Here is a 144,179-nt window from a genome sequence, read left to right as displayed (position 1 = left end):
GCTGTCCTCACCACCAAGCTGGATGTGCATCCGCAATGGCAAAGCAGCCTCCAGATGCCACCAGCGTCCTGCATGTTGTCAGCAGCTCCAGGAATTCAAAGCAAATGTTGTCCGTGGCCTCACTTTCCTGAAGGCACAGAGGGAGTCCTAGATAAGACCTTGGCAGGGCTCCAGGACCATCTCGCTAGCCTCTGATGGAGGTGGAGGAGAGTGGGCCTGAGAGTCCAGCTGGCTGGGAAGTGAGTCAATCGAGTGAGGTGTACTGGAGAGAAGAGGGGCAAAGAGAAGAGAGAGACACTAAAAGCTGTATTTTCAGATTCTTTTTTTCTAAGTTAATTGGATTTCTGGGTCTAAGAATATGAACATTAAAAAATTCTATGTATTATCAGATTGCTCTCTAAAAAGGTGGTTGAGATTCAGGTGTTCAACAATAATGTTTGAAAAAATACATTTTTTTTTATGTGCTTGTCAACACTGGATATTATATAATATAAAAAAAATCTTTTACATTTTTGCCAATGTGAGGGATGAAAAATTAGATAGATTTTAGTTTGCATTTCCCAGACGAGTCATGTAGCTCAGTCATTAATATTTCCTTTTGTATGAATTGCTTGTTCATAGTATAAGCACTGTTTTTAACTCAAGTTTTTGAAATTCACTCTGTATTAGGGATATTAACCTGTCAGCCTTTTTTTTTTTAAATCGTCACCCGAGGGTATTTTTCCATTTATCTCCAGATAGAGTGGAAGGGAGGGAGGGCAGGCGGGCGGGCAGGGGAGAGAGAGAAAGAGAGAGAGAGAGACATTGATGTGCGAGAGACACATCAGTTGGTTGCCACCCACACGACCCCAACTGGGGCTGGAGACGAACTGCAACCAAGGCACATGCCCTTGGCCAGAATCGAACCTGGGACTCTTTGGTCTTTGGGCCGACGATGCTCCAACCACTGTGCCAAACCAGCCAGGGCCGTTTTTTTAAATAAATAATTTCCTCTGAATGTGTTTTTGTCTTGACTTTTTTTTTCCCATAGAAAAAATTTACATTTGTATCTTTAAAATCATCTGTGTTTTTGGTATTAACGTGTCCCTCAGGCTCAGATTATAATTTTCTTCCAGTATTTTTATTGTTTTGCCTTTTATGTTCGTATCTTCTAATCCTAGCTAAGAAAAATTTTATTGTCATATCAAGAAAAACCTAAACAACAAAATCAAGACCAAGAAAACACCTGAATTTTCACCAATAGGGAAATGATTGAATAAATTTTGACACATCCATACAATAGAATATTATTTTATTTAAAAAATGAGTTCTATTTTTGTAGGCCTGAAGGGATGACATAATATACCATTATGTCAAAAAAGACAAATTTCAGAGCTATGTATATAAAATTTTAAAAATTTTATTTTTCAAATTCTCTGTAGATGTTTTAAATATATATTTAAATGCTTTCATAGTTTATAACTTTTGAATAGGTAATTACATCCACAGGGTTCAAAATTCAAATAGAGGGGTGTACAGTTAAAAGTTTCCTTCCAACGCCCACCCCGCAGAGACCCTAAGACCCTTCCGCAGAGTCATCCAATGTTGCCTGATATTGTAGATCCTTCTAGAGATATTCTGTGCGCATATAAACAGTTCTATATTTCCTTTTTTAAAAAAAACAAACAATAATAAGGAAGAATGAGAGCATACAGCACAATCTGTTCTACATTTTGCTTTTTTCACTTACCAGTATTTCCTGGAGACCATTTCATATCAGTATATAGAAACCACTGCATAGTATTTATAAGTATGTGAATTTACTGATATAGATTCCTATTAGTGTTCTGATTAGTTCCAGTCTTTCCCAAACCCTACTGCAATGAATAACCATGTACATGAATCATTTTGCAAATGATGAATCTCTAGAAGTGGCATTGCTGGTCAAAGGGAGTGTGCGTTTGCTGTTTTGGGTGATGTTGCTGAATTGTCCAGAGGTTACATTAGTGTACTTTTCCACCAGCAACATATGAGAATGTTTCCTGTTGGTGTTTTTAGATTGATTTGTAGGAACTCAGAAATTAGTCCTTTGCGATAAGAGGTAGAAATGCTTTTCTAGTTTGGCTTTTTTTTTTTTTCTCTATGGTGGTTTTATTTTGTGGAAATATTTTTCATATAATTAAACTTATCAATCTGTTCTTTTACTTTGATGGCTTTCAGGTTTTGTGACCTGATGTACAGGCCTTCTCCACTCCAAAACTGAAAAATATTCTACATGGTTTCTTCCAGTGCTTTTATTTCTTCATGTTACACATTAAAAATGTTGGTCTTTATGGAATTTACTTTGGTGGAAAGTATGAGGTACGAAGTTAATGTATATTTTGTCAAGCCAGTTACCACCAATGATACCTTTATTTGAGTAGAACTTTTTCATCATTGACTTGAAATGCTCTGTCATATACACCTGTGTATGCATGCCTATTTCTGTACACTTACTCTGTTTGTACACATGACTCACAAATGTTAGATTTATATTTTAATTCTTAGAAAATAATATATAGATTTGTTAATACTTTATTTTAAATGTCTAGTCATTTTTTGTAGATTTAGAATGTTGCCATCCCAAAAAAGCAGCAGGCCTGGGAGAAGCTCTGAAAACCAAGTGGAAGTTCCCCCTTGTAAAAGGACGTTTACATCTGTAAGGGAAATCTCCATTTGTAAAGTGTTTCCCTTACTTTACCAAGCCGGCCTTCACTATCTGTGGAGAAGGCTGGGACTTAAATTTGCAAAACAATCTAAACCTTGTTTGCTGTGCTTTTCCGTAACTAACTTTCTAACCCCAACATCATCATCTGTCTTTAGCTGAAGGTGGTATTAAAGGTGATGGCTTCTGCCATGGTGGGGGTTACTCAGTGTACCTGGATCTATCCCGTGCATACCTGAGTTGTGCATATTATTAAATTTTAATTTGTTTTCCTCCTGCTCAGCTGTCTTGTTATTTTTTTAAATACATTTTTATTTATTTTTTTAGAGAGAGGAAAGGAGAGAGAGAAATAGAAACATTGATGTGAGAGAGACACATCGATCGGCTGTCTCCTGCATGCCCCCTACTGGGGATCGAGCCTGCAACCCTGGCATGTGCCCTGATCGGTAATCGAACTGGACCTCTCCTTCCATGGGGTGACGTTCAATCCACTGAGCCACACTGGTGGGGGCTGTCTTGTTAATTAGATTATTAGACCACCAGCCAGAAGAACCTTAAAGGGTAGAAGATGATTTTCCTCCTTGATAGTTGTATACTGTATATTTATAGATCACAGAGGATGCAGTACAACATAGCACATTTTTTCTACTGTTTTCCTCAGAGGTGTGTGTTGTGAGGGAAGTGCGAGAACCTATTAGTTATCTTTATATCATTTTAAGTTGTTTGACTTGCTAAGATCAACTTGTAATACTTTTATAATTTAAAAAATTGAGCCAAGCCGGTGTGGCTCAGTGGTTGAGCATCGACCCATGCACCAAGAGATTGCCAGTTTGATTCCCGGTCAGGGCACATGCCCAGATTGTGGGCCCGATCCCCAGTGGGGGGCATGCAGGAGGCGGCTGATCGATGTTCTCTCTCAACAATGTTTCTGTCTCTCCCTCTCCCTTCCTCTCTCTCTAACATCAATAAAGAAAAAATATATTTTTTAAATTGAATACAGAATATATGTGTGTGTATATATATATCAGTACCTACTTATTTTTCTGTCTATTCACACACACAGGACACATTTGGAAATGTCAAAATGTAGGATGTTCACCTTGAGAATGGAATGGGGAGTTTAGGGACCAACGGGACCTTCATTATGTGTTTTATATTAAACGATATATTTTTACAATGAAATTTTTAAGGAAAAAAAACTAGTCAAACTAATCTGAGGTTTAAAAGGTCTGAGCTGGCAGATCACATTCACAAGGCCAGTGTAGAGCAAAATGGCTTTATTGCGTGCGCCTGGGCGCAGGCAGGCTGAGCGGAAAAGGTTTCAGCCTCGAATAACAGTTGGGGTGTGGGTTATATACTCTACTTTTAGCTTCTGGCAGTTCCTGCTGATATACCCTGCCTGGCCCATTGTCCACTTTGCAGTTGGACTGGTCTTTCTTCGGCATCTGCTGGTGCTGGGTGATTCATTGTCTTGTGGATAATCCAGATAATCCTCTCCATGCTCAGCAGGAGGCCTAGCAAAGGTCATGCAAGCAACACAAAAGCCTGCCTTTTGCAAGCTTTTACCTTTACCCTTTAAAACATTACTGACCCTTTCAAGGTTAAAATTTAAAACGGGTCTGTCTGTGGGATTAATAAGGACAGAACTGAAGTGCTACATGATGGCATGGAAGAAGAATCAAGTCAGAATTAAAGTGTTCTAAGGTAATTTCCTTAAAACTGAACTGTGCCTAATCTTGGAGGCATTGAAGACTTTCAAAGAGGTATGTGGGCACACTTAATTAAATGAATTATTTTCTGATCCTTAACTTACAGTTGTGCCCTTCCTGAAATTGACTTGCATGCGAAGGCATGTGTGGGCGCCTCCTGCTGGCTCTCCTTGCCCACCAAGGACAGGAAGGGCAGGCCTCTCACTCATCCTGGCTCGCTCTTTGGGACATTGTTCTGGGTTATAAAAAACCTGGGGAATCACAGGGATGATGTGAGTGATCAGGCCTAATTGAAGATTTTTTAAAAAAATCCATTTGTTAGGTGGTTTCGAATTCTTTGCTTTTAACAAATTGAAGAAAAGGCTAATGGAATTGTTGGCCATAGGATAGGCTGGATTTTTTCCCAGTGTCCATTTCCCTCTGCCTCCCTGTTTAAGAAACCCTCCTGTCCACCCCCACTGTGATTAGCAGAGACATGCCTGCCTACCTGGAGATAAACTCTCCTGGCCGCCTCTTGTGGATGAGGTATACTTATGTGGCTGAGTTTTTGTCAATGCAAGTAAAAGGAAGTGGTACTGGTACTGCTGTAATTCACCTACTTATTAATAACAGAAAAGAAACAAAGGGAAGGCCAAATATTCTAGGCATGTCACTTGGGCAGCTTCACAGCTTTACACTGCCCAGGTCTGTTCCCGGAAGGTCGAAGATTATTGCGGGAGGGGACTGGACAGGGAGGAGAGGAGCTGTGTGGGATGACGGCGGAAAGGTACTTGCCTGTTGGTCACGCCTGGGAACAGGTGGTTGGCCAGAAAGGGCGAGGCCACTGCAAGGGTGCAGAATTTGGAATATTCTATCCCCTACACAAAGAAACGGGCTCTCTCAGTTTCTCTTATGCTCTTGGGACTCGTTTCAGAGGGTACACTCTCTTAGCTCCCCTGCATTTGCCCATGTGGTCCGCAGCCATGTGGACCCCACACGCCATGGACTAGTGGACCGCTGCTACCCTGATCCTGAACTGGACCCGGCTGCAACATGAACAGAAGCTGGATTCTGGCTTTGCTTCTAGCCCGACTGAAACCCCAACTACACTTCTATAACTGGACTCAGGGAAATGGGACTTTGGTAATCCAGGGATATAATTCTATGCAAATAAAAATCACTCATCCTGTGCAAATCTCAGAACATTTTTTTTTCTCGAGATATCGTAAGAACTCCGCCCCCAGCATCCTGTGGGAAAGAAAAGGACCTATCCTTGATACTAATGAAAGGGTGAAAAACAGTTTCTTTTTGTGAGGACCCTGTTGCGCTCCTGTCAGACACTCTGTGCTGTGTTGCAGAGCCTGGTACACTGGCCCTCAAGTGGAGATTCCTACAGGCTCATACACCCTAAACTTAGGAAATCAGACACCACATTGTCAACTCCAGGACCCCTTTAACCACTCAGTGCTTCACATTTGTTAGTCTACAAAATGGGAACAAGAATACCTGTCTCTAGGGCTGTATCAAGGGTTAGATATATAAAGAAGCACTTTAAGTTAAAGACCCTCTGGGCTCCAGATGGAGAGTAAAAATAAAACACAAACTGTCCCTCATGAAACTGTCCCTCAAGATTCTCCCTGGTGGCTGTCTCTGCTCTGGGGATTTGGGGATGGGCTGTCCTCACCACCAAGCTGGATGTCCATTCACAGTGGCCAGCTGAACGGCCAGGGCAAAGCAGCCTCCACCAGATGCCATCAGCGTCCTGCACATTGTCAGCAGCTCCAGGAACGTGAAGCAAGTGTTGCTCTGCCGATGTCCTTGGCCTCTTCCCTGCCTCTAGGGAAACAGGTCTCCTGAGTCCTACCTGGGTCAAAGGTCTTCCCGCTGAAGTGCGTAACTCTGAACCTTGCAAAAACTATCTCTACACCATTCTTTTTACCCTGGAATTCCCAGATTTACTCTGCCAAAAACATGCCGGTAGCCTGGAGCCTCCCTGGCTGGCCTCACCCCCAGAGTGTGCCCCTGGCGCGTGAACTTCCCGCAGGCGCCTTGCGGGGCAGCTCCAAGCTCCGAGGGGCCATGCATGGCTTGCCCCAGGAGGCTTGGAAGGGTCAAGTGGAGAGTTGATTCAAGGCTGGTAACTTTCTTTTAGTAACTCTCCTTTTTACTGATAGAAATGACCCTTTGTCATTCGTCCCCCATGAGTACTGAACAGAACAAAGGAGCCCGGAGGGTTCACGCAGCATGAGGATTTAGGCTCTGTCGGTACTCCAGGGAGCTCACCTGGATTTCCCTCCAGTGAACAGTGTCATTCTTGCCCATTTTAGGAAAGTGTCTGAATGCCTGAATCCCGGAGAAGAGTGAGCTTGTCACCTAAGGACATTTTTCCATTTTTTTTGTTCAGAGAGTGTGAGGGAGAGAGAGAGAGAGATATCAACGTGAAAGGGACACATTGAGTGGCTGCCACCCGCACAACCAACCAGGGCTGGGGACAAACTACAACCAAGGTACACGCCCTTAGCGGGAACCGAACCCGGGTCTCTCTGGACCACAGACCAACGTTCTAACCGCTAAGCCAAACCGGCCAGGGCCTCTTTCTCTTTCTTGTATTAGAAAAAGAATATGGTGCTGAGAAAATACACCCTTGGAAATTGTTTTCTTCGCCTTGGGAGACACAGATTTTTTCATCTGATAATTCATAATGAGGACAAGACTGATGATGGGATAATTAGAAGACATAAGGACATTGCGTACTCTTACATACAAAGAAAGGTGCAAGTCTTCCCGAGAGAAGGTTCTGCTCAGGAATGGGACACAGAGGACGGGGAGCCAAGAGGGGGCTGGGGAAGCAGAGGAGGAGAGGGGCAGCCAACATGGCCCTGTACAGAGGGGCAAGAGGATGCCTGGCCTCACCTCCCACCGTGACCCCCTTACCCATTTCTCTTCTGTCCGGCTCCTCCTCGGTCGTTGATGGCTGGGGAGACTGCAGTGACTATTCCGAAATCCTGGCTTTGTACACTTGGGTGGAAGCGTATTGGTCTGAGAACACGAAGCTTCGGGTTCTAACTGCTGCAAGACGTGGCCAGGCTCTGTGCCAGAGGGGACCCAGCACAACAGGAAGCCTCTGGTTCTGGGGCAAACACCTGTCATGACTGCCAGCCAGCGCTGGGCTACCCAGGAGCCCACGGGGTATCATGCAAAGTGGGGTTGAGGGAAATTTTTCATGACTAACCTAGAGGCACTCTCACCCTGGTGTGACAGGGCGTTCCTGTTTTGTAGTACACTGTAGTCCTCAAGACGGTAGTGCTCAGGGTTCAAAGCCGTCTTCATAAGTGTTGTCCAGTGAGACAGACACCAGGGATGTCTCCCTATTCCATCAAACTGTCAGTTTTTCACACCAGAATAAGTCAATTCCAGGAGCCTGGGAGATGGAGATCCATGCTGGGAAGGGGCAGGGGAGGGCTTTTTTTTTTTTTTTTTTTTCCATTTCCATGTGTCTCCACCACCATCCTGGTCGCAGGACCAGTCCACACCCCACAGGCTATCTGGCTGCAGAGACACGAACTGCTAAGCTGGGCCTGGTGTCTGCTTACCCAGTATCCTTATTTGCTGTCCTTAAATAGTGGTCAAATGTATGACTTCCCTATTCCTTTCCATTGAGATTTGTCTATGCTTGTCTCTGCAGGATACTTGGAAGGGTATTTGGCGTTTCTCGTCTTCCAGAGGCTATGCAGCAGGGATCATTATGAACATGAAGAGGAGCTGAAGACAGCAAGGGCTGTGGGTGCAGGAGGGTGGGGCCACTTGAGCATCAAGAGACATACATGTATCCACACGTGTTATTGAAAAACTCTCAGAGTTCTGCAAAGACCTCAGGGCTTGAGATGAACCACAGAGGGCGTCTCAGCAGTCACGCGGCATCTGTCCATCCTGCAAACAGTTGCATACATATTTTTTTTAAATGCTGCTTTCGATCACTCCTCATTGGCCATTATTGTGTGTTAGGCACTGTGGGGTTGATGAGTGAGCTCTTGAGAACATGCTTTGTTGAGAGGGCCCATCCCCAGAGACGAGGCAGAATGCTCCAAGCGCTAAAGCACCCCAGAAGAGAGAGAATACCCAGAAAGGAGAGAAGGAAGGGGACAAGAAAGGGGCACTGTAGACACTGGTAGGTACTTTAGTGGACAAAGTGATATTTGAATTGAGCTTTTAAAGAAGGAAGGGTTCCAAAAGGCAAAGATAAGTGCTTTTCAGATAGAGGAACGATTTGAACCAACAAGGTATAGGGACGTACTGGGCTTGTCTAGAAAGCAGCGAAGCTCTTGGAGTGGCAGAAAGGTAGGCTGCCTCCTGGCGGCGGGAGTGCTGGAGGCAGCCCCCTGCCCCAAGCATCCTGACTATCCTGTCAGCCTGGGGATATCTAAGGTACCCGAGTCCATGCTGTTTTCAAGATCTTACTGGTAAATGTTCAACATTGAAAGATACTCTGGCCCGGCCCGTGTGGCTCATTGGTTGAGTGTCAACCCATGCACCAGGAGGTTGCCGGTTCAATTCCTGGTCAGGGCACTATAAGGTAGCCAGGCGCCGCCGGTGGGAGGTGGGAAGAAACCGAAGAGCCAAACAGCCGAATAAGCAGAAATCAGGCTTTATTGGGTACACTCCGGGCGGGTTCACAGACTCCGGGGGTTGAGTCCGAGAAGCTGTGCCCGATGCTGGGGTTTGTGATTTTTATATCCGCGCCTGTGGCAGTGGGAACTTGTTGTTAGGGTTAGGTCCTGAGGGGCTACGCATGGGGGCCCCTGGAGTCTATCGTCCCGGAGCAAACAGTTCCTGGACTAGGACAGGAGAATGGGACAGGAGTTGATCTATGAGTTCGGGTCAAACAGTTCCTGAAACAGGGTGGGAGTTTAGGTTGGGTAAGCGAGGTAATGGCTGAACAGTTTGCCTGGCGCCAGCTCCCAGGCTATCGGACAGGCACATGCCCAGGGTGTGGGCCCGATCCCCAGTGGGGGGCATGCAGGAGGTGGCCAATTGATGTTCTCTCTTATCAATGTTTCTATCTCTCCCTCTCCCTTCTTCTCTAAAAATCAATAAAGGAAAAAGAAAAAAAAAGATACTCCTGTTGGATGTTAAATCCTGTGGAGTTGTGAGGTCTCAGAAAGGATGAACACAGCCATCTAGTCCAGTCCCTGGCAGGGTGCAGAAGCTTTTATGCCAGTAATTCTCACACTTGAGCGTATATCAGAATCACTAGATGGTTGATAAAATAAAGATGACTGGCCCAGCCGGTGTGGCTCAGTGGTTGAGTGTCGACCCAGGCAACAAGAGGTCACTGGTTCAATTCCTGGTCAGGGCACATGCCCAGGTTGTGGGCCCGATCCCCAGTGGTGGGCGTGCAGGAGGCGGCCAATCGATGTTCTCTATCACTGATGTTTCCATCTCTCTCTCCCTCTCCCTTACTCTCTCTCTAAAATTAATAAAGAAAAAATTTTAAAATAAAATAAAATACAGACTTCTGGTCAAGATGGTGGCATAGGTAAACGCAGTATCGTGTCCTCCCACAACCACATCAAAGTTACAACTAAACTACAGAACAACCATCATTCAAAACCGCCTGAAATCAAGCTGAATGGAAGTCCTACAACTACGGAATTAAAGCAGCAGCCACATCCAGACTGGTAGGAGGGGCGGAGGCAGACGGGCTGGTCCCACACCCACGTGTGGCGGATAAAAATCAGGAGGACACCTCGGCTGGGAAGGTCCTTCCTGAAGACTGAGGGGTCCCCGTCCCACACCAGGTGCCCCGTTCAGGGTTCCAGTGCCAGGAAGAGAATCCCCATAACTTCTGGCTGGAAAAATCAGCGGAAACTGAGGCTCAGGGAGGCTGAGGTGGCTGGAGCCCCAGGCAGCTCCTTAAAGGGCCCGTGCACGAACTTATCGGACTCTCTCCCTCTAAGCTTGGAGGGTGGCTGCTTGAGGGGCGCCTGAGACATACAGGGAAGAACTGAGCTGTTTGGCACTGGAGCGAGGGCTGGAGAGGGGGCTTTCTCCGGGACAAACGTGCTGTAAGAGGCCTTTGTTCCTTTGGTGAGCCCTTCCCTGGGGCAGCAGACAGTCTCCATATCTGGGACTCCAGCAACCTGGCTCACACTGGTAGCCCCGCCCTGGTGACTCCCTGAAGCCCCACCCCACCCCACCCAACTTTCAAGCCCACCCAAGCTGTTGCCACTTGCTTAACCTTAGGATTGGCCTGTCTTGGATCCTGCTTCAGGTTTTTCCTAAATTCTTTCAAACGAGCAGCATCTGGTCTCAGCTAGCCCCATACCTCTCATTAAGTAATACACTGAAACAAACACAGGGAGGCAGCCAAAATGAGGAGACAAAGAAACAGGTCCCAAATGAAAGAACAGAACAAAACCCCAATAAAAGAACTAAGCGAAAGGGAGATAAGCAACCTAACAGATACTGAGTTCAAAATACTGCTTATAAGGATGCTCAGTGAACTTAGTGAGAACCTCAGTGAACTTAGGGAGGGCCTCAAGAGCATAAAAAAGGACCAGTCAGAAATCATGGGTACACAGTTAGAATTGAAGGAGGCATTAACTGAAATAAAGAATAATTTACACAGCTTCAATAATAGAGTATGTAAATCCAAGGAGCAAACCATCGATTTGGAATATAAGGAAGCAAAAAATCCCCAATCAGAACAGCAAAAAGAAAAAAGAATCCAAAAAAATGAGGATAGTGTAAAGGAGCCTCTGGGACAACTTCAAGGGTGCCAACATCCGCATTTGCCCGAAGGAGAAGAGCGAGAACAAGAAATCGAAAACCTGTTTGAAACAATAATGGCAGAAAACTTTCCTAACTTGGTGAAGGAAACAGACATTCAAGTCCAGGAAGCACAGAGAGTCCCAAACAAGATGAACCCCAAGAGGCCCATACCAAGACACATCATCATCAAAATGCAAAAGGTTCAAGACAAAGAGAGAATCTTAAAAGCAACAAGAGAAAGGCAGCTAGTTACCTACAAGGGAGTACCCATTAGGCTGTCAGCTGATTTCTCAAAAGAAACTTTGCACGCCAGAAGGGAGTGGCAAGAAATATTCAGAGTGATGAAAAGCAAGAACCTACAGCCAAGATTACTCTATCCTGCAAAGCTGTCATTTAGAATCGATGGACATATAAAAACTTTCCCAGACAAGAAAAAGTTAAAGGAGTTCATCACCACCAAACCGTTATTATATCAAATGATGAAGGGTCTTTTTGAAGAAAAAGACAAAATATATTAACAAACAAAATGGCAATGAATACATATCTATCAACAATTGAATCTACAAACAAAATGAACAGATAGAACAGAAACATTCTCATAGATACAGAGAACATTTTGTTGGTTGCCAGTTGGGAGGGGGGTTGGGGGAATGGGTGAAAAAGGTGAAGGGATTAAGAAGTACAAATTCATTGCTAGACTGCCAAATCTCAAAAGGAAAGGGGTTGGGGGGCGGAGGGTGGGAAGAAATAAACCAAAGAACTTATATGCATAACCAATGGACACAGACGATAGTGTGGGAAAAGGTGGGAGGGGGGCGGGAGTGAGGAGGAGGGGGTCAATGGGGGAAAAATGTGGAACATCTGTAATACATTTTACATCCAACAATAAAGATTTTAAAAATTAATTAATTAATTAATTAATAAAATAAAATAAAATACAGATGACTGGGCCCAGCCACAGAGTTTCTGATTCTGTAGGTGCGTAGTGGGGTCCAAGAGTGTGTATTCCTAACAAATCCCTGGTGCTGCTGCTACTGAGATGTTCCTTGCAGAGTCCTTTGCTCTACCTCCTGTGTCCTCTGCTCCCCTCTCTGCTGGTGTGCAGCTCATCACCCCAAAGCACCCTCCCGATGTTCTGTGTTGGACACCTCCAGTTGTTTAAGAATTCTTCCTCGGGTTGCCTTCGCACCTTTAATTCCCAAGCATTGCTCCTAGGTCTGTCGAGGGCGCCCCACGGACCACGTCTCTGGATGCACAGGAATCAGACCACCTGCTTCATCTCTGGACTCCACCACTTGTGTGACCTTGGGCAAGTCACTCAACTTCTCTGAATTGTCCTTATCTGTATAATGGGAAGAATAAACACACATCATGGGATTGATGTTTAGATTAAATGAGAAAATATGTGGAAAGCAATCAGCACGGTGCTGCGCGCACAGTAAGTGCTGAGTCAGTGCTGGCTATCATCATGGACTGGTTCCCTCTCTGCGTGCGAGTCCATCACATCTCCCAGAAAGTGAATCCTAGCTAACATGTTTCCTTTCCAGGCTAAATATCCCCAGTTCCTTGGACTCTTCTATGGCACAGTTTCAATATTTCCTTCATCCTTGTCACTCTTCCCCAACAGAATCTGGTTTGTCCAGTTCCTCCATCGGCTGTGGGGCTGGCCTCAGCGGTCAGAGCCTTGTGTGTTCACTGCAGCCAAAGATCACTCGAGCTCACCCGCGTCCGACTTTCAGGCCACGTCTGCGCAGAGAAGGTTGTGTTGTTACCACGTTTCCCCTCGAAGCTCCCTGGCTGCCTCCCTCCGCACTGGCTCGTACCGTGTGTGAGCTGGGAGTGTGCCCTGGGGAGAGCACCTCCGATCCTTGGTTCCACTGGGGCTTCCAGCGCTTTGTGACTGATGTGACGGTCGGCAGCTGGGGGCCGAGAGGAGCACCTCAGAGGCTGGCAGAGAAGAGGGTGTACTGCCCTCCCCTGCCTTGGCTCAGCCCCTCCTGGCTCTGGGTGTTTCCCCTGGAGAAGGGGGTGCTGACCCCTTCAGCTCAGCCAACAGTAGTCGGGAGGGACCCGAGCCTCGGGGTGGGCCAGACGGCGCTTAGAGCCACGCTGTGGGGGCACTTCCATCCCCACCCCCGCTGCTGTTCCCACTGGCCTGGTGCCCAGGGTCGTGGGCACATCATGTGCGGAGGGAGGCAGGCTGTTCTATTGTGGAGACAGGTGGCTACTTTGGGCTTTGAGCCTCAAGATGACAGGGCAGGACCTGGAAGACTGCCTTTCCTAGGCTCAGTGCATGGCTCACCAGGAATAGTGACCTTAAGCTCCATCTTTTTATTTCTTTATCTTTAGATTTTTTTTTTACCCTTACCCGAGAACATTTTTGCATTTATCTTCAGATAGAGTGGGAGGGAGAGAGGGGGGAAGAGAGAGAGAGAAACATCGATGTGAGAGAGACACATCGACTGGTTGCCACCCACACGACTCCAACCAGGGCCGGGGACAAACTGCAACCGAGGTTCGTGCCCTGAGCGGGAACCGAAGCTGGGACTCTGGTCCGTGGGCCAGTGCTCTAACCGCTGAGCCAAACTGGCCAGGGCAGCTCCATCTTTTTAAATAGAAGGCAGAGAAAACTCTGTCCAAGTCACTGTGGTGTCCCTCCCTGTCACAGAAGACACCAGGTCCCTCTGCAGCCAGGCCTCCTGCTGGCGGTGACCAGGCCTGCAGGGATGCTGCCACCTGCTTCACACACTGGTCTGGGTGGGGTCACCTGAGTTTCTCCAGGACACCCAACCTGATGGCAGAAATGACTTCAGTCACAGCTCTGTCTGTCCCCTGGGCTGGGGTGTGCCTTCACTGCCACCACCAGGCCACAGGTGCTGTGTGAACATGGGGACAAGGCCCCTCTCCCCACCTGGGGCCACACTGCCTCCTGGACGCAGAGTCACACAGCACGTGGCCCTGTAGCTGAGCTCCCACGCCCTCTCCTGCCTGTCGCCTCTGCACAGCCCAGGCACTGAGCTCGTCACTGGCCCCTGCTGGGCTCTGCCTCTGGCCAGAGGGGTCGGGGAAAGGAGCCTCCCACGCTGTGTGGCATAGGCCCTTCCTCAGGGACCCCAGGCCTTCCTGATGCCTGACTCTATTTTTTTTCATCCTCACCCGAGGACATTTTTCCATTTTTTGTTCAGATAGAGTGGGAGGGAGAGAGAGGAAGAGAGAGAAACATCGACGTGAAAGGGACACATCGAGTGGCCGCCACCTGCACGACCCAACCAGGGCCGGGGACTAACTGCAGCCAAGGCACATGCCCTTAGCGGGAATTGAACCCCGGTCTCTGTGGACCGCAGGCCGATGCTCTAACCGCTGAGCCAAACCGGCCAGGGCTGACTCTATTTTTTGAGGCATTCATGGTTAATTCCAGCAAAATCACACCATGAAGCTAGAACCTTCTGGGAACAGCTGATGAGGAGAACGGGTCTGAGAGCCCCCACATGTGCCGACTCACACGGGTCACGTTCAGCCTTCACCAGCACAGGAAGGACCTTCTGGACTGTTTCCACAACGTTATTTCTGATGCGTGGATCGTAACCAAAAGTCAGACACTCTAGCTCCAAGCTGGTGGGTACTTTCCTCCCCCAAACCAGGTCTCTAGTGCTGGCACAGAGTGGTCACTCTCAAGGGCACTTTCTTTGGTTTTTAAAGTTTTTAAATTGATTTTTAGACAGAGAGGAAGGGAGAAGGAGAGATTGATAGAAACATCGATGAGAGAGAACTTGGATTGGCCGCCTCCTGCATGCCCCCTACTGGGGATCAGGCCCACAACCTGGGCATGCGCCCTGAGCGGGAATTCAACCGGAGACCTCTTGGTGCCTGGGTCAACGCTCAACCACTGAGCCACTTTCTTAACCACTTGCAGGGATTAAAACCAAGAGACGGATGCTAACTCTTTGAGTCAGAGATTTAACATTTTGCCCTCTAGGATATTTTCAATCTGTCTAGGGGTAAGGAAAATAGAACCTTCAGCAAAGGACCCACAGATGAGGGTGGAAGCGGAGGAGGGTGGATGCGGAGGAGGGTGGACGCGGACGAGGGTGGACGCGGACGAGGGTGGAAAGGACGAGGGTGGACGCGGACGAGGGTGGAAAGGACGAGGGTGGACACGGACGAGGGTGGACGCGGACGAGGGTGGAAAGGACGAGGGTGGAAAGGACGAGGGTGGAAAGGACGAGGGTGGAAAGGACGAGGGTGGACGCGGACGAGGGTGGAAAGGACAAGGGTGGAAAGGACGAGGGTGGAAAGGACGAGGGTGGACGCGGACGAGGGTGGACAGGACGAGGGTGGAAAGGACGAGGGTGGAAAGGACGAGGGTGGAAAGGACGAGGGTGGACGCGGACGAGGGTGGAAAGGACGAGGGTGGACACGGACGAGGGTGGACGCGGACGAGGGTGGAAAGGACGAGGGTGGAAAGGACGAGGGTGGACGCGGACGAGGGTGGACGAGGACGAGGGTGGAAAGGACGAGGGTGGACACGGACGAGGGTGGACGAGGACGAGGGTGGAAAGGACGAGGGTGGACGCGGACGAGGGAGGATGCGGACGAGGGTGGAAAGGACGAGGGTAGACGCGGACGAGGGAGGATGCGGACGAGGGTGGAAAGGACGAGGGAGGATGCGGACGAGGGTGGAAAGGACGAGGGTGGAAAGGACGAGGGTGGAAAGGACGAGGGTGGACGCGGACGAGGGTGGAAAGGACGAGGGTGGAAAGGACGAGGGTGGACGAGGACGAGGGTGGACGAGGACGAGGGTGGAAAGGACGAGGGTGGACGCGGACGAGGGTGGAAAGGACGAGGGTGGAAAGGACGAGGGTGGACGAGGACGAGGGTGGACGAGGACGAGGGTGGACGAGGACGAGGGTGGAAAGGACGAGGGAGGATGCGGACGAGGGTGGAAAGGACGAGGGTGGAAAGGACGAGGGTGGAAAGGACGAGGGTGGACGCGGACGAGGGTGGAAAGGACGAGGGTGGAAAGGACGAGGGTGGACGAGGACGAGGGTGGACGAGGACGAGGGTGGACGAGGACGAGGGTGGAAAGGACGAGGGTGGACGCGGACGAGGGTGGAAAGGACGAGGGTGGACGCGGACGAGGGTGGAAAGGACGAGGGTGGAAAGGACGAGGGTGGACGAGGACGAGGGTGGAAAGGACGAGGGTGGATGAGGACGAGGGTGGACGAGGACGAGGGTGGAAAGGACGAGGGTGGACGCGGACGAGGGTGGAAAGGACGAGGGTGGAAAGGACGAGGGTGGACGAGGACGAGGGTGGACGAGGACGAGGGTGGAAAGGACGAGGGTGGACGCGGACGAGGGAGGATGCGGACGAGGGTGGAAAGGACGAGGGTGGAAAGGACGAGGGTGGAAAGGACGAGGGTGGACGAGGACGAGGGTGGACGCGGACGAGGGTGGACGAGGACGAGGGTGGAAAGGACGAGGGTGGACGTGGACGAGGGTGGAAAGGACGAGGGTGGAAAGGACGAGGGTGGACGAGGACGAGGGTGGACGAGGACGAGGGTGGAAAGGACGAGGGTGGACGTGGACGAGGGTGGAAAGGACGAGGGTGGAAAGGACGAGGGTGGACGAGGACGAGGGTGGACGCGGACGAGGGTGGACGCGGACGAGGGAGGATGCGGACGAGGGTGGAAAGGACGAGGGTGGAAAGGACGAGGGTGGAAAGGACGAGCGTGGAAAGGACGAGCGTGGACGTGGACGAGGGTGCAATTGCAGCGCTCCAGCGGGGGTGGGGGCAGGGCTGCATTCCCCCTGAAGGCAGCACGGATGGGACCATCCTCATGCTGACTTGGGCTTCCAGGAAGGAAATGGACCTTCCAGTGGATGGTGAAAGCAAGCATTTCTTCTCCCCCTTGGCATGTTAGAGTTCTAAGCAATGGGGGAGCAGGGTTCGTTTGCTCTCCACACAAGAATGTCGGGCTCTGGAACCATTCTGGTGGAGGAAATACTTTGAGGCAGGAGCGTCTTTTAAATCATGCCACAGACTTGGAACCAGTAGGCTTGATTCTCTCTCACTGGCCCTTCACCCCTGGATGGATGGTCCCCAATCCCTCTGTAAGGAATGGAGTCAGGCTGAGGTTGGGGTCTGAGATCGCTGGCACTTTGCTGTTCTCCTGTTCCCACGCTGGCCCCTCTGAGGGCCCTGAGAAGCTGACCCTTTAAGACAGGGTCCAAACTTATAGATACAGAGAACAAACTGATGGTTGCCAAGTGGGAGGGGGGTTGGGCAGCTGGGTGAAAAAGATGAAGGAATTAAAAAGTACAAATTGGTAGTTACAAAACAGTCATGGGGCCTGGCTGGGTGCTCAGTGGATTGAACATTGTCCCATGGACTGAGAGGTCCCAGTTCAATTTCCCGTCAGGGCACATGCCTGGGTTGCAGGCTTGATTCCCCAGTAGGGGGCGTGCAGGAGGCAGCTGATCAATGTTTCTCTCTCATGTCAAGGTTTCTATCTCTCTCCCCCTGCCTCTCTAAAAAATCAATAAAAACATATCTAAACAAAGCAAAACAAAAAGCAACAAAAAACAATCATGGGATATAAAGTACAGAATAGGGAATATAGTCAATAATATTAAAATAACTACATAAGTGCCACGTGGGTACTGGCATTATTGGGAAAATCACTTCATAAATGGTCACTACCCTGTACACCTGAATCCAATATACAATAACACTGAATATCAGCTGTAAGGGCAAATAGAGACTCTAATCCATATTCCAAGAGTGCCTTGACTTTGGTACATGGGGGAACCCAGGACAGGGCCTGTTCTTGCTCTGCACCTCAGTTTTTCTTTTGGTGTAAAAGGGTTGTGGGCCGGCTGGTGAGGCTCAGTGGTTGAGTGTGAACCCTGCACCAAGAGTCGCCGGTTCTATTCTCGGTCGGGGCCCAGGCCCAGGTTGTGGGCCCGATCCCCAGTGGGGGTGGGGCGCATGCAGGAGGCAGCCAATCAATGTTCTCTCTCACTGATGTTTCTCTCTCTCTCTCCCTTCCTCTCTCTCTAAAATCAGTCAAGAAAAAAATAAAAAAAAAGAAGGGTTGTGTCTTCTGACACCTCAGCTGGGAAATGGAAGAGGGAAGGGGATGCAGCTGAAGTGTCCTTTGCAACCAGCTCGCAAGTGTTAATAATTCACCACTCTCCAGGGGTTCGCAGGCCTCCCCTGACCTGCTACCTGGCTGTCATGTGGGGCCACACTGTGTGGAGCAAGAGGAGAGTTGCTGTGCCCTTCCCCCCGCCCATCACCTTGCCCAGCTGTAAAACCTTATTCCAGCTCAGCATCTGGACCCTGGCCTAATGCATTTCTCCAAAGCCACGCGGACTGCGCGGCTGCTGCTCCAGGGACGGGTGAGGCCAGAGCACGTGGAGAGTAAAAGGGGACTGTCATAAACATGGGCTCAGGACAGGACCAGAAAACCACCGGCACTGAAATGCCAGGCTCTGAGTCAGTTAATGAGCTACTAAGAAAACAAGGTGATGCCGGGGTAATCAGATCTGAAGCCGGGGTAGAAATTTGGGGGTATCGGAGCTGGATCTCAGATGTGAAGGGTGGAGGCTGGAATCTTGTACTGAGCCAGGCAAACAGATGTAGTAGAAAGGGCACTGGCCTCTGGTAGTAAAAGCAGAGTTTAAGCCACGGCTCTGCTATGAACTTGAGTGACTTTGGCTGAGTAGCCTGATCTCCCTGGATCTTTATTTCATATTCAAACAACGGAGGAGATACAACTCAACAACCAAAAATTAAACTACCTGATTAAAAAATGGGTGAAGGACTTGAAGAGACATTTCTCTAAAGAAGATATAAAAAAGATAAGTAAGCACAAAAAGATAAACAAGCACATGAAAAGATGCTCAACATGATTCATGTTTAGGAAAATGCAAATCAGAGCCATAAGATGTCATCTTACGCCCAGTAGGAGGACTATTATAAAAATAAAAACAACACGCACAGAAAATAGTAAGTGTTGGTGAGGACATGGAGAAATTGGGACCCTCGTGCACCGTTAGTGGGGATATAAACCGGTGCAGCTGCATTCTCAGAGGGAGGATGGGCTGAAACCCATCCTGTTGGCAACATGAGACTCATTCATTCGCCATTAATTCAATAACATTTTTTGAAAGCTTGCTATGAGCCAGACTTATATTCCAGGCACTTTGGGGTACAGTGACAAACCCAGGTCTCTGCTCCTGGGGGTTTTATATTTTGGTGGGGGAGAGACAGAAAATACTTAATAAACAATGTGTCAGTAGGATAAAAGGGGATATGCTCATGGGAAAAACAGAACAGGGGAAACGGACCGTGGGTCGTGAGGAAACCATCTATGTTGGCCTGGACTCTGGAAAGAAAAACAAATTCTGTCCTGCAGATTCCCAGCCAGGGGCCGCCGGAGGAGGGCTGGGGTTGTCACCCACATGAACCGGCTCCAGGTTGTCGGGGCCTTTCCTCGTCCCTCTGGGGGTGTGGGAGGGCCGGCCTGAGGAAACTAAGAAAACGCTCCACCCAGGCTGCCAAGGGTTTCCAGAGAGGAAGCCCAGACAGACTTGAGCTCACAATAAAAACACACAAAACTATTCATGGCAGCCCAGCCGGTGTGGCTCAGAGGACTGAGCGTCATCCCAAGGACTGAGAGGTTAGATTCCCAGTCAGGGTACAGGGCACAGGCCCAGACTGCAGGCTCCATCCCCAGTGGGGGGCATGCAGGAGGTAGCCAACCGATGTTCTCTCTCACACAATGTTTTTATCTCTCTCTCCCTTCCTCTCTCTAAAAATATCAATTAAAACATTAAAAAACAAAAAAATAGCCCAACCAGTGTGGCTCAGTGATTGGCTGTCAATCCATGCACCAGGAGGTCACCAGTTTGATTCCTAGTCAGGGCACATGCCCAGGTTGTGGGCCCGATCCTCAGTGGGGGGCATGCAGGAGGCGGCCAATCGATGCTCTCTCTCATTGATGTTTCTCTCTCTCTCTCCCTCTCCCTTCCTCTGTCTCTAAAAAAAAAAGCAATTAAGAAAAAAAATAAAAACAAAACAATATTAATGGTAGGATTCAATGTAGGATTCAATACAGTGTTGTTCGATGGCAACATGCTCCTAACTTACCTGTGTGTCTTCTACACGTGCACCAAGACATACACCCCCTCACGGGCAGGGCTGCCTAAGGATCCAAGGAGTTTAGGATCACAGAATCTTGAAGTTGGAAGGAACCCAGAACAACCACCTACTCCAACCTCCCTGAAAAGGCAGGACATCTTTCTGTGACATGACACAGATCATCAGCCTTGTTTGAACAGTTCTAAGGAAGGAGCACACGTCCCGTCCCTGGATGGTGGGCAAAACGACACTCCTTCATCCTTCTGAGCCAGGTAATATTGGGCAGGATAATTAACCAGATAAATTGAAGTGTTCTTATCTGTAAAATGGGGATATTGTCTCCTAGGGTCATGTTGAGGCTTAATAATGGATATAATCTTTATTTTTTCTTTTAATGTCTAGATCTAAGTAACAATAAAAAGACTTTCTCTGGCTGGTGTGGCCCATTGGTTGGAGCATCATTCCATACACCAGAAGGTGGTGGGTTTGATTTCCGGTTGGGACACATACCCAGGTTGCGGGTTCGATGGGAAGGAAGCTAATCAATGTTTCTCTTTCTCTCCCTTCCTTTCTCTCTAAAATCAATTTTTTAAAAACCTTCACAAATTTATTTAAAAAAATAAAAAAAAAAGACCCTGTTTTGCATTTATCAGATCAGATCCATTTACAGGCATGACATTTTTTTTAAAAAAATCCAAATTTTAGAGACGACAAATCTCATTTAGTTCAGCATTTTATGGGGAAGGGGTTTTGTCATTTAAAAATGTGCTCATTTCTACTTAATTCTGACCAACACTGTCCCCACATTTCAAGGCCTCTTCTAGTCCCAGCCTGAGGCTTGTGGCCACTTTCTCCGCCTGCGCTGGAATGGAGGCTGTTACGCAAAGAGCCGAGGTCCGCGCAAACCCAGCATTGTTTGCTGATCCCAAACCCGGAGGACCGGCTGTGAAAGGCGTGGGTTTGTTAGGACCGAGGTGGGCGCCCGTGGTGGCAGCCAGAGAGGCTTTCTGCCAAGTTCGTCCAGTCTGCAGACGGGCCACACCCGGCTGGTGAAATTTTACCCCTGCCCCGACCTTCCCAGGGCGGGTGGCGGAGCACGGAAAGCGAGCCCGGCACGCGGGGGAGGGCCAGCCGCCACGCCGCGGGAGTCAGCAGCAAGCTGGGTCTCTGCCCTGCTTTCGGCCCAGCCTCCCATTCTCGAACCCTTTGTGTTTGGCCGTTTCTTGACCAGGGAGCTGGCCAGGCACCCGAGGTCGGTCCCACAGTCTGCTTTCTGATGGCCTTCATCGCATTTCCACAGGGTGGGAGGGGAGCTGGAGTTTGGGAAACATTCCACCTACTCAGGTTGCGGGTTCAGTCCCCAGTCAGGGCACGTGTGGGAGGCAACGGACCAATGTTTCACTCTCACCCTCTCTCTCTCAGATCCATCAAAACAAAGAAAAGAAATGTCTAAAACAATATAATAACTATTTACAGGTGATGAAGGTAAGGGAGACTCGGAGAGTTAAACATGAATTATTCTAGATCAAAAACCTGGGACGTGGTAGATTCAGAATTTGAACCCAGGTGTTCTGATTTTAAATCCAGATTTTCCTGGCTCAGGGGACATTGCGTTAAGGTGGAGGTGATCTGTGCTGGCTGCTCAGATGGTTGTCATTTTTGACCCTTTGCCCTCTGGCTCGGCGCGTTCGCTGGGGACAGCCAAGGCCCATTGAAGACCAGTTGCTCCTCAGTGTGGGTGGAGGGAGGAGGCCGCCCCGCCTCAGCCTGTGGTTTGCTTTGCCTCACTGCCTGCAGCCATCTCTTGTCCTGATTCCCAGTGTGGGCTAAGGAGCCAGGTCAGTGAGAAGCTGGGTGCCCGGTTTGCCTGTGTGGCTGCCGCTGACAGAGATCAGAGGCTGGCCTGGCTGGGGCTTGGGGCTGAGAGGAGCTTCTAGAAATGTCTTCCACCTACCTGGCTGGTTTTGCCTGAGAGGCTCTGAGTGCAAAATGGGGAGGTGATGGAGAATAGAAACAGCACTCTCGGGTGAGAGAGGGGGAAGAGAGGCAGACAGAGAGACAGAGACAGAGACAGAGAAAAGAGCGGAGAGCAAGAGGAAGGGAGCCTGGGCTTTACTGCTCGGCTCCCAGGGAGCAAGCAAGAGAGAGCTCCCACTGCCAGAGGGAAGGACGCAGTGGGGCCTGGCTCCGTCTCCTGGGCTCGCTCGCTGGCCTCCTGGCCTTCTACTGGTGGTGGTTGCACAGGTTACTGCTCCCCAGGAAGACTCAGTGCAGCGGATGCTCAAGTGACCCTCAGCCCCGACCTTGGGATGGGAGTCAGTGGAGGCTCCTGAGGCATTGGGTGTTAGCTGGGTGTGACCAGACATCTTCCAAAGGGAGAGCACTGAGGGAGGCAGAGGCCCCTCCCCCTGGGCTCTTCCCTCCCCCTGCCTCCTCTCCTCTGGGAGGGGCTGGCAAGCAGTGGCATCCGGCAGGCAGGCAGGTGGGCCGGTGCACTGGGTTTGCCCGGCTGAGGACCCAGCCAGTTGGCTGGAAGCAGGACAGAGGTCACCTGAACTCAGACCTTCTGTCCCGGTTAAATACATCAGCTTTTAAACCAATCTTTGTTCAAAGTCCAGTGAGTTCCAAGGCAACAACTCACCCGCAGAGAGTGAGCTCCCAAGTGGACCCAGCAGCTCTTCCTCCCAGGTCCAGGTAGGAGCTGACTCTGTGTCCCCCTGGCTGAGGGGCTGGCCACCGGGGCCTCACACACCTTCTTTTCCTTTTTCCTTTTCCAACCAGTGGCTGGCTGTTCAGAGCAGAGGAGAGGCTTGTGGGGAAGGAGCAAGGCCCCTGTGGTGGTGGGGTGTGTGTGACGGCTGCTCTCCTAGGTTCTCTCTGCTTGAAATGCCCGGCGCTGCCTTTCAAGCAGAGAGAGTCTAGGAGACCGGTTGGTAAACTGATCTTCAGAAGATGCTTTCCCAGGATTGCATGGAGGTTTGATGTGCAGCCAAGGGTGAGACCACAGACCTCCCCAGGCACAGGGATACTCATAGCACCTTTCTGCTATGCAAGGGCTGTGGGTATTAGAGATTTCCTTAAGAGATACCGCCTAGCCCTGGCCAGTTTGGCTCAGCAGTTAGAGTGTTGGCCCACGTTCCATAGAGTCCCGGGTTTGGTTCCCGCTAAGGGTATATACCTCAGTTGCGGTTTGTCCCCGGCCCTGGATGGGGTTGTGTAGGAGGCAGCCACTCAATGTGTCTCTCTCACATCAATGTTCTCTCTTCCTCTCTCTCCCACTCTATCTGAACAAAAATGGTAAGGATAAAAAAAAAAAAAATCCCATCGAGTGTAACTGGATAACGAGGACGGGCATCACTCTTCTTTACGTTAGAGCACGAGGACAAACCAGGGCTTCTAGGCTGGCTGAATTTTAACATGTAGATCTCCAGGCTCTGCCCTGTGGAGTTTCTAGTTCTTTGGGTCTTGCGTGGGTCTGGAAAATCTTTGTTTTATTACTACTCACCCAGATGATTCTCATGGGCACGAGGTTTGGGAACCACTGGCAACTCCTTTTCTAAGCTGGGGTCAAGGGACTCAACTGCGACTGTTATCTAAGGGCTCACCTGCTAAGGAGCAGCCTGTTCTGGCTGGCTCCACGGGACACATTCCCCGTAGTTACAGCCCCCGCAGAGCTGCAGCGACACACTCTCATTCCTCTGTCCAGAAGTCACAGGGGCCGATTGTCTCAGGTCACGGTTGTCTAGTCACCTGGAGTCACATGTTCTATCCTGAAGCAAATAGCTCAAGGACTTTGAGTTTGTGTGTTATGACTAAGTAAATTGGTCTTATCTTTGACTCTTTCGCATGTTCTTTGCAGCATAAACTATGAAATTGCTAGTAATGATGTCTTATGTTCATAGACCATTGGCTAGATAGTTGCTTCTCATTCAGAGGAAAGAACATGGGGCTGGAATACAAATAACCTGGGTTTTGGTTCAGTTGTTGGTGACAGGCTATTAGACAAGTCACTGAGCCAGCCGGAGTCTCAGTTTCATCATCTGTCAAAGCCTCTCATCTCTTGCTGAAGGCTGTACCGAAAACAAAATGATACATATGTGTCTGAGCAGAAACACACATGTGCTTACATTTCAAATGTATGTATCCAAAGGCTCTGTGTAACAATGGCAGGAGTTGCCTCATGGCTTGTCGGAGACCTTGTCTCAATTTTTAATCTCCCCGAGCTCCTATTGACTCACCTATAAATAAGGAACTGAGACTTAAAAGTTGTTCTTTTCAGCCCACCAAGTATAATAGATCCTGGAGCTTTGAAGGCTGGCTGCTTCTCGTCACTCGGGTATGAATGAAAATGGTAGCTCCCCAGTCTCCTGCCACCTTTGCCAGACGTTCGGCTCAGGAGAGCAGGGATCTTGTCCTTTGTGTCACCCAGCTCCTAGAACAACACCTGGTGAGAGTAGATGCTTAGATATTTGGATGAACGAAAGTTAGTGTGGCAAAGAATGAGCTGCCAGGATAGAACCAGGATGTTTTGATGAGTTGCTCCCAAGGAGAGGAGACTGAGAAACTGCTCCTCTCTCAGGCCCTCTGCCATCCCAAGTCTGATCGCGTGGGAATGGGAGTCACCGCCGCTTTACATCTTGATTAAATGATTTTCACCTTTGTTGCTCAGGAATTTGACGAGAGTAGCCAGTTAGAGCTAGACATATTTCCCTAAAGATCTCAGCAACTCTTCACCTGGGTCCTTCACAAGGAACTGCCCAGACTTCTCTCATCTCTGCCTGGTCGCTGTCATGGCTCATGATCAAGAGTATGGGTGCTGGAACTGGACACCCGCCTTCTCCCTAAGTCTCTCCTTCATCCGCCCACAGGCACACACAGCCCAGTTCCCGGTGTTGCGAGGGTTAGCCGGGAGGACGCACTGTGTGCCGCGCACATCTGAAGTGCATTCTCGTGCCCCTCAGACAGCTCTGTGGCGGCTGACCCGGGGCAGGAAGGAACCTGGCAGTGGAGGAGTTTGGCTCAGCAGGACAGACAGCACCTGCTGGCTTCCTCAGTGGTAGCTGGGATGGTTTGCTCTCCATCTGAGAAGTCCACCAGCTTCGACGGCTCTAAGCCTCACACATGTAAACACTGAAACTCCTCTCTAACCTACAGGACTGAGTCTAAGGCACTTTACAGTCTAACCTTTGTCCAGAGAACACATACCTGTTCTCTGGGTGTTCTGAGCCATTCCCCATTCCTGAACTCACCTGTACTGTTTCTTTAGCCTGGGATGTGTTCCTCCTCCCAGCCTAACATATTCCTATGGTTGTGCGGCTGGGGAGACAGTGGAAGGAGCTCAGATTCAACTGGGTTTGAATCCAGGTTCTGTTGCTTATCCAAATAGCCACTGGAAACCATCTTAGCTCTTCCGAGTCTTAGTTTTTTTTCTTGGTAAAATGTTTAATTTCATTAGGATTAAATGAGAACTCATAAAAGGTACCTCAGGTGGTGCTTGGAGGCTAGTGGGAGCTCAATAAGTATGTATATTTTATTTTATTTATATTTTTATTTATCCTCACCTGAGGACATTTTTCTATATTTTGTTCAGATAGAGTGGGAGGGAAAGAGAGAGAGAGAAACATCGACGAGAAAGGGACACATCGAGTGGTTGCCACCCGCACAACCCAACCAGGGCCGGGGACAAACTGCAACCTAGGTACATGCCCTTAGCGGGAACCGAACCCGGGTCTCTCCAGACCGCAGGCCGACGCTCTAACCGCTGAGCCAAACTGGCCAGGGCTCAATAAGTACGTATAAATAAAACCAACAGATTTACTTTATTTTCTTTTTCAATTGCAGTTGACATGCAATATTATATGAGTTTCAGGTATATAACATGGTGATTAGACATTTATATAACTTACGAACAAAGTGATTACCCCCCAAAAATCTAGTATCCATCTGACATCATACATAGTTTATACACACACACACACACACACACACACACACATTTATGGAAAATATTATATGTATATATATGTTTTTAATTCTTACCTGAAGATATTTTTCCATTGATTTTTCACATAGAGTGGAAGGGAGAGAGAGAGAGAGAGAGAGAGAGAGAGAGCGCGCGCGCAACATTGATGTGAGAGACACATTGATTGGTTGCCTCCCGCACAGAACCCAACCGGGGCCAGGGATCGAACCTGCAACCGAGGTACATGCCCTTGACCGGAATCAAACCCACAGCCCTTTGGTCTGCAGGCCAACGCTCTAACTACTGAGTCAAACCGGCCAGTGCAGTTATTCTAATATTATTGACTACATTCCCTATGCTGCACTTTATATCCCTGTGACTATTTTTATCAAGGTATGTGCCCTTGGCAATCTGAATTTCATTCCTTTTACCTTTTTGACTCATCCCCCCAACACCCCTGCCCCCGCATCTGGTGACCATCATTTCGTTCTCTGTATCAATGAGTCTGTCTGGTAGAAAACATTCACCTTTCAGTGTTCAGCACCCATGCCCTCGTTTGGTAGTTCACAGCTCTCTGCTCTGCACTCTGGGCTCTGTGAGGCCAGGACAGGACCTGCGCTGGACTGAGCCTCAGTATCTGCCCACAGTAGGTACTAAATATAGCTTAACTGATTATAGAAATTATATTTGAACTTCAGAGGATGGAGTGACACCTTCAAACTGTACTGGTCAGGAAAGGATTTCTGTATAATCTAAAATGTGAACTTAGCCTTGAAAATGGGTAGGTGTTGAATTCATTCACTTGTAAAAAGTGTTTGCTTAGGACCTAACTAAGCGGGGACGGTATCCGGGCAGAGCGTGGCGCCTGCTGCGGGGCGGAGCAGAACGAGGTGGGGCTGGAGGTGCTGCGCCTCAACACCCCAGCCAGGCGTCTGGACTTGAGTTTCTTGAGTAAGTTTTGAGAGACACGTTGAGAACAAGGGAAGGAAGTTTGTCTTGAGGCAGTGGCTGGGAGAGACAGGTAGTGGGTGAACTCTGGTACATACAAAAGAAAATGAGGGTGCCTGGCAGACACTACCGCCGGGAGCCGCCGTGCCCAGATGGCAAACCCCACCGGCTTCTTCGATGCCACGTCTCCTTCGAGCTGTTTGCAGACAAAGTTCCAAAGACGACAGGAAACATTCGTGCTCTGAGCACTAGGGAGAAAGGATTTGGTTATAACGGTTCCTGCTTTCACAGAATTATTCTGGGATGTAAGCGCCAGGGTGGTGACTTCACACGTCATGATAGCCCAGGCAGCAAGTCCATGTATGGGGAGAAATTTGATGATGAAAATTTCATCCTGAAGCACACGGGTCCTGGCATCTGGTTCATGGCTGGACCCAACACAAACGTTTCCCAGGTTTTCACCTGCATCGCCAAGACTGAGTGGTTGGATGGCAAGCACGTGGCCTTAGACGGCATGGACGTGGTGGTAGCCATGGAGTGCTTTGGGTCCAGGAGCGGCAGGACCAGCGAGAAGATCACCATTGCTGACTGTGGACAGCTCTCAGAAAGTTGACTTGCATTTTGTCTTAACTACCAGATCATTCCTTCTGTAGCTCAGGAGCACCCCTTCACACCCATCTGCTTGGACTGCTCTGTAACCTTCATGGTCTTGCCACAGTTCACTGGGGTTCATATTTCCTCATCCCTTCCAAGTCTAGCTGGATTGCAGAGTGAAGTTTATGATTATGAAATAAAAACTAAACAACAGCCCGGCCGGTGTGGCTCAGTGGATTGAGCATCGTCCTATGGACTGAGAGGTCCTGGTTTGATTTCTGGTCAGGGCACATGCCTGGGTTGTGGGCTCGATCCCCATTAGGGGGCATGCAGGAGGCAGCTGATCGATGTTTCTCACATTGATGTTTCTATCTCTCTCTCTCCCTTCCTCTTGCTCTAAAATATCAATAAAAACATATTAAAAACAAAAAAAACTAAACAACAACAAAATATGAGGGCATAGAAATGCAAGTTCAAAGGATCTTGTAAAACGAGATGCCAATTTGGGGTGATACCTTTTTCTCCAGCCAACTCTCAGGATGGTCTGCATGTTTTCAGGCATCAGTTCTATCAGGAGGAGTAGATAGTATATTCTTTCTACGAGGGCATCTCTGTTTCCATACCACATTGACTCCAACTCTCTCCCAACTTAGAGAACTCTTAGATGGCAAGTCAAGTGTGAAAGACTTTGAACTCCAGCCCGGAGTCCTATATAAAACACATGTTGTTCAGGGCGGTTAGGGCAATGTTTAGTACCAGCGGGCCAAATTAACTTAGAGATAAACAGATTCCATTCCTTATCATAAGTCAGAAATAAGAATTAATTACTCACTGGATAATACTGGAAAGTATTATCCTAAGTGAAACAAGCCAAGCAGAAAAAGACAAATACCACATGATCTCACTTATATACGGAATATAATGAACATACAGTCTGAGGAATACGGTAGACCCAGAAACATGGAAGTAGGGCACAGACTGACAACCCTCAGAAGAGGGGGTGGGGGGTGGGAAGAGATAAACCACAGAACTTATATGCATGTATGCATGACCAATAGACATGGACAACAAAGCCGGGGATGGGGCGGGGGTGGGGTAGGAGGGGGGTGCCAATGGGGTAAAAAAGGAGAAACATCTGTAACAAAAAAATAAATAAATAATTAAAAAAAAGAAACAAGAAACATTTCTGATTGATTATCTATCCTCACAACTTAAGAACTAGAAAGCAAACAAAAAGAAAAACCCAGAGCAAGTAGAAGAAAATAAATAGTAATGATCAGAGCAGAAATAAATGACATAGAGACTAACAAAAACAATTCAGAGACTTCCGGTCAAGATGGCAGAGTATGGCCCTGGCCGGTTTGGCTCAGCGGTTGGAGCGTCGGCCTGCAGTCCTGAGAGACCCAGGTTCGGTTCCCGCTAAGGGCACGTACCTCGGTTGCAGTTTGTCCCCGGCCCTGGTCGGTTGTGCAGGTGGCAGCCACTCGATGTGTTCCTTTCACATCGATGTTTCTCTCTCTCTCTCTGTTCCTCTCTCTCCCTCCCACTCTACCTGAACAAAAAATGGAAAAATGTCCTCGGGTGAGGATAAAAAAAAAAAAAAAAGATGGCAGAGTATGTAAACGTGGTATCGCATCCTCCCACAACCACATCAAAGTTATAACTAAACTACAGAACAACCATCATTCAAAACTGCCTGAAATCAAGTGGAATGGAAGTCCTACAACTACGAAATTTAAAAAAAAAAAAGAGCCCTGGCCGGTTTGGCTCAGCTGTTAGAGCGTCGGCCTGTGGTCTGGAGAGACCCGGGTTCGGTTCCTGCTAAGGGCATGTACCTTGGTTGCAGTTTGTCCCCGGCCCTGGTTGGGTCGTGTGAGTGGCAACCACTCGATGCATCCCTTTCATGTCGATGTTCTCTCTCTCTCTCTCCCATTCTATCTGAACAAAATATCAAAAAATGTCCTCTGGCGAGGATAAAAAAAAAAAAGAAAAAAAAGAATTAATTACTCACTGGGCCTAGGATAGCTCTTCCCCACAGAATGCTCAATGCAGTGCGTTTCATTCATTTCCCACATTTGAAATCTATTGCTTGGGAAGACCTAACAGTAACTATCACAGTGGAAGTACAGTTAGCAAATATGTATTTCAGGGTCCCACTTAGCCTATTTTTTAATTATTTAAAATTAATACACTTGAGTGTTTGACTTTGTACAGGTCTTGCTTTTCAAAGGAGGAATCCAGGTAGCCGTAAATACATTTTCTGCAGTGAAGACATAGGATCTACTCTAGGTAAAATATTTCTGAAGAAGAATAAATTGAATTGCCGTTATCTCTTCCTTGCTCGAGACCTCTGTAAGTACCAGCTGAGATACAGTAGGATTCCTTTCATGCTCCGAAAGAGGCAGAAATGCCTGGCACAGGGTAGGAGCCCTGGGTTAGGGCTGATGGCTGTGCGGAATTCTTGGTCTGTCTAGAGTTCCTCTCTTAACATCACCAGTCTCCACCAATATATATATACATATATTTTTTTAATCCTCACCCAAGGATATTTTTTGATAGAGTGGAAAGGAGGGGAGGAGAGAGAGAAACATCAATGTGAGAAAGACACAGTGATTGGTTGCCTCCCGCATGACCCTGACCAGGGCTGGGGACCAAACCACAACTGAGGTATGTGCCCTTGACTGGAATCGAACCCATGACTTTTTGGTCTGAGGGCCGAAGCTCTAACCTCGGAGCCAAACTGGCCAGGGCTCCACCAGTTACATTTTCCAACACAAGTCTAGTGATTGGTCTGTCTCAGTCTTTACACACGCGTGCGAAGGCTGAAGGGGAAGCATTCCCCACAAGGGCATGATGTGTGGAGGGGCCTGGCCCAGCTTCCCAGGAACGTCGCTTTCTCTCTGCTGAAGTTCAAAGTGTTTAACACATCAGCGTAGAGTTCAGTGCAAACTGAAGAACATTCAGGCTGAACGTGACCCGGGAGCTCTTCCCCTGGTGCCTTGATGAAACAGAAATCATTTACTTGATGGTTACGTCCTAGGTTGTACAATCAAGTATCCTTCCGTCGTCTCAGTAACTAGGATTAAATATTATTCATCTACTGTTTTTTGCTGTTTAGTGTTTTCACGGCTCAAGGGTTGGTTACATAAGTGTCTTGTGAAGAGAGGCTATATTTTTTTGTGTGGTCTGATACTGACTGTATCATTGATTCCTAATTACTATTAGATAAGATGGTAGTGAGGCCAGAGTACTCATGACTAACAGTTGTGAATCACCGTATTTATAGAATAATCTGATTACATCCTGGACTTTGGGAGATCAGCAAAGAAGATCCTCCCTGAGCTCTTTCTTTTCTGATGATAGTCACTAAGCCTGGCTATCCCTGGCTGCAATAGCCCCCTTCTGTTTTCCAACTCCGAGCAGAGTGCTGCTTATCTCGTATCCTTTTTCTAATCTTTTGAAAATTTAGCGATGCTGTTTGGTGAGTAAGCCTGTTCACTAGTTACTGCCTGGTTACCATGATTCACTCCTGCGCCAGATATCTCTCTATACGGTAATTCTCCCCTCATTCCATCTTCTCCACCCTTGTCTGTTCCTTGGGTTCCTTTGCTGGGGTACCTTGGGCTCACACCCGTGGAGCTCCTCTGTTGCAGGTGTTGGGACTCAGGCCAGCTTAGTCTTGAAGTTCTGTGAACGCTCCCTGGAAGCTTATACCCCTTTGACACACAGCGTTTGGTGCTGTCTTTGTAAGTCCCTGGCTTCAGACTTTCATGATACTTCTGGGCTCAGGGAAATCTGAGTTTGTTATTTGAGCTTTAAAATGTCATGGGGAACACAATCTTCAGTCCTGGCCTTTGCAGAGGTGGTCTAGGGTGAGAAGACAGAGAACCCCTGACCTGATAATCAAGGTGCCTGCCCACCCCTAGTCCTTCATTCACTCTCTACTAGTCTGCTTCAAAAAGAAAATCAGGAGCATTGCTTCAGTGTTCTTCTGGGAAACCAGAGGACAGGGAAGATGGTGTGCACGTGCTGGGCTCTCTGCTCCAGGCACTGCTTAGATGCTTCCATGTTCTATCTTAAGTAACTCTCACCTGGTCTATATGCATTTTCTATTCTGGGTGTACTTCTGTCTTTGGTTCAAAATTAAGGAAGTCACCCATGTTCTCACAGCTAGCACATAGTGACCCCAGGATTAAAAACTGGGTTTAGATGTAAGATGCTTGTTCTTTCTAATGCACTCTCCCTAGACTAGAATGCTGGGGGAAGATGGAAAGAAAAATGCAAATTCTCTTCTCATGTACCTATATGGCCACTTAAGGCTTTTCCTTACTGGAAACTGCTCTGTTCAAAGATCTTTTAAGATGGCTTTTTCCATGTGAACCCCCTACTTTTCTAAACTGCTTCCTCAGTCCCTTCTTATTCCCTCTCCCTATTCATCCCTCTGAACCAGTCAGTCCGGAAACGTTCCTGGCTTCTCTCACCTGTCCATTCTCATCGACCCCCAAGGCTAACATTCCAGCTCTGTGCTCGTGATAAATGTGGAGTCCTCACCTCCTGGCCTGCCGTTCTTCAAACAGGCCAAAAGCCAACGTGGGGCAGAAGCGACACTTTCTCCTTCTATTCTTGTCGCTCATTATGGTGAGAAAAGCCATGAGAAACAATGCTGTTTGGTCACCTATCAATTTATGAGATAGATCTATCTACATATCTATCTATCTATCTATCTATCTATCTATCTATCTATCTATCTATCAATCAATCATCTATCTATCTATCTATCTAAAATATATATTTAATCTAGGTTGTTTCTTAGAAATTTGCCTTCATTTTGTTGACTCACTGTGGTGAAACCATGCTGTGGCCATTGAAAATCCTTGTTGCCAGTGGTTATCAACTGCCATCCCAGTTTGTAAATGTTTAGTTTCAATGGAGTTTCTTAAAAGTCTGAAATAGCTGTCAGCTTTTAAAAATGGGAACATTTGCCGGATTGAAGACTTAAATGTAAGACTCAAAAACCATAAAACTTCTAGAAGAAAATATAGGCAGTAAAATTTCAGACATTTCTCTTAGCCACATTATTTTCTGAAATATCTCCTTGGGCAAGGGAAACAAAAGAAAAAATAAACAAGTGAGACTACATCAAACTAAAAAGTTTTGCACAGCAAAGGGAACAAAACAAAAGACAACCCACTGAATGGGAGAACGTATTCATCAATGATACATCTGATAGGGGTCAAAATCCGAAATAAAGAACTCATACAACTCAACACCAAAAAAATCAAACAATGAAATTAAAAAATGGGCAAAGGACCTTATTAGAAATTTCTCCAAAGAAGACATACAGATGACAATAGACATATGAAAAGATGCTTAACATCACTAATCATCAGATAATTGCAAATTTAAAACCGCAATGAGGTATCGCCTCACACCTGTCAGAATGGCTAGCATCAATAAATCCGCAAACAAGTGCTGGTGAGGATGTGGAGGAAAGGGAACCCTGGGGCACTGTTGGTGGGAATGCAGATTGTGCGGCCACTGTGGAAAACAGTGTGGAGTTTCCTCAAAAAATTAAAAATGAAACTGCCTTAAGATTCAGTGACTCTACCTCTGAATATATACCTGAAGAAACCCAAGACACCCCTATGTTCATTGCAGCATTATTTACATTAGCCAAGATATGGAAGCAACACAAGTGTCCATCAACAGACGAGTGGATAAAAAAGTGGTGGTACATATACAAAGTGGAATATTAGCCATAAAAAAGAATGAAATCTTATCAGCCGCAACAGCATGGATGCAGAGGGTACTATGCTGAGTGCATAAGGCAGCCAGAGAAAGACAAATACCACATGACTTCACATCTATGTGGAATCTAAAGAACAAAATAAATGAACAAACAAAATTGAAACAGACTCCAAGATACAGAAACCAGACTGATGGTTGCCAGAGGGGAGGGGGTTGGGGGACTGGGTGAAAAAAGGTGCAAGTATTGAGAAGTACAAATTGGGAGCCTCAAAGCAGTCACAGGGATGCAAAGTACAGCATAGGGAATACAGTCAATAATATTGTAGTAACCGTATGGTGCCAGGTGGGTACTAGAAATATCAGGGGAGGAGGGGAACACTGTGTAAAGTACATGTGTGTCTGACTGCTATGCTGTACACCTGAAACTAATACAAAATAATATTGACTGCAAATTGCAATTGAAAAAAAAATGGAAATGGGGACATTTTGCATAAATCTATTGAGAACCCTCCCCAGCAGGCTCCCACTTCCTCACAGGACTGGAAGGAGCTGTGGTCCGCAGTCCTCTCTGGCCCAGCTTCCCCAGTTATTAGTCGGGGCCCAGTGGATATGATCCATATTGTCAAAGTTCCTGATTTGTCTCACCTGCTTTGTAGGAAAGATCGAAACTGAGGTGAGTGAGCTTATTTTCCTCTTTATCTCAATTTTTCCCACTTCTCAGGACCGCAGGCCGATGCTCTAACCACTGAACCAAACCGGCCAGGGCAATTTTTCCCACTTCTCAAGGCTAAGTGCATTTCCCATGCTTTCTATCATCATCTCTTGATGCATAAACATCCTGAGTTTTCCCAGCATTAAAAATCAAACCATCCAGCCCTGGCCGGTTTGGCTCAGCGGTTAGAGCATCGGCCCGCGGACCAGAGAGTCCCGGGTTTGGTTCCCACTAAGGGCACGTACCTGGGTTGCAGTTTGTCTCTGGCCCCAGCTGGGGTCATGTGGGTGGCAACCACTCGATGTGTCTCTTTCACGTGGGTGTTTTTCTCTCTCTCTCTCCTTTCCTCTCTCCCTCCCGCTCTATCTGAAGATAAATGCAAAAAAAAGTCCTTGGGTGAGGATAAAAAAAAAAAATCAAACCATCCAACAACCCCGATTTCCCCTCAAGCCACTAGCCTAGTTCTCTCATTTATCTGTTTCAAGACGAATTTATATATTCATCGCCTCTGCTGTTCACTATCCACTTGCTTACTAGTCCCTGATTCTCTAAACCTAGTGGCACTTCCTGTTTTCGGTGTCATGTGGCATTGTCAGCTGTCCTGCCATGAAATGTGTCTTCTAGTTTTGACTATGATGTTAAATCTTGCCTTCTGATTGTTCCTTCTGTTTCGTTTTCGGGTCCCGAGACGTAGGATCTGCAGGGCTCTCTCCTTGGCCCTCTTTCTCCCGTAGCCTCCCTCGTGCCCTCACCTGGGCCTGCAGACCCGAGTCCATCGCCCGCTGGGCCCAGGCCCGCTCTCCCGGCTCCCTGCAGGATGTCTGCCGAGTCCTCTGATTCAAACCCATCTCAAACTGACTTTGCCATCTCCTTCCTCGTGACTCTTCCATTGTTTAATGACACCACTTTTCTGCCAGTCACCAAGGCGTGGAGTTGGTTTCCTTCACATCTTCCCTTCCCAACATCCAGCCGGTGGGCAGCATCACTCTGGCGTGTGCGTCTCCCGGCTCTCATAACAGAGTATCACGCACCGGGTGGCTCAACCGACAGAAATGCATTTCCTCACGAGTCTAGAGGCCGAAAGTCTAAGCTTTGGGTGTTAGTGGGTCTGGTTTCTCTGAGGCCTCTCTTCTTGGCTTGCAGGTGGCCGCCTCCTCGTGGTGTGGGGGGGACATGGCCTCAGTTCTCCAGGCGCTTAGGTTTGAGGGGCCCCTCAGACTTAAATCAGGGAATAAAGGGCCCCTGGCGGCTGTTAAAGGTTGTTGTCATCTGCTTGATTCTGTTTGCCTGGCTCAGAGCTGGGACTTGGGGAGGGAGACACAAGGCACAGACCTGAGGTCGCCACATGTTGCTACACTGTTGGCTGGGGCACTGACTGTGGGTGGAGCTGGGTCCTGAAGACTACGCAGGGTGACCAAGGGCTTCTCCCGACCAGGCTGCCACCTTGGTTCCTCAAGTTGAATAGAGGTGAGCTCAGGGTAGCTGTTAATAGTTTATCCAACCTTGACATTCTTCTCTGACCCATGAGGGTGTTATTCCAAGACTGAGGGGAGAGGAGTTAGAAGCAGCAAAGGGTGGTTTTAAGCTCTAGTTTCTTTCCTTTTTTTTCTTTATTGATTTTAGAGTGAGGGGAAGGGAGAGGGAGAGAGAGAGAGATAGACACATTGATGAGAGAGAACACCGATTGGCCATCTCCTGCATGACTCCCACTGGGGATCGGGCCCACAACCTGGGCATGTGCTCTGACCAGGAATTGAACCAGAGTCCTCTTGGTACATGGGTCGATGCTTGACCACTGAGCCGCACTGGTTGGGCTAAGCTCTAGTTTCTTAAATTAGTGATGATTAAAAAAAAAAATGCTCATATTCAGGTTTCAACTGGGCATTCTGAGCCAGTAAGTCGATCTGAGGTGGGGTCGAAGCATCTACTTTATAAATCTCTGTAGGTGACTGGGGCCCCAGCTAGGATTCAGAAGCAAACTTGTAAGGTGATGGTGAGGATTAATGAGATCACGTGCCATGCTTGACACAGTGAGTTCTCAAACGGTAATTTATTACCAGTGGGGCATAGATTCACAGCATTTCAGCTAAGTGTATCTGTTGCCTCAGATGAGGCCAGCAGGTGCCTGTGGGCATGGGTGGGCAGCTCCCAGGACTGAAGACCTGAATAAAGATGATATTATTCTTGAAGACTTCACTTCCTCAGCAGTTGTCATTTCTTTTCCTTTCTCAGAATGATCTGCTTCCCTTGGTCTGTGTTTTATCTGGTCTGTAGCAACGTCAGGATTCCTTTACGAACGATACTTGGAAGCTCAAGAAGTTAGACACATAATTCTGCTTTTACTGCATGTTCGGCTTTTTAAAAGATTTTTTATTTTTTATTAATTTATTCTTGTTACAGATGTTTCTCCTTTTCCCCCCATTGGCACCCTCCTCCCGATCCCAACCTCTGCCCCCGATTTTTTTTTGTACGTGTCCCCAGCAGGAGCTGAACCCGGGACTCTCTGGTCCACAGGCCCATGCTCCAACCACTGAGCCAAACTGGCCAGGGCCCGATTTTTTTTTTAATCCTCACCTGAGGAAGTTTTTCTATTTATCTTTAGATAGAGAGAGAGGGAGAGAGAGAGAGAGAGAGAGAGAAACATCGACGTGAGAGGGACACATCGACTGGCTGCCTCCTGCACAAGCCCGACCAGGGCTGGGGACGAACTGCAACCGAGGTATGTGCCCTTGGCCAGAATCAAACCTGCGACTCATTGGTCCGCAGACCAATGCTCTACCACTGAGCCAAACTGGCCAGGGCTGTGTTCACTTTTGTATTGGAAAATGTTTTGTATTCTTGTCAGGTTCCCACTGATCTTGAGACTCTCAAACATTTCTCAGGAGATCATGGATCAAGATCCCTTCATTCCTAACCCTGTCCCCACGTGATTTTTTAAATTGGACATTTCTACATATAGCAATTATCTTAGAAGAGAAAGCCCCCCTCCTTTTTTTTTGTTAATCCTCATGAGGTTATTTTTTCTTTTTTTATAGAGTGGAAGGGAAAGAGGGAGGGGCACGGGGGAGGGGAGAGAGAGAGACATTGATGTGACAGAAACACATCGATTAGTTGCCTCTGGCACAACCCCAACTGGGGCCAGAGATCGAACCTGCAACCCAGGTACCTGCCCTTGACCGGGAATTGAACCTGTGACCCTTCAGTTCTTGGGCTGATACTCTAACACTGAACCATACTAGCCAAGGCAGAACAGAGAGCTTTTTATTTTTATTTATTTATTTTTCCTCATTGATTTTTTTAGGGGGAGAGAGAGAAATATCAGTGAGAGAGAACATCCATTGGCCACCTCCTGCATGCCCCCCACTGGGGATTTGGCCCACAACCTGGGCATGTGCCCTGACCGGGAATCGAACCAGTGAGCTCTTGGTGCGTGGGTCACTGCTCAACCACTGAGCCACACCGGCCGGGCAGAACAGGGAGCTTTTCAATGTGCAGGGTGACAAGCATGCTGCACTGTAAGCCTTGCTGACACAGGGATTCACTCTAATGGAGTCGCACTCTTTGCCCAACTAGCTCAGCTTCAGAAAGTCCCCAAGCTTCCAGCCCCAAACACACAGACTGAGGGGAAATGAGACTTCCTCTCAGCCCCGGCCAACTAAGCTGAGCCCCTCTGGTGTTTGGGGCTCACTCGTGCGGTCATGAGCCACTCCGGCTCCGACCTCTGGCCCTGTGCAGACCTGCTGCTGAGGCCGAGGGCTGACTCAGGACCACAGAGGGGCCCTGGCTGAGGGCCGCCTGGGAGCTGAGAAACCTGGGCTCACCTTGGACTTGGGAAGAGTCTCCTGGGTCCCGACGGCTGTTTCTTTCATGTAGGAAAAAGCCCAGTAGTTCTTTCTTCTCTGGCCGCACCCAGAGGTTTACCGAACCCTCCCTTGTAGTCACGACCTCGCCTTCCTAACGTCTAAAATGTACCTAGTTTTTCTTTTTGACCACAAGGATATCATTCTCTATCCTTATAGCAATCACGTAACTCCTTTGGGAGAAATGGGTCTACAGGTATGGTTAGTAATTCAGATTGGTTTCGAAAGATCTCGTTGGCACTCACCCGAGTCTTCCTGTCTGCCAGTCGGCGCTCGATTCTCCTTTCCACACACAAGCGACTTTGCTGCCCAGAATTAACTTTTATCCCAGAGCTCAGTAATGATATAGCTTTCTTGCATTTCCAGTATTTTATTTTGGCTATTTGAACTTGGGAATAAATCCTGCTGAAGATTTAACGGACTCTGGCTTTAGATTTCTGTTGTGAGATCACAGGAATCCATAGATCTTCCCTAGTTACATATCTATCCACCACGGGAGACTGATCTCTGGATTTTCTCAGGAGGCAGAAGCTGGAGGTGGGGGCTGAGGAACTAGGAAACAGCGTCCTTAAATACAAAGATCCTCCTGGCTAGGCCCTGTGTCCAGTTCCCAGACGGCCTCATCACATAGCGGTGACTGTCTCAGCTCTGCTCTGGAGCCCAGTGTAACCAGGACGTGGACAAGACAGACCCAGGACTGGAGCTGGACCAGACTCAGCCTCTTGACTCCTAGTTTAATCGTCTCTCTACAAAATGGCAAAGAAGCATGATTTTCGGGCCCAAGGGCCCCAGGGACGGCTAGGCTTTTGGTGTTTTGATCAGCTTTCTCCATCGGTACAGTTGAAGTTGTTAAATATATCATCAGTTCAGCATGGGCACCGGCATTAAGCCGTTAGAGGCTGCGTGGTGGGGAGGCCGATGTGGTGACAGGAGGCAGGCTGGGCTGGAGCAGTCACTGTTGTCCAGTGGGAGCACCTCGGTCAGTGTTTCTGTTGGTGTGAATTGCCTAATTCCCTGGGCTTCAACCACAGATGTGAAAAGAAACCTGGACCTCAAGTGCCCAAGGCTTCAAAGACATAGGGCAGAACTGAGTGACCACTGTTTGTCTAAAACCTTTAAACAAACAAAAAACAACGAGATTTTTGTCTAGAAATAGGGATTTGTGTTTCCTTGTATACCAGGCTTTCTAGTCTCTATTGAGACACAAGAACACTTTGCTTCTTTCCCCCTCCTCCCCCAACACAGGACTAGTCCCACTCGCACAGATTTCACTTTCCATCCTTGACCTGCAGTGAGATTAAGATCCTGTGGGAGATCAATGCATTTTCGGGGTGGGTGCCTTAGAAATCAGCATTCAGATGCTGACCACAAACAGACTTCTCTCTCGATGACAACACAGCTTCTACCGGCCTTTACTTTGATTTTAAGGACATGTTTTGAATTTTGTAGGATTTGGATGAGGTTTCTCTATAATTACCTCCGAACTTCAGAAGGCCTTGTGTTTTGTTTTGTTTTGTTTTGTTTTTCCTTCAAGGCTTTTCAGTGCTATGAAATTGAGAACGGATAGGGATGGGGACAGTTAAGTTTGGATACAGAGGTGGATTCAAGCTGAAAAATGTTCCCAAGACTTGCAGGCTAGTTGACCTGCAGAAAGATCAGTAAAAGGTCAGAAAGTCGGAGGGCAGACACAGGTGCTCGTACGTGAGAAACCCTCCTCTGGTGATGCCTTCTTCTCCCTCACTCCCTGCGTTTCCCCTTTCTGCCCAACGCGGCCTCTTCCTGGCGGTTGGTCATGACAGAGCAGAACCCCTAAGCTTTCCCAGGTTTCAGCAGTGGCCACAGTGATCATGGTTTCACTTTCCCCCCGATACTCAGTGGGAGTGTTCAGGCCCAGAGCCATGGGAAAGAGATCACTTGAAACATCGCCTACTTGTTTATTGTTTTCTTGGCTGCTTAGTAACTCATGCCCCTGGTGGTGTGGCTGCCAGGCTCTGCTGAGGCCACGTGAAGTGGCCGAGTCGTCAGGCAGTGGGAGGCTTTCTGCCCAGTGTGTACTGTACGTCTGCCTCTGTGGGCACAAAGGTCAGAGATGGCTATCTCGAATGACCACAGAGTGGCCTCCAGGGAGCCGGGCGCACATTGCTGTCTATTCTTCGTCCTCCACCCCCACGCACAGCTCCTGTCTCTCCGGGAGGGAAGGGGCCGCCAGTTTATTTTCTGATTTACTGGTAGAGAACTGTGATGAGGGGAACAGGAGGGCTTGCCCCGCAGGCAGTTAGCAGCGGTGTCTAGCTCTCTGCCCCGGCCTCCAGCCTCACCTCTGCAGTTGGCCCCATTCTGGTTCTCCTATGAATAAAGGAGCCCAAGCCCGGAGGGTGAGGGACACTGGTGCGTCCTCCTCTTACTAACCGGGTGCCAGAGCTGCAGCTGTTGGTTTTCACACTTGGTCTGGCTTCCCCTGCGGCCTGGGAACCTGTCCCTGCAGCTGGGCAGGGGGAGGGGAAGGAGGCCTGGGAATGGACGCTGCTTCCGGAGGGGGACATCCGATCTGGCCGTGGGAATCCTTCTCTAGCGGGCGTCCCTCCTCTGCTCTGACTAGAACTTTAGGTTCCAGAAACCACCTTTACCTCGTTTCCAACGTATCAGGCCAGCTCTGCGGCCTGGCAGCTCAGTTTTCTAGTTGAGGTCTTCCCTGTCCTGTCCTGCCCCCCGACTCCTAGAGTCCTTCAGGTCTTGGAAATCTTCCTCCAAGAAGCCATTCTTGATTCTTCCCGCCCCCTCCCTACTCCCAGACCTTTGGTTATGTTCTCCCTTTTCATTGATTCTTCCCTGGCCTCTCTTTCCCCGCAGAACTGGGTTCATGTGAAAACATGTTCTCCCCCTGTGAGAGGCACCTGGGCCCATCTTGTCTACAGATCTATCCCCAGTGCCCAGAACTTTCCAGGCACTTAAAATATTGGCATGAAAATGGGCTTGTATGTTCTTTAAAAATTTAGGTCATGTCTTTGGACCTAATTTCTTTAGGTCAAGGGACAAAGAAGAATCTGGATTTGGAGCTATTGAAATGAAAGCATCTGTGTCTAGGACCCACACAAATATATGCATCGGAAACTCAAGTAAAAAGATTATATTTGGGGAAATAGATTTGAAAATCGTTAGTAAGTACTGGAAGGAAGCCTCCTGTACCCCCAGGGTTGCTACTCAAATGGTCTAGATTGGGTGTGATTAGAAGAATAAGATTATAGGGCATGGAGGACAGGGTTCTCACTCCAATTAGATTTTCTTCCCCATAGATTTATCCATTTGTTTTTCATCACAGAATGGCCTCCGCCTTCAACCCCCGAGAATGTAAGCTGTCTAAACAAGAAGGGCAAAGCTACGGCTTCTTCCTGCGAATCGAGAAGGACATTGCCGGCCACCTGGTCCGGGTGGTCGAGAAGGGTAGCCCCGCAGAGAAGGCTGGCCTCCAGGATGGGGACAGGGTTCTTAGGATCAATGGCGTCTTTGTGGACAAGGAAGAACATATGCAGGTGAATGGATATTTGTGGTATTTCTCCCAGGATATCGTCATTGCCTACAGCTTTGCTGATGATTGTTTTGGGGGTGGACGGAGATTTCCTGGCCGCCCCTGGCAAGGCAGGACACTGTTATGGTGGTACTTTCTGCCAGCTAGTCAAGTCTCTCACACTTAACCAAGAATCGTACAAATTATTCCTAGATTTCAGTAATGTCAGGTCTAAAATGCGTTGCATATTGGCTACATGCTAGGAACCATGCTAGGCCATTTCATATTCATGAGTTTGTTAAATCCTCCTCACAGCCCATGAGGTACGTGTTGCCATTCGCAGATGGGAAGTGGAGGCTCAGACACCTGTGTTCACGCAGTGAACCTATGGGAGTGCCTGACCTGAACCCAGTTCTGCCTGCCTCCCAGGGGGTGCTCTTTCACTACACCACACTCTCCATAGACCTGGGGGGACCTGTTGGGCTCTAAGGTAGCATTCACCCCTAGAAAGGATCAGTCCTTTTAAGAGTCCCCTGGGCAGGGGCTGGGCCACACTCTCCAGTCCAACAGCGCTAGGGGCCCAGCCCAATCTGCACTGGTCCTTGGGTGGGCCGAGGCAGGGATGGCAAGGGCTCTCTCTGCTGTTTGGCCCTCAGGGGTTAGCTCTCAGAAGCTCCAGGGCCAGACAATGAGCCAGCAACCCGCCTCCGGTGGTTAGTAGAGGTTATTGGTTAAAGTTGTCTTTCTACTTCCTAGGTTGTGGATCTAGTCAGAAAGAGTGGGAATTCAGTGACTTTACTAGTTCTGGATGGAGATTCCTATGAGAAAGCCATAAAAAGAAACGTAGACTTGAAAGAGTTGGGTCAGAGTCAGAAGGAGCCAAGTCTGAATGATAAGAAACTGCCCCCTGTGATGAACGGAGGAGCACAGACCTGGACCCAGCCGCGGCTCTGCTACCTGGTGAAGGAGGGAAGCAGCTTTGGCTTTTCTCTGAAGACTGTCCAAGGTGAGCTTGAGGAGGGGACATGAACAACCGACTCCCCCCCCCAAAAAAGATACCAATTAATGATTTCTTTGTCTAACTTTTCAGTTGCTAGAGATATCCAACAGCAGCTACACCCTCCCCTCTTCCCCAGCCCTACCCTTGCCTTGTCCAATTGTGCAACGAGGTATCAAGACACTGGACAGCAGCAGGGTCGGGTGGGGTGGCGCTGGGCACTCCTGACGCCCAGTGTTCGTTAGGCTGAGCCTTTGAGGCCAGAAGGTCAGAAGGTTGATGCTTCTGTGATATTCTTTTCTAGCTTCCTTAAGGTGAGGGTGGAGGGCAGATTGGGGAACAACAAGCAAGAAAAAAGAGGTTCTTCATAATAGATACTTTTGAGTAAGAATGATATATCTTTTCCTCTCTTGGAGTGCCCAGGTTGTCACTCATTTATTCAAGAAATTCTTGGGCACCTATTGATGTGTCAGACAGTTACAGTTGTTAAGGACACTGCAAACATCCCCACCCTCCTGTGACGTTTCAATGGTACCCTCAACTGTGGCCCAGCCTCACTCTGAGGTGTGTCCCTGACCTCTAGCTGAGAGGTACATAGTGATTTGAAAACCCCCGACTATCAGGAAGTACTAGAAGTGCTGTTTCTGGACTTTCAGAGGTGTAGGTTGACCTGTGCTCAGTGGACAAAGGTTCTATAAAGGTTTCTCTGGGATCGAGGCTGGAGCCATGAGCTGTGTGGTCCCACCTTGAACACCGCCCTCCCATGTTCTTTCTGGAACTGGAGAGGCACTGGTTGTAGATAATTTGGTAAATGATAAAGAGCAAGTCAATAGTAAGCATAAACTAGTTCCCAAGTCTTATTTAACTAGCTATCAGAGATATTTCTCAAGTCTCTCAGTTATTAAACACATGGTATAGGTGCTCAAGGGGATGCTGGCGTTTCTTAAAGTCTGTTATCAGTAAAATGGTAAAAAAAAAATTATGATTCAGATTCTATTCATTTGGCCTTTGGGCTAATGTACATGGTGAATAGCTTAGATTAGAATCATAAAGAATATGTTTTTTTCATGACAGAGCTATAACAAGGCAACAGGAGAAACAGGAGGAATCAGAGTTTAAGTTACTGTTATTTCTTTCTTTTTATAAAAAATGTTTTTATTGATTTTTTTAGAGAGAGGGGGAGAGAAAAACATCAATATGAGAGAGAAACAGGATCGGCTGCCTCCTGCACGCCCTCTACTGGGGATCAAGCCTGCAACCTGAGCATGTGCCCTGACCAGGAATCGAACCGGGACCTCCCAGTCCATGGGACGATGCTCAATCCACTGAGCCACGCTGGCCGGGCAGTCACTGTTATTTCTTACAACTAATTTATTTAGTCATTATAAAGCAACCCTTTGCCTAGACTGAATATTAGTATCTTGAAAAAATTGACAGCATTTCTTTCAGAAGCACTTAAATCACGCCACCTACGAGTCCAGACTGCATGCATGTTTGCTTCCCCTCCCTCCTGTCCTGTCTTCTTCAGCCTGCGTCAGTGAGAGTCACTGACTCCACTGGCTTGTGATGGTAACAGTATTAATTAAAGAGGGCAGAATGGAGTGGATGTCTTCTAATTCTACAAATGCAAAGAAAGGGAGTATGGTATGGTGATGGTTTGGTACTTTCTGGTTCAAGAGGCCAGTGCCACCTGAGATTCCTTCTTTGCCTTTAGTTGGGCTCAGAAATTCTATTCAAATCAACAAAGATGGATTGAGTAGTGGCCGTGTCAAGCTTGGCTAGGAACTATAATTATGAACCTACAAATCAGAAGCTAAAGGCCATTTGGGTTGGCTCTAAAATGGGAAATTCTAGTTTTACATGATTGGGAGAAAACCCGACACTGTTGTTCTTCCTATCTAATGGAGTTGTAACATTTGTCCACCTCTGCTCTCTGTCAGGTCAAAAGGGAGTGTACCTGACTGACATAACACCTCAAGGTGTGGCTATGAAGGCTGGCGTCCTGGCCAATGATCACTTGATTGAAGTCAACGGGGAGAACGTGGAAGATGCCACGCATGAGGAAGTGGTTGAAAAGGTACTTTCCTTGTGGTATGCTTCACTAGCTCTCGCTGGAAGTGACGGGGTAGGAGTGATGGTCTAGGATGGGAGAAGTATAATGGTGAGAAGTGGCCCTTCGGTATGAAGAGCAAACAGACTCACTAGAGGCCTAAGCAGTGTTGACATCGGGTTTGAGAATAAGGCCTTTGCTAGTTTCATGCTGTCTTGAAATGAAGTGTTCTAAAGAATCCACTTTATCTGTTGGATCTTATTGTACCTAATAGGGAATGCCCTCTGAATTTATAGTAAATTCAATGTTGAACCTATGCTACTAAAACGTTTTAATAGAAGCTGGACGATGACCAACGTGGCGATGGATATAGAGCTACACGTGGGGAGGGCTGGAAGGCCAGTTACCCCAAATCGGAGGTCCTAGTGCAGTCTCATGACACATGGAAAACAGTCTGAGGTTTTCCTTTAAGGTCCTGTGGAATCTTGAACATGGGCCAATCTTATCATTCTTTCCTAGGAGAATACTTTTTCAAAATAGACCTTTACTTTTCCAAACTCTTCTTCCTGCTTTCATCTAAGTTCTACCTTCCTGGGTTTTCTGAATTCCAGTTCTCACTTGGGTTCATTTGGCATATGTGAGGCCGTACGTAACACAGGGAAAAACGACTGGAAGTGAAGGTAGATAAGCCAGCAAGGTGGCAGGAAACAGTGTAACAGCTGAAACTTAGGTCTTACATCCCGTGTTTTCTGTTGAATCTAGACACTGTTCTTCTACACAGAAACCTTCCCCTTTCCCAGCGTCGTTTTTGGAGGCTGATGTTGGTCCTCACCTGTGTGTGTTGTTGCAGGTGAGGAAGTCAGGAAGCCGTGTCATGTTCTTGCTGGTGGACAAGGAAACTGACAAGCACCATAGTGAGCAGAATATAAAATTCAAGAGAGAAACAGCCAGTTTGAAATTATTACCCCACCAGCCTCGGATTGTTGAGATGAAGAAGGGAAGCAATGGCTATGGTTTCTACCTGAGGGCAGGCCCAGAACTAAAAGGTAAGGTATGAGGAGAGCAGGAAACTTGGCCATGGATTCACCCATGGTTTCATCCCAGGCTGAGCCCGAAGTTCCATGAGGCCTACAAACCCCAACCTAATGGGCATAGTAAGAAGCTAGAAAGCATAGCTGGTCCAGTTTCCTTGTCACGTAGGGCCTGTTGATGGGCACACCCTTGGCTCTCTGGGGGTGGTGGTGGGGGGTGTGTGAAGCCATAATGTATAGCATTTGTTGATTTTTGTGGCATAAATACCCCTACCATGGCTGATTTCAAGCTACAACATGACACAGAATGCAAAGTTGAGAAGGACTGTGCACAGTGGGTGCTCAGAGCTGGTGTGAGGCAGTCCCGGCACACCACTAGACCTGAGGCACAGGTGTGGGTCGGGATCTCAGACTCAGAACCAGGAATCTTTCCGATTCCTTGTAGCTCAACAAGGTGAGTACAAAGGTCCTCCTAGGGAAGGTGCAAACATAAAAGAATGTACGTTCAGACCATGTAAACTGTTATATACCTAGTGGTTGCTATTTTCTTTTTATTATATATGTTTACATGAATTCATCAACTATTAATTTGGTTCATTTTGTATAAAAACATCCTCAGGGCCTTTGAGAATATCAAGTGATTCTGATGAATCTGTCAGTTAAAGAGCTTCCTCATTAGATGAAATAAGACACACATGTCCACAGTGGAAGGCATTCAAGGTTGGAGCAAGCGCTTCTCACTAAGAAGGTGCTGGAAGGCCTCACAGTAGAGGTGGCCCTTGAGCTTAGGCTTTGTAGTATGAATAGAACTTGGACAAGTAGATGGGGCAGGGACACGAAGGCTGTTTCAGAAAGATAGGAGTTGTGTAACAAAGCAAGGAGACACAGGCACAGTTTGATTGGCATCTAATGTGAAGCACAGGAAACCAAGTTAGAAAGGTAGGTTGGAGAGAGACAGTAAAGGACCTTTAACGGGGGGTTGAGGAGTTAGGACTTGATCCTACAGTCTATGAGGTGTTAACAAAGTTATTTTGAGCACTGCCAGAGAGAAGAACAAATCAAGCCTACAGTGTCTTGGGGTCTTTCCACATCTTCATTAGTTCTAATAATTCTGCAAGAATTGCTGAAATTCAGGGCTTGAGAAGACGCAGTGATTCTATACGGTCAAACAGTTGTGGTATAACTGGGTCCGCTTAGTTCCAAAGCCCATGCTGTTGCATTGGGGGATGGCCTGGTTAGACACTGCATAGGATGAGTCTGAGAGCAGATCTGTGTGGGAAATACATCACATTGGGAGGGCTCTATGGGACATCCATTTGGAGATGCCTAACTACTAGCTGGAAAAGTGAAACTAAAACTTGTTAAAACTGTGTGAGGGACAAAAAAAGTGGGAGACATACAGAGGCATCTGGTAAAGATAGTTCAGGTTAGGAAAAGCCTAGAACACCTTGGCATGCACACACGATACACAGTCACTGTTGCTGCTAAAACGCCAGCATGAGTCTCCTAGGGTCTGATTTCTTTGGTTTTGTTCTTCACTCTTCCCTTCCCCCCCTCTTTTATGGCTTAGCTTCTATGTAAGACATATGGATCCAAGTATACCCACTGACTTCCTGGGAACGTGCTGACCCTTAATGTTTAGCATACTATTTTGACAAGATGGAATTTCAGACACTTTTAGTAAAACATGATTTTTCTTTTAGACCCTTTCATTATGAATAGGCTGAGTTCCTGGAGTGAGTTCTGAGCAAGGAATGAGACTGGATAGGATGCTTACAGGCTTCTTAGGATTCAGTGGGAGGGTCCGTATTTGTACTCAGCACACCTAGTATATCTATTTTATCAGGGCCGTGGGCTCCAGCAGAAATCCTCGTTTTTCAGGCGGTATTCTGATAATTTACTTTTGGGGGGTGGTTAGGTCAAATCATCAAAGACATCGATTCTGGAAGTCCAGCAGAGGAGGCTGGCTTGAAGACCAATGACCTGGTAGTTGCTGTCAATGGCGAGTCTGTGGAATCCCTCAGTCATGACAGTGTGGTGGAAATGATCAGAAAGGGTGGAGACCAGACTTCACTGTTGGTGGTAGACAAAGAGACGGACAGCATGTACCGACTGGTAAGTAACACAAGTCCCATATTCATGCGTTAAGGTTGGGTCCATTCACTCATGCCCTCAAACTTTGGCTAAGTTACCTTTTTTTTTTTTTTGAACCAGTGCTGTTTGGCCCATGAAGAGGTTCTGTTTCCACCACGTTGGCCACTCCATTTATGAACCCACTGTGTCCGCTAATGAGGCTGGCTGGTTTCGACTGGCTGGGTCATTCCCTCTACTTCAGCGGTTCTCAACCTGTGGGTCACAACCCCTTTGGGGGTCAAACCACCCTTTCACAGGGGTCACCTAAGACATAACAGTAGCAAAATACAGTTATGAAGTAGCAACCAAAATAATTTTATGGTTGGGGGTCACCACAACATGAGGAACTGTATTAAAGGGTCTTGGCATTAGGAAGGTTGAGAACCTCTGCTACTTGGTTGTTTAAGTTACCACTTTGATCTTCAAACTGGAAAGTGTGTAACGATCATCATTAAGGCTGTTTTGAAGCTCAAAGTGGTAGTGATAAGAGAATGCCATGTGATTGGTACATGAGTTTTAAGTCCTTAGACTCAAGACTTTGAAAGAATTTGCAAATATAACTGCAGAATTACTCTTGGTGATCTGAGAAAAATCTTTGGCCAGTAGCCTGGAAATAGGCAGATGCAGCCCTGAATAGGGACAATTGGATTTTAAACTACAGACCAGTTCCAAAAGCCCACGTAAAAGCCCACACAGGATTACCGAACAGCTTGCTGTAATTTGAAAGGTGATTATATACAAGAAGGAGACGTGTTTTTGAGGTGTTCTATGGAATGTAACTTGATCGGACAGAGGAGCTAGCTTCTGGCCTAGGACAACTGCAGCTGCTAGGAAAGGGTACGCCATTTCTGCAAAGTAGTGAGCTCCCCGTTGGTAGAAAAGGTCAAGAAGTCAGAAGGTCGTTGCTCTGGCTGTTGGAAAGAGGATTCTGGCATCGAGTCCTTTCCAACTTCTAATCTTATGACAGAGTGATTTAACTAATTTTAATGTTTTGGTTAAAAAGAGATAACTTTGACCTATAAAGATGGCTGTCCCCATCTCCTTCCTCCCTCTTCCCCTCAAAGTAAGTTGCATAGGTGGGCCGAATGTTTGAGATATATCAGTGAGTAAGGCAAATACCTAAACCAGTTCCGTAACATACTAGACACCCAAATATTTGAATGAAGAATAAATACAAACTCATTAAGTGGTTTTTAAAATTTTTTAAAAATTTTTGTTTTATCCTCACCTGAGGATATTTTTGTATTTATCTTCAGGTAGAGAGAGAGGAACATCATCGTGAGAGGGACACATCGACTGGTTGCCTCCTGCATGACCCCAACCAGGGCCGGGGGACGAATTGCAACTGAGGTACGTGCCCTTGGCTGGAATCGAACCCAGGACTCATTGGTCTGTGGGCTGATGCTCTACCACTGAGCCAAACCAGCCAGGGCCTCAGTAAGTGTTTTATGTTATCCTTTGCTGCAGGATTAGCTGCTACTGTCAGAGAGCTGATTTGCTTGTTTAGATGGTGATGTCAGAGGTATTTTTGCATGTGATGAGTTACTATTAATTCCCCACATTTTAAATGGAGAAAGAAATGTGAAAAATTTGTAAGTACATCACTGAACAGTCTGGAGTTAGTTGAACTGGGTACCTGGAAGGTTCTGTACAGGTGCTATTCTCCCTCAGAAAGGAAGTGTGGTCTGTGGTTGGTGAGACAGATAACAATCGGAGAACTCCAGATCTAATTTTAGCCAGACTGCCGAACAGGGTGATTTGGGGCAGAGCACACATTGTACTCCTTTAGTTGCTTTATTTTTACTCATTGCGTCACAAATGTTTGGGCACTTGTGGGCAGCAATTTAACTGCTGGTCTAGGATCTCACCATACCTAAATCTTCCCTTTGATTTATTTTTATTTTTCTTAATCGTCACCTGAGGATATTTTTTCATTTATTTTCAGACAGAGTGGGAGGGAGGGAAGGGAGGAGGGGGGAGGGAGAGAGAGAGAGAGAGGGAGAGAGAGAGATTGACTGGTTGCCTCCCAAATGACCCGACCAGGGCTGGGGACAAACCACAACCGAGGGCCCATGACCGGAATCAAACCGCAACTCTTTGGTCCGCGGGCTGATGCTCTAACCACTGAGCAAAGCTGGCCAGGGCCCAAAACTACCCTTTTAATTCTCTCAATTAAAACCTAGTCAACTAAGCTCTTATTGCTTTTCTTTTTTAAATTTATCTCTATTGCCCTGGCCGGTTTGGCTCAGCGGTTGGAGCGTCGGCCTGCGGTACAGAGAGACCCGGGTTCGGTTCCCGCTAAGGGCACGTACTTCGGTTGCAGTTTGTCCCTGGCCCTGGTTGGTCGTGCGGGTGGCAGCCACTCGATGTGTCCCTTCACATCGATGTTTCTCTCTCTCTCTCTTCCTCTCTCTCCCTCCCGCTCTATCTGAACAAAAAATGGAAAAATGTCCTCGGGTGAGGATAAAAATAAAAAAAATAAATTTATCTTTATTGTTGAAAGTATTTCAAATGTACCCCTTTTCATCCCCCATTGACCCCCTCCACCCCACCTTCACCACACTGTTGTCTGGGTCCATGAGTTATGCATATATGCATTTAAGTTCTTTGGTTAATCTCTTCCGGCTCCCCACCCTTCTTGATAAGCTCTTATTTCTATTTAAAAAAATCAGTCACATGTTCCCTGTTCAATGCCTCTTCTGTATTCAAGACCTTCAGTGCCTTCTTCTCATGGATGGCCTGGGAGCTGAGCTGGATTAGAAGCATATAAAGACCGAGCAGCTTGCCATACCAGAAGGGTCAGGTGGTGGCTACAACAATGAATAGTGAACGGAGTACAGCAGATTGCGTGCTGGAGGGGTGGTGGGGGGAGCAAATATCAAAGGATCGGAGATGCCACCACCCACCCCTCCCCCCAATTAATTATTGGTGTATTTTGGATTGTGATAAAAATAGTGTCTTGTGTTACACTTTCTCTAAGTGTCTAAGGAGCTCCGAAGAGCATCCTACCGAAGGGCAAGGGCCGGGCGGACCTACTTTGAGTGAGGGGGTTGGGCGAATCACTGTTGCTGCTCCAGACAGGGAGCACGCCTACAGTTCAGTGGTTTGCCTATCGCCAAGTCAGAAGAAACTAGCAATTCTGTTAGACTTATTTTGGATCCTCGTACCACATTCTGCACTGCTTGTATTTTACGTATATGTGCATTTGTTTACATGTTTATACACATACAGCCAAGCTCAGGCTTCCTTGATACCTTTCCTGGTTGGGGTGAGAGAGAAATTTTACAGCCCACAGTCACGTGTTTCTGGAGGAGGAGTGGGGCATGTACGACACCGTGTGAACTAAACAAGCACATTTAATAGTGTAATTACTCATATTTACAGTTAATGTTTCTCACCCCCCTTTGTTTTCAAAAGGCTCATTTCTCTCCATTTCTCTACTATCAAAGTCAACAACTGCCTAATGGTTCTGTGAAGGAGGCTCCAGTCCCCACTCCCGCTCCACTGGAGGTCTCAAGTACAGAAACGACAGAGGAAGTAGCTCATAAGCCTAAGCTGTGCAGGCTGGTTAAAGGTGAAAATGGCTATGGCTTCCACTTAAATGCAATTCGGGGTCGGCCAGGCCCGTTTGTCAAAGAGGTATGGTAATCCGGTTCCAGTGGCCTGTTTCTCCCACTCACCATGGCTTAGTTAAAAGGTTACATTTAAGGCCTACAGTGAGTGTCTCACTTGGGTTCAAATTATTGCTGTCATGGTCCCAGACCCCTTGAGATAGCTACTAGTACATCCTAAGGTCACATCTTTTTTTTCCCTTAAACATCTGTTCCACTCAATTGTCTCTTTAGATACTTTCAAAATAGAGCTGGCATGACTGTAGTCACTGTCCAGTGACTGGGAAATGGTGTGTTTGCTTCTGTGGGCTGGCGTAATGCCCTCTCTATCCCCAGAGCTCTCCAGCTGGGAAAGCAGAAAGGGGCCTATGAAATCTAATATCTCTAACCTGGGAGACATACAATATGATGTTCAACCACTGTAACACTACTCATTGCACACAGAAGTTGTAGCATTCATAAGCAGAAAGCATTAGAGCACCTTTCTAAACTTGAGTTCAAGAGGAAAAACACAGTTAAGAATCTGCTCTCGGGTCTAGCATTCTGGGGTCCGCGCGGAAGCGATGACGCAGAGCTGTGTTCGCAGGTGCAGAAGGGCAGCCCCGCCAGCCTTGCCGGGCTGGAGGATGAGGACGTCATTGTTGAAGTGAACGGGGTGAACGTGCTGGACGAGCTCTACGAGAAGGTGGTGGACAGAATCCAGAGCAGCGGGAAGAATGTCACGCTCTTAGTCTGTGGCAAGAAGGCCTATGATTATTTCCAGGCTAAGAAAATCCCTATTGTTTCCTCCATGGCTGATCCACTGGATGTACCCCTTGATTCCGAAGAAGGAACGTGGGCGGGGTCCGAGCACGCCTCACACCCGGCAAAGGAACGAGTGAGTGGTGACACGTTTCTTCAGTGATCTAAGTTACCCGAACATGGGAGAGCCCTTCATAAGTGCACCTTGTGTCCACACAGATTTGTGTTTGACACAGATTTCCTAAAATACTGAACAATTATAGTGTAAAGGTAACTGGTAAATCAAGTTATTGTAGGGTAGAGAATGCAGTATAAAAACAACAAATTCCTTATTTCTCATAGCATTAACAGTAATCTGGAATTAATAAACCAAGAAATAAAATAAGTTTATCAAAATTATAATGAAAATGGAACTTGTATCAGATTGATGTACAATCTGGTTGTGCTTTGGACAAATGGATTTACTGTCTCTGTGCCTTGGTTTCTTCACCTATAAAACAAGGACACTTTGTAGGACTATCACCAGGTTGTATTAACCAAGACTATTGAAGTGGTGTAAACAGTGCCTTGTGCACAGTAAGCATGAAAATGGATGGTGGTGGTTAGAGACAGAGTTGTTTTTAAAGAAATTGGTAAGCAAGTTTTATTACTAGGGAAGAGTAAACATTTTTCTGTATGTATTTGATTAGATAAATTCCTTGGTAAGTCTCAGTTTTTATTTTTGTCCAATTTCTTTTCATAGATGAGCTTGAGGTCCAAGAGTAAACTGACCTATCCAAGTTCATAAGGGAGATGTTTGGCAAAGCCAAGACTGAAAGTTTTATGTTATTTTCCTTTCATTATATTAATTTAATCCTTCTGATTGGAATATAAAACACAGTTTTAATGCACACCCACCGTCATAGTCCATGTAGACTGCTGTAACAAAATACTGCATACTGGGTGGCTTATTAACAACAGACATTTATTTGACAATTCTGGAGGCTGGGGAGTACAAGATCAAGGTGCCGCAGAGTTGGCGTCTGGTGAAGTCCCTCTTCCAGGTTGCAGGCTGTGGGCTTCTTTTTTTTTTATCCTCACCCGAGGACATTTTTCCATTTTTTGTTCAGATAGAGTGGGAGGGAGAGAGAGGAACAGAGAGAGAGAGAGAGAAACATCGACGTGAAAGGGACACATCGAGTGGCTGCCACCCGCATGGCCAACCAGGGCCCGGGACAAACTGCAACTGAGGTACCTGCGCTCTTAGCAGGAACCGAACCCGTGTCTCTCTGGACTGCAGGCCGATGCTCTAACAGCTGAGCCAAACCGGCCAGGGCCAGGCTGTGGGCTTCTTGCACTGTCCTCATATGGTGGGAGGAGCTAGGCAGCTCTGGGGGCCCCCTTTTATCAGGGCACTAATCCCAGCTCTGCCCTCATGACTTAATCCCATCCCAATACTATCACCTTGGGGATAAGGGTTTTACCATATGAATTGTAGGGAGGTACAAATATTCAGACCAAAGCACACACAATAGCCTTTGACCATATTCTAGATTTCTTAACAAAGAAAGTATTATCGTTGTCTTTTAAGAATTCTATACTGTCTCTCTAGAGAGTCAACTATAGTACTATGCTAGCTTTATAGACAAGAAATATATGTAGACTTTAAGAAATTTGTTAGTGTTTTTTTTTAATTAAAAATGATTTTCTTTATTGATTTTAGAGAGAGGAGGGTAGAGAGAGATAGAAACATCGATGAGAGAGAACACTGAATTGGCTGCTTCCTGCATGCCCCCCCACTGAGGATCGGGCCCACAACCTGATCATGTGCCCTGACTGGGAATTGAACCAGTGATCTCTTGGTTCATGGGTCGATGCTCAACTACTGAGCCACACCAGCTGGGCAAAATTTGTCAGTTTCAAACAGCAAGCTGAAAACAAAGCCAGGTGTGGAATTCAGGTCACCTGGCTTCTACTAAGTGACTCTGCTCCCTGACTTAACTATGCAACTCTGTAGTAGCCCACCTACCTCCGAGAGTCGTGCTCCACCACTGACTGAGCCTTTGTTTCCTTTTGCACAGGCCCACAGTACAGTTTCTCAGTCTTCTTCCAGTTCTGAAGACACGGCGATGTGACGAGAACAGTGGCTTTGGCGGTAGCTGTCTCTGGGTGTTTCACAGGAACCCTTCCAGGGAACGAGCTCTGTTAAAGAGCCTACGCTGGGGACCAAGCCACCGGACGGGACTGTTTCCTGTCCTCATCTGTCCCAGCGGTGGCTGCTGCACGTGGCTTATTTATGGTCACCTTAGGAAAAGCTAAGGCGGGGACCAGATTCTTTCGTGTAATCTCTCAAGTTTCAACTGAACTGTATTTCTCTGTGTGATGATCTCTCTTACTTCCATAGGCTGCTAAATCTGTATATGTGAGAGCTGCAAATTAAAGTATCTGAGCAGATAAACTTATTAAAATTATGCTTTTTAAAGAATGTTGTGGTTACTAAAATAAATGCCATTAAAACTGCCATCTGAGTGTGCTTGAACCTTCCCCGTTAGCTGATCTAACTTTAATAGTGTTTTTGGTTTTGATAATCATTTTATGCTTTAACCTTCATTTTGCCTCTAGAAACCCAAAACAAAATAAAATTCAGAATAAGACCTTAGTAATAAATAGAGACTTTCCAGTAGTAAATTAAGGATTTTCTTAAATTGCATTTCTGAGTGTTCTACAGATTTTCCTTTTATAGGTGAAGACACTGAGTCATAGGATAGGAAAGTGACTTACTCCAGTTAGAGTTACTCATTGTTTACCCACAGCATGAGGGGCAGGTGGGAAGGGAATATGAGACATCATTATTGAACTGAATGTAGAATTAACTCTTAAATGATACCAAGTTAAAGGAAATCAAGAAGAATGGCATACTTGAAATCTCTCTTGGTAGAATTTTTTTCAATTGCACCCCATCCCATCCCCGGAAAAGAGCAGATTAACCTCTTGGTTACTTTAAGGGGGTAAGGTTTGGGGAAGGAGAGCTGGGATGCTAACTCGTGAGAGCACACAAGCAAAATACCAAGTTATCCTTGACAAAATAAAGCTAAGGCCAAAGAGTTCCAGTCTCTGATTTTAATGACCATCAATCGCAAGGAAAAGCCGAAACCTTCTCCGTGTGAACCTTGACTCAAAGAGAAACCTTCCCACAGACTTCTCTTCCTCCAGAGTTCCAGTGCTTCTCCCCTAGTTTCTTGGCTCCTTTCCACCCCTTTCCCAATGCTGTACCAGCCTCAACCCACACAGGAACCTCTCCTGAGCATTAGAGTGTCACCTCGCACTCTCGTGCTCTAGCGGATGCTACTCGTGATCACTGTGTCATCTGAGGAGGAAGGCATAAACTGGAGGTAGAATATGTCACAACATTTTGCTTGTTTGAAAAATATTAGGCTCTGGTCCCCTCCATTTTCCCCCTTATATCTAAATTCTGACCCCACTGGCCGATTAGCAGTCTGTAATAGGCATAAGTTCAAGGTGCCATATGCTTTTCTGGTGCCTGTTTGTGAGCCAAGTAGAGGAACAGTATGCTGGAAAGAGCACTGACCAGGAAGATCACATCGAACCAGCGGTGATAGAAGCTGAACTGCAGTTCTCCAAGGACCTCGGTGATGATGGTGCGGTATTCTGGGGGCATGCTCATTCGGATCAGCAGCACAGAGGAGACGAAGTACATGCCCTGTAAGTCAGGCATGTCAATCAGAAGTCACTCGGAATGTAGTGAGGGACAGGTCAAAGGACATGGTTAAAATCTTTACAAGTATAAAACACTTCTGGTATTTCACAGCTGTAAAGGTAAAGCTACTTTTTCAAACTTACCATTATCTGTGCTAATAGCAGGACAATGACATTGGAGGACTTACTGCTAGAGATGGCATAAAAGAACTGTCAAGAAAAGGAAAAGATGAATGTATGCAGCACGGCTACATCCTGTGTCAAGAACATTAAGTAGCATGGTTAACATTTAATTAAAGGTGTCTTCCATGTCACAATCCTTTATAGAACAATTTGTATGATTAAGGCTACTAAGAGGAGACTTAAACAGACTGAAAAAGGATCAAGGATCTACTTACGTTTTTTCCATGGAATAGTTGGTGGTTTTAGAGTATTAAATTGAAACACAAAAGGATTACAATCACTAACAAGCTTTTTAGAAACTTATGTGATGCATGTGACTTGAACACCACTAGGAAACGTGAAAACAGATTACTCCAGGCCCCTGTAAGTGTTACTGGGCTCCTGAGCTCCTTCCAAAATTATGCTAGATGCCTGGAGATCCTGTTTCCTCCCTTTTCTCAACCCCTTTTTTCCTTTCATTCAAACAACTCTTGGATCTGAAATCCCTACCTCTTTCACCAGAGAGGATTTACCTTCCAGGAAGCTTCCCACATTGATCTGAGGAGTTGAATAACCTGCTTCCACATCCTCATTACAAGTGATGCACACCATTATTCTGATCTCAGATGCCCACCTTATCCACTCATTCCAAACATCTACTGAACACCTATCAGGTGCCAGGTGCTGTTCTAGATGCTGTTGACATATCAGTGAACAGAACAGACCATGGTCTCATTCTATGACCTTTGGTAAATGTACTTATCTGATTATATGGTGTAAGTACACCATCATCAATTTATGTTATCAGTTTAACTTTTTAAAAAGTCTGTTGTAGCCCGGCCAGTGTGACTCAGTGGTTGAGCATCGACCCATGCACCAAGAGGTCACCAGTTCGATTCCTGGTCAGGGCACATGCCCAGCTTGTGGGCCTCAACCCCAGTGAGGGGCATGCAGGAGGCGGCCAATCGATGTTCTTTCTCATAGATGTTTCTGTCTCTGTCTCCCTCTCTCTAATATCAATAAAGAAAGGAAAAAAAAGTCTGTTGTAGAACCACATCAAAGTTACAACTAAACTACAGAACCATCATTCAGAACCACCTGAAATCAAGCTGAATGGAAGTCCTACAACTATGAAATTAAAGAAGTCACATCAAGGTGGAGGGGCACCATATATAGGACTCCAGCAACCTGGCTCACACTGTTTGCCCTGCCCTGGTGATTCCCTGAGGCCCTGCCCCACCCAACCCTCGGGCCCACCCAAGCTGTTTCCAGTGGCGTGACCATAGGATTGGCCTGTCTTGGATCCTGCTTCAGATTTTCCTAAATTCTATCAAACAAGCAGCATCTGGTCTCAGCGAGCCCCATACCTCTCATTAAGTGGCCCCAGACCCGGCACTAGAAGCAGCCAGCCTTGGTTCACAACATGGCTTTTCCTGGGCACCTCCAAGCCCAGCACAAGAAGCAGCCATGGGCAGACTGCTCTGTAGCTTATGCGTGGTGGCCCTGGGTAAAACACAGGCAGTGGCTGACCTTATCCCAGAGCCAGCACACCCAGTGGACAGCTTCAGACCACATCGAGCACCACCACCCAACCACCTCCACAAGTGACACACTCAATGAGCGGACTCTGAGTACCAAAGCCCTGCTGAAGTTAAGTCTTGCTCTGTGTGGTGGGTTGCTGCACAGCTGATCATCCAAGGTAGTCAGAGGCCAGTGGTCAGTGGGCACAGCCAGTCCTTGCAGCTGATCAGCCTAAGTAAATCCCTCCCATTGATGGGCCAACAGCAATCAGACTCAATTACAAGAAAAGGGTGTACAGTCACACTAGGGGTGCACCCCAAGGACCCAGCTGGTGATCAAGGAGGCTGTGTCACCGGATCCTACAGGGCACCTACTACAGTAGGCTACCCTGTGAAGCCTAGGAGATATAGCAACTCTTCCTAATACATAGAAACAAACACAGGGAAGCAGCCAAAATGAGGAGACAAAGAGACATGTCCCAAATGAAAGAAAATAAGAAAACTCCAGGAAAAGAACTAAACAAAATGAAGATAAGCAATCAATCAGATGCAGAGTTCAAAACACAGGTTATAAGGTTGTTCAAGGTACTTAAGGAGAACTCCAAGGAACTTAGTGAGAACATTAACAACATAAAAAGGACCAGTCAGAAATGAAGTATGCACTAACTGAAATAAAGAATAATTTACAGGAAATTAGTTGTAGAGTAGGTAAAGCCAAGAAGCGAACCATTGAGTTGGACTATAAGGAAGAAAAAACACCCAATCAGAACAGCAAAAAAAAAAAAAAAAAAAAAAAATAAAAAAAAAATGAGGATAGTGTAAGGAACCTCTGGGACAACTTCAAGCATGCCAACATTTGCACCATGGAGGTGCCAGAAGGAGAAGAGAGAGAACAAGAAATTGAAAACCTATTTGAAAAAATAATGACAGAAAACCTCCCTAACTTGGTGAAGAAAACAGACATACAAGTCCAGGAAGCAAACAGAGTCCCAAAAAAGATGAACCCAAAGAGGCCCACACCAAGACACATCATCATCAAAATGCAAAAGATTCAAGACAAAGAGAATCTTAAAAGCAGCAAGAGAAAAGCAGTTTGTTACCTACAAAGGAGCTCCCATAAGACTGTCAGCTGATTTCTCAAAAGAAACTTTGCAGGTCAGAAAGGAGTAGCAAGAGATATTCAAGGTGATGAAAAGCAATGACCTACAACCAAGATTACTCTAACCTGTAAAGCTATCATGTAGAATTGATGGACATGTCAAGAGTTTCCCAGACAAGAAAAAGCTAAAGGAGTTCATCACCACCTAACCAGTATTATATGATATGTTGAAGGGTCTTCTTGAAGAAGAAGAACAAAATGGCAATTAATACATATAAAATGGAAAGTAATACATATCTATCAACAACTGAATCTACAAACAAAATGAACATGCAAAACAGAAACAGACTCATAGATACAGAGAACTTTTTGTTGGCTGCCAGATGGGAGGGGGATGGGTGGATGGGTGAAAAGATGAAGGAATTAAGAAGTACAAATTGGTTGTTAGACTGATGAACCTCAAAGGGAAGGGGGGAAGGAGGGCGGGAAGAGATAAACCAAATAACTTATATGTATATATGCTTAACCAATGGACACCGACAATAGTGTGGGGAAAGCAGGAGGCAGGCAGGACTGGGGAGGAGTGAGTCAATGGGGAAAAAGGGGGACATCTGTAATACATTCAAAAATAAAGACAAGTTTAAAAAAATAAAGTCTGTTGTATGTCTTTCAAATATTTATGACTGTTGTTCAAGATTTCAGAAGACAGATATCTTAAATTGGTAAAATTATTTCACAGTATCACATGTAATTAAGAAAATAATTACTTTTTTTAACTCTGTGATACAACATACCTTGGTAAGAGTGATCAGTAATCCTCTGATAGACGTGACAATGATGATTCCAACCAGAATGAAGGAAATGTGTTGGGACCAGAACTTCACCTGCCACCATAATAGAAAGAATAAATCTGTTAAATCTCTGTTCAGAGAGATGTGAGGATTAAGAAGATGCATTCTGGCCCTGGCCGGTGTGACTCATTGGGAAGAGCGCTGGCCTGCACACCAAATGGTTGTAGCTTTGATTCCCAGTCAAGGGCATGTACCTGGGTGTCAGGTTTGATCTCTGGTCTTGGTCAGGGTACATGTGGGAAGCAACCAACCCATATGTCTTTCTCATATCAATGTTTCTCTCTCCCTCTCCCCCTTCCTCCTTTCCACTCTCTCTAAGAAAAAGAAAGTCCGGCCGATGTGGCTCAGTGGTTGAGCATCGACCCATGCACTAAGAAGTCGCCAGTTCGATTCCCGGTCAGGACACATGCCCAGGTTGTGGGCCCAATCCCCAGTAGGGGCATGCAGGAGGCAGCCAGTTGATGTTCTCTCTCATCAATGTTTTTATCCCTCTCTCCCTCTCTCTCTAAAAAATCAATAAAGGGAAAAAAAAATTAAAACAAAAAAGAAAAAAAATCAATGGAAAAAATATCCTCAGGTGAGGATTAACAAAAACAACAAAAGAAGATGCATTCTGATTGCTTCTGTGAATGTGAGATAGAATTCATTAGGCCCCATCTGATTAAAAAAAAGTTAGGCAGGAAAGCAAGTGGCAACTAAACTGCCTATGGAAGACTACAGTGGGTATCTTCAATAGCAGACGCAATCGAGACGTCAGGGCAGAAGAAAGCCAGTGCAGTGAAGTGATGAAAACAACACAAATAAATCAGAAGAAACACCAACCTAATGATATCGCTTCAATGTGATAAGTGAAAAGCACAGATTAAAAGGAAACTAAATAACAGCTTGATTATTTTTATTATCTGTGACTGACAGTTCTCTGATCACCCAAAACTTTAAGGAATTTTTCTGTTTCTTTTTATCCTTACCCGAGGACATTTTTCCAGTTTTTGTTCAGATAGAGTGGGAGGAAGAGGGAGAGAGGGAGAAAAACATCGACATGAAAGGAACACATCGAGTGGCTGCCACCCGCACGACCCAACCAGGGCCGGGGACAAACTGCAACCGAGGTACATGCCCTTAGCGGGAACCGAACCTGGGTCTCTCCGGACCGCAGGCCAACGCTCTAACCGCTGAGCCACACTGGCCAGGGCAGGAATTTTTCTTTTTTAATAAAAAAACATACAGACATTCTCAGCCATGGTCTAGAAAATAGTTGCCTTCATTTGAATCATATGATACCTTTTCTCCTCTTGTTCTGTTTCATAGTGAGAGGCCCCTTTGGGACCCAGTGCTTGACTCAGGTCCGAAAAGTATCTGAGGGTGCGCTCCTGCTACTACCGTCTAAAAGATGTTACTCAGCCCTGGCCCATTTGGCTCAGCCGTTAGAGTGCTGGCCCGCAGACCAAAGAGTCGCAGGTTCGATTCCGGTCAAGGGCATGTACCCTGGTTGCGGTGTGTCCCCGGCCCTGGTCGAGGTCATGTGGGAGGCAACCAGGCAATGTGAGGATTAAATAAAAATAAATAAATAAAAGATGTTACTCAGAATTATGAAATATGGAGTATATAGATGAATTATAGATGGAATATAAATATATACACAGAAAGCACTGATAAGGAAGAGCATTTCTGAAAACTCATCCCCGTAAGAAGTTCAAAAGAGGAAAACAAGCACACTTCCCAGTATAATTTATACACCACGTGAAGGGAAGATACCGCATTCCTTCAAATGAAAAGGGCACACTATTGACGCAGCATCAAAAGATGTGTGCTTTGGCCTTGGCTGGGGAGCTCGGTTGGTTAGAGCATTGTCCTGATATGCCAAGGTTGCAGGATCGATCCCTGGTCAGGGTACATACAAGAATCAATCAATTTATTCCGCATAAATAAGTGGAACAACAAATTGGTGTTTCTCTCTCTCTCTCAAATCAATCAATCAAAAACAAAAAAGTGTGCTTTAAGCTGTTTCTTAAGGACTGGAACTCAATTTGCGCTGGTCCATTTTTATTTTATGGAGCTAGGAGGAGCATGTCCAGCTGAGATGGCTGGCCGGGGGTAGCATGCAGTCTGTGGCTAGGGTCACAGTGGAGCTGAAACACCCTCACAGGGTCTAGAAATGTGACATTGGTCTTATTATCATCCAGAATCACTGGCCATCTATATACCTAGGAAATATACTAGTTTACAAATACAGATGTTAAATTTAAATGGGGACAAAAGTATGTTTAATGACAGTGGCATTATAAAACAGGTAGAAAGATGACAAAGAGTTTATGCACAGGTTACAGTTATCATCTTTAACTCAAAGTCCACATTAATTAATTGATAAAGATAATTTTTTTACAGCAGGAATCATTTCAGTTCTAACACAGAACACTAATTAGTAGTTAATATTCCACCAGAGGAATCAAAGGTGAGTTGTGTGTCTGAAGATCTGAGAGAGAGACATATCCGAGTACTTAGTGTGGAGAAGCTGGTGAGTGGTAGCTGGCTACAGAGAAGCAGAGGAGAAACTGCAGAAAGAATCAGCATCCACGACAATGAGCACCAAGTAATTATTTATAGCTTTATGCCCTCTACAAATTTGGCATATGAATATGTCAAAATAGACCAAGGACAGTGGGAAGGACAAAAGGAGAATCAAGTCCCTATAGTAAAGAATTAGAATCTTAATAATTATAATTCATAGCAGATAAAACAGAAAGAAATAGAACCAACCAGGATCTTGATACAATTCTTACATCAAATTGGATCCCCAGATAATTCACAGTGATCTCAATGCCTCTTGTGACAGGATCAGTTTTCCCAACTCTGTCGAAAACGATATTAATGGTTGCCTGCAGAGACATAGAACTTTACATTAGAACATTTCAATAATCACCTACTACTTAAAAAAGTGATTCAAAATAATAAATTAATCATCACAACCTAACTTTAGGATGTTCCTAAAAATGAACTTCTACTCTCAATCTAAATCATATATAAAAATCGATTTGGCTATTCACATAAAGGCAAACAAAAGTCCCTATTTACCTTATCTTTCTTTTCTGTAAAGAGAACAGGGGGAGCCCTGGCTGGTTTGGCTCAGCGGTTAGAGCACTGGCCTATGGACCAATGAATTGCAGGTTCGATTCCCGTCAAGGTCACGTACCTTGGTTGCGGTTCGTCCCCGGCCCTGGTCGGGTCGTGTGGGAGGCAACCAGTTGATGTGGGTCTATCACATCGATGTTTCTCTCTGTCTCTCTCTCTCCTGCCACTCTATCTGATGATAAATAGAAAAATATCCTTGGGCGAAGAATAAAAAAAAACAGAGAGAGAACAGGGAAATATGCCCAGCTGGTGTGGCTCAGTGGCTAAGCATCCTGTGCACCAAGAGGTCGCTGGTTTGATTCCCGGTCAGGACACATGCCCAGGTTGTAGGCCCAATCCCCAGTGGGGGGCATGCAGGAGGCAGCCAATCGATGTTCTCTCTCATATTGCTCTAAAAGCAATAACAAAAAGAGTCACAGCTAACAAGCCACCAAAGGTAATCAAATGGAATTATGAAAAATACCCAATTAATCCAAAAGAAGGCAGAAAAAAAGGAAAAAGGGAAGAAAACAGTTGAGACAAATAAAAAACATATAGTACTATGGTTGTTTTAAAACCAACCATATCAATAATCACATTAAATGTAAATGATCAAAACCAGGGGGTGGCAAATGCTGTCACTGTAGTATGATAGTAGCCACAGATGAATGGGCTTGACTGTGTTCCAATAAAACTTTATTTACAAAAGCAGGTGGTAGCTGGATTTCACCTGTGGGCTGCAGATAGCTGGCTGCTGGTTTAAACATGCCAATTAAATGGCAGAGATGGTCAGATTGGATAAAAAACCAACACCCAACTATATGTTGCTGATAAGAAACCCATTTTAAATATAAAAATACAAATAGGTTAAAAGTAAAAGTATTGAAAAAATATATTATTATTTATTTTAATCAAAAGAAAGCTGGACTGCCCTGGCCGGTTTGACTCAGCGGTTAGAGCATCAGTCCACAGACTGGAGAGTCCCAGGTTTGGTTCCCGCTGGGGCATGTACCTCTCGGTTGCAGCTTGTCCCCGGCCCCGGTTGGGGTCGTGTGGGTGGCAACCACTCGATGTGTCTCTCTCACATAGATGTTTCTCTCTCTCTCCCTCCTGCTCTATCTGAAGATATGTGCAAAAATGTCTACGGGTGAGGATAAAAAAAAAAAAAAAAGAAACCTGGACTGTTTATATTAATATCAGCAAAGTAGATTTTATAGCAAAAAATATTGCCAGGGATTAAAAAGGTCATTTCATAATGATAAAAGTATCATTTCAACACAGGGTACATAATGACCCTAAAATGTATACACAGAGCTTTAAAATACGTGAAGCATTTGACAAAATTGAAGACAAACTTTTTAGTTTTCTTTGTTACTCCTCACCCGAGAATACTTTTTCCATTGATTATTTTTATTAAAAATTTTTTTTTTTCTTTATTGATTTTAGAGAGAGAGGAAGGGAGAGGGAGAGAGATAGAAACATCGCTGAGAGAGAACATTGACTGGACGCCTCTTGTATGTCCCCACTGGGATTTGGCCCACAACCTGGGCATGTGCCCTGACCGGGAATCTAACTGGTGACCTCCTGGTGCATGGGTCAACGCTCAACCACTGAGCCACACTGGTTGGGCCCATTGATTATTTTTAAGAACGAGAGTGGAAGGGAGGTAAGGAAGAGAAACACTGCTGTGAGAGAGACAAATCAATTGTTTGCCTCCTGTATATGCCCTGACTGGTGCAGGGATCAAACCTATAGCCCAGGTATGTAATCTTAGCCCAGGGATTGAACCTGTGACACTTTGGTGTGTGGGGGTAAAGCTCTAACCACTGATCCACACTGACCAGTGTTGGCACCCACTTTTGATAAAAACTCTCAGTAACATGGGCATGAAGGATCATACATCAACACAAAAAAGTCCATATATGACAAACCCACAGCTAACATCATACTCAGTGGGCAAAACTAAAAGCATTTCTGTTAAGAACTGAAACAAGACAGGATATCCACTTTTACCACTCTTATTTAATATAGTACTGGAAGTCCTAGCCACAGTGATCAGACAAGAAAAAGAATGAAAGGTATCAAAATTAGAAAGGAGGAAGTAAAACTGTTATTATTCATAGATCATGTAATATTGTACAGAGAAAACCCTACAGAATGCATTAAAAAACTATTAGAGTTGATAAATGAATTCTGCAAAGTAGTAGGATATAAAATTAACATCTAGAAATTGATGTAATTTTTATACACCAATAATGATTTCTTTAAAAGAGAAACTAAAAAAACAATAACCAAAACAAACAAAAAAATCCCTTTTTCCATTTCAACAACAAAAAAACAACATACCTAGGAATAAACTTAACCAAGAAGGTAAAAGACCTGTATTCAGAAAACTATAGGATGTTGAAAAAAGAGATAGAGGAAGATACAAACAAGTGGAAGATTATACCATGTTCATGAATTGGAACAAATTAATATTACAATGTCCATACTATCCAAAGCAATCTTTAGGTTCAATGCAATCCCTATTAAAATACCAATGGCATATTTCACAAATCTAGAACAAATATTCCTAAAATTTATATAGAACCAAAAAAGACCTGAATAGCCACAACCATCTTGAGAAAGAAGAATAAAATTGGAAGGATCATAATACTGGATATCAAGTTATACCACAAAGCCACTGTAATCAAAACAGCCTGGTACTGGCACAAGAATAGGAATATCGATCAATGGAACAGAACAGAGAATTCAGAAATCAACCCTAGCCATTCTGTTCAATTAATATTTGACAAAGGAGGCATGAGCATACAATGGAGTAAAGACAGTCTCTTCAATAAATGTGTTGGGAAAAATGGAAAGGTACATGTATACAAATTAAACTAGACAACCAACTTACACTATACACAAGAATAAACTCAAAATGGGTAAAAGACTTAAATGTAAGTCGTGAAACCAATAAAATCTTAGAAGACTATGTAGGCAGCAAAATCTTAGACATCTCACATAGCAGAATTTTCATGTATATGTTGCCTAGGGCAAGAGAAACAAAGGAAAAAAATAAACAAATGGGACTACATCAAACTAAAAAGCTTCTGCACAGTAAAAGAAACCAGCATCAAAGGGAACCCACTGTAAGGGAGAATGTATACGCCAATGACACATTGGATACGGGGTCAATTTCCAAAATATATGAAGTACTCATACAACTCAACAAAAGACAAACAATTCAATTAAAAAATAGGCAGATGACCTGAATAGACAAGTTCTCTAAAGAGGACACACAAATACATAGCCAAGAGACATATGAAAAAATGCTCAACACCATTTATCATCAGAGAAATGTAAGATAAAATGACAATGAGGTACCACCTCACACCTGCCAGATGGCTACCATCAATAAATCAACAAAAAACAAATGTTGGTGAGGATGTAGAGTAAAAGGAATCCTTGTACACTGCTGGTGGGAATGCAGACTGGTGCAGCCACTGTGGAAAACCATGTGGAGTTTCCTCAACAGATTAATAATGGAACTGCCATTTGACCCAGTGGTCCCAATTCTAGGACTATATCCTCTGTACCGCAGGCCGATGCTCCAACCGCTGAGCCAAACCGGCCAGGGCTAGGACTATATCCTAAGAGTCCCAAAACACCAACCAGAAACAATAAAACTTCGGAAAAAAAGTATGAAAAAAATCTTTGTGACCCTGGGTTAGGCGAAGACTTCTTAGATATGATACTACAAGCATAACCCATAATAGAAAAAAAGAGATACATTGGACTTCATGAAATCAAGAGCTGTTGTTCTATGAAAGATACTGCTAAGAGAATGGAAAGCCAAGTCACCAATTGGGAGGAAATATTTGAAAATCACATACTTGATAATTAATTTCTAGACTATAAATCCAATAAAAAGAAAACAAACATTATTTAAAAATTGGCAAAAATTTGAATAGATATATCACCAAGGGAATGAATAGGTCGCAAATAAGCACGTGAAAAGTTGTTCCATACCATCAGACATTAGGGAGATGTAAATTAAATAAAATACCACCTCACACCCATTATTAGCATGTCTCAAGTTAAAAGGGCTGACGATGTGATGTGTTGAAGGGAACGTGGGGTGACTGAGACTCTCAGACACTGCAGGTGGGAATGTAAATGGTACAACTTTTTTGGCAAAATTTGGCTGTTTGTTCAAAAGCTAAACCTACAGCTGCCATATGACCTAGCTATTCCACACCTAAGTGTTTTCTCCCAAGAGAAAAGAGAGCATATGTCCATATACAGACTTGTACACAAATGTTCACAGAAGCTTTATTTGTAATATCCCCAAACTAGAAATAAACAGCTCTCCATCAGCAGGAGAGGAGATAAACAAATTGTGGTATACCCATACCCATACTACTGAGCAATAAATAAAAAGGAGTAAAATATCAATACATACAATAACATGGATAAAAATTAAAATAATTATGCCAAGTAAAAGAAGCCAGACAGCTTTGTCCGGCGTGGCTCAGTGTTCAGAGTGTCGGCCTGAGCACCAAAGGGTCTAGTGTTTGAATTTGGTCAAGGGTATGGGTTGAAGATTCATTCCCCAGCCTGCTGGGGTACGTGTGGGAGGCAACCTATCAATGTGTCTCTCTCACATTGATGTTCCTCTCTCTCTCTCCACTCCCTTCCTTCTAATCTCTAAAAATCAATGGAAAAAATATTCTCAGGTGAGAATTAAAAAACAAAACAAAACAAAACAAAAAAAACCCAGACAGAAAAATGGTACATACTGTAAGATTCCATTTATATAAGGCTTTAGAAAATATAAACTATGGCCCTGGCTGGTTTGGCTCAGCGGTTAGAACATCGGCCTGCGGTCCTGAGAGACCCGGGTTCGGTTCCTGCTAAGGGCGCGTACCTCGGTTGCAGTTTGTCCCCGGCCCTGGTCGGTTGTGCGGGTGGCAGCCACTCAATGTGTCCCTTTCACATCGATGTTTCTCTCTCTCTCTCTGTGTTCCTCTCTCTCCCTCCCACTCTACCTGAACAAAAAAAGGAAAAATGTCCTCGGGTGAGGATAAAAAAAAAGAAAATAGAAACTATGTACAATGACAGCAGGTCAGTGGTTCCCTGGAGACTGGGAGTATGGGAGCGAGGCATTACAAAGGGGAACAAGAAAACTTTAGGAACTGATGAGTGGCTATGTTCTCTATCCTTATTGTGGTGATGGTTGTTGCATAGTTATACATTTGCCAAAATTTACCAAATTGTACACTTTAAATATTTGCAGTCTAATGAATGTCAATTATACCTCAATAAAACTGTTAAAAATGCTATGTTCCCACATGGGAGAGGGGTTGGCGGCTGAGTGAAGAAGGTGAGGAGATTAATAAGTACAAATTGGCAGTTACAAAATAGTCCTGTGGGGATGTAAAGTACAGCTTAGGACATACAGTCAATAATAATGTAATAACTATGTATGGTACCAGGTGGGTACTAGACTTATTGGGAGACCACTTTGTAAATTATACAAATGAGTAACCACAATGCTTTATACCTGAAACTAATATACTACTGAACATCAACTGTAATAGAAAGACAGTACAATGTGCTTCCTTAAAGGCTGCATCTCCGGAAAAAGCTTTCAGTAGTTTAGCTAATTGGACACACTATCTTCATTCATCCTCTCCCAAGGAATGAATCAAGATTTAAAAATGTCATCTGAATAGGCACCGACATAAAATTATTATAACATTAGGTCAGTTAAATCCAGAATCCTCCATTCATCTACATCGATCAAAATGAACTAACAAGCAGACAAAGCTCCCCTGTGCACACACAATTCCAGTAGGAAGGTTACCAAACCAGAAAACAAACCAGCCTTTTCTATAATCACACTGAAATCCATTAATACCTGCAGATGAGTCACAAGTAAAGAGGAATAATGTACATAAAATGCCCATAGAGCCCTGTGGTTCAAGCGTTGGACCAAAGATCAAAGAGTCATGTGTTCAATTCCCGGTCAAGGCCACGAACCTGGGTTGCAAGTTCAATCCCCAGCTCTGGTTGGGTTTGTGCAGGAGGCAACCAATTAGTGTGTCTCTTTCATATCGATCTTTTTCTCTCTATCCCTCCCTCCATTCCACTCTATCTAAAAAAATCAATGGAAAAATATCCTCGGGTGAGGATTGAAAAAAATGCTCATAGAGAATAAACAATAAGGGAGGGCCATAAAAGAGTAAGATCTATAAACACATGGGGTAAATTTATTTATAGAAATACATTTTAGAATTTACTTTGAACTTAATTTAATTTATGAGTGAATTACATATAGTCACATTCTCATGGATAATATGAAAAGCAGGGTGTAAAATAAAAAAAAAAACACCTTTTATATTTGCTTCATATATTTCATAATCTAAGACCGTATTAACTATTTCTGACAAGAAAAATGCAACCTTCCTTTTCTAGGTGACCTAAAAAGGAGAAGGGAAACAGAGAGAGGCTCAAAAATGTGAAAGATCACATTCTCTGTTGACTCAATTGGATTTGAAAATTAGGTTGGAATTTAGTTCAATGCCTCAATGAAACTCACTTTTCTCTTTCTGCCATTACCAGGGAAAATTACTTAAATTCTGACAGTTAAAAATAACATACTTACCATGAAAATTTTCCAAACACAGTAAATAGAGAAAAAGTAACCCAGAAAATTGAAATATTTCCCCTTGAAAGTTTTGGAATATTCTATTCTCTCCTGAGGGAAAAGAAACACAAAACATTGTCAGTCTCAGCAAAATGTAAATTTATATTGAACAAAAATGAATTACTCCTTCAGGCTAAGTCAAAAAACCACACATGGTAATAATAATATTAAAATAATAGTAGTAGTGAGCAACATTTACTGGATACTACTTTAAGCCAGAAAGTGAGATAAGCACCTTACATGCATTATTTACTTTAATCTTCATAACAGAAGCTTAGAGAGGTTAAATAACTTGCCCAAGATCATATAGCTAGTAAGGAAAGGAAGTTAGGTTCAGGTCTATCTATCTCCAAAACTTATGTTAACATCTATCCGATAGGGCTACTCCTGTGAAGTGATCCTCAAAAAGGATGAAAATAGTTGGAACAACCTTAATTAGTAGATTTTGCATTACTAACTCCCTTACTAATTTGTAAGGGAATAAAAAACAATCAGAGGAGCTACCATCTTGATCCTGAGTCAGTAAGAAGTGGTGTGTGCCACCTTCCTAGATGTTGAAAAGCCTCTTTTGACTATCCCACTAATTTCTATTATTGAGAGTGTTCCACTAAGGATTTTGTTAGTGGTAGAAGCAATGTGCAGATTTCTAATGCTTCATGGTTAATATTGAAGCTATAAGGTGTCTCTTGCACTGCTTGGCCATGGAGGACACTAAAAAGCTATTTAGTCTTGCTCTCTCTTCAATCATATTGACAAAAAGCACATTTCCGGTTCCTTGCTCTGTACCTTGGTAGCATGTAGATCAGCTGTTTCCAGGAAAAGCTGCCTGCTTAGTTCTTCCAAAGCATCCACTTCCTGTTGAATAAGAGTAAGATCTGGCACAAAATGGGCATCAAGGTTTAAACCACAAAGAAGTTTCAAGAAATAGAAATGAAGAAAGCAAATATTTTTGGTTTCTCCTATAGTGTGGACCCTGCCTATATTTTCAATTTCCTGCTTCATAGCCAGCAGGAATTCAGAGCAATTTTCCCAACCTCCAATACAGGTGTGTAAAAGCTTCTCCATCAAGACCATCACCACCAAACACCTACCACTCAATTATTTTATTTTTTACTGTTGATAGTATTACAGATGTCCTCCATTTCTTCCCTCTTCTGCCCCCCTCTACCCAGCACCTGCTCCACCCCAGGTCTTCACCATCTTATTGTCCCTGTCCATGGGCTATGCATATATACATTTAAGTTCTTTGGTTAATCCCTTCCTGACTCCCCACTGCCCTTCCCTCTGAGATCTATCAGTCTCTTTGATGCATCCATGTCTCTGGACCTATTTTGTTTGTCAGTTTATTTTGACTTAAATGAGATCATGTGGTATTTATCTTTCTCTGATGAGCTTATTCCACTTAGCATAATAATCTCCAGGTCCATCCATGCTGTTGCAAAGGATAAGAGATCCTTTTTTATAGCTGCATAGCTGCATAGTATTCCATTGTATAAATGTACCACAGCTTTTTTTTTTTTTTTTTTTTTAAATCCACTCATCTGCTGATGGGCACTTGAGCTATTTCCAGATCTTAGCTATTGTGAATAATGCTGCTATGAACATAGGGGTGCATATATTCTTTCTGATTGGTGTTTTTGGGATTCTTAGGATAAATTCCCAGAAGTGGGATCACTGGGTCAAATGGCAATTTCATTTTTAACTTTTTGAGGAAACTCCACACTGTTTTCCACAGTGGCTGCATCAGTCCGCATTCCCACTGGCAGTGTACGAGGGTTCCTTTTTCTCCACAATCTCACCAGCACTTGTTTGATGGGATCTTGTTGGATTGATCCTTTTAGTATTATGTACTTACCTTCTTTGTCCCTTTGTTTGAAGTCAATTTTGTTAGGTATAAGTATGGCTACCCCTGCTTTTTTTGTTTCCATTTGCCTGGGAAATTTTTTTCCACCCTTCACTTTCATCCTGTGTGAGTCTTTTGTTCTGGGGTGGGTCTCTTACAGACAGTATATATATGGGTCATGTTTTCTTATCCATTTAGCTGCCCTATGTCTTTTGATTGGAACATTTAATTAATTTACATTTAAGGTTATAATTGATAAGTACTCACGTATTGTCATTTCAATTCTCTATGCCTATGTTTCTCTCTTTCTGTATTTCTTCTTCTCCTTACAACAGTCCCCTTAACATTTCTTGCAATGCTGGTTTGGTGGTAATCAACTCCTTCAGCCCTTTTCTGTCTGGGAAGCTCTTTAACTTCACCTTCAATTTTTAATGATAGCCTTGTTGGATAGAGTAGTCATGGTTTCAGATCCTTGCTTTGAATACTTCATGCCATTCCCTCTGGTCTGTAGTATTTCTGTTGAGAAATCAGCTGACAGCCTTATGGGAGTTGCCTTGTAGGTAACTGAGTGTCTCTCTTGCTGCCCTTAAAATTCTCTTTTTGTCTTTAATGTTTGTCATTTTAATTATGATGTGTCTTGGTGTGGGTCTCTTTGGGTTCATCTTGATTGGGACTCTTAGTGCTTCCTGAACTTGTGTGACTTTTCGCTTCATCAGGTAACGGATTTTTTTTGTGTCATTATTTCTTCAAACAGGTTTTCTTTTTTATGTTGGTTTTTTTTTTTTGGTACGTGCCCCGAGCGGGAACCGAACCCGGGACTCTCTGGTCCACAGAGCCAAACCGGCCAGGGCCAAACAGGTTTTCTATGCCTTGCTCACCTTCTTCTCCTTCTGGCACCCTTATGATATAGATGTTGTTTGGTTTCATATTGTTCCAAAGTTCCCTGAAAGTGTCCTCATGCTTTTTAAGTATTTTCTTTTTGCTGCTCTGATTGAATAATTTTTTTCTACCTTGTCTTCTAATTCACTAATTCAATTTTGTTTCTTCTAACCTACTGTTAATTATTTCCAGTGTATTCTTTTCTTAAAAGAATACTTTTATTGATTTTTAAAGAGAGAAAATGGAAAGAGAGAAAGAGAAACATCAATGTGACAGTAGGACATTGATAGGCTCCCTCCTGGAATGCCTTCTACTGGGATTGATCCTGAAACCCAGCATGTGCCCTGACTGAGAATCAAACCAGCAACCTTTTGGTGCATGGGAGGATATCCAACTAACTGAGCTACACCAGCCAGGGCTTCTAGTGTATTCTTTATTTTAGCTATGTCATTCTTAATATCTGACTGGTTGTCTTTTGTGGTTTCTATGTCCTTTTTCATGTTGTTGAGCACTCTAAAAACCATTACTTTATACTCTGTTTCTGATAAATTGTTTGCCTCCATTTCATTTAGCTCTCTTTTCTGGAGATTCCTCTTGATCTTTCATTTGGGGCTACTTTGTCTTCCCATTTTTTTCTGTTTCTTTGCATTAGATAAGACTGCTAAGTGTCCCAGTCTTGGTGACATGGCCTTCTTGTGGGACCCAGTGGTGTAGTCTCCTTGATCTTCTGAGCTGGGTTTCTAGGAATATCCCTTGCTTGTGTTATGTGGGCTTTCTTGTTGTATTTTGGTCTTGATTGCTTTAGTCTATTCTTGGGTGGATTGAGCACTCAGGCTTGCTGACTGTGAGGCTGAACCCCAACCATGTCATGCCAACTGTTATACAAGTGTTGACAGATCAAAACCGGGCAAAAGAAGGCCAAACAGAAAGTAACACACAAAACAAGAATGACTAAAAAATAAAATGATACTAAGAGACTTTAGAGCAAAAGAATTAGAAGAACCAAAACAAAGAATATGAAAGGAAAAGATCTAGAATAAGAAGAAAAGAAAAAAAAATTAAAAAGTAATAATAATGAATAAATTAAAATATAGAAAAGGAAAATAAAAATGAGAAAAGAGGAGAAAAGAGGAAAAAATAAAATAAGATGAAAAAAATTAAAAATGAAAATTTTAAAAAAAGAAAGAGAGAGAAAAAGAATAGAAGGAAAGAGATAAGTCCTGGCCAGTTTGGCTCAGCAGTTAGAGTGTCAGCCTGCAGACCAAAGAGTCTGTGGGTTTGCTCCCCAGCCCCAGTCAGGGTTGTGTGGGAGGCAACCAACTGATGTGTCTCTCTCACATCAATGTTTCTCTTTCTCTTTCCCCCACTCCTCCCTTCCACTCTATCTAAAAATTAATGAAAAATATCCTCACATGATGATTAACAAAGAAATATTAAAAACAAAAAAAGGAGCCCTGGCTGGTCTAGCTCAGTGGTTAGAGCACTGGTCTGTGGACCAAAGAATCACGGGTTTGATTCCAGTCAAGGGCACGCATCTTGGTTGTGGTTCATCTCGGGTCCTGGTTGGGGTGGTGCAGGAGGCAACCAGTTGATGTGTCCCTCTTACATGGATGTTTTTCTCCCTCTCTCCACTCCCTTCCTTCTATTCTATCTGAAGATAAATAAAAAAATATCTTTGGGTGAGGATTAAAAAAGAAAAAGGAAAGAGATAAATAAGAGACATGAAAGAATAAAGAGAAGAAAAAATAACTTTTGGATCTGCTAATTGTGGAATTCCCTGGATGGGTCTCCTGGGAGGGTCTCTGCTGCAACCCAATGTGAGTTGCTGCCTCTGCCTGGCTGGGGGGTGGGGGTGGGGTGGTGGCCTGAATGAAGCACAGCAGGATGGAACCTCAAGTAGTATGGCTGTTGGGGCCTTCCTATCCCAGAAGCTGGGTCTGCCTTGGGTCTTGCACCTTGTATGTCCCTGTTCTGAGCTGCTGTCCCTTATCCCATAAACTGGGCTTTGTGCGTGCGTGCGTGCATGCGTGGGTGTGTGTGTGGGGGGTGGGTATCTGAATCCTGGCCAGAATGGTTTGAAGAGGCTCTGTTGGGGGTGGTGCCAGTAGCTTGTAGGAGGTGGGCCCCGCATTTCCTCTCCTTCCAATGCCTCAGCTCTGCCTGGCTTGCTGGACCCCTTTGCCACCACCTCAAGCAGGAGGCAATCAGAAAAATAATCAGCTCTGCTTGGCACTCCAATCTTTCGGGGTGGTGGGCTCATGGTGAGCAGGGCCCCTGCCCAGGCTCTGACCAGGTCAAGCATATGAGTCCACTAGGCTGCCGGACCTAGCTGCAGTGGCTCAGATTTCCAGCCCAGAGTCCTTCCCCCTTGCCTCAGGTCATTGCAGGGTGGGGCAGAACCAACAGCTCTGCAGGTGGGGACAGGGGCACCTCCTCTGCACTCCAGGCGGGCAGGATTGATCCTCTTTCCTGGGCCCCACTGTCCAGCACCCTGCCCTGATGCTTTCTGCCCAGAGTTCCTCCAGAAATTAAAGGATTCCTTAGATTCACTGCTGGGTGTGCCCATCAGACTCCTCCTCTGGCCTCGAGTTCCTTGTGTGACCCCCACAAAGGCACAGATCAGGGCAAACTTCCCAGGCAGGGCAATGGTGGCTCACTCACGCTGCTCCTTCTGGTGAGGCGCTGCACTCCTGCCGCAGCATCCACAGCAGCCGCAGCAGCCGCAACCAGCGCTGTCCTGGCTGCTTCTCTCTGCGCCTGGCCCTCCCAGTCTGAGACCCAGCTTTCTCAGTCTCTGTCCAGTTTGTGGTTCATTTGGTGCTTGAGGCCAGGGAAGCGACAACCCTTTTCCTGGCAAATACCACGGTTTCTGGACCCCCACTTCTGTGGGCAGGCCTGCAAGCAGCCTGGTCCAGTGCGGAGGGTGGTGGCGGCAAGGCTGGGCACTGAGTTGCAGCTGCTCCTCACGGCTTCTTCCTGCGGAGGATTTTGTAAATCCCCCAAAATGGCATGCGCTCCAAACTCCCATAGTGAGAAGCACCGGGCCCCAGCGGCTCCTCCACCACTAAGTCTGGAAACACCCACTGGATTCCCTACACACAGACAGACAGACTGACTCTCTCACGCCTACCACTCCTTTTCTTGTTAGCTCAAGTAACTCAGACAGATGGTTTTGTTTATTTTTGGCTTTATCTAGTTTGACTAAGTCAAATGTAATCTTGGAAATCTCAAATGGTTACATAGTAAGACAAACACCTATAATATAGCATAGTTTCTCCTAAATTATCTGAACAAATACAATATTAGACAAAGGAATTAATATTTACTAAGTTCTAATACAGTCTAATATTTATAGACTTTACCTTCTTTAGTTCTTTACAGACATTATCTTCTATTATTCTCACAACAATACCGCGAGATAGGTGTTATTATCCATTTTTCAGATGAGGAAAGTAAAGCTCAGAGAGTCAAATAACTTGTCAAAAGCCACACAGCTAATAGGTGTGAATACAAAGTCAGGTCTGTCTCCCTCCAAGGCCTGTTCTTTCCATTACACTGTGCCACTTTCAAGATCAGTGAGGTTGTGCTATTATTCTCTCCAGTTAGGAAAATGGGCTCAGAGAAGTTAAAGAATCCTGATACTTTGGTTGACTTAACTTACTGTCACTAAGATAGCTTCAACCTAAACTTTTGCTTTTATAGATTTTTAAGTAATAAAAATAGTAGACAGGACAGCCCCTTTTAAAGCAGAAGCATTGACTTTAACCTAAATCCTCCCGCCTCTGGGATTTTCCCACTATTACACCAATTAGCCCTTCAGTATCTTCCTCAGTAGTGGCTGCTATTGGCACGATCCAGCCAAGAAACAGAGAGTTTAACTGATTAATGTCTGCCCCTCTCATGATTAGACAGTAACCTCCTTGAGGAGTGCAGCTATATTCTTCTGTTCATCATTTTAGAATATGTGAAAAAATTGTTTCTTGATTAAATGAATTTAAAGCAGTTCCCCCCCCCCCCCCCGGGTATCCTACCTTTCTTTAGTCTAATTGTTACCTGCATTTGACTCCAGAAAGATATGTCATAATTTATAACAAGAACAGATTACATCCTTTTCCTCCAATTGAAGCAAAAGGGAACTTGTACTTCCTCAGGATTATGCTATCTCACCCCTGGGCCCCCAAAGTTTTGACCTGATAGTTACTCAAAGAGATTTGGTTACTCAATTTGGGAATTAGTTTAACACTGCAAACAGCTGGGCCAAGAAAAATCCATTAACCCAATCTCCTTGATTTCTAAACTAAAAAGTCACTGGAGATACAGAGCTGCTTAAAATTTGTTTAGGAAAACTGACTGCGATAGAAACAGGCCCTTATTGTCTTACATACAAACCATCCATTTTGGGGCCATGGTGTTTTGTAGTTGTTTTTCAGAGCTGGGAAATGTAGTAGTGTAGTGGAAAGAACTGAGGAAGGGAGACCACAGTTCTGGTTCTGTCTTTGCCACAAACAACTGTGTGATTTAACTTCCTCTGGGTCTATTTTCTCATCTGTAAAATGGAAAGACTCACTTATTAGAAGCCCTTCAGCTCAAAGACAATGGTTTTATAACTTTATGATCATCTATTGGGGTTGGAAAAAAGACTCTGTTCACACTGTATTTCCTAGGCCTAGCCCTGCCGGCCAGACTCTGGGATGCAGTCAGCTACCTTAGAAGAGACTACCCGATACTACTTTTCTTCTCTTGCCCTTGGTCCAGAGTTGAGAAAAAGAATGTACGGTGATAATGGACTAGACGTATCAGGAGGATCACTTTGTAAGTTATACAAATGTCTAATCACTATGCTGCATACCAGAAACTAATATAATATTGAATGTCAAATGTAATTGAAAAATAAAAATAAAAAAAGGAATCAAGCAGAGGGATAAAGGATACTTTCAGTTCCTGGTGCCGAGGTGGTAACACTCTTTATCATTCCCCAGAATCCTGATGGCTTGTTGTGCACCTCCCCCTTCTGGAACATAGTTCTCCGTGTCATTGCCATCCTGAAATGAGAAACATACAGACAGTCCAATCATCAGCAACAAAAGACTTCTGCAAGAGAGCAAAAACCCTCATAGTGCATTCTCATCCCCCTTCCAGCCCCTTTAACCTGCTGGTGTTCAGGGAAGGATGCAAATTCGGGAGTCCCACTTTTCTACGACTTACAGTTGAGGGAAACTGCACGCTCCCCAAAGCAGTGTGGCCTAGGTGACCATCACAGAATTTGGAGTAGGTAATAAATCTGAGGATTGGCTCTGCCGTTCGGAAAGTGCGAGGCCTTACAGTTAAACTTCCTCATCTTTGGGTAGCTGTAATAATTATTACTGTTATCATTTAAGGACAAAGTAAAATAATAGCTAACACAACCAGATAAAGGACCAGGTACAGGGTAGAAACTCAATAAGTGTTTCTTTCCAAAAGCAGACACAAAGAAAAAAAACCCATCAAAATCACACAAACCTGGACTCGTCTAAAGCATGACCATTCTCCCTCTGACTTGTCTCCTCCCACTACTGAGTAAGTGAACAGGAAACTACTGTGCCTTCCTCCTGGCCTCGCCGTCTGTGGAGAACCCGTGCCTCAGTGGTAGCTGCTGGCATGCTGTAGCCTACCACAACCACACAGGTATTAACAACAGAGTCTTTGTGAGGAAAACTAAGATCACTTGTACACACATGGCTACTTGAAGGGTATAATGGCTCAAAGCCTACAGGCTTAAAATAAACCAGCATGAGTCTGTATAGAGTAGTAAGACTAAAGAAAAAACTAACTCAGGTGGACATTTTTGGGTCGCAAGAGACAGAAGTGCGGAGGAGGAAGACGCAGCATTGGTATTTGAGCAAATGGTACCAATGGGACCAAATACCAAATGGTATTTCTGTGGGCTAAATTTTTTAAGCTATTGGCTAAAATGGTATTAACAATAAAGAATATTATTGTGTGCTGGTCACGTTGACTCAACTATTTCCTCCTCAAAAATGACCTTTGCCTGGATACTGAGTGAATGGAATATAGCTCCAATTAGGCTCGTTCTGCCTTTTCCTTTAATTATACACACCTTCACTGTAACTCAGAACCGATGGAAGATGTAATTAATAACCAAGAAGAGGCTCAGACCTAGGGAGGTTTTGACTTGACCACAGTCATAGCCCCTTGTTTTCCTATTTTCCTAGTTGGGAAAGCTGGAGCAAGTATACACATAAGAAAGACATTCTGTCCCACTCATTTAAAAGTTCATTCAGCTTATCGTGCTGGATTAAAGGAGAGGCAGTGGGCAGAGAGGGAGACAGGGCCCATTTCTGTTTTCCTTCGTTTCAGTGTCTACGTACAGGTGACTGACCCTGAACTGTGGCCCCATTACAGGCGGAGGGATAGTCCCTAGAAGTGAGAGTTGGCTGCACAGACAAGCATGGCCTTGTTTCAAACAATTCTCTTTCACTTTTATCATTTTTGCCTCTAAACTATTTTTCCTTGTATCAAATAAGTTGCATGTAAAAAATAAACATTAGTATATTAAAAAAAAAAAAGTGCCCTGGCCTGTTTGGCTCAGCAGTTAAGTGTGCTGGCCTGCTGATTGAAGGGTTGAGGGTTCGATTCCCGGTCAAGGGCAGGTTTGATCCCTGGCCCCGGTCAGGGTCATGCGGGGGAGGCAGCCAATCCCTGGGTCTCTCTCACATTGATATTTCTCTCTCTCTGTTTCCCTCCCTCCCTTCAACTCTATCTAAAACATCAATTGGAAAATATTCTCAGATGATATAAAAATAAAAGAAAAAAGAAAAAGCAATGACAAATTTCCTGAGATGTGGTAAAAAGGAATAAAAAAACCAATATGAAGTACCATATAAGCAGTTGACTTTTATCTTGATAATCATCACTATTATTTCTTTATAAACAGGGGTAGGTTCAGAACAAGAATATATCTATTATTAGCTGAATGCCTTTTGAAAACCTACAATCTGGAAAAACATATGCACTTGGCTGAGATTTGGTGATTGATTTCAAGTGAAGAGGCTGAAAAATGTTTACTATGGTTTAAATATGCTACCATACTGTTTTCTGGTCTCCATCATTTCTGGTGGGAAGTCAGCAATTACTTTTATTTTTAAAATTTATTACTATTATTATTTTTGAATCCTCACCCAAGGATATGTTTATTGATTTTAGAGAGAGTGGAAGGGGGAGAGGGAGAGGAAGAGGGAGAGAAACAGAGGGGGGAGAATATCCATGTGATGTTCAACCAACTGAGCCACACTGCCAGGCATACTTTTCTCTTTTAATTAAATGTTTTATTTTGAGATAATTATAGGTTTACATGTGGTTGTAAAATAATACGTAGAGAGTCCACGCTTTCCTCAGCTTTTCCCATTGGAAACATCTTGCAGATTTTTGGTACAATACACAACCAGGGCAAGGCAGGAACATTTCTGTCACGACAGGATCCCTCATGTTGCCCTGTAGAGCCCACTTCCCTCCTGCCATCGCCAACCCCTCTCTAAACCCTGGCAACCACAAATCTGCTTTCCATTTCCATTTTGTCATGTCAAAGATGTTATATAAGTAGAACCATACAGCATGCGGTCTTTATGGATGGTCTCAAGGGCAAACCCCCTTCTAGTTTTCTGCCTGTGTTTCTTAGGCTGCCTGGTGTTTCCTTTGCATATGTATTGCTTAATAACGAGGCAGAGATTTGGGCAGAGTTTATACTTACAATCTATATCTTATCCTTCTGCATTTCTCTTGCTTCCAAAAATTTCCCTCTAGATTTCCAGTTATTTGCTGATTTGAACGCTATCAATCGGTATACTTGGGTGGATATGGGGGTGGTGGGTGGGGGTGGGTGCTGGTTGAAGAGCACAACTGGGCGAAATGCCACAAACATGCAGTTAGTTACCTGACGCTCTTCTCACAGTTTGACTTGTCTCTGTTTATTTTCCAGTGCTTTCAAATACCTGTTTTAAATAATTTGTCCAGGTTTTATGATTTTCTATTAAAAAATTGCTTGAAATCTTTATTTGGTGCCATTCCTGGAAATTTCCTCTACTATGGTTTGATAGCAGCTGTGGCTGGTGTTGAAACTCCACCAGTGAATATATATTTTCCCTATCTCTACAAATTTTCAAAAGAGAGACTAAAAAAGTCCTAACTCAAGGATAGAGGTTAAGATTTTTTTTTTCCTTCATAATAATAGCTTGCACTTAACTTTTACATGTTATAGACTCTAGTACTTTGTTTTGGTTTTTTTGGTATGTCACAATCTATGTGAAAACTTATACATTCAGAATTTGTGGGTTGAAAGGGATCCTATAGACCCTTCAGTCAACCCTGTCATTCTATAAATGAGTATTTGCTCAAGATCACTTAACAGGTTTATTGTAATGTGACTGTTTAGTTCAAGGTCTTTTCATTATACCATGGTGTAGTTGCACAGCTATATTCTCTATCTTCCAAAAAACCATAATTCAAAATTGTACTACTACTGTTTGTGAACAGAGACTATATTTCAGCTATATCATAGATTACCAACACAAAGGCTTTAATATCTAAGTTAACAGAAGAACAAAACAAAATAAATCACTGATTCTCTCAACCTGAAAAGACCTGAAAGGCTTTGATCACTGAACCAGCATGTCCCTACTATCTGAACTAAGTTTTTGATGAACATTTCCCAAATACTATAAACCTCATCGTCTAGTCAGTGTTCCAAGTGAGAAGACAGTGTTCCTTTTTCCTGTCCCCATTTTCAACTATTAACTTTTTTTGTTTATAAAAGACACTATTTTTTGTGTATGTCATCTCACTATGCCCTCTGCTGTTAAACTGCAAGACAGTCTGTGTTTGTGAAAACAGTTTTTCTCTGTTCTGGTAAACAGCAAGGGAGTTGTATGAATTCCAAGGGCCCCAGTGTTATGGTAGCCATCTGTCTGCCCTGCTGGCTCTACTGGGTAGAGAACTGTGGTAACTAGGTCAAGTTGGAAGGCTGATTCCTCTGAGAAATACTCAAATTAATAAGACCTATTGCAGGACCACAAACCATCCCAGATCCTGATTAGGCAGGGTCTGTAGGGGAACAGCAGAGCCAATTACTAACTATGACTAGTGATAAGGTGGTTTAAAAGTGCACATTCAAACTTGACATGGTAGTGACTTTATATTCATCTGGTATAAATATAAGAAATACACTAAAAGGGAGAATGTTCTTAGGAATCAAAATAATATTGTTCTTATATTAAGTGTCTTCTAATATCGAATACTGTTGCTTTCATTGTTATGTTTTTAAAATCTTCATTCATGCTCATTCATGTAAAATAAACTGTATAGAATAAATATAAACAAAGTATTTAAGTAAATAAATAATACATATGTGTATCTACTTTCAATATCCTAGTAAAGGTATATGGAAATGGAGACAAATAATTAGTTGGTGAATCTGGGCCTCTTTGTCATTCTAATGTCTGTTGTTCTCTCTTACATTAAGGCTTCTTTGACTTGACCATGGGTCTCACTATAAAAAAGTGTTGAAGAAAGAAACATAAAATGAAAAACACTCATGCAATTTAATGTCTCCGTGTCACCATTTTTATATGGGTAATAATAACTTTAATAAAGATAATAGACTAATAAGCTTCATGAAGGTAGAAATTAATTATCCTGTCCATCTTTGCATTTCTATGTACTATTCAGCATTTAATACAGTGCCTGCAATAAACTAGGCTTTCTATAACTACTAAGTGAATAGATATATGAATGAATAAATGAAGGTAAAGCATTAAAATCAAATGATTATTCCGCAGAGATAAATAAATTCAGTAGTTTTCCTTAGCTATGTTATAACTCATTGTTCTAATAACTTTACATGTCAGATCATTATTATTATTTCCATTTTACAGATGAGGAAACGACGACATAAGGAGATAAAGTAACTAGTTTAAGGTCACTGTGAGTTGTAGGGCAAAGGTGCACATTCAGACAGTCTGAGTCTAAAGCTTTATGTTTTTACCTACTGAGATATGAATTTCTAGAAATGTCACTTTGAAAACATACATTTCAAGCACACATTAAAAATAATCAAAACAACAGCTGAAAACCTGATGACTTTTTAAAGTAGTTAGAGAAAAGAAGTTGAAAAGGTTAAAGACGAGCATGAAAAGTGTGTAAAAATTCAGGATAATAGACTTTTAAAACATCCAATGTAGAATACCTTCAAATATAACTTTTTTAAAAGTCTTCATCCAAGGATATTTTTTACATTTATCTTCAGACAGAGTGGGAGGGAGAGAAAGAGAGAAACATCGATGTAAGAGAGAGACATCGATTGGCTGCCACCTGCACAACCCCAACTGGGGCTGGGGACTAACTGCAACCAAGGCACGTGCCCTTGGCTGGAATTGAACCTGGGACTCTTTGGTCCACAGGCCGACGCTCTAACCACTGAGAAAAACTGGCCAGGGCCAAATATAACTTATCCTAACAATTTATCTCAAGAGAATTCCTCAAAAGTCAGAAAACACAATTGTATTTGAAAATTTTCTTTCACACAAGACTAGACACTAAGTCTGATGATACCTTAACTTATAATGAAAATCAGTAAATGAAATTCCCTGTTAGCACTAATTCATAGTTAAATTTTCTTGTTGAGAAATTCTAATAGTACAAGTTTTTTAATGTGCTGATATCTTACCTTTTCTTTTTGCTTATGATCATATCCATGGTTTGGAGTAGTCGCCGTTCCAGGGCGAGAATATCTATGTCAGTGACGTTCCTATAATAGGCAAAAACTGTTAGCAATGTTTTGGGAGAGGTTCTCCCTGGCTTATGACTACTGGAAAGGCTGCGATGCTGTGTTTGGCTCAAAAAGGGGGGGGGGGGCGGGGCTGAGGGCTGCACTCCCACCTTGAGTGCTGGGTTGGAACCATTCCCCCAGGACTGCTCCATCCTGGGGAGTGGGCAGCAGGGCAGATAGAAGATGTTTGTCCCATGAACAGAACTAGGATTCTTAGCCCCAGCCTGCTCGAGGCTGACTTTGTAACTCTTGCTTGGACCTGTGGTGCAAGGGCGCCAGGTCCTCACAGAGCAGGACGTTTTTTGGGGGGCATCCCACAGTGTCCCTGGGGAAGGTTTATATTGGGGAGACAGACGAGTGAGAGCTGGGCTTTGTGGATCCTTGGGTATAATACAAGGCAGCTAGAAAAACACATATACTTCCATTGTTTCCAAGCAATTCAAGAACCTTTTTCTAGGAAAAATTAAAATGAGCAAAAATACTTTTGTTATCATTTTTTATAGTTAATACTTCTGGGGCAATGGGGCAATGGAAGGTAACTCATTCTCTTAGTCTCCCTGAGCTTTCATTCAGTGACACCTATGACGCATGTGTAAGCACACTGTTAACTTGGCATCGTCTTCTACTGCTCCACTTCTGGGAGGAACTCATTTCTCGGGATTCGCCACCTTACTGTCCACTAGAAACTCGCCTTTAAAAAGAGGGATGGTGAGAATAGGGTGGAGAGGGTCAAATTGAGATTGTCATTAAAATAAATAAACGTAGTACAAATAAGGGCAAGTAATATAAGTAATAAGACTTGTTGAGAAAGATTCCTAGGTCAATGCCTAAAGGACAGAGGAAAAGGATAAAAAGGCAGGGTCAGGTTTATATTGAAGTATTAATGATGGTGGCATGATATGACATTTATGTTCAAGAAGGGAACAAAGAACAGAGACAAAGTTCCATTACCTGAGGAAGTAGGACATGTAAGTGTACGGGCAGTTGACGGCACCGAATCCAGACAGAAGAGCCATGAGGGTCACACCAATCACACCCACGCGGCTGATGAGCTGCTCTATGGACAAGATCCCTAAAAACATCGGAGCACATTAATGCCAGCTAACAGAGATGAAGTGGCTTTCACCTGGAGTGCAAATGGAAACATCGCTGAAAATATCAACCACTGCATACAACTAACTGACAGAGGCCAGATTTTATTACTAGGGAGGTAATCTATAAAACATATATAAAAGTCTATTGATTTTCCTCCTACCTCAGATGCTTCCAATTATAAGTAACACTACTGACTGTTTACTTAAGGTTGTATGAACTGTAACAAAGCAAAGTGCTTCCAGTAACAGTGCTGGTCAATTCGAGGGGCAAAATGGCTGTGGTATAACAGGAGCGTCCTTCCTCCCAGCCACGGACTGGACTTACAGCTAAAATACTGCTCGGTCAGCCAGAACAAAACAAACAAAGTGTAGCTGATTGGGCACATTTCGTCTAAGGAGCACTGAAGAAACACCATGGAGCCTGGTAAGAGAGAGGACATCTTCGTGGAAAGGGGGAGACCCTGGAGCTGGTGCTCAGCTCAGAGGCCCAAGTGATACTGGCTGCAAAGCTCCCTCCCCTTGGGAGTATGGGCTCCATCCCACGCAGGGATCCCACACCCTGAACAGCAGAGACTGGAAGGAGAGCCCGTGCAGCACTGGGCAGAGGGGTCCAGGGGAACTCTGTCTGCCTGGGAGGCTGGGTCCAGGCCTTTCCAGTGAGAGAGTGTGCCTACCGTGGGCAGCGCCGGTGGGAGAGGTTCACCCTGGGCTCTGACTGCTGCATTGGCTGTGCTGTGGGGTTGGGGGGAGGGCCGAGGGTTGTACTCTCACCTTGAGTGTGGTGTTGGAACCCTTCCCCCCACCTGAGGAGTCACAAGGACTGCTCCATCCTGGGGAGTTGGCAGCAGGGCAGATGGAAGATTTCTGACTAGCACTGAGGAAAGTTGGGAGCATGAGCAGAACTGGGGTCTCAGCCACAGTTTACTAAGACCAGCCATGCAGAGAGATCAGAGTCCAGTGTGGGGCTGACTTTTGTAACTCCTGCTTGGACCTATGGGTAAAGGTGCCAAGTCCTTGCAGAGCAGGGCTTTTTTTGAGCAGCACACTATGGCATACCAGGGAAGCTTTGTACTGGGGAGACAGATGAGCAAGAGCTGGGCTCTGTGAATGCATTGTGGAGAGGCTGATCTGAGTGCCCTGTGAGTTCAACCAGCCAGTCCTGGGAAGGAGGGGTGGAGCATATCTACCGCTCCTGCAGCCTGGGAACACCACCCCTAATAGGAAAGGGTTTGGATCAGCTCTCTGAAGCCCTAGACATCCCTACTGGGCACAGTTCAGTGATGGTTGGGAGAACAGCCCAGAGCAGTATATTCCATGACTAAGGCCATCGGAGGCTATTGTCCCGGACGAGGAGGAAATGCTTAGTCCCTTCCTGTGGGCTGGGCAGGCAACATTCTAATCTGGAGACTCTTCTAATTAATCCCACTAAGCCCAGGGCAGCTGAAACGTCTCCTGCAGAAAAGGCGGCAGGTTGTATCCAACCTGAACCTGCACAAGGCCACCTAAGGGGGAACCAGAGTTGGAGGATAAGGTAGAGACTGAGGAGTTTGGTTTGAGCAGAGATTCGTTTCCCCTCACTGAGTGCCTGATAGCCTAGTCTCTAAGCAAGAGGCCCACTAACACTAGCTACCCTAGCCTGGCTCCACCCTAAAGACTCTCTTAGGAAGAAACTGGAGAAAGACCAGGCAACCTAAGGGGGGGAAGGCGGGGTAGCTGGGAGGTGGAGGCAGTCCTCAGAGAGCCACAGCCTGACCACAGCTACAACAGGATGCCCAGCTCCTGACATTGGCTGACACAAAAGTACCTCCTGGGAGAACAGAAATCAGCATATGAAACAGTGAGCCTCAGACAACATAAACTGCCTAGATGAACTTTACTTGGTTGGCTAGATTGTGTGTGTGTGTTTCCTTTTTTTTTTTAATCCTCACCTGAGGACATTTTTCAATATTTTGTTCAGATAGAGTGGGAGGGGGAGAGAGAGAGAAAAACGTCGATGTGAAAGGGACACATCGAGTGGCTGCCACCTACACGACCCAACCAGGGCCAGGGACAAACTGCAATCGAGGTATGTGCCCTTAGCGGGAATCGAACCTGGGTTTCTCTGGACCACAGGCCGACGCTCTAACCGCTGAGCCAAACCAGCCAGGACTGTTTTGTTCTTTTTCAATATTTTCTTCTATTTTGCTTTGGTATCATTATTGTTAATATTTTTGCCTTTTTCTCTCTTGTTTCTTTCATATCACTTATTGGTCGCCTTCCTTTTCTTACACTATCTTTTTATTCCTTTTTATTTTTCATTCTTTCATTCACTTTACCTTTCTCTCTCTTTTTTTTACCTAGTATAACTTTTTTCTTTCATTCTGTCTTGCCTTTTTTTTTTCTTTTACCATTTTCCTTTTCCTACTTCCTACTCTTATATTTTGCTCTTCCTTTCCTTTCAGAGTCTTTTTTCTGCCCCCTTTCTCATCCAGTATTCTCTTTATTTTTATTTTACTATTAGTAATATTATCTTTTTCTCTCTCTTTTTTTTTTTCATTATTCTTGTTCTCTTTCCTACTTCTCATTTCCTTTGTGGTTGTTTTTGCTGCTGTTGTCAGGACATTTTGTGTGTCCCTGTTTGTTTGGTTGGTTTGTTTTGCGCTGTCAGCACCTGTACAACAGTGCACATGACATGGCCATGCTAAGCCGTACAGTTAGCCAGGCTGAGAGGAGAGACCTCCCAGAGTGAGAAAACAACCATCAAGACCCACTATCTACAGGAGAGCCCCAATAACTACTAGAGCATACAGCTCTGTAGTACAAGGAGACCACACCACTGAGTCTACGAAACATTTACTACAAAAGTCCACCCCACAAAGACTAGGAGTTGTAGCAAGTATACCTAATGCATAGATACAAACACAAAGAGACAATTAACATGAGGGGAAATAAACAACCCTCAAAGTGGAAGAAAAAAAAAAAGAAGAGGAATAGCCAGAAAAAGACCTAAAAGAGATGGCAGTGAGCAAGTTGTCAGACATAATGTTCAGAGTAATGGTTGTAAAGATGCTCAAGGAACTTAGTGAGAACTTCAAGAAATGCTTTAAAATTGGTTTTTATTGATTTTTTAAGAGAGAAAAGGAGAGAGATAGAAACACTGACTGGCTGCTCCCTGCATGCCCCCTACTAGTGATTGAGCCCGCAACCCGGGCATATGCCCTGACTGGGAATCGAACCAGGACCTCTCAGTCCATGGGATGATGCTCAATCCTCTGAGCCACACCAGACAGGAACTACAAGAAACTTAGCAGGAACTACAAGAAACTTAGTGGAAGCTATATTAGCATGAAAAACTTATGAATAAGAACCAGGCAGAAATGAAGAATACGACATCTGACATCAAGAATATGCTGGAAGGACTTAAAAGCAGGTTTGATGAAGCAGAGGATCAAATAAGTGAATTAGAAGATGAGGTAAAAAAAATATATATATATATGTGTGTGTATATATATATATACATATGTATATATGTATTTTATCATCACCCGCATTTATCTTCAGATAGAGCAGGAGGGAGAGAGGGGGGAAGAGAAAGAGAGAATCATCAATATGAGCGAGACACATCAACTGGTCACCACCCACACAACCCGGATTGGGCTGGGGACAAACTGCAACCGAGTTATGTGCCCTTAGCGGGGACCGAACCCAGGACTCTCTGGTCTGCGGACAGATGCTCTAACTGCTGAGCCAAACTGGCCAGGGCGAAAAAATACTTAAAAAGTATAAGGATAGTTTAAGGAAGCTTTGGGACAACATATGCATCACAGGGGTACCAGAAGGAGAAGAAAGTGAGCAAGGGATAGAAAACCTGTTTGAAGAAATAATGACAGAAAACGTCCTTAAGCTAGTGAAAGAAAAACCATACAAATTCATGAAGCACAGAGGATACCAATCCAGATGAACCCAAAGAGACCACTGCAAGACACATCATAATTGAAATGCAAATGTTAAAGACAAAGAGAGAATCTTAGGGGCAGCAAGAGACAGAAAGTCAATGACCTACAAGGGAGCTCCCAAAAGGTTGTCAGTTGATTTCTCAACAGAAACACTACAGGCCAGAAGTATTTAAAGTAATAAAAAGCAAGGGTCTGAAACCAAGACAACTCTATCCAGCAAGGCTATTATTCAAAATTGAAGGTGAAATAGAGAGCTTCCCAGACAAAAAAAGGTGAAAGGAGTTTATTGTGTTCAAACCTGCGACGCAAGAAATGTTAAATGTTTGCTTACAGCACTACCGATATGATATTCAGGTTTTGTGCAATAAAGAAATAAATGAATAAATATATTTTATAAAAAAAATGTTAACGAGACTGCTGTACAAAGAAGAAATACACACAGAGAGGAACATGGACACAAAGAATATAAATGGCAATAAATAAGTACCTATCAATAATAACCTTTAATGTAAATGGATTAAATGATCCAATCAAAAGACATAGTGTAGCTGAATGGACAATAAAACATGACCCATATATATGCTGTCTACAAGAGACCCACCTCAGAACAAAAGACTCATATAGGATGAAAGTGAAGGGATGGAAAAAAACTTACCAAGCAAATATAAATAAAAGCAGGGGTAGCAATACTTATATCTGACAAAATAGACTTCAAAGAAAAGACCATAACAAGAGACAATGAAGGCCACTGCACAGTACTAAAGGGATCGATCCAACAAGAGGATTTAACCCTAGTAAGCATATATGCATCCAATATAGGAGCACCTAAATATATAAAAAGGCTGTTGGAGGATTTAAGGGAGAGATAGACAGCAATATAGTTATAGTAGGATACTTTAACACCCCAGTGACATCACTAGATAGATCTTCCAGACAAAAGTTCAACAAGGAAACAGTAACCTTAAATGACAGACTTGATCAGATGGATTTAACTGACATTTACAGAACATTTCACCCTCTAAGCTGCAGATTATATATTCTTCTCAAGTGCACATGGGACTTTCTCAAAGATAGACAACATGTTAGGACACAAAAGAAGTCTCTACAAGTTCAAAAAGATTGAAATCATATCAAGCATCTTCTGGGATCACAATGGCATGAAAGTAGAAATCAACTACAATAAAAACACTCAAAACATTCAGACACATGGAGGCTAAATAGCATGTTATTAAACAATGAATGAAATCAAAGAAGAAATAAAAAACTTCCCAGAAACAAACAAAAATGAACACACAACAACTCCAAATCTATGGGACACAGTGAAAGCAGTCCTGAGAGGGAAGTTCATAGCATTACAGGCCTACTTCAAGAAACAAGAAAGATTTTTAATAAATTATCTAACCCTACAGTTAAGAATAAGAAAGAAAACAACAAGAAAAACCCCGAGTAAGTAGAAGGAAAGAAATAATAAAGGTCAGAGTGGAAATAAATGACATAGAGACTATAAAACAGTACAAAAGATCAATGAAACCAAGAGCTTGTTCTTTGAAAAGATATACAAGATTGATGAACCTTTAACCAGACTCTTCAAGAAACAAAGAGAGAGGACCTAAATAAATAAAATCAGAAATGAAAGAGGTGCAGTAACAAATGACACCACAGAAATACAAAAGATTGTAAGAAAATACTATGAACAACTATATACTAAAAAGTTGGATACTTGAGAAAAATAGACAAAGTTCTAAAAACATACAATATTCCAAACTCAATTGGGAAGAATCAGAAAACCCGAAGAGACCAATAACAATTAACGGAATTGAAACAGTAAAAAAATAAAACAAAACTGCAGCAAACTAAAGTCCTGTTCTGGATGGCTTTACAGGAGAGTTTCCCAAACATTCAAAAAGGAAGTAACACCTGTGCTTCTCAAACTATTCCAAAAAATTCAAGAGGAAGGAAGAATTCCAAGCTCTTTTTATGAGGCCCACCTAATTCAAAAACCAGCTCAAGACAGTATAAAGAAAGAAAATTACAGGCCAATATCCCTGATGAATATAGATGCTAAAATCCTCCACAAAATATCAGCAAATCAGATCCAGCAATACATTAAAAAGATCATACACTATTACCAAGTGGGATTTATTCTGGGAATGCAAGGCTGGTACAATATTCACAAATCAATAAATGTGATACATCTCATTAACAAAATGAATGATATAAATAATATCAATAGATGCAGAAAAAGCATTCAACAAAACTCAGCATCCATTTTTGATAAAAACTCTCAGCAAAATGGTAAAAGAGGCCATGCATGACAAACCTAAAGCCAACATCATACTCAATGGACAAAAACGAAATGCATTTCCCTTAAGAACAGGAAGGAACAAGATAGGGATGTTTGCTTTCACCACTCTTAGTCAACATAGTCCTGAAGTCCTAGCCACAGCAAACAGACAAGAAGGAAAAATAAAAGACATCAAAATTGGCTGGTTTGGCGCAGTGGTTAGACTGTCAGCTCTCAGACCAAAGGTTGCATGCAGGTTTGATTCTGGTCAAGGGCACATACCTTGGTTGTGGTTTGTCCCCAGCCCTGATCAGGATGTGCTGGAGACAACAGGTCTATTTGTCCTTCTCATGTCGATATTTCTCTCTCTCTCTCTTTCTCTTTTTCCCTTCCTCCCACTCTATCTGAAGATAAATAAAAAAATGTCCTAGGATGAGTATTAAAAAAAAAAATTGAAAGGAGGAAGTAAAACTGGCATTATTCGATATGAGAGAAAGACATCAATCTGCTGCCTCCTGCACGCCCCCTACTGGGGATGGAGCCTGCAACCCGGGCATGTGCCCAGACTGGGATTCAGAACAGGACCTCTCAGTTCATGGGACCACAATCAACCCACTGAGCCACACCAGCCGGGCAATAGTCAAGCTTCTTGAAAGAAGTTTACACTCCCTGTCACCTCTACCTCCATTCATTTCTCAACTGGCTGCAATTCAGCTTTCATCCCAACTTCTACACTGAATGAATCTGTTTTCACTAATAATAGTAATGGCTGTATAATAGGTAACATTCATGAAACGGCTGTTATGTATCAGCTGCTGTTCTAAGCAGGATTCAAACCCAAGCAGGCTAGCTCCAGAGCTGGAGCTCTCTTACCCTTTACTGTAATATGGTCATACGTTTTCTTTTTTATTTTTTAAATTCTCACCCAAGGACATTTTTCCATTTTTCGTTCAGATAGAGTGGGAGGGACAGAGAGGAAGAGAGAGAGAAACATTGGCGTGAAAGGGACACATCGAGTGTCTGCCACCCGCACAACCCAACCAGGGCCGGGGACAAACTGCAACCAAGGTACATGCCCTTAGCGGGAACCGAACCCAGGTCTCTCTAGACCGTAGGCCGATGCTCTAACCATTGAGCAAAACTGGCCAGGGCTGGTCATACATTTTCTTCTGGTTGCAAAAGTCAGTGACATTTTCCAATCCTTGTTTTATTTGATGTTTTATGATATGGAATTGTTCCTATTTAAAATGATCTTCCTTTCTTATTGCCATTTCCCTCAGTTTTCCCTTTTACTTCTGTAGTTGCTTTTTTTCTTTTTTGGTCTTTTGGTCTGCATGGACCAGAATTCTCTTTCATTTCAGTCTATACATCTTCCTTGGGTGATCTCACCTGTTTCCCCAGCTTCATCTAATGGAATTTAGCTGATGATGTCTAATTTTTTAGATTCCTGGAGTTAGCTCCATGAGGACTGATGAATCCATATTTTTCTCCTAAGCTCCTGACTTTGTATCCAGTTCCTACTGAACATCACTTGGATATACGTAGGTAACTCAAATTCAGCATATCCCAATCTTAAATGATCTTCCTTCCTCTGCATGACCTATCTTAGAAAATGACATAATCAACTCTGTAGTCTCCAAAATAAAAATCTACTGTCTCTTATTCCCCCTGGTACACACCAAGTCTTTTTTGAAGCTTTACATGATGTCTCTTGTGCCTTCTTGCTCGGTCTACCTCTGGTCTTGTCCTTTAAATCTCAGTTTAAATGCTGAAAGGTTGACTCTAACCACTTGCATTAAATTTGATATCCTTACTTTATTATTCTCTGTCAGACCTCCTTGTTTGCTCCTTGATGACAATAGTCACCATTGGCAATTATTATTATTATTTTTAACCTCACCCGAGAACATTTTTCCATTTATCTTCAGATAGAGCAGGAGGGAGGGAGAGAGGAAGAGAGAGAGAGAGAAACATCAATGTGAGAGAGACACATCGATTGGTTGACACCCACACGACCCCAACTGGGGCCAGGGATGAACCGCAACCAAGGTACATATCCTTGGCTAGAATCGAACCTGCGACTCTTAGGTCCGTGGGCCAATGCTCTAACCGCTGAGCCAAACCAGACTGGGCACAATTGGCAATTATTTATTTATATATCTACCTCTTTACTAGTTAGTCCCTCCTGCCAGATTATGAGTTTCAGGAAGGCAGAAGCCAAGTTTGTTTTGTTCATGGTTGTATCTCCAACACTTCATATAAACTAGGTACTCAGTAAATAGTTGTGGAATGTTAAATGAATGAATAAATCCTCATCCAAATTCATTTGATTCTACTTTCCATATACCTCTTGAGTTTGCATCTCCTTTACAGGAAAGAATCATGTCTTGCCCAGCTGGTGTGGCTCAGTGGTTGAGCATTGACTCATGAACCAGGAGATCACCAGTTTGATTCCCGGTCAGGGCACGTATCCAGGTTGTGGGCCAAATCTCTAGTGGGGGGCATGGAGGAGGCAGCCAGTTGATGTACTCTCTCATCCATGTCTCTCTCTCTCTCTCCCTCTTCATTCCTCTCTCTAAAAAGCAATAAAGAAAAAAAAAAAGAATCATGTCTTATTGATCTTTGTTTTCCTGACTGCCTAGCACTTGGAAAGTGTTTAACAAATATTTGTTAACTGCGGGTACATAATTATCTAACCAGTAACATAAATATTCAAGGGGTTAAGATAGGTTATTAAATATAAAAAACTGGAAAAATGTCTCCTTTACTTATATCCTGTTTAAGGTGGTGTCCCTTTATTGAATATTTTTTTCTGGTTTAGAGTGCTTTGTAGATACTATCTACTTAATATCAGCATTTATATGAAGTAAAGGACAATGATCATCTTTCCTGTTTTCCAGCTAATGAACAGAAAGTCAGACAGATAAAGCAACTAGCATCTCGCCATTGCCATTTGTTCACACAGCTTCTTTCTTGCTGTGTATGCTTTCTCAGTCTTACTCTTTCCCCCTACGGAATGTCTCCCAACCTTTCTAGAGGCAGGTACAGCTCGAGGAATACTTTTAGACATATTTTCATTGCAGGCCTTACAGTTCTTGTGTGATTTCCATAGCAATAAACCATACTGGTTGTTGGGACAGTCCTGGGAAAGCTCCAAGAACACAGTGTGAGTCTGGCTGCTTCTCAGCCATTGTCTAAACTTTTCTAATTTACTTCTGGCCAGGGCGGTAGGCTGGTGTTTCTTAACTTTTTGGTTTCTTTAATGTTATTTGAAATATCAAAATACTTAGTTTATAAAATACACATTTGTAGTGCGGCTGGTGTGGTGCATGGTTGAGCGTTGACCCAGGCACCAAGAGGTCGCCAGTTGGATTCCTGGTCAGGGCACATGCCCAGGTTGTGGGCCTGATCCCCAGTGGTGGGCGTGCAGGAGGCGGCCAATCAATGTTCTCTCTTATTGATGTTTCTATCTCTCTCTCTCTCTAAAATCAATAAAGAAAAAATATTAGAAAAAAATACACATATGTTTTTGATGCTGCATATGCTTTCAAAATTTGCACATTTCTCCTGTTCCTCCTGCAGGAAAGTCTCATAACTTCTCTCTCCCAAATCCCTGACACAGGAAATGAACAGACACAGAAGGATGCAGATTCTAGACACTGGTTCATTCAGCATTATTCCAACCCTTTCTGGCATATTTTCTTATACTACAGAATCTGGTGGAGAGCCAAAGTTCTTTTCTAGATTTCCTCGAAGGTAAGTCTGAATGTTACCTGGACTGCTTCAAATTCACATGCCCATGTGAGACCTCAGATGCATTAGTAAATGTTGTAGGAATAATAACAGCACTTAGGGGCTGGTGAAGCTTGGGCAGAGGTTCTACTGTCTGGTCCCTGATGACACAGGTCCTGAATGGCAAGTGATAACTTCAGTGGATTTTTTTCTAGTGCAGTACTGTGGTATTTTTGTGATGTTTCTCTTCACTACATAGCATTTAAACTTGATGTCTCTGCTTTCCTAGAAATTCTATAAACTCCCTAAGACCCAGTAATAAATCACTTTCTGCTTTAAACTACTTAGGTTCTGTTTTCTTCTGTAAGAATCCTGATACAGCAGAAAAATGAAATGAATAGATTTATTTCTTTTAAAGCTCCAGTATGAAAGCTTCAGTATATTTATTATAGGTGAGCTCTCTAATTTATTTTAGACAGATTTGTATATATATTTCTCAAGTAGTTCAGGAAAAATTCATTAGCCAAGAGATTTTTGTTTATTGTTTTTAGCACAGAAATTAGGACTCTGTTCATGACCCATTCTTGTATTTAAAATTAATGTTCTTGTGTGAGGAGAAATACTGTTACTTAGAAAGCTTTTCTATTTTTACTAATTGTGAGTCACTGGTCTTTCCCCAAATACATACACTCCCAGAAGATAATCTTTAGCCTCACGAAGCAGTGGCCATTTACCTTTTGGGTCACAGATCCCTTTGGGAACCTGATAAAAGCTTATGGACACCCTACCTCCAAATATACATACAAACATATTCTCATAATCTGCATATGGTATCAGGAGATTTAAGTTAAGGGCTCCTTTGTCCACTCCTTACTCCCTTGATGTTCATTCACTAACCTAAGGCCAAAAATTCCTGTTCTGAAATGAAAGAAGTCTGTTCCCAAAATCAGCATATGACACCTCCTAGGATGAAGGGACAATCTGGTTCAAAACCAGAAAAGTTTTAGAGACATTATTTGCTTTATTTCTTACAATCAGAAGTTTTAAAAATTATCTTTTTCAGTACCAGAAAATGATAAACAACCCATTCCCCCTCCCCACCACAAATATACTCACCGTGTTTTGGGCTAAGAATGGGAAATGGATCTCCTAGTTTCCAGAAGAAATACATAAAAGTAAACCATAAGAGACAGGAAAAAAGCAGTCGCTGTTTATGCACTGAGAAAAAGGAGACAAGTCTGTAAGGTTTAATGGACACGTGCTAAAGAACTTGCTTTACTTAAAATCTATGGGATAATGCTAATTAATATTTGGCTGGCTTGTTCACTTGGCAAATGAGCAATGAAACAACATAATTTTTAGAGAAAGTATCCTTAGCACTTTAAGATAAATTTGGTTGAAATTAAGATGTGGGTTGATGATCTAATAGAAACAGAAACAGAACTGTGGCACAAATAACCTAATCATTCATTCAATATTTACTTTGTGCCAACGTTTTTAAGATACTACGTGCGAGGTGGCCCCAAACAACAGCTACTGAAAGTAATATGGTAATAAAGCTTCCCCAAGCCTCAATCTATGTGCCAACACGAGAGGGTAAAATACTCACAAAGTCGGATGTTGCTCACAATAAAATAGCCAATATAAAAAGGCACCATGAAAACCAGGATCAGCAGAATTACACACAGGTTCATTTTCCAGTGGAAATAACGGGAGCTGAAATGAATGTCAAAGACTATCACTAGGAGGGGAAGAGGACAGCAACTTTCATTCTCTTTAGTCTTCCAAAGGATCTCTTGCTCTTTGAACTCAATACTGAATATATCCCATTTAATTAGTCAACTAGACTGTTACTATCTGCTCATTTAAAGAGATAAAAAACAATAAAGTTCTGAAAAGTATACGTACTCATTTAAAAAATATGTATTTTAGACAGGAAGAGAGAGAGAGATAGAAACATCAATGTGAGAGAGCAGCATGGGTCGGCTGCCTCTTGCATGCCCCCTACTGGAGATCTAGCCTACAACCTGGGCATGTGCCCTGACTGGGAATTGAACCAGGATCTCTCAGTCCATGGGAGGATGCTCTATCCATTGAGCCACGTTGGCTGGGCTATATAATCATCTTAAACTCCTAAATATTTTACTTATTAAAATGAGAATATTAGTGCTCTATTTATATTAATAGGCAATGTATATATATCAACATATACTAATACTGGCACAATGACTATTGTTTCACTTACCAATGGGAATCTTATTCCAATATGAGAATTAAAATAAAAATGTTAATAGTAATATGTGCTATAAAGACTCAGAAATATTTCTTTTGTACCCACAATATAGTTAAACTTCTGATTTGCATGACTTCTTTATTGCATCTAAATTATATTCATTGATTAAAATATTTTAGAATTTTATAACAATTTTATTGAGATGTAATTCACTATTTAAAGTGTACAATTCAAGCCTGCTGGTGTGGCTCAGTGGAACTGAGCATCGTCCCATGGACTGAGAGGTCCTGGTTGGATTCCTGGTCAGGGCACATGCCAGGATTGCAGGATCGATTCCCAGAAGGGGTTCTGCAAGAGGCAGCCAATCCATGTTTGTCTCTTACATTGCTGTTTCTATCTCTTGTTCCCTTTCTCTTGCTCTAAAAAAAAAAAAATCAATAACAACATATTTAAAGTATACAATGCAATGCTTATTAGTATATTCAGAGTAGTGTGACCATCACAATTAATTTTAAACATTTTCATCACTCCACAAGGAAATACTATACCCATTAGCAGTCACTCCTGTTTCCTACCAAGTTCCCCTGTCCTAGGAAATTTTGTTTATATGGATTTGTTATTCTGAACATTTAATATAAATGGAATTGTGCAATATGTGATCTTTTGTGACTGGTTTCTTTCACTTAGTGTACTTTTTTCAAGGTTTATGCATATTATTGCATCTATCAATACTTCATTCCTTTTTATGGCTGGATAATTGTCATTCCATTGTATAGATATACCATACCACATTTTGTTTATCTCTTCATTAGTTGGTAGACATTTGAGTTGTTCTAGTTTTTAGCTACTATAAACAGTGATGCTATGAACATTTGTGTATAGGTGTTTGTGTGATCACGTTTTTATTTGTATTAAATACCTAGGAGTGGAATTGCTGGGTCATATGATAACTCTATATTTAATTTTTAAAGAACTATCACTGTTTTCCAAAGTGGCTGCACCATTTCACATTCTCCCCTGCAGTGTATGAGGGTTCCACTTTTTCCATAGCTTTGTCCATACTTGTTATTGCCTTTTTGATTACAGCCATTCTAGTGGGTGTCAAGTGATATCACATTGTGGTTTCTCTAATCTGATGGCTAAAGATGTTGAGTATCTTTTTATGTGCTTATTGGCCATTTTATCTATTTGGAGAAATGCCTGTTCATATCCTTTGTCCATTTTTCAATTGTGTTATTTGCCTTTTTATTATTGAGTACTAAGAATTTTTTATATATCCTAGACAGAAGTCCCTTATCAGAATGAATTTACAAAAATTCATTCTTGGGATAGCTGTTCACTTTCTTGACAGTGTCTTTTGTTATTTACTTATTTTACATTCGCTTACACTTAGGACTGGTTTCAAAAGGTTAGGTGGTTAAGGGCTTATGAGGATATATAAAATAAAAGATGATAAAATAAACTACAAAGAAATATAAAAGAAAGGAAACACCATTACCTCAAAGTAGAGTCGCTACTGCAAATGGGAAGCCAGAATACACTTCTATCAGTTGATAGTTTGTCTTGGGAACCCTTTGACTTTGGAGGATTTGCATTTCCCTTTCTTTAAACAATTATTTCTGATCATCTCTCTTTAAAGGACAGCCCAGACTACTTTGTTGTTATTCTGAATTATTGAGTGCCATAGTCAAACATAAACTGAATTCTGGGGGAAGGGACAAATAGCATCTGGAAGTTGTGGGCATCTTCCCACTCTGTGCAACGCAGAAATCAATAGGTGAATCCTGTCAGAGCTGCTGGGATTGAGTGAGTCTTTGGAACTCTGCCTACGGGAAGAGACATCTTTGTAAGAGGATATCCTAAGTCTTGGAACAAATCCATATAGGTGTTTAGGTGGGCGCTGTATACCCTTGGGATACTGATGGACCAATCCTATATCTGATTATAGCTATCTAACAGCCTGTGTTTTAGCCTTTCCTCACCTCTCACCTAATTGGATAATCTGAATCCCCTTCCCCCCAATGAACTCTGACCTATAACCTCAGAAAATAGCTCACAGGACTGGGCTCTCCTTAACCATCCATCTTGCTTCTAACCTTTATAAATTTCTGTAGTGACTATCTTATGTAAGACACCATAAAAAGTTATTGTATATAGTTTCTATTAAATGTCAAAATGTTATGAAAACATATATAACAAAAAGAAAAACAAGAGTAAAAGACAGGTAAACTATCAGTCCAGGCCTGATGGTTATCGTGGAAATACACACCATAGAGTTCTAGAAAGTTGCTAGGAATAGGCCATACATTTAGATTTAAATTTATTAAAGGTTGACTTGAAATAGAAAATTTGATCAGTTAGATAAATCATAATGTCTGTAAAAACACAAACCAATTGCCTAAAGGAAGCATAATTATTACTGAATTATTATCAAAATCATAATGAAATTTCTCCAAAGACTTCATAAAGAAGAAAATGTGAGGGCAATTAACAATGTCATTAACAACATCCTTTCAAGAGAAACATCAATGAGTTTCAGAGGACTGTTTCTTCCTGTTTCCCCTTAGTACAGATGGCAGGAATCATAAAACAGAGCTATTCGGTGAAGGGCACCCTGCAGAGAGCCAGTGTCACTTAGTCTGGATATACTGATAGCTTTTTGTTCATCTGGACTAACTTACTTTAGAGCATCCAGAGACACAAGAAGGCTGCACATCCTTCAGGCATACTTAGTATTTCAGCTCTGAAAGGAAGGAGGCATGAGTTTCACAGGACAAGTGTAATCCATATTGCCGATTAAAAGTGAACCATGTATTTTAACCGTCTTCTGAGCTGAGGGTAAAGTGACATTCTCTTGAGAAAATTAAGGATCCTAACAAGATTATATATTTAAAAAGGAGGTCACCTTACTTCTGCTCAGTGGTGAATAAAGAATACTCTTGGTCAGGGTCAAGATTCTCCTTTGAAAACTAGTATCCTGAATGTAGTCAATGAATAGATATAATACACAATCAAGGTCCATATTTCTGTTTCATAGTAGGGTCAAATGTTAGTGTGAAAAAAATAAGTGTAACTGACGATGATATCTCAACTTACACATACCCAATTCCCAAAACAACACTCAAAGAAAGAGATTTTAGCAATGCTACTTTCTACACTCTTTGAGAGAAACTATTTAAGAATTATATGTCAAAGTAACTGAGTTATGTGACTTATTATATGAGATTATTAAAAGTTAAAAGTTGGGGAATATCATCTACCAAAAACAATAATTTTGGTTTTAGAATATGTGAGCCAGTTTTTTCGATCACTACTTAAATCAGCAGTCAGTACACTACGGCCAGCCAGCCACCTGTCTGGTTTCACAGATGAAGTTCTGCTGGAACACAGCCCCACCCACCCGTGTACACGCTGCCTTTGGTGGCGTCTGCTCTACAATGGCAGAGCTGAGTAGCTGCAACTGAAACTGTATGGTTCACAAAACCTAAAATATTTACTATCTGGCCTTTTATAGAAAGGTCTGCCAACTTCTGCTCAGACAGCAGTAAAACTTCCAGATTGTGATAACAAAATTAAAAAACTAGCATGTAAAACAACACTGGCCTATTTGCCATAGCCATAGGATTTGTACCCAGCTCATCTAAGAAAGGTTTAGATTTTTAAAGAATAAGTTTAAAACTAGAAGAGTCAGAACACATCCCTGTTTTACTATACTGTGTGTTCTTAATTAACTTATCAAGAGACCACAATTATCATTTAATTCTCCCCAAAAGAATTTGAGCATGTAGTCTCTCCACAAGTCTCAAGTGTCAGTGGCCTATAAGGCTCAGCACTGATTCCTGACAACAGAGAAAAATGCCATTTTATTTATTTTTTAAAAAAGGGTAGCTATACAAAGTGTAATATAGTCATATCTTTTACACATTTGACAAAAGTAACTTATTCTAATTTATGAAAGAAATTTAATAGACAATAAAATAATCTCTGTGAATGTATGTGTAAAAATGATCTTAGAGCTTGTTTTTCATGGATGTAGACCTACTGGTACAAGACTAAAAGCTGCATTAGATGAGTGGCTGAAAGCTTCCCCTTAAGTTGCTGTGCAGTAAATAGTGCTTTTTAAGACCACTGGAGACTTCTGCAAGATACACACGTCCATCCAGCACAATGGCACCACAGCTGTGTTGTCTGGCTTTAGACAGCCCATTGGAATTATGTCCGAATATGCCACACAGGGAGCCTCATCAAATTTGTTTCTCCAAATGCACATATTTGAGAATGTGGGACTTGTTTTCATTGACTGTAAAAGTGCAACAAGTCCTTATCTGTGTTGTTGCTGACTATTGACAATGCTTTAAGATTCCTGTAGTGTGCCTGGCCGGTGTGGCTCAGTGGCTGAGTGTTGACCCATGCACCAAGAGGTCACCAGTTTGATTCCCGGTCAGGGCACATGCCCAGGTTGTGGGCCCAATCCCCAGTGGGGGGCATGTAGGAGGTGGCCAATCGATGTTCTCTCTTATCAAGGTTTCTATTTCTCTCACCCTCTCCCTTCTTCTCTCTCTAAAAAATAAATAAACAGAAAAAACTTAAAAAAAAAAAAAAGAAAAAGACTCCTGTTGTGTGAAGCAAGAGTTTCACTGAGATTCTCTGCTTCTGCGTTTTCTATTCTGTTAAAGGAAGATCTGTTACTTCCAGGGTAGGATTGCTTTTCAGTACATCAGTGAAAAACACCATTCCTTCACGAGTTATTTTATTGCAGCTGACATCATGGTAGCGCAGGCTTTTGTTTAGGTAACAACCGTGCATCACATAATTGTTTCAGACCATAACTTCTTATAGCATGCTTACTCGTGGGTAGTTCAACAAGGTAGTGATTTTCTTTTAATATAGGGCCTAGATGAACTGTGGACTCTTCCTGTTCACCATACAATATAAGCTGGATTACGTTTATTATTTTAATTGTTTGATTTTGAGTTAGGTCTGCAGCAAGTGCTATCATACTTTGCATTCTCAGATCATAGTTACCCAGATCTAACTTCTCTAAGGATGAATTAATTTGTAGTATTGTAGCAAAGAACATTCCACCTTTATTTTCAATCTGTTTTCCAGTCATTTGCTTTGTTTTACAGATTTTGAGAGAGAGAGAGAGAAAGAGAGGCATATCGATGTGAGAGCACAACATTGATCAGCTGCCTCCTGTATGACCCCTACCAAGGATCGAGCCCACAACGTGGGCATGTGCCCTGACTGGGAATTGAACTGGCCACCTTTCAGTGCATGGGATGATGCTCAACCAACTGAGACGCACTAGCCAGGGCTTATTATCCTTAAGTGTTTCAGAGTTGTATTCTTATGTAGTGCTTTAGCGATCAATTCTCCACCTTTGGACCCAATATCATTATAAGATTTAAGGAAATGAGACTGTATTGTTTCTGAAGCAGTTTTGCAGCATTGTGTGCATCAACATCACTTAGGAGGTGACAGCTAATATATGGATTCTTCTCTAAAATTCTTAAAAGAATCCAAAAATCTTCACCTATGGCTTTTTCCACTTGCATTAAGTGATAGTTACCCGCAATGTTTAATGTAATTCCTTCCAATACCTTTTCAATTTCTTCATCCACTCCATGGAGTATTTTTGCAAGATAAAGATTAATTTTCTGGGACTTTTCTATACATAGATTATGATGATGTTCCTGGAAACTACCCATAGGTTCTGGAGTTCATTCACTTGCTCTGAGCTCCAATGCTGGGGCAGCAGCTCAGAAGGCTCTAGGGACTTATGGGAAGGACTTAAATTGTCTGACATCAGGGTGAGGACTGGAGGGGCAGCTTTCTTCCAGACAGAAGCACTGGCAGAGGCCGTTGTTCCTTTGCTGAGCCCTGCCGTTTTATTTTTAAAATATATCTTCATGTGATAAAAAAGCACACAAAAAATCTACATAGAATAGCTGATGTACTCTACACACAAACATTGGCCTAAAAAACTAAAACCAAAGCCAAAACAACGTGCCCCCCACAAAACTTTGCAGTTTAACAAGGAAGAAATATTTTGGGTAGATTATTTAGTAAACTAACAGGTATGTTATTGAGGTAGTGGGGGGCACGACAGGAGTCTTTAAAAATGATCCTTAAAGAACACTCTAATTTCAATCAGACTTGACTATGCCTGTGAAATCAACAAAGTTAATGAAGTTAGTAAGAACTAGAGTTTAGTCTTCAAAGAAGCCTTTAACTTTGAGGAATTCCGACCTTTTCAGGTAGAGATTTTTCAATCAGCAGAACAATATGGAGGGCCACTACTGGAATTCAGTCAGAGAATAGCTTGAGAAAAATAAAAATTCTAGGACTGAAGGCTCTTAGGAACTCACTCAGTTAGTATTTCAGAGCTAATGGTCAGACTCTTTTTCCTGCTATTTCACAATCTTTGTCAGTTACTAGGTGGTTGGAACCCATATTTGGTGTTAGTATTGTAGTACCGAGACTAAACTAACCACATGGTGAGTTTTTTCAGCTCTGGCATTCAAGAAAGTCTCCTAATGCAAAGAAAGTCACACAGGCTCTTCAAGAGGAGAGCTAACTAACATCCTTCCTCACCTGCTATTCAGTACTCCTAAGATTTCAAAGATGATGAGCTCAAACATGGTGCAAGAAAACGCGAAAGTCACGGAGAAGATCACCTGTACAACATACTGACGGACCTGTCAAAAGCCAAACAGAGATTGAGTCATTTTCTTGTTTGAGACATCTTCTGCTTACAAGTCAGAAAACTTATTTTGGAGACATTCTCAAGTCATCAGAAAGAGGGCCACAAAAGTAACTTGCCTGGAGCTAAAGAAATAGATGAAAGTAGATAATGGGAATGCAGATTGGTGCAGCCACTCTGGAAAACAATGTGGAGTTTCCTCAAAAAATTAAAAATAGAACTGCCTTTTGACCCAGTGATCCCACTTCTGGGAATATATCCGAAGAAACCCAAAACACTAATTCGAAAGAATATGTGTACTCCTATGTTCATTGCAGCACTATTTATAATAGCCAAGATTTGGAAGGATCCCAAGTGCTCATCAGTAGATGAGTGGATAAAACAACTGTGGTACAGCCTTGGCTGGTTTGGCTCAGTGTTAGAGCATCGGCCCGTGGACCAATGAGTCTCGGGTTCCATTCCAGCCAAGGGCATGTACCTCAGTTGCAGTTCGTCCCCATCCCTGGTTGGGGTCGTGTGGGAGGCAACCAGTTGATGTGTCCCTCTCACATTGATGTTTCTCTCTCTCTCTCTCTCTCTCTCTCTCTCTCTCTCTCTCTCCCCTCCCCTTCTTCTCTCTCCCTCTATCTCCCTCCCACTCTATCTGAAGATAAATAGAAAAATATCCTTGTGTAAGGATTAAAAACAACAACAACTGTGATACATTTACATAATGGAGTACTAGGCAGCCATTAAAAGAAGGAAATCTTACCTTTTGCAATAGCATGGATGGACATAGAGGGTATTATACTAAGTGAAATAAGTCAGTCAGAGAAAAACAAATACCATATGATTTCACTTATATGTGGGATCTAATGAACAAAATAAATAAACAAACAAATAGAAACAGATTCATAGATACAGAGAACAGACTGACAGCTGTCAGAGCAGAGAGGGGCTGGGGGGCCTGATGAAATAGGTAAAGGATTAAGCAAAAAAAAAAAAAAAAAAAAACCCACCAAAAAACAACCCTCATAGATATAGACAACAGTATGGTGATTACCAGAAGAAAAAGGGGGAGGAGGTAGAAGAGGGATAAACAGTGATAGAAGGAAACTAGACTTTGGGTGGTGAACACACAATACAATATACAGATGATGTATTATAGAATTGTACACTTGAAACCTATATAATTTTATTAACCAACATGACCCCAATAAATTCAATAAAAATATATTAAAAAATAAAATAGAAATTTAAAAAAAGAGAAAGTTGGTAGTACTTCTGAATCATGGGTCACTATTACTATCACCCTCTTATGGATGGAGAATTTAAGGCACAAGAAAATGAAGTGACAAGGTCATAAATAGCACTTAGAATTTCTGATGCACACTGACAATAAAAATGGCAGATTTGTACATATAGGTGAGAGCTAACAGGGTTTCTTCAATACTCTGCAGACCTTGGACCAGTTCTAGAGTCTCCCCTCGCAGGTCTCAAAGTGTTGAGCAGAACAGAAGCTCCAGAGTCCCAGGCTCTTTCAGATAGCAGCCCAATCTCATTAGGGAGGGTTAATGGAGAATCTCCTAGAAATGATCTCAAAGTCCTTTATAACCACTGAGCTTTTACTAAACGAGGATTAATTAGGAAAAGTCTAGTCGAGGTTGGTATTTTTCTGAATTCAAGGTTTAACATAAGAATTAGACCAGCCTTAGGAATTTGGTAATTTCGGATGTAAGATTGGCCATTAACATTGAAGGTCAGATACCCAAATGAACAGGAACATTTATGAGACATTATAAGTTAAATTCTCTCCCCCAAAAAAAACTATTTGCTATTGGTGTGCATACTGATGTAACCAAGGCATGACATTTCTTGTTCCTGGCTTCTTGGCTACACACATGACCTGCTTAAAAAAAAATCTACTAAGCCTAATCATATTCTCCAAGTTAAGACTTATAGCCTCAGAAATGGCAACCTGGTAATTTAAACAAGTAAAACACAAAAATAATCAAACTGAGGGTGGGGGTGAGGAAAGAATTACATAGGACTCATTTGACAAAAACTTCCTATCTTGGAAATGAACATGACCTTTCTTTAATGGAATTATTCTCTGTGCCCATTTTAAAACGATTTAAATTCACACAATATTAGCATCATCAAAATGATCTCTTCTCACCTCATAGTCCTTAAACAGTTGGCGCATGAAGAAAAGCCACCCAAATCCAAAGAAAAATATCTAAAGGAGAAAAGAGAGAAAGTCAATATACATAATCTTTTGATAAATGCCTTATATAGAGTATTTTATGATAAAAGATCTGCTAACTAGATAGTTTATTTCAGACATTAAAGATGAGATCTACTATTAAAATCCTCAGGATTGGGAGATATTAAACTACTCTTCAATCTTTGAAATTAATTGTTTTAGAACGTGTTTTAAGTTAGACAGAAATGAAAGTATATGTTTTTCCTGTAATCCTTTTATAAGCCAGAAAACTTAGTAAATAAAAAAGGAGTCAGTGAAACTTGCTTTCTTACAGATGATACCTGTTTGCAAGTATTTAAAACAAAACAAAACAACTTCATGGGAAAGAAGTTAAGATTAAAACAAAAAAAAAAGAAAAGCAGTAGAAAGAGTGATATTTTTTATGTTTTCCTTCACGGGGCTTTCTCAGCTTTTCTACCATCCCTCCTAGCCCAGATAAGGTGCTTTCCATCTCAGTGTAAAGCCCAGAGACTGCACGATCCCACTTGCCAGTTTGGTTCAGCCTGGCATCAGAGGCAGGAGCCACATGACAGGTGTTCAGGGTTCTAGAGCTGGTTTGTTTTTCACTAGTAAACAGAACCTTCTTCCTATGTACACACACACACACTTACTCTGGCACAACTCCTCTTTTCTTACATTAGCTAGGAACTTTACTGAAGAACACAATTCTTAATGCCTTCCCACTGACGAGAGGAGCAAGTGTGCGCTCTTGAGCAGTTTGGCAGACACCTCCTCCTCCTGCGGCGTCCTTCCCACCCCCCAAAGCCATATTTTCAGGCACATGGAACTGCCTTTGGTTCTTTAGACACAACATTGTTATATCAAGACCTCTGCAGATGTCCTCTAACAGAAACTTCTCTTTAGTCCCCTCCATTTATCCTACAGTTCTTAACATACCTCTGGAAGGCCTTCTCTGACTTTCCAAACAAAAATAAGTTGCTTTTTTTATACAATCCCTATTCTACCTTTACTTCCCTTATCAAAGCACTTACCACACACGTTTTTTGTTTGTTTGTTAATCCTCACCTGAGGATATTTTTCCATTGATTTTTAGATAGAGTGGAAGGGAGGGAGGGAAAGAGAGAGAAAGAGAGCGAAACATCAATGTAAGAAAGACAAATCGATCGGTTGCCTCCCACACAACCCTGACTGGGGCCAGGGATCAAATCTGCAACCTTTGAGTCCGCAGGTCGATGCTCTAACCACTGAGCCAAACCAGAAAGGGCCCACATGCTTTTTAAATGTCTAATTTAAACACATACATTTTTTTTTTTTTTTTTATCCTCATCCGAGGACATTTTTCGATATTTTGTTCAGATAGAGTGAGAGGGAGAGAGAGAGAGAGAAACATCGACGTGAAAGCGACACATCGAGTGGTTGCCACCCACACGACCCAACCAGGGCTGGGGACAAACTGCAACCAAGGTACGTGCCCTTAGCGGAAACCGAACCCGGGTCTCTCAGGACCGCAGGCCGACGCTCTAACCGCTGAGCCAAACCGGCCAGGGCTAAACACATACATTTTTATTCAATATCCCTTTATGATAAAAACTCTCAACAAAACATCAATACCAAACTAAAAAGTTTTTGCACAGCAAAGGAAATTATCAACAACAAAAAAAGACAGCCTACTGAATGGGATAGGAAATTTGCAAGGGAGATCTCCAATTGGGGGTTAATATTAAAAATGTATAAGGAACTCATAACATCTAATACCAAAAAACATCAAACAATCCAATTAAAAACATCAGACAACCCAAACAGATACTTCTTCCAACAGAACACAGAGGCCAACAGACATATGAAAACATGCCCAATGTCAGTAATCATCAGAGAAATGCAAATTAAAACCACAATAAGATATAACCTCATAGCTGTCAGAATGGCTATCTTCAATACATCAACAAGTGCTGGTGAGGATGTGGAAAAAAGGGAACCCTCAGGTGCACTGGTGGGATTGTAAATCGGTGTAGCCGCTATGGAAAATAGTATGGAGACTCCTCAAAAAATTAAAAATGGAGCTGCCATATGACCCATCATTTCACTTCTTGGTATTTATCCAAAGAAAACAAAAACATTAATTCTAAAAGATACGTGCACTCCTATGTTCATTGTAACATTACTAATAATAGCCAAAATATGGAAGTAACCTAGGTATCCATCAATAGATAACTGGATAAGGAAGATGTGACACACACACACACACACACACACACACACACTACTCAACAATAAAAAGAACGAAATCTTGCCTTTTGCAATAACATGGATGGACCTAATGGGTATTATGCTAAGTGAGAAAAGTCAGACAGAAAGACAAATAGCATATGATTTCACTTTCATGTGGAATCTAAACAAAACAAAACAAATGAACAAACAAAAGAAAACAGAAACAGACCCATAGATACAGAGAACAAGCTGGTGGTTGCCAAAGGGGAGGGAAGAGCGGGGATGGGAGAAATTAAAAACCAAACAAACACTTATTTATGATAAAGTTGTATAAGTTAAAGAAATAATAATAATAAAAAAAGACAAATAGTAAATGTGCCTGGCACACACTAAGTACCCAATAGATGTTGCTGTTAATATTCTTGCTACTTTTACTCCAGGATATTGAGGCACAAACCTTGAATAGGGAAAGGGGGAGTAAAAAACACACCAAAAGCTGTAGGAAATTTCAGCCAACTACAAAATGACTAGAAAAAACACAGAAAAAAGGACTACCAGCAAGGGTAAAATTTTAAAAATGTAAAGCCACACCTAAAACAAATTCAGAAATATGTAAAAATAAGCCATGACAACTTAGAACTAATATAATTAAAAAATGCCTGGATAAACAGAAGGAGAGAGAGAGAAGATATAAAGTAGCTCAAGTATATTAACTTATCTTTCATAACCTGAGTCCAAAGAATATTAAAACTGATAAGTCAACTAACAGATGTTAAAGGACATTTAAGGATGTAAAGTTATATAAAGATACGTAAAGGTACAAAGGATATTTAACCAGAGAGAGAAATACTAGAACTAAAACCATAGAATATAATTGCAGAAGTTAGTCATATTCTAAAAGAGGAGAGGAACTGCAGGGGACGTGGAAAGAGGTGGAAGCGTACTAACTCTTTTATTGCTCAAAGTGAAAATTAAGTACACACACACACACACACTTTTACGGACATGAGACTGTAAATTCTGTGAAGGCAAGGGTCATGTTTGTCTTGTCAATCCTCAGTACCTACCCAGCGTGAAAAGCCTGGCACATAGGAGGCTCTCTATACATTTTTGCTAAATGCTGGTTTGTTCTTTAGGAATACTCAACTTTAATTTTGTGTATGTAATACTTTCTATGTGCTGTGCTAGGTGCTGGGGATACAAAGACGAGTAAGATCATCATCACCCTCAAGGAGCTCAAAGTACAGTGGTAACGACACACTACATAAATAATTTTTTGTTGTTAATTCTTATCCGAGGATATTTTTCCATAATTTTTTAGATAGACTGGGAGGGAGCGAGGAGAGAGAAACACTGATGTGAGAGAGAAACATCAATTGCTTGCCTCCCAGGTACATGCCCTTGATTGGAAAATGAACCCGTGTCCCTTCGGTATGTGTGCCAAAGTTTTAACCGCTGATCCAAACTGGCTAGGGCACTAAGTAATTTTAATGTAATATGGGACATGCAATGAGTGAAATATGCACATGATATTGTAAAATAATATGAAAAAGGGAGACCAAAAATCTGTAGTGAGTTAGGACAGATTTTTCTGGAGCAGATAATACCTTAGCTGAAGGAGGTTTTAATTTGGGTTTTAAACCTGATATTGTGTGCAAATTTGGGGATTATATGTATTTTCTCCAAAGAGAGGTTCTAAGGTATTCACCATATACTCAAAGGTTTCCATCACTCCTAAAATATTAAAAAACCACTCTGCTAAAGGATGAAAAAGGATTAGGCAGACAGGCAGGTAAAATAAAAAACCCAAGAAACAGGTGGAGGGGGTAGGAGGTCAAGGTTTTCTTTCCAGAGAGCAAAGAGCATGATTAAAGGCACAGAGGTTAGAAATAGTACAGTATAGACTGGGAACTACACATGGTTTCGCACAGCTGGAAGACAAAATTCAAAGAAAGAAGTGGCTAAAAATGAGGCTAGAGAGGAGGATCAGAAGACCAATGGCTGAGAGTCCTGAAGGCTACCCTAAGGATCTTGGATTATAGTCTGGAGGTGATGAGGAGTCATTTAAGTGGGGAAGAGACATGGCTGGGTTTATTTTATATGGAGCACTATGGTGGCCACACCGAGGCATTTGAAAGAAACAACACTGTACAAAGAGAAACATTATAGAAGGTTGTTACAGATGAGAGATGATAAAGGCCTGAACTGAGACACTGGTGGGGAGGAGGCAACCGATTTAAATAGTACTTAGAAAGCTATAGAGTAGCCTTGGTTGGTTTGGCTCAGCAGTTAGAGCACTGACCTGCGAACCAAAGAGTCCTCAGTTCGGTTCCCGTTAAGGGTACGTTACCTTGGTTGCAGTTTGTCCCCGGCCCGGCTGGGGTCATGTGGGTGGCAGCCACTTATGTGACTCTCTTGCATTGATGTTTTTCTCTCTCTCTCCCCCCTCTCTGCATCCCACTCTTTCTGAAGATCAATGCAAAAATGTCATTGGGTGAGGATAAGAAAAAGAAAGAAAGCCGTAGAGTGGGAGGATAAACAGACATGAAAAAGAACCGATGGAACACACTAATTTATCATTATTAGCAGCTACTCTTTATTGACCATTTACTATATTCCAGGAACTTTGAGTGCTCAATTCTGTTATGTCATTAAATCAGAAAAATCCGATAAGATAGGTTTGATTGTCCTCATTTCATAGAAAGTTGGGGCTTACAGAAGTTAATCCATTTACACTAAGTGTTAGGATCAAGATTCAATCTGAAGTCTGTGGGACAGATTCTAAAAGCTTGTGCTTTTAACCACTTCACAATAAGCTGCTCCAAGATCAGAAGCACAGGCGGAGAGAATGGCTTTCAACTGGCATAGGGAGCACTTTCGTCTCTGACAGGGGAGGAAAGCGGCTGGGAATAGTTGTGGATATAGATAACTGCTTAGATTCAGAGGTAGAAAGTAAAAGGAGATCACACCTTTGGCCTCATTTTTGTTGATAAAGTAGGAGGCAAATTCATTTGCTAAGAGTAAAAGAGGTGAGGATGGAAAAAGAAACTTTGAGGAGAGTGATAGACTCAGAGAAATTATGCGGGGAATGGAACAAGCAGCTGATTAAGGCCAAGAAAAAAATGATTCGGTGAGCTGGGCTGTCCATAAACTCATGGCATTGGCAATCTGCACAGCTCCATGATTATCTACACCAGCCTTCAGGCCCTGAATTAGTAGTGGACAAACTACAGCAGTGATCCAAGTGTGTAGGTAAAGAGACAAGAAGGTATGAGAAAGTAATTGTGAGTCCAGCCTGTGTGGCTCAGTGGTTGAATGCCACACCCATGCACCAAGAGCTTGCCAGTTCGAATCTCGGTCAGGGCACATGCCCAGGTTGTGAGCCCGATACCCAGTAGGGACATGCAGGAGGCAGCCAATTAATGTTCTCTCTCATCAATGTTTCTCTCTCGCTCCCCCTCTCCCTTCCTCTCTTTCTAAAATCAAGAAAGAAAGAAAAAAAAAAAACAAGAATAAAATAGTTTTTAACTATGAATCCAGACCGAGAAGAAAAGGAAAGGGGTGAACAGATTATGAGAAAATACCCTTAGATTACCCAGGAGACCCTTCGGTTATTATAAATCATTACCAGAAAAGATATTTAAATTTAGAGTTTACAGGCTTGTTTATATGATGTATGAAGTCATGACTGAAGCTGGAGAAGTTAGGCATTTAGGGCTGGGAATGGTATGATGAAGACAAATGATGAAAAAGGAAACAATATATAACACCAAGATCACCCTGAATAGAACTTTAAACAAGGAAAAGAAAATAAGCAAAAATAATACTATATATGAGAGGATGGGAAATGGAAGAAATAGAGAAAGAGATCTATACCTTTAATAGTTCATTGTGGGCTCCTTTCACATTGATAAAAAGCTTAAGACTTTATTCAACTAATACAAAAAAAAAAAAAAAAGCAACTGGAGAATTCATGAAGTCCAAGATAAATATGAATTCTGGTAAAACTATAGAGAATCTAAAAAAAAAAAAAAAGCAGAAGGAAAAAAGTATCTTCAAACAGTTTTGCAAATAAAAGGTGCACAGATTCTTATTCAAAAAAGAGTTAAGAGAGATTCCAAAATGGCAGCGGAGTGAATGGAAGCTACACAGACCATCTCCCAGGACCAAACTGGAATTACAACTAAAATAAAGACAAATCGTCGGGGAAAAGCAACAGAAAAGCACCTTGCAAGGACTATATAACCAGAGACACTGAATCGATCCTGGTAGGACTGTGGAGGCGCGAGATGGGGGCTGGGAGCCCACAGACAGCAGCGGTCTTAGCTGTGAGCAGCACCCTCAGGGTTAAAATTTCAAGCCTGTTCCACAGCGCAAAGCCGGGACAGATGCTAAAATAGCCACAGCCATTCACCTTGGGCTCTGGCAAAGGGAGGGCGGACTGGACTGAAACTATTTGGAGACACCTGGGATTTGAAGGGCGCTCAGAGCTTTTGCTGAGTTGTGGCCACACAGGACAGTGGCCATCTTACACCTTCCCAGGGCTCTGGGGAGAGGTGGAGGCCCCTCCCTTGGAGATTCAACCTCACCTAGGTGGGCCATTGAAATGCAAATTGAGGATCATTAACAACCAGCATCTGCCCCACCCTCGGGAAATCCTCTTATGTGAAACACTTGAGGGAGTTTTTTTTTTTTTTTTTTAATCCTCACCCAAGGACATTTTTCCATTTTTTGTTCAGATAGAGTGGAAGGGGGAGAGACAGAGAGAGAGAGAAACATTGACATGAAAGAGACACATCGAGTGGTTGCCACCCGCACAACCCAACCAAGGCCGGGGACAAACTGCAACTGAGGTACGTGCCCTTAGCAGGAACCGAACCCGGGTCTCTGTGGACCACAGACCAATGCTCTAACCACTGAGCCAAGCCGGCCAGGGCGGGAGTTTTTTTATTCAACTGAGAAACCAAGGTTCTTCAAGTAACCGTGACTAAGAGCCTCCAGGCAAAAAGCTAGAGGATAACTGAACCATTCCTGGGCTTGCAAATCTACCCAGGAAAGTAAGACGCACTGTATGGGAGAGCATCATTGCCAATGATACATCAGATGAGGGGTTAATTTCCAAAATATATAGAGTACTCACACAACTCAACAAAAGGAAGACAAAGAACCCAATTAAAAAATGGGGAGAGGAGCTAAATAGACACCTCTCCAAACAGGACATACAAATGGCTAAGAGACATATGAAGAAATGCTCAACATCACTAATCTTCAGAGAGATGCAAATTAAAACAACAATGAAGTATCACCTCACACCTGTCAGAATGACCACCATCAACAAATCATCAAACAACAAGTGTTGGTGAGGGTGTGGAGAAAAGGGGACTCTAGTACACTGCTGGTGGGAATGCAGACTGGTGCAGCCACTATGGAAAACACTATGGTGTTACCTCAAAAAAATTAAAAATTGAATTGCCATTTGACCCACTGATCCCACTTCTAGGAATATATCCTAAGAAGCCTGAATCACCAATCAGAAAGAATATATGTAGCCCCATGTTCATAGCAGCACTATTCACAATAGCTAAGATCTGAAAACAGCCCAAATGTCCATCAGCAGATGAATGGATAAAAAAGCTGTGGTACATATACACAGTGGAATACTACGCAGCTGTAAGAAAGAAAGATCTTTTATCCTTTGAGACGACATGGAGGGACCTGGAAAGTATTATCCTAAGCAAAACAAGCCAAGCAGAGAAAGACAAATATCACATGACCTCACTCATTTGTGGAATATAATGAACATAACAGTCTGAGGAACAAGGTAGACCCAGAGATGTGGAAGTAGGGTGCAGACTGACAATCCTCAGAAGAAGTGGTGGGGGAGGGAGAAGGAAGAGATAAACCAAAGAACTTATATACATGTACACATAACCAATGGATAGGGACAACAAAGCCAGGGACAGGGTGGGGGGGATGGGGAGAAGGGTGTCAATGGGGAAAAAAAGGAGAAACATCTGTAACAAAAATAAAATTATAATAAAAAAAAAGAAAAACAAAAAAGAGTTAATATTTTTCAATATGTTTTTTTTTTTAGAGAGAGAGGAAGGAAGAGAGAGAGAAACATTGATGTGAGAGAGAAACATCAATTGGCTGCCTCTTGCACGCCCTCTGCTAGGGATTGAGCCCACAACCTGGGCATGTGCCCTGACCGGGAATCAAACCGGGACCTCTCAGTCCATGGGACAATGCTCAGTCACGCTGCTGGGCAAGAGTTAATATTTTAAAAATTATACAGTGTTGACCTTGGGACTAATACTGTACTTTGTAACTGATAAGTCTTATGACTGCACAGAAGGCTCAAAACATGAGTTAGATAACAGTTGCTTTTATAAAAGAAACCCCACTCCTACACTGAAAATTAGCTACAGATAAAAAAAAAAAAGAGAGAGAGAGATAGTTATTAAAGAACTGACTTGAAAAGATCCCTTTCTTGGATCATTTACTTACCCTTTTATTCATTTAACAAATATTTATTAGTATTTAACCTGTGCCAGGTCCTAGGAATAGAATGGTGAACAAGAGAGCATGGCACTGCTCTGAAGGAGTTTATAATCTATGGAGGGGCTAGCTAGACAAGTAATTACAAAACAGTATGAAAATGTAATTATAGTGACACGACAAGGGAAGTAGGCAAAGGGCACTATGGAAACATTGCTAGGGGAAGCTGGTCTCATCTGGGAGAGCCTTCTTGGATATTCATGCTGAAATCTGAAGGAGTTTATCAGGAGAAAGAAGTGGAGGGGTATGGGTAAAATGTCCAGAAAGCAAGAACAACTGGGAATCTGAAGGTTACGGAACTAGAAGGCTAGAGTATAAAGTGAAGTGAAAAATAGTGAGAACTGAGGCTGGAGAAGTAAGAGCTGGGTCTCATCACAAGAGACCCTGTAAGCCAGTGGTTCTCAACCCTCTTAATCCCGTGACCCTTTAATACAGTTCCTCATGTTGTGGTGACCCCCAACCATAAAATTATTTTTGTTGCTACTTCATAACTGTAATTTTGCTACTGTTATGTCTTAGGTGACCCCTGGGAAAGGGTCGTTCAACTCCCAAAGGGGTCGCAACCCACAGGTTGAGAACTACTGTGTAAGCCATATTAAGAATTTGAACTTTACCCTGTGACATGGTGAACATCTCTACACCAAGATATTACCTGAGGCCAACCAGGAGAAATCTCCAGAAAAAGAGCTAAATGAAATGGAGGCAAGCAATTGATCAAAAACAAATTTCAAAGCAATGGTTATAAGGATGCTCAGCAACATAAAAGAGGACATAGTAACCATAAAAATGGACTAGTCCAACCCTAGCCAGTTTTGCTCAGCAGTTAGAGCATCGGCAGGTTCAACTCCAGCCAAGGGCACGTACCTCGGTTGCAGTTCCGTCCCTGGCCCCGGTTGGAGTCATGCAGGAGGCAACCAGTTAATGTGTCTCTCTCACACCAATGTTTCCCTCTCTCTCTCCCTCCCTCTTTCCCACTCTATATGAAGATAAATGGGAAAAAAATATGTGGATTAAAAAAAGTAAAAGGACTAGTCAGAAATAAAAAACATAGTAATTAAACTGAAAAATATACTAAAAGGGATAGACAGTACATTGTCTGAAACATAAACTGATTCTCTGAAACAGAGAATCAAATAATGATTTTGAAGACAAAGTATAAAAAAACAACCAATCAGAGCAGAAAAAAGAAACAATGGCAGGTTAAGGAACCTTTGGGACAACATAAAATATAACAATATCTGCATCATAGGGTTACCAGAAGGACGAGAGAGAGAGAGAGAGAGAGAGAGAGAAGGAATGAGAGAGAGAGAGAGACAGAGAGAGACAGAGAGAGAGAGACAGAGATCAAGAATCTATGTGAAGAAATAATGACCAAAAACTTCCCTAACCCAGTGATGGGAAAAGACAGACACAGAAGTCCAGGAAACACTAGGAGTCCCAAACAAGATAAACCCAAAGAGGCTCACACCATGACACATCATGATTAAAATGGCAAAGGTTAAAGACAAATAATCCAGCAAAAAAATAGGAAAGGACCTGAATAGATACTTCTCCAAAGAGGACATACAGATGGACAATAGACATATGAAAAAATGCTCAACCTCACTAATCTTCAGAGAGATACAAATTAAAACTACAATGACACACCACCTCACACCTGCCAGAATGGCTACCATCAATAAACCAACAAACAACTAGTGCTGACAAGTATGTAGAGAAAAAGGAAACTTAGTGCACTGTTGGTGGGAATGCAGACTGGTACTGCCACTGTGGAAAACAGTATGGAGTTTCCTCAAAAATTCAAAATGAAACTGCCATTTGACCCAGTGATCCCACTTCTGTCAATATATCCTAAGAATCCTGAAACACCAGTCAGAAAAAATATATGCACCTCTATGTTCATAGCAGTACTATTCACAATAGCTAAAATCTAGAAACAGCTCAATTGCCCATCAGTAGATGAGTAGATAAAAAGCTGTGGTACATTTACACAATGGAATACTATATGGCTATAAAAAAGGATATCTTGCCCTTTGTGACTGCTGGATGGACCTGGAGACTATTATGCTAAGCAAAATAAGTAATTCAAAGAAAGACAAATATTGCATGATCTTACTTATATGTGGATTCTAATGAACAAAATAAACTGATGAACAAAACAGGTCCAGAGACATGGATGTATGGAACAGACTGACAGATCTCAGAGGGGAGAGAGGTGTGTGTGTGTGTGTGTGTGACTGTAAGAGATTAACCAAAGAACATACATGCATATATGCAGTCCATGGACACAGACAATAGTATGATGAAAGCCTAGGTTGTTGTAAGGGTTGGGTGGATAGGGGCTAAGAGGGCAAAACTTGGGACATCTGTAGTACAGTCAATAATAAAAACAAAGAAAATATTACCAACAACTGTATGCCAACAAACTGGAAAATGTGGATGAAATAGATAAATTCCTAGAAACACACAATGTTCCAAAATTGAATCAGGAAAAGTCACATAATCTGGACAGTTTATATCTAGTGAAATGGAAGCAGGAATAAAAAAAACAAACTCCCAATAGACAAAAGTCTTGGACCAGATGGCCTCACAGGCAAATTTTACCAAACATTCGGAGAAGAACTAACACCTATCCTTCTCAAATTATTTCCAAAAAGCCAAAGGCAAGAAGATTTCCAAGCTCAATTTATAAGACAAGCATTATCTTAATTCCAAAACCAGATAAAGACTCTACAAAGAAAGAAAATTATAGTCCAATATCATTGATGAACATAGATGCTGAAATCCTCAACAAAATATTTACAAACTAGATCCAGCAACACATTTAAAAGATCATACACCATGACTAAATGGGATTTATTTCGGGGATTCAAGGTTGGTACATCTGCAAATCAATAAACATGATACATCAAATAAACAAAATGAGAGATAAAAACCACATTATCTTATTAATAGATGCAGAAATCCAGCACCTATTTATGATAAAACTCTCAGCAAAGTGGTAATATAGGAAACATACTATAACATAATAAAGGCTATATATATAACAAACCCACAACAAACGTCATACTCACTGGGCAAAAACTACAAGCGTTTCCCTTAAGATCTGGAACAAGACAGGATGTCTGCTTTCATCACTCTATTCAACATAGTACTGGAAGTCCTAGCCACTGTGATCAGACAAGAGGAAGAAATAAAAGGCATCCAAATTGGAAAGGAAGAAGTAAAACTGTCATTATTTGCAGATGACACAATATTGTAGGTAGAGAGCCCTAAAGATTCCACCAAAAAACTACTAGAACTTATAAATAAATTCAGTAAAGTAGTAGAGTACAAAATAAATATTCAGAAATTAGTTGCATTTTAATATACCAATAATAAGCTAAGGAAAGGGAAACTAAGTAAACAATCCCATTTATAATTGCATCAGAAAAAAAAAAAAGATAAAGCCCTGGTTGGATGGCTCAGTTTGTTGGAACATCATCCTGTACACCAAATGGTTGCAGGTTTGATTCCAGGTCAGGGCACATACCTAGGTTGCAGTTTAGATCCCTGGTTGGGGCGCTGTGGGAGGCAACTGATGAATGTTTCTCTCTCACATCATGTTTCTCTCTCTCCCCCTTTCTCTCTCTCTTAAAATCAATAAAAACATATCCTCCTCTGAGGATTAAAACAAACAAACAAACAAACAAACAAACACCCTAGGAATAAATTTAACCAAGGATGTAAAAGACCTGTACTCTGAAAATTATAAGACACTGAAGAAGATACAAATAAGTAAAAACATATACAGTGTTCATGGACAGGAAGAATTAACATCATTAAAATGTCCATACTCAGACTTCTGGTCAAGATGGTGGTGTAGATAAACACGGTATCTCATCCTCCCACAACCACATCAAAGTTACAACTAAACTACAGAACAACCGTCATTCAAAACCTCCTGAAATCAAGCTGAATGGAAGTCCTACAACTACAAAATTAAAGAAGCAGCTGCATGGAGACTGGTAGGAGGGGCGGAGGCGCGATGGGCTAGTCCCACATCCACGTGTGGCAGATAAAAATTAGGAGGACACCTTGGCTGGGAAGGTCCTCTCTGAGGACTGAGGGGTCCCCGTCCCACACCAGGTGCCCTGCTCAGGATTCCAGTGCCAGGAAAAAAAGTTCCCATAACTTCTGGCTGGAAAAACCAGTGGGAACTGAGGCTTAGGAAGGCTGAGGCTGCTGGAGCCCCAGGCAGCTCCTCTTAAAGGACCCGCGCAAGGACTTATCAGACTCACTCCCTCTAAGCGTGGAGGGGAGACAGCTCGAGGGGCACCAGAGACATGCAGAGAAGAACTGAGCTGTCTGGCATTGAAGCGAGGGCTGGAGATAGGGCTTTCTCCGGGACAGACGTGCTGTCAGAGGCCTTTGTTCCTTTGGTGAGCCCTTCCCTGGGGTGGCAGACAGTGGCCATATCTGGGACTCCAGCAACCTGGCTCACACTGGTTGCCACGCCCCGGTGATTCCCTGAGGCCCCGCCCCACCCAACTTTCAGGCCCACCCAAACTGTTGCCAGTTGCTTAACCATAGGATTGGCCAGTCTTGGATCCTGCTTCAGGTTTTCCTAAATTCTTTCAAACGAGCAGCATCTGGTCTCAGCTAGCCCCATACCTCATCATTAAGTAATACATAAAAACAAACACAGGAGGCAGCCAAAATGAGGAGACAAAGAAACAGGTCCCAAATGAAAGAACAGAACAAGACCCCAGGAAAAGAACTAAGTGAAATGGAGATAAGCAACCTAACAGATGCTGAGTTCAAAATACTGCTTATAAGGATACTCAATGAACTTAGTGAGAACCTCAGCGAACTTTGTGAGGGCCTCAAGAGCATAAAATTGGACCAGTCAGAAATGAAGGATGCACAGTCCAAAATGAAGGAGGCACTAACTGAAATAAAAAATAATTTACACAGATTCAATAGTAGAGTAGGTAAAGTCAAGAAGCAAACCATCGAGTTGGAATATAAGGAAGCAAAAAATGCCCAATCAGAACAGCAAAAAGAAAAAAGAATCCCCAAAAAATGAGGATAGTGTAAGGAGCACATGGGACAACTTCAAGCGTGCCAACGTTCTCATCTTGGGGGTGCCAGAAGAAGAGAGAGAACAAGAAATCCAAAACCTATTTGAAACAATAATGGCAGAAAACTTTCCTAACTTGGTGAAGAAAACAGATATACAAGTCCAGGAAGCACAGAGAGTCCCAAACAAGATGAACCCCAAGAGGCCCACACCAAGACACGTCATCATCAAAATGCAAAAGGTTCAAGACAAAGAGAGAATCTTAAAAGCAGCAAGAGAAAAGCAGTTATTTACCTACAAGGGAGTTCCCATAAGAATGTCAGCTGATTTCTCAAAAGAAACTTTGCAGGCCAGAAGGGAGTGGCAAGAAATATTCAGAGTGATGAAAAGCAAGAACCTACAACCAAGATTACTCTATCCTGTAAAGCTGTCATTTAGAATCGATGGCCATATAAAGAGTTTCCCAGACAAGGAAAAGCTAAAGGAGTTCATCACCACCAAACCATTATTATATGAAATGTTGAAGAGTTTTCTTGAAGAAAAAGGTAAAAAATATGAACAAACAAAATGGCAATGAATACATAGCTATCAACAATTGAATCTACAAACAAAATGAACAAGCAGAACAGAAACATTCTCATAGATATAGAGAACTTTTTGTTGGTTGCCAGATGGGAGGGGGCATGGGGGAATGGGTGAAAAAGGTGAAGGGATTAAGAAGTACAAATTGGTTGCTAGACTGACAAACCTCAAAGGAAAGGGGGTCGGGGGGATGGAAGAAATAAACCAAAGAACTTATATGCATATATGCATAACCAATGGACACAGACAACAGTGTAGGGGAAAGGCAGGAGACAGGGTGAAGTGGGGAGGAGGGGTCAATGGGGGAAAAATGAGGAACATCTGTAATACATTCAACAATAAAGATGAAAAAAAGAAAAGAAAAAGAAAAATGGAAAAAAAAATGTCCATACTCCGCAAAGTAATCTATAAATTCAACACAATGGGAACCGAAATACCAATGGCATATTTCACAAAACTAGAACAAATATTCCAAAAATTTATATGGAACCACAGAAGACCCTGAATAACTAGCAATCTTGAGAAAGAACAAAGTTGGAGGAATCATCAAACTATACTACAAGGCCATAGTAATCAAAAAAAGCATGGGCCCTGGTCGGTTTGGCTCAGCAGTTAGAGCGTCAGCCCGTGGTTCAGAGAGACGCAGGTTTGGTTCCCGCTAAGGGCACGTACCTCAACTGCAGTTTGTCCCTGTCCCTGGTTGGGTTGTGTGGGTGGCAGCCATTCAAAGTGTCCCTTTCACATCGATGTTTCTCTCTCTCTCTCCCTCCCACTCTATATGAACAAAAAATGGAAAAAATGTCCTCGGGTGAGGATAAAAAACAAACAAACAAACAAACAAAAAACCAAAACAGCATGGTACTGGCATAAAAAGAGACATATAGATCAATGGAAGAGAATAGAGGCAAGAACATACAATGGGCTAAAGATAGTCTTGGTTTTGGGAGAATTGGACAGATTTGTGAAAAAAATGAAACTAGATCACCATTTAAACCATACACAAAAATAAACTCAAAATGGTTTAAAGACTAAAATGTAAGACTTGAAATGTAAGACTGAAGAAAACATAGACAGTAAAATCTTGGACATTGTAGCAACATTTTTTTCTCATCTATTGCCTGAGGCGAAGGAAACAAAACAAAAAAAAATTAAATGGGACTAGATCAAACTAAAGAGTTTTGCACAGTGAAGGAAATCAACAAAATGAAAAGACAACCCACCGAATGGAAGAACATATTAACCAAAGATTCATCTGATAAGAGATTAATATACAAAATTTATAAGGAACATATAACACTCAACACCAAAAATCCCCAACAACAATCCAAAAAATGGGCAAAGGATGCAAATAGATACTTATCCAAAGATGACATACAGATAGCTAATAGACATATGAAAAGATGCTCATTGTCACTAATTATCAGAGAAATACAAATTAAAACCACAATAAGATAACCTCATACCTGTCAGAATGGTTATCAATAAATTCACAAACAAGAAGTGTTGGCGAGGATATGGAGAAAGGAAACCCTTGTGCACTGTTAGAGGAAATGCAGACTGGTGCAGCCACTGTGGAAAGCAGTCTGGAGTTACCTCAAAAAATTAAAAATGAAACTGCCTTATAACCCAGTGATTCCACCTCTGGGAATTTATCTGAAGAAACCCAAAACATGAATTCAAAAGAATATATGTAACTCTATATTCAGTGCAGCGTTATTTACAATAGCCAAGATTCAGAAGCAGCCCAAGTATTCATCAGTAGATGAGTGGATAAAAATGCTGTAGTACATACACACAATGAAATACTACTGAGCCGTACAAAGAAGGAAATCTTACCTTTGCAACAGCATGGGTGGACCTGTAGAGCACTATGCTAAGTGAAATAAGCCAGTAAGAGAAAGACAAGTACAATATGACCTCGCTCATATGTGGAATCCAATAAACAAAGTAATCAAACCAATAAAATAGAAACAGAGTCATAGACAACAGATTAATAGCTGTCAGAGGAGAGGGGGGTTGTGGGGCTGGGTGAAAAAAGTGAAGGGATTAAGCAAACAAAAACAAGACCAAAACAAAACCCAACAAAACAAACAAACAAACAAACTCATAGGCACAGACAATAGGATGGTGATTACCAGAGGGAAAGTGGAAGGGTGGTGGGTGAGGAAGAAAAGGGTATAGGAAGGAGAAATGGTGATGGAAGGAGGCTTGACTTACAGTGATGAATACCCAATACAATATACAGATGATGTATTATAGAATTGTACACCTGGAACGTATATAATCTTATTAATCAATATCACCCCCAATAAATTCAAGAAAAAACTAAAAATAAAGAGTACTTAAATTACTGGAAACATGAGGGTGGAAAGAGTTGAGCTTCTCCAAATATTAAGAGTCGGCCAACAAATATTTATTGAGTGCTTGCACTTGAGGGGGATACAGCTATGAACAAGACAGCATCTCAAAAAACACAGACATGATATCAGTGCTTTGATAAATGCTATGAGGAAAAGAAAATAGAGTAACTCATCAAAGGACATGGTAAAAAAGCAAGACGTTCACTAGACGAAGCTTCTATAGAGCAGGGACAGTCAGTGTCTTATTTATGTTTGTACCCTCAGAGCTTTATATTAATGGCCGATAAAGGTTCATGGACTGTACGAATGAATGAAGGTGGCAAACTGGGAAGAAAGGAGGGTCACAAAAAGATCCGAAAAGTACTGCAGCAAAGAGAGGACCAAGAATGATGTGTTAATGCACAAAGGAAAACTCACACTTGGAAGATCGTTCAAGTGACAGCGGTAAATTCCTCCACACCTGGATTTAGCATTTGACAACTAATCAGCAAAGTCCCCACTTGTCCCCAGGAGTCAGCTCCGACTGGCCTGCCGGGCACTCTGCGCCCGGAACCACACTTCCTGGGTCAGGGGCGCAGTTCAGAAGTTTCCCGGCGCTTTGGGGGCTACCCCCTTCTCTCGAGGCACTGGCTTGGAACGCGGAGGCCACCTGCCCCCTTCCTAAAGCAGGCGGGAAGCCGGGGAAGGGTGGTGGTGCGGACTGCCGCAGGCCGCCTCCGGACCACAAGGGAGCATGCAGCCAATTCCGCACGGTCCCGGAGCTCCGGGAACGCACGGGGCGGGCGCAGGCGGCGAGCGAGGAGGGCGCGACACCGGCCAGGCCGCATCGCCGGGACCGCAAGAAGACGACTCGGAAAGTGAGGCTGAGTGTTCCCGCGTCGGGAGGCAGTGGCTCACCTGGGAGGTAACCATGATGCTGGAGTCTATTAGGAAACTCATGGCGAAGTGCAGGGATAGTTCGTGCTTCCACTTCCCACTGCCTGAGGTCATCGCAGTTCTGGCCACCGGCCCCCTTACCTAGGTGGCCTTAGGGCCACGGCTGGGACCGAGGCTTGTCAGCCCAAACGCCATCAAGCTGCGCCTGAGCCAGCCAATCAGCGACTACGCCCAGTGCTCGTCCTCGGGCTAGGAGTGGGCGGGGCGGATGCCAGTCGCCTGGGAGCTGAGGCTGGGGGCGGGGCCAGGAAGACACCGTTTTGGAGGCGGGTCTTAATTGGAGGTAGCCGGGCTAAAAGGAGGAATAGGCTACTATGGTCTGAAAATCCAAACGCAGAGGTAATGCAAAGTAGTATTTTCATTTCTGAGGCTGAAGGAGGTGGGCCTGACCTAAACATCTTAAGTGGTAATTCCTTTTGTAATGGTCATAGCTAATAAGATGAAATTAATAATAATGATGATTATGAGACCATAAGTCAGGTATTGTGTTCTAAATGCTACAACTTATACAGTGGCTCCACAAACAACTGCAGAATTAAGGTGAGGGAAGAGTGGAAAGGCAGGTGAGATTTTTAGCAAATATAGCTAATTCTGACGTGATAACAAGAACAACAAAGCCCTCCACTTCTAGTAAGGGAGTAAGAATCTTGTACTAGGTACCCGCCAGAACACACCTGGAGTACTGCATTCTTTGTACCACAGAGGATAAAGAATGGTGTGTTAATGAACAAAGGAAACCTTACACTTTGAAGATTGAAAGGGGCAGGAGAGAATAATAGAATAGAGAACTAATCAGAAGTGTTAATAACCCTTTGCAATGTTAATCGTGGTTGCTTTGTTCTGATTAAAGAAAAGTCCATTCTGACCTGGCTGGGAGGTGTCTGCCTCGGGAGTTTATTTTAGGAATGCTGTCCATTCTAATCTGAGGACAAGGGGGACTACCTGACATCATGGAAAGATTAACAACCTGATTATCAGAGCACTGGACCCATGACTGTGACTTACTGGCAACTAGCCCCTGCAGCCACCAGCCCACATTCCTTCCACTTTGCCTATAAACATTTAGCCATTTTTTTCCTTTTTGCCCAACTGCCGTTTCTCATGTAGTCATTGTTTCTCTGCCCTTTAAAAGCAGCTGGCAAGTGAGGGGGCGCAGAGCAGATTTTATAGGATGACCCTCTGCTCTCCCATACTGCTGGCAATATTGGAATAAACGCTCATATACGATTCAACCTTGTTTCTGCTTAATTGGCTCAAGTAGTGATAGGTGTCCCAGACCCATTCGTTGTCTGTTTCAAGATCTCTCAAGTTATAGGGGTAAATTTCTCCACAACCAGATTCAGCATTTGACAACTAACCAGCAAAGACCACACATGTCCCCAAGGAGCCCACTCCAATTGGCCTGCTGCACACTCTGTGCCTGGAACCACACTTCCCAATTTATGGGTGAGGGGTGCAGTCCAGAAGCTCCAGGCACTTTGAGGATTGCTCCCTGGAATATGCTCACAGGTGAGCCACTAGATAAGGACAAATGAAAGGAACTGAAGAAAGAAGACTCAGGAACATGACAGCTGTCTTCATGTGAAAGAATAGGTAGAGTTGAATGGCCCCAAGAGATATTTGTAGGACAATGTATGGAAAATTAAATGAAGATAGATTGTAATTAAAACAAGAAATAATTCTTTAGGATTCTGAAGGTGAGTTAGTTTAGAAACTAGCCCTCCTCCTCATGTTGGAGTTGCTCAAATATAGACTGAATCACTACTTCAGCCATTTAATACTCCTTTCATGAAGGCTTAATGCACTGCTGTGGGGCTTATCCTTTTCTATGTGGGCTCTGGCTAGTGTTTATAGTCCCCGAAGTCTCATAGTCCTAGAAGCTGACTCCAGCTGAGGGCAATCACCCAGAGTGGGAGTGGCTGCAATAAAAACTGCTGTAAATATCTAGAAGCACAGCCTTGAGTGGACTAGAATCTAGGTCCTGAGTGCTTAGACAACTGAAATCTGAGTAACTGAAACTCACAAATTTATTACACACAGGGAAGGTGTCTCTCTTTCTTAGTATTGAACTCTGCCATTCTAAGCAACCAAAACTACCTATCAGCTGTTCAATCCCTGATCCAAAAGGCCAGGGAGCAGCAGACGCAGTTCTACTATGGACAAGTCTCAAACCAGAGAACTTTGTGTTCCTGGCTACATTTATCAGGGAAGCAGACATGTAGCTACACATACTGAGTTAGAACTCATCTAATTGAGACTCAAGGCCATATGATAGTGCAAAGTGCTGGGAGAGCCTATCAAGACAAACAGCTTACCTTGGTGGCTTATGGGGGTGCACGGTGGGGATCAGGGTCTCAGTGAACCTGGTATTGCAGAGAAAGGTATGCAATCCTGCTAACCCCAGGGACATGTAAGGCTTTGAATGACACCACTCAGGATTTTCCCTACTGTAATGCCTGTGTCAAGGTCAAGGACAGGCCCAATGAACTGCTACCCCCTGCTTTTGACCACAGAATGTCTCTAGAAACCTTCACACTAGGTTAATGTCCAATTAACTCTCCTCTTAAAGCAGGTCTCTTTCCCAGTGGTGGTAGACTTAGTCACCAAAATGTCTTGTCCTCCCATCCCTTATCCCTGGTACTACTCTCCCAATCTACTCTAGTTGCTGCTATCCTGTTTAATAGTAAAATCTGCTTCTGCCTCCATGGGCTGTCAAGCCACCAGGGCTCTGACTGAGCCATCAGTTTGCATCCCATTTTCCAAGGATGCTTTCCAAGATATTTTATATTCATAACTACTGGCTATTGTTTACCATTGATCTGGAGATTGACAGCCAGACAGCCAGACAGATCTGTCATAAAGTGCCTACTGACAACATGATCAATCTATGTCCTTTGGACCAATATTTATTCACACCAATTACTGTACCCTTTTTCATAGCAACTACAGTGTTAATACCACCTGTCTTCTTTCATCTTCCAGTACCATCCACATCCTGACAGCTAAGTATATTCCCTTCTTCCTCAAAATGTATATAGAAGACTGAGCCTAGGAGCTGATACTAACACTGGATCCCTGGGAAACACCGGAGCACTTCTCCATGCCCACACATAAGCACCTGTCCATGTCAGTGGCTGGTTAATGTCTATTAGGAATTTTCTTCAAAAACATTTTATTTTGATGCAGTAGGAGATTTACATGCAGTTGTAAGTTTGGGATCTTTTGAGATATATGACAGTTCCATAGCATTCTACTCCAGCTTTCTCTGTCTACACACAGCCATCCTATCATGTAGCTTTCCTTGCTATTCCAGGTTCATTGAGATCTAGAACCTCACCATGTACCCCAGTAAGCCAGAAAACCCCAAATATTCATAGAGGAGGCACTTACCTTCCAATGGTCCCACAGACAGCTTCTAAACTTGGTACCTAGAAAGTGTATAGAGCCAATTTTCTCAAAGCATGGTGCTCTTGCTGCTTGGGAAGCTTGTTTAGAATTTAGAATTATGGACCCTAAGACCAGTGGACTCAGGATTTCTGAGGGTGGCTCCCAGGAATTTTTAACAGCTTCCCAGGGGATCCTTATAGACACAGACATTGGCCTGCACCAAAAAACTGCACAAGAGGGCAGAGACTCACACACTAAGGGGCCAGACCCAACAACATTGAAGCAAAATCCAGTGAGCTCCACAAAAGCAGATCCAGGTTGTTGTTTTTAATTCATTTTTTTCTTCTTTTCTTTTTCCATTTTTACTTTCCTATTTTACAATTTTTTTTTTAGCATCATTACTTTCTAAAGTTATTATTATTATTTCATTCATTATTTCCTACACTTTATTTTTTATACTTACCCTATTTCTGGTCTCTGCTTTCTTTGCTTTTATATATTTTTCTCTTCTCTAATTCTTTTGGTCTCATGCCTTCTAGCATTTTTTTTTGGTGTGGTTTTGTTTGTTGTTTGTCTTTTGATCACTTTGCTGAGGCTGTTGCTTTGATTATTTTTGTTGCTGACATTTCTTTTAGGTTCTCTTTGGTTTGGCCTTGTTTTGTTCTGTCAGCACTTATACAACAGTTGGCACAACACGGTTGGGGTTGAGCCCCCCCACAAGTGGACAACAGCAATAAAGACCCAAGTTCAACAAGAGAGCCCACATGACCCACATAAGGGTCATTCCTAGAGCACCTGGCTCAGAAGATCAAGGAGACTACTCCACTGGGTCTAACAAGAAAGCCACCCTACCAAGACTGGGTGGCACAGCAGTCTTGATACATATAAAAAACACACAAAAAAAAACCCCAGCAAAAATGGGGAAATGAAGAAACAGGCCCCATATGAAAGAACAGGAGGAATCTCCAGAAAAAAAGAGCTAAATGAAATGGAAGCAAGCAATTTATCAGATTTAGAGTTCAAAGTAATGGATATAAGATGGTCAAACAACTTAGTGAGAACTATAATGAGCTTAGTGAAAACTTCATCAACATGAACACAGATATAGCAACAATAAATAAGAACCAACTGAAAGAATGACATAGCTAAAATAAAGAATACCATGGAAGGATTCAACAGCAGATTAGAAGTGGAGGACCGAATCAGCAAATTAGAAGTCAAGGTAGGAAAAAAACCCCCACAAAAAACCACTGAGAGCAGCAAATAGAAAAAGAAATTAAAAAGTAGGAGGATAGTTCAAGGGAGCCTTGTGACAATATTAAATGTAACAACATCCTCATCATAGGAATACCAGAAGGGAAAAGATCAGAGCAAAGAATAGAGAACATGTTTAGAGAAATAATGGCAGAAAACCTCCCTAACCTGGTGAAGGAAATGTCACTCAAGTTCAAGAAACACAGAGTTTCAATCAAGATGAACCTAAAGAAATCCACACCTAGAATCATCATAATTAAAATAGCAAATGTTAAAGGAAAAGAAAGAATCTTAAAGGCAGCAAGAGAGAGACAGAAAGTTACCTCTATAAGGGAGCTCTCATTAGACTGTCAGCTGATTTCTCAATAGAAACACTGCAGGCCAAAGGCAGTGGCATTAAGTATACAAAGTAATGAAAAGCAAGGGACTGAATCCAAGACTACTTTATCCAACAAGGCTATCATTCAAAATTGAAGGGGAAGTAAAGAGCTTCACAAATAAAAAGGGCTAAAGAGTTTACTACCACCAAACAAGCACTGCAAGAAATGCTAAAGAGACTGTTGTAAGAAGAAGAAGAAATATATATAGAGAGAGGAACACAGCCATATAGAATAAAAATGGCAACAAATAAGTACCTATCAATAATAACCTTAAATATAAATGGCTTAAATTCTTCAATCAAAAGACATAAGGTAGCTGAATGGTTAAGAAAACATGATCCATATATATGCTGTCTACAAGAGACTCACCTAAGAATGAATGACTCACACAGGATGAAAGTGAAGGGATGGAAAATATTTTTTCCTTGCAAGTGGAAATGAAAAAAAAAAAGCTGGGTTAACAATATGCATATCTGATAAAATAGACTTCAAAATGAAGGCCATAACAAAAGGCAAAGAAGGTCACTGCATAATATTAAATGGATCAATCCAACAAGAGGATATAATCCTGATAAACATATATGCACCCAATAAAGGAGCATCAAAATATATTTCAAATCTTCTGGAGGACTTTAAGGGAGAGATGGACACCAATTCAATCATTGTAGGGGACTTTAACATCCCACTGACATTACTGGATATAAATTCTAGACAAAAAATTAACAAGGAAACAGAAACCCTAAGTGATGCACTAGATCAGATGGCTTTAATTGACATTTATAGAACATTTCATTCTTAAGCTGCAGAATATACATTCTTCTCAAATTTACATGAGACATTATCAAAGATAGACCACATTTAAGGACAAAAAATAAGTCTCTATGAGTTCAAGAAAATTTAAATTATATTCAGCATCTTCTCAGATCACAATGGCATGAAACTAGAAATCAATTACAATAAAACACTCAAAAAAATTCAAACACATGGAGGCTAAATGGCATGTTATTAAACAATGAATGGGTTACCAATGAGATCAAGGAAGAAATTAAAAAATTCCTGGAAACTAACGAAAATGAACACACAACACTGCAAAATCTATGGGACAGAGTGAAAGAAGTCCTGAGAGGGAAGTTCATAACACTGCAGGTATATCTCAAGAAAGAAGAAAATTTTATAATAAACTATCTAACCCTACAACTTAAAGAATTAGACAGAGAACAAAAGGAAAAACCCAGAATAAGTACAAAAAAGGAAATATTGATCAGAGCAGAAATAAATGACAAAGAAACTAAAAGAATAGATAAACAAGATTGATGAAACTTTAGCTATACTCAAAAAAGAACAGAGAGAGGACTCATGTATTGGATTTCTATTGCCATCTCTCCATATATATGATCTCCTCTCTGATAATTTTCATAACTTTGTTCTTCCTCGTGGGAATTTCTGATGTTTATTCTTTATAAAATGGACTTGGCTTTATGTGTTACTAATTCTGCCCTTTATTCTTTTTTTTTTTTTTTTTTTTTTTTTTTTATCCTCACCCGAGGACATTTTGCGATATTTTGTTCAGATAGAGTGAGTGGGAGAGAGAGAGAGAGAAACATCGACGTGAAAGCGACACATCGAGTGGTCGCCACCCACACGACCCAACCAGGGCCGGGGACAAACTGCAACCAAGGTACATGCCCTTAGCGGGAACCGAACCCGGGTCTCTCCGGACCGCAGGCCGACGCTCTAACCGCTGAGCCAAACTGGCCAGGGCCTGCCCTTTATTCTTAATTCTGCTGTGGAATTGTTTGCTAACTCTGCCAGCTCCTTTTCCAACTCAGTTTATTATCTTATTATCTTGTGTTTCATCTCCTGTTTTATAGAGTTAATGTTTTTAAAAAATATTTTGAGAGTACAAAACAGATTTTAAAATTGCTATTTTTTTCAAGTAAATATCTTTTGAAATTATGCTTTTCTTTGACTTTAGTGTCTACTGTTTGTTTTCTTTTCATGTCTCTGAAACCTTTCATAGACTCCAGGTTGTTAGCAATCTCTTTGTTGTTATTTTCCTTATCTATTACTCATCTGTCCCAGTATATGTGTAGGACCTAACTAGGTACAGTAATTAGGTCAACAGGAGTTTTAAAAAGTCAAGATGGGTCTTTGACTACTAGATAAGTTCCTAAAATATTTATTTTATTTTATTGAATTTGTTGGGGTGACACTGGTTAACACAATTATACAGGTTTCAGGTGCACAATTTCACAATACATCATCTGTGCACTCTATTGTGTGTTCACCACCCAAGCCAAGTCTCTGTTCATCACCTCTTCTAACCTCCTCTTCCTCCCCTTGGTGATCAACACACTGTTGCCCATGTCCCTGAGTTCTTTTTTTAAAAAATTCCTCACCTGAGGATATTTTTCTACTTATTATCAGATAGAGTGGGACGGATGAAGAGAGAGAGATAGAGGGACCTATCAATGTGATAGAGCCATATCAACTGGTTGCCTCCTGCATGACCCCATTAGGGCCAGGGACAAACTGCCACCGAGGTTAAGTGCCCTTGACCACAATCAAACCCAAGACTCATTGGTCCACAGGCTGACACTCTAACCAGCCAGGGCCATGAGTTCTTTCTCTTAAAAAAAAAAACCCAAAACTTAAAGGTAAGACAACTAGTCTGTAATTCAAGAAAGATATAAAGTTGTTCCAGAGTTGATCTATAAGACTATTAGAGATGTCCATATTTGTTGTAATTTGCCATTATGTCTGCTTTAAAGATATGACTGAAGATTTTTTTTTTCCTTTGTTACATCACATGCTATTGGTTCAGCTCACTTACATTTATTGGATCTAACCTGTTTTCTGTTGGTTTTATTAGTCTAACTCGGTTCTGGAGGTGACATTCTTTCTTTCATCTACATATCTGGCAGTGTAGAGATAACTGTAGCAAATGAAAAAGATAGAAAAATGCAACTGGAAAATTTTGATAAATTAGAAAAACTGAACAGTTTTCAGGAAAGCTGAGTATTAAAGAAAAATGGAAACTAGAGAAAAAAAGAACTCAAAACTCTGTCCTGGCGATGTAATCATGACCAGATATTATCCTTGACTGAGGGCTTCCCTCATATTGGCAATTGTACAGCAATCTGGAATTTGCATTATAGTTATCATTTAATGTTCAAATCCTTCCTACTTCTAAGAAGCATTTGGAGCACATTACAACACGTATCATATGTACAATGAAATCATTAAAAAAGAAAAAAGGAGTCCAAATTGATGCATGTACTGTAAATCATGCTTCTCTCTAGTTTATTCTCTCCACAGTAGTCGAAGCAGTCTGAGAAAGTGACTGATAAAATACAGTGGAAGTGGTGGTATGTGACTTCTAAAGTGAAGTCATAAAAGACATGGAAACGTCTGCCTTGATCTCTTGGATCACTTGATCTGGGGGAAATCAGCCACCAGCTCATGAGGACCCTCAAGCAGACTCATGGAGAGGCCCGTGTGGAGAGAAACCAACTTGCCAGCAACAACTCACTAGTCATGTAGCCACATGATAAATACCAGGCAGAATCATTTGGCTTATTTTAAGTTACCTATTTATTTTTATTTGCAATGAATAACTTTAACTCTTTTTACAGTTCTCAATCACATGGAAGAGAATAAATCCTATTCTTTTGCATCTTCTCATAAGGCCAAATAAGTATATGTACTTTTTTATTTTTCCTGAAGTTTGTGTGAAAAAAGGAGGGATCAAGTCTCAAATGACAAAGAGAGTTTTCATGTTCTTTCTGAATGAGATACATCTCTGTTCCATGCAGATGTGTGCTGGAGTTGACTTGTAAACATCATTTGCTAAATTTCTTGATATTTTGTAGGCGAGTTGTTAAGTACAGTCCTTGTTAACAATTAAATTACATAAACTTAAAAAAATAAAATAAAAGGTAATAAATACCGAAAGCTCTTTAATTCTTAATTATTTTACTATTACCCATGCTCTTGAGGTTATTTATATCTACTGTATGTTGTAAAGATTTTATAATGTTGTGCTGTTGCACATCTCTTCCCATCTCTGTGTTCAGTGACATTATGTTGGTAGCTTGAAATTGGTGATGGCGAGAGAATTTACACCAAGGAAATTGGCAAACGCTACTGGAGCCTCTTTACTGTGGAGAGAGCCGGTTGTTAAATGTTTACCAGCATATTACTGCCTCCCTCACCATATCCCAGTCCTCTTGTTCTCCAAGTCCTTAATTTCAAAGGAAGAATAACCTGAATGTGGGGCAGATTCTTCATAGTCTAGCTTGGCTGACAGGTCAAAAGAAACACAAAGATGGTGAAAAGTCAAGTTAGTTTTATTTGTTTTGTAACAATCTAACATGTGACTATTAGCTCTGACATAAAGATGTAGAAGACTGGAGAACCCAGGACACAATCCCAATAATGGCTCTCTCCTTCGCCAGCGATTTCCCCAGGAAGTTTGTTATGAATGTGTTTCTTGCCTGAGTCTTTACTAATCCTATTTTATAGATGAAAATGTTTTCAGAAAAAGGCAATGGAGCTATTTATTTTTCCCTCCAGGAAACTTTATGAATTCTTCCAGAATTCTCTCTGTCTGCCCTGGAGAACTTCTGGAAGACAGTAGGGCGTGAGCCTACAATACATCCCACTGCTACCTGGTGGTCACTGCCACAGTGGGACACCACTGTTTCCCAGCTTTGGGAGCTATAATGTCTAGGGCAGCAGAGAGTGCCTTGTCTTTTGTAAAAATCTTTCTTTCCTCTTATCTAACTACTGAACCTAGAATTTGTTTCCCTTTTCTCCTTCCTTCCCAATTACATATTTAGTTATAATACAATAATTACAAGAAGGGAAATTTTCCCCAACTATTTCACTATTACATCTAGGCACACACTTACTTTGTTTTATAGATTGCATTTATGCTCGCAGGAGTTTCCATCCAACCAGGCAAACCCTTTTCATCTAAACTTTGCTAATGGGTTGTGTGATCATTTGCATACAACAGGCACAGAGGGATAATTCAGGGTCAGGGAAAGGAGAGAGAAACAGGTAGGGGGAGCAGGATGAGATGCCGTGTGGGTGGTACACTCATTCTACCCCAAGCATGCCCCAGTGATCCTCCTCAGGAACTCATAAAGAGTAGTGTCTGTAGCAGCCCTGCCCCAGCCTTCCACGACTTGGCCTGAAGAGTTCTGCATGCATTTCTTCCAGGATCCTTGGACTGACTCCCTTTTGCCAGGAGTCAGAGACTATTTCAGGGGCTGGTACATCTCTGTACATGAACCCTAGTAAGCTGAGTACCTGCAGCACCACCTTCAGCGATGAAATTCTGCATGATCAAAGATGTTCATTTTTTGTAGTATAATTCCTAGGAATTCAGGACTACAGAAATGTTTACCTTTCTCCCCCTCATCTACTTCCTTCACTTTTCTTACTGGTCCACTTTTTATCAGTATCTTAGTCAACAATCTGAGTATTTGAAAGTGGTGAATGTCATTGTTTCAGTACACATTTTATAAGAAGGACTTCTGACCAATTTGGATAAGTCCCTCCTCCCTTTCCTTTTATTTCCAAATTAGTGAGTTAAAGAAAACTCACTTATTTCTTGTCTGCTCATAGTGTTTCCTGGGTATTATTAATTAACTTGATCTATCTTGTGAAGGAGAGGGAAAACTTGTTACCCTCAATAGACTGAGGGAAAATTGTCATATGGAACAGGTATGTGAAATCTTGGGGTCCCCAGATTCAGTAAGGAACAGTCAACACTTCTGACTTGCACTTCATTGCTCTTTATGGGAAAATGTGATTCCCCAGGACTCACTGACCTTCAGGAATATTCATTTGCCTCGTTCTGTGTTGGATGCTTCACCTGTGTGACAAGTGACACAGTCATGGTGAAAAGCAGATAGGCCTTTTTATAATGCCCCAAATGTGAGGCTCGGGCATTACAGCTCCAGGCTTGAAACTTTCTAACTGAACTCTGAGTAACTCTCTCTCTCTCCTGGTCACAGATCTCCCCTGATGGAGGTGTTATAACTGCTACTAATCAATTAGCCCGTTTCCTCTGGAGGGAGTGGCATTTTTTATGTCCTGCTGTCCAATACTTTTTATTGGTAGGTCCATGTGCTCTAAAGGGTTATTATAACAAGGGAAGGACAAGGGGTAGGATCAAAAGCTGGAACTAATGGATTCTGGGGGATTATAATCCTGAGTCAGTCATAATTATTTGCCTCAAAACAGACACTGAGAGTTCCAGCTGCGTAGAGAGAGCAAGGGCCTCCCTGGACCCAGAGCTGCCCGTGAATGGGAGCTGGCAGCAGTTGTGTGGCAGCTTAAGATGGGGCATGAAGGGACTTTATTCAGAGGATGAAAGTACTCACCAGTCCGTCCCCAGACATTTCTCAAGGTCAGAGAATCTCAGGTTCCTACTAACCATATCATGTCAAGATTCTGTTTTGCATCTTCTCTAAGGAAACTGATCTCCGGTGTGTCTATTCCACACTGAAAAACTCTCACCAGGTAACTGCAAGGCAGATGGGGGGGTGGGGGTTGGAGGGAAAGCATCCACCTGCCCTTCTTCCCAGTCTCCCTGCCATTGGGGAACCTCTTCGAAAGTGGTACCTCTCAGCAGGCTCCAGGCTTGGCAGCCAACTCTTTAGGTAGTAAATGCTATCTCTAGTTTGTAGAGAGAAAAGTGAGGTACGGAGAGGTTAAGGGTTGATAATAATACAGCTCCTACATGGCAGAAGTAGAAAAAAAAAAATCCTGGTCCCTTCATACCTGTGTCTGTTCCTTGCAAAATAGGCTCCCTCTTTTGTTGGGAAGACTAAGGGAAAATGTCAACTTCCACAGTGGCGGGGTAGGAAGAGAGAGTGAAGCAGGATGTTGGTTCATCCAAGGAAATACACTCACCCACACACTTGTAGCCCAGCAGAGAGGAGACCGGCAACTGTCACCTATACCCCTACAACTGCTTCTAAACAGCATCAGCAGTTTCCACTTATAATGAATTAGATCCTAGTTGAGTTAGACACTTTATCCTGGTAAGGATCAAGCTGTTCTCAGGCTCTGAGTTTATGTTTTCTTAAAATTGGTCTTTAAGAGCAAAACTATACGAGCCATTGGGGGGTCCATGATGCACTATCTGGTTCTCAAGTCTGGGAATTTGTTACTTCTCTCACCATACAGAGGAAGGTATGGAATAGTGTTGGCTACAAGGGGAAGACTGAAGCAGTAGCTAGAAAGTCACATGTCTATAAGATAAATATCTCTGTTCTAGTCACTGCCTGATACATTCCTTCACTGAAAGTTAATCACCTTGGATGAACCAGTAAAATATATTTTAGGCTTTCTCTTTAAAATGTAAATTTTCCCGGGAGTAATTATCAAACAATCAAATCTTAGAATACATTTAATTTTTAGATCCCTCTGCTTTAGAATGAGGCACCAAGAAATGGGAATATTGTCATAGGGAAGAAGTGGTTTTAGAGGAGGCTTCACTCCGGAATGGATATCTTAAAAGGAAGGTGGTAACCAGAGGGACGTACAAGAGATCTGCATACTTTAGGATGGTGTTTGTTGTGGGGAAGACAGAATGAAGGCAGTTTTTCTAGTTACCTTTTGTGGGTTCCCTGATGGTCTCCAGTTTAGATCTCTGCCATGTCAATTTGGTTTCTATCCCTCCAGCCTTAGCCTTGGTGCTACCAGGAATGAAGCATGACTTTGGTTTAGATGAACCATCTTGGTGACCACTGACTTTCTCCCTCTGCTCTGAGCGTTGATGGGCTCTAGGTAAAATTGCTCCTTGTGTGAAATTTGTCCCTGAGGATTTACCCTGACTGAACTCGATGCTTGAGGGCGATGGGTTGTGGGGATGCAGTATAGGAGACCTTAGAGAACCCTCTTGTTCCCTCCAGTCTACATCCCTTCCAGGAATGAAGGCTGGCCTGGAACTGAATTTTGGGACCCTGGCTGTTTGGACTTAACACTTCATAAGAGGCTCTCCCTAGTGCCACTCTGAGGGCCTTGTTGTGCCTGGGAGCTGACTCTCCTTAAGGCAGGTCCATGGGCAGGTATCCTCGGGCTCAAAGCTGGGCTTGCTCCCCGTTCTGATGAAAACAGGTGTATATTTTAGACTGAACACTGATGTTGGAAGAGAAAATGAAAGAAAAGGGCCTTCTTTGTTTCAGGGAAGAAAACTACTACCAGGCCTCAGAGCCTTTTTAGTTCACAGGGAGAAGGTTTGGGGTCTTGCTTTCTTTCTCTGATGGTGCCCAGGGCAGAATTCCAAATAGTAAGAGGGATATAATTGTGTCAGAAACCAGAGACTGCAGTGACTCGAGAAAGAACAGTGAGAACTCTGGGCATCTCTTGGACTGATGATTTCAAGTGAACACTCCAAAATGGTGCAAAGGGGTTCAGAACCCACAGAAACAAGTTGAAACCATAAAGAATATGACCGATACTGTAGGAAAGCTGGGCTCGCTAGTGTAAGCTGACCTTGCAAATTGGTGCCCAACAGGTTCAATGTGGCTTACACACGTTTTGTTTGGCCCACGTGGCGGATTTAAAATTCAGTTGGCAACATTAAAAATACTGGAAATTTCACCTGAATGTTTGCATTTCTGGCTTCTCTTGAAAAATTGCTGCCTTGGTAGCCACTGCCTGCAACAGAGCAGCAGCTGCCCTCTGCCCTCCAATTTCCACAGCCCTAGCTCGTGCGTGGCATGAGAACAGGCCCACCTTACCAACTGAAATCACCTGCCTGAATCCTGTAGGTGTTTGCATTTGGGACCCCCGATACAGGGTCACATGGTGTCTGTTAAGGAAGGACTGAGGTGACAGTCTGACGGAGTCGGTGAGCTTGAGATAACACTAGTAAAAAGCTATGAGGCAATTGCAACTCTGATCAGAAGGATTTCTATGGAGAAACGGGGACCAAAGTAGAGTCCCACAGCTGTTGGGGTAGAGGGTTAGGGCAGTCACATGAGACTGGGAACTTTGATGGGACAATGGGTTTGTTTTGGTAGCCCTCATATACGGGGAAAACAGCTTGTTCCGTGCGTGCCTGTCTAACCAGGGGTGGATGTGAGGGGAGGGACAAAAGACTCAAATCATGTTGGCATCTTTTCCTTTCACCGTGCCCTATAGGTTAGCTCAGGTGTTTTCTTTCTTTCTTTGGCACCGCCTCATATGGTTAGATCGTCTGACCTGGCCCTGCTGCTGGCTTTGCTCAGCCTGCTTAGGGGTCTGGTGTCATCCCCACTCAGCTCTGGACACAGGGAAGGTGCCGTCTCAGCAGGCAGCCTTTGTTTGGACACCTTCTCAGCCTGCAGCTCTTTCTCCCCCTCCTTTCCCACTGTGGAGGTGTCTCCTTTCTCCCCCTCCAGCACTGCTGCGGTCTCCTGCCCTTCTGTGCTCACTCTCTCTGCTTCCTGCCCCTTCTCAACCGCCTTGGGTTCTACCCTTTCCTTCCCTGGTTGCTCGTCCCCCTCCAATTCCTGCGCGCCCACCTGAGCGTAAGAAGGCAGCGTCTCTTGGTAAGCCCCGGACAGGTCCCCTAGACGCCCTGGCCCCATCTTCTCCTCGAAGTGACTGAAAGGCTTGGCAGAAAGTGAGCCGGTCTCCACCATGCCGACCTCTGTCAAAGGGAAATAGTGGGACACGATTTTCTCTTCTTCGAGCAGCTGGTAGCCCTTGGCTTTCTGGATGGAGGACACAGCGATGGAGTGCAGGGACTTCTCAGGAATCTCCCCCAGTGGCTGCTCCGCGGGCCTCTTGAAGGTAGACCGGAGCCTCTTCAGGCCCAGGTGGCTCATCTCCAGCATGTTGAGGAAGAGGGAGACAGAGGCCACAGACAGCATGAACAGGATGAAGATGGTTTTCTCCGTGGGCCGGGACACGAAGCAGTCCACCACGTTGGGGCAGGGCCAGCGGCTGCAGCGGTAGAGGGGCGGGATCCGGAAGCCGTACAGAAAGTAGTGGCCCACGACGAAGCCCACCTCGAAAAGGGTCTTGAAGATGATGTGGCAGATATAGGTCCTCAGCAGGGTCCCCTCCAGCCGGAACTTCTTGGTGCCTTTGCCGCTGCTGCTGCTCTTCTTGATGCTGCTTTGGTCGGCCGGCAGCGGCCCCCTCTCGCCGCCCTCGCCCACCGCCTGCGGGCTCAGCTCCTCCGCCTCCTGCTCCTTGCGCTTCTCCTCCATGCGCACGTGGTGCACGGCGTGGCCCACGTACACCAGCGACGGCGTGGACACGAAGATGATCTGCAGCACCCACAGGCGGATGTGGGAGATGGGGAAGGCCTCGTCGTAGCAGACGTTCTCGCAGCCCGGCTGCTGGGTGTTGCACACGAAGTCGGACTGCTCGTCCCCCCACACAAACTCTGCGGCCGTGCCCAGGATGAGGATCCGGAAGATGAAAAGCACCGTGAGCCAGACCCGGCCGATGACTGTGGAGTGCTCGTTCACCTCCTCCAAGATGTTCCCCAGGAAACTCCAGTCGCCCATGGCTCACCCACCTGGAGGAGGGAGGAGGCAAAAGCTGAGCTGTCGCAGTGCAACCCCGAGTCAGCCTCTGCTAACCTTGGGTACCTCTCCTTTCTGAGTTCCCGGAACCGTCCACGTGTAAACAGCCCCTATGGCGTGCTTCCTCTGTGCAGGCTGGGACTAGGGGACAAACGGGGCATAGAAGAATCTGCTTCCATTAGCTCCCTTAACTGTAAATTGGGTTCAATGGCAATACCTGTTCTCATTCACTTCACAAGTCATCTAAAAGGATAAATATATATATATATACTTCCCTGAACTCCATCCAAAATATGGATTCATTGAAGACCGTAAATAGAAATCCACGGTTATGTGGAATTAAATGAAGACCATAGGTAGAACTAAGGTTCATGAGGCATAATACCATGAACGTCTAGGCCCCCAACAAATTCTATGGAGGTATGAAATTGTCTGTAGCTATCTTACTTATGACCATGTGGAGCTAGATAATGATCATATATTTGAAGGAACCTGATATTTATTGAACATCCACTTTATGATAGACCTTTGACATTATATTATTTCATTTCATTTGATCCTGATAGACTGTCCTCTTTATGAGGATGTTTTATTTATAGCTATGCACTCAATGTTTGTCACAGAGCCCAGCAAGAAATGCTGAGGGCTCGATAAGTGTCTAACAAACTTGACTCCAACAAAGGAGAAAACAGGCGCAGAGAGGTTAATACACAGTCTATAACGAACTAACGATCAGCAGTTGTGTCTGCCTGATTCCAAAGGCGGTGTCTGTTCCGTGACACCACTGAGATACACCGTCTGGGATCAGAGCTACCCAGTTCTCTGACTCCCGCATTCTTAATTTATGTTTTCTTTTCTCCAGGTTGAAATTGGAAACCCTTCTTGATAGCTTTGTAGATTGAGAGCAGTATTTTAAAATGATTATTCATAGCCTTTTAAACCCAAGGAAAGGAGAGCGTGCTTTGGCAAGGAATCATGTTATAGAGTGAGGAGGGTCCACCAGGACACTTGTGGTGCCCCGCAGAAGCAAAGGTGTTAGGGTCTGTGACATGTGGTTGTTTTCACAGAGATAAAAATTGATCTGTGCACACAAAATACAACGATTAAATATGATCATATATAATGCCCTAGTACCAGCAACAACTAATGTAAATGGAGTTGAAGTGATGGTGCTGATGTGTGCAAACTGAGTCATTCATCCAGTGCAAACCTGTCACCTATGAAGGACCATGACAAAACTTACACCTCCATCTATGACAGATATTCCTCCACCTTGGACATGAGTTTTGGCATTTATTCATCACTGCCCTTAGACCAGGGCAAGAGCTCTTCTGAGAGATGCTGCTCTGGGCTTCTTCCAGCCATGTCTCACCCTACAGGATCAGACGTCACGGGGGTGGGGGTGGGGGGGTGGCAAAGGAATATGCCCACTACTTTTTTTTTTTTTTTTATCCTCACCCGAGGACATTTTTCCATTTTTTGCACAGATAGAGTGGGAGGGAGAGAGAGGAAGAGAGAGAGAGAGAGAGAAACATCGACGTGAAAGGGACACATCGAGTGGCTGCCACCTGCACGACCAACCAGGGCCGGGGACAAACTGCAACCGAGGTACATGCCCTTAGCGGGAACCGAACCCGGTATGCCCGCTACTTTTAATGACAGTGATATTTGTAAACACTTGAGTGAGTGATGAAAAGTGGTATCTTAAATTAGATGTGATTTTCAACATTAGGAGAGGATAAACAAAACGGCATCTTAAAGCCTGCTTCCAACCTGTGGTTTGGAGCCTGCTTACACAGTACTTGGTTGCCAACACTAATTGCCCATGTGAACGATGCCCAGCCTATGCTTTCAGGGTACACACAATGGTTATCTGCTTCTTGTTGGAGAGCAGAGGGCATTGCTCTTCTTGGAGCCCCTGAAAATCCCAAATTAGGTGAGGCATACAACAGCATCTTTTCTCCTCCTGGAAGGGAGAGCAGCTATGCCATCCCCAGTCATGACTCTCCCAGGCATTGGGAGAGTTCCTTGTAGGAATGGGGAATTGAGAGAGAGGGTCCTCTACTGAGACCAGCAGTTTAGAATCTCGGTTGTATGTTTCTACTTATACTTCTGCTACTAACACTCCTCAAAGAGTTAAGTCTAGGGCTTGCCTTGTAAAGAGTGGCAGCCATTCATATCCTCTTCCCAAAAAGGAGGGGGGAGGGAACATCACAATCAGGTAAGCAGCCCAAATATAAATCTTACTGGTGGTAGAGCCAAAGTAAATAAATAAATCAAAATTTCATATCAAATAATCAATTCTAACATTCATATTAAAACAACAACTATGTATTTTACTCCTATAAGATCAAGTTTGGCATTGATGGACTCTAAATCTAGTGTTGCCAACGTCTCATCTCCATTGATATATCAACTCAATTTTGAATCTTACTTATATTGTACCATATTAGTCCTTTGGGATTTCTGTGTGTATTTCACTCATATACCCACATGAATGTGGGCTGCAAGCACATACCCTCAGGACTATATGTCTACAGTCTTATCTTGTTTTTCCCCTTTAGGATCAACAGCTCTGGGAGGGCAGGTACCATTTTGTCTTCACCTTCCTTGAACCATCATGACACAGAACAAAGACTATCACAGAATGGGAGCTCCACAGGCACCAGTGGATGGGACCAATAGTAATTATTTGAAATTCTCAATCCCTGAGTGCATGTACTACCAGTAGTACTTAGAGTCTAGGGAACTGAAGCCCTTTTTGGTACAGGTAGCAATGGGGAGATTGAGGACTGCAAAAAAAAAGGCAAGTACTAAAAAAGGGTAGGTAGTACATTGATTCAAACATTGCTGTTTTGAGACACTGTTTGGTATAAGATCAAACATACGTGTCATGACACATGAAGACCTCCTGACCTCCCCATTTGTAATTTCAAAACCCCACCCCACCCTGCAATGCTAGGATTGTTTGGGTGTTTTGTTTCTTTTGAAGTCTAGTTACAAGTTTCTTGTTAACAATGGTAGGAGAGAAACCTAATTTAGGACAAAAATCTTTTCAATTTTATGCCATTGAAACAGGTCAACTGTGCTGTCAAGGAAAGAAGCTTTAGAGGTGCTAAGGGAAAATGTCTTAGGTTCCCGATATCTAACAATAAAAATTGTACTTGAAGGAAGTCAGAGCAAACTGTTCCACTAGAAGAAAATTTCTCTTCCTTCTTCAAAGATGCAGTTATCTGTTTTCTTTTGCTTATGAAAGTTTACAGATTACAGATGGGAACTAAACCATGGAGTTCAAGCTTCCACCCCCTGGGCAACCACCAGAACATCCCATCAGGTGATCCTGGTTTTAGGTAATGATTAAAATAACACCTTAGGTTTGGGTCGCCTTTATCTATTTGTAAATTATATAGTTTCACATATTTTATTTCAGTCCTCATAACATCCTGTGAACTAGGTCAGTGATTCTCAGACCTGGATTTCACAGATTAGTACAAGAACAACAACAAAACTGGATGACCAACACAGGGCTGCCAACTTCTCGTTTTGCCAAGCAAGGACATAAAAATAAGACTTATTAAATCACTAACTAGGACTACAGTCCATTTTTACCATTATTTCATAAAAGAAGAATTTTAATACCACAAAACTAGAAATCACATAATTTCAGAATGAAAGATAGGCCTTTAAACCAAACACACTTAACTTGGTGAAACATTTACTATGTTGTTTACTACATCGTTTTCACATTTTTGTCATAGGCTGCTAAAAAGTTCATTTGGATCAGAACTGACAGGTCAGTCCACAGATGGATGTTTGAGACTAGTGAACTCGGCATACCAGCCCCTATTACCAGGTAGGGGGACAGACTAGGAGATAAGTAAGTCTCCTAAGATAGCTCAGCTAGTGAGGGCAGAGGTGGGGTGAGGGCCCTGTTGTCCAGCAGCAAGCCCAGGGCAATTCCCAGTATAGCATAGATTTCTCCTGGCTTTGAAGAGGCAGAATAACGCATACATATGTGTATTAACAAGCTCCGCGAAGGCTTAGATGGCCACTTACGGTGCCGGTTGGTAAGAGACTATAAATGTACCTCCATCCATGTTTCTGGAGCACTTAGCCAGCAGCTCCCATGAGAGACAACAGAACCTACTCCCAGGAAGAGTTTACAGTTCTTAGCAGACCCATTCCTGTGATCCATGAAACATTTCCACATGGAAAATGCTGAGCACAAAGCCTCCCCGACACCCACAGCACTGAATACTTATTACTCTCACTCCCATTGCAGTTTGAGTGAAAAAGTGCAAAACTGTTTCATAAACATGAAACATGTGCCTCTGGATTCCTGGAGGTGTGTTGATTCATTCTGAAAAAATGAAAAAAACAAAACAAAAAACCTTAAAATGTAATATCGTAGTTGGAATTTGGACATCTTTGAGCTCCCCTCCCCCCCATGCCTACATTCCTTTCCACACCCCTGCTGACTCTGCGACCAATTCCAAGAGGCTTTTCAGAACTGAACTCTAAATCCAGCCATCCCAACCCAAGACCGAACCTTGGTGGCAACCTTTTCCCTTTTGGAAAAGCCCAGAAATGGCCCTTAGATCAGGCTGGGAAAGAAGTGGGGGAGGGGGGAGGGGATGGAAGGCTACAAACTATATCACCCAAAGAACACTTGCCAACAAGAGTAGGGTCCCCTGGAGAAATAAGCGCTCCCTTTCTCCCTTGGCGCTCAGCAGCAAAATGGCAGTTTTGGCCTCTTTCCTTTGACACCTAAAAGCCCACCTCCTACTTCTCTACCCCACCCCTACGGTGCTGCACGACTGAGCAGATACGACTGGATTGGCCCTGATGGGTAGGTTTTACTGTCCAGCAATATTTTAAGCTCCCAGCCAGACAGCTTTCATGAAGGGAGAAGGGAGGGATGTGTGGAAAACAATAGGAGAGAGAGAATGGGAGAGCTGTGTTGGGCACAGAGGGGGGGAGGGCGGGTGGGGTGGGGATGGGGGTGGGGGAAGCTGACATGGGAAAGTGTAGATGGGGCCTCTGCAGCCTCCAAAAGTTTCTTTTAGTGGCAGAGAGGCCCTCTACAGCAGGAACCTCTGGCTACTCTCCAGGGGCCTGAGTCCAGGGGTACTTGCTCAAGGGCTCATCATCAGCTTAGAGAGTTCTAGGGATGTAGGGATAGTAAGAGTTCACCAGTGTGCATCCCTCTGCTCTGCACTAGACTGTGCCAAAGCCATCCCAGGGAGAGGTTGCTTTTCTTCAAAGGACAGTAGTTCATCCTCCATTGGTGGTTTGTTCTTATGTCTCGTAACTTTCAGTAGGGCCGGCTCCCTCTTTGAGAAGGAGCCTTGATACTGTTGTAACCCAGGAGAGTCATCCTCACTCAGACATCAAGTAATTTTGAATATTAGGAGCTTTATTACCTGTGCAGGGACTGCAGCCAACCTACACAGAGGAGAACTGCAGCCCCGAGCTCAGGGGGAGGGTTGCTTATATAGGACAGGGGTTACTCAAGAGTTTAGCAGAGCAAGCAAGCTACGTGTACAGAAGCAGATATCAGCAGTTAGTAACTGCACAAGTTGTTTGTTTTATATTTCTTAACATTTACTAAACCCTAGCCTTGAATGCCTCATCGCCCCGTCTGGCATCTCCTGATTAGTTAAGCTCATGGTCAATACCCTTGTGGTCTGATGCATCTCTTCAAGAATTTTTGCAAAAACAACTCGGGCTCAAGGAACCCAGGAGAGGTTCCTTCTTCTAGCAGATGGAGAATTACTGGGTTATAACAATACTCCAAAGAATCCTGGCACTGTTTGTCAAGGTAATGACATTTCCCACCTTGTTTCACTCATAATTACAAATACTTAAAAT

At 43.3% G+C, this 144,179-nt stretch overlaps 4 protein-coding genes and 1 pseudogene across 7 annotated transcripts; 2 read left to right on the top strand and 3 right to left on the bottom strand.

Moving 5' to 3' along the window:
* The first annotated feature begins 27,303 nt into the window (after positions 1–27,303).
* On the top strand, positions 27,304–27,810 carry LOC118637711 (peptidyl-prolyl cis-trans isomerase A-like). Its single transcript, XM_036273265.1, has one exon. The coding sequence runs from the start codon at positions 27,304–27,306 to the stop codon at positions 27,808–27,810; it is 507 nt and encodes a 168-aa protein (XP_036129158.1).
* A 640-nt stretch (positions 27,811–28,450) lies between these two features.
* On the bottom strand, positions 28,451–122,889 carry LOC118637362 (Golgi pH regulator). Of its 3 annotated transcripts, none has more exons than XM_036272762.1 (15): positions 122,708–122,844; positions 104,993–105,052; positions 102,726–102,829; positions 95,505–95,611; positions 95,012–95,113; positions 83,802–83,922; positions 82,749–82,829; positions 76,964–77,073; positions 70,096–70,184; positions 69,268–69,360; positions 62,288–62,383; positions 59,451–59,540; positions 56,020–56,085; positions 55,748–55,879; positions 28,451–28,499 (listed from the first exon to the last, which is right to left on the bottom strand). In XM_036272762.1, exons 1-15 carry the CDS (start codon positions 122,798–122,800, stop codon positions 28,464–28,466), a joined length of 1,380 nt encoding a protein of 459 aa, XP_036128655.1. In that variant the 5' UTR covers positions 122,801–122,844; the 3' UTR covers positions 28,451–28,463. The 3 variants fall into 3 exon arrangements, with proteins under 3 accessions (XP_036128655.1, XP_036128653.1, XP_036128654.1); XM_036272760.1 differs by lacking the exon at positions 28,451–28,499 and adding an exon at positions 54,242–54,343 and having other exon boundaries at positions 122,708–122,845; XM_036272761.1 differs by lacking the exon at positions 28,451–28,499 and having other exon boundaries at positions 55,263–55,879; positions 122,708–122,889.
* PDZK1 (PDZ domain containing 1) lies at positions 41,431–54,293 on the top strand. Of its 2 annotated transcripts, XM_036272757.1 has the most exons (8): positions 41,431–41,641; positions 42,373–42,622; positions 44,554–44,690; positions 45,514–45,709; positions 47,613–47,809; positions 51,245–51,466; positions 52,025–52,315; positions 54,240–54,293. In XM_036272757.1, exons 1-8 carry the CDS (start codon positions 41,432–41,434, stop codon positions 54,291–54,293), a joined length of 1,557 nt encoding a protein of 518 aa, XP_036128650.1. In that variant the 5' UTR covers position 41,431. The 2 variants fall into 2 exon arrangements, with proteins under 2 accessions (XP_036128650.1, XP_036128651.1); XM_036272758.1 differs by lacking the exons at positions 44,554–44,690; positions 45,514–45,709 and having other exon boundaries at positions 41,432–41,641.
* LOC118637595 lies at positions 100,153–101,839 on the bottom strand (annotated as a pseudogene).
* Positions 122,890–136,849: 13,960 nt separating the features above from the next.
* GJA8 (gap junction protein alpha 8) lies at positions 136,850–138,293 on the bottom strand. Its single transcript, XM_036272880.1, has one exon. The coding sequence runs from the start codon at positions 138,288–138,290 to the stop codon at positions 136,971–136,973; it is 1,320 nt and encodes a 439-aa protein (XP_036128773.1). The 5' UTR covers positions 138,291–138,293; the 3' UTR covers positions 136,850–136,970.
* Positions 138,294–144,179: the final 5,886 nt, after the last annotated feature.

This window comes from Molossus molossus, unplaced genomic scaffold, assembly GCF_014108415.1.
Source record: "Molossus molossus isolate mMolMol1 unplaced genomic scaffold, mMolMol1.p scaffold_m16_p_20, whole genome shotgun sequence".
NCBI lineage: Eukaryota > Metazoa > Chordata > Mammalia > Chiroptera > Molossidae > Molossus > Molossus molossus.
Note: the sequence above shows the minus strand (reverse complement) of the source record. Positions and strands in the feature narration are given on the sequence as shown.

What these genes read in the sequence shown, in the direction of transcription:
- LOC118637711 (XM_036273265.1), top strand. Translation starts at nt 27,304, where the DNA reads ATGAGGGTGCCTGGCAGACACTACCGCCGGGAGCCGCCGTGCCCAGAT.
- PDZK1 (XM_036272757.1), top strand. Translation starts at nt 41,432, where the DNA reads ATGGCCTCCGCCTTCAACCCCCGAGAATGTAAGCTGTCTAAACAAGAA. An exon ending in ACAAGGAAGAACATATGCAG is followed by an intron (nt 41,642 to 42,372) that starts GTGAATGGATAT and finishes TCTACTTCCTAG; the next exon opens with GTTGTGGATCTAGTCAGAAA. An exon ending in CAGGCCCGTTTGTCAAAGAG is followed by an intron (nt 51,467 to 52,024) that starts GTATGGTAATCC and finishes CTGTGTTCGCAG; the next exon opens with GTGCAGAAGGGCAGCCCCGC.
- LOC118637362 (XM_036272760.1), bottom strand. Translation starts at nt 122,800, where the DNA reads ATGACCTCAGGCAGTGGGAAGTGGAAGCACGAACTATCCCTGCACTTC. An exon ending in CTCGGCACCAGGAACTGAAA is followed by an intron (nt 70,185 to 76,963) that starts GTATCCTTTATC and finishes ATTTTGTGCCAG; the next exon opens with ATCTTACTCTTATTCAACAG. An exon ending in TGCTATTAGCACAGATAATG is followed by an intron (nt 55,880 to 56,019) that starts GTAAGTTTGAAA and finishes CCTGACTTACAG; the next exon opens with GGCATGTACTTCGTCTCCTC.
- GJA8 (XM_036272880.1), bottom strand. Translation starts at nt 138,290, where the DNA reads ATGGGCGACTGGAGTTTCCTGGGGAACATCTTGGAGGAGGTGAACGAG.